This window comes from Podarcis muralis, chromosome 9 (genome assembly GCF_964188315.1).
Source record: "Podarcis muralis chromosome 9, rPodMur119.hap1.1, whole genome shotgun sequence".
Lineage (NCBI taxonomy): Eukaryota > Metazoa > Chordata > Lepidosauria > Squamata > Lacertidae > Podarcis > Podarcis muralis.
In genome coordinates, this window is record NC_135663.1 from 29878051 (window position 1) to 30022229 (window position 144179).

General features: G+C 42.2%; 2 long non-coding RNA genes across 3 annotated transcripts; one reads left to right on the forward strand and one right to left on the reverse strand.

Moving 5' to 3' along the window:
• Positions 1 to 994: 994 nt before the first annotated feature.
• Positions 995 to 94585, forward strand: LOC114604644 (uncharacterized). 2 transcript variants are annotated; one of them, XR_003708379.2, is made up of 5 exons: positions 995 to 1078; positions 77606 to 77702; positions 81160 to 81270; positions 85363 to 85455; positions 92842 to 94585. It is a non-coding gene; the product is annotated as an uncharacterized LOC114604644 (long non-coding RNA). The 2 variants fall into 2 exon arrangements; XR_003708378.2 differs by lacking the exon at positions 85363 to 85455.
• On the reverse strand, positions 77691 to 88572 carry LOC114604645 (uncharacterized). The gene is made up of 4 exons (XR_003708380.2): positions 88054 to 88572; positions 86100 to 86292; positions 80941 to 81153; positions 77691 to 80161 (listed from the first exon to the last, which is right to left on the reverse strand). It is a non-coding gene; the product is annotated as an uncharacterized LOC114604645 (long non-coding RNA).
• Positions 94586 to 144179: the final 49594 nt, after the last annotated feature.

Here is a 144179-nt window from a genome sequence, read left to right on the forward strand (position 1 = left end):
TGCAGAGCATGACAGACTCAGAAAGACAAAGGAGCCTTTTACAGTTAAATGTGACAAAGGAAGTAAAAATGTTTTGTGGGAAAGCGGGATTGGAAGGAGATTTTGCATGCAGACAGGCACTGAAATTCACATCAATTTCAAAAACACATTTGCTAAATGCCCCCCCCCCCCATCCTGTGCACAAAGCTAAGGAGCAAAACTGCACAGCAAACACTGAAGCTTTGCAATGTCACTGGAACCTGAGTGGAATTGCTAACTGATTTTCTCTCTCTTTCTCTGCATTCACACTGTATCACAAGTCTGAAGCCAGACCTTGTTTTCCTGAGGACAAAAAAAGAGATCCTTTTGTTGCTGTTTTCCCCTTAGTGTCATCTCTTGCAGTTGCCATGGTAGCCAGCAAGTATCCTTTCAGCACAAGTTATTGGGTCTCCGGAAGGAAGTGCTCCATTGCTGGGCCGGGTCTGCTGTTTTTATAGAACCTGTTACATAATGCATTCTATTAAAGTTTCCTCTTGCTGTTTTATTGTGCGAAGGGGAAATTAAATTTGATGGCTCCTAAAAAGTTTGATAGAGGATGCCAGGTGATTATTATATATTATATACACAGTTCTTTGTGTCAATTGCACACAGCAACAATATTTCTGTATGGTGTTCAAGATGGACAAATATACATTAGAGCCATTGGCAATATTTACCTGCGTGCCTATCAGAAGAGGAAATTGAATTCTAAGTGGGGCAAGTTCAAACACTGTAAAAATGCACAGTGCTATATCCATCTGGAGAACCAGAGCAGCTTGCAACCCTAGCAATTTCAAAGAGAAGGTACATGTGTTCACAATGGTTTTCTGTTTTCCCGGGTCCAGAGAATTTTCTAACAGCACTCCATGGGAATATAAAGCACTTCTTACAGCTCAAGGACAAAAATAAATAAATGATCCTATAACCATGGCTTTCCCCAGCCCCACAGCAATCTCCATCTCTTTTGGTCTTTTCTAGGCAGTTGTATATCTTCTTGCACAGTGCCAGCCATGCACCAGAGAAAGAAAGACAGAAAAAAGGACGAGAAGCTGCTTTCAAGGTATGCTTATTTATTTGATTTATATCCCACCTTCCCTCCCAAGGAGCTCAAGATCCCATACATGGCTTTCAAATAAGCATATCAGTCTTTTACCTTCCTGAATTATGGTGAATAAAGGGCATTTGCTTCTGCATAGTCAGGCAAGGAATAATCATCAGCTTGATTGATTAGTGTCATTGCTTATCGTAACACACACACACACACACACACACACACACACACACGACTGGGAATAATCTAGCTAGTTTATAGAGGAAATGAGACTTTGCAGAAGGCAAGTAAGCGAGCTGGATAGCTCCTCTGCATTGGTTCCACTCAAGCTTCTAAATAAAAAGAATGTAGCTCCATTGCAACTAAGGGCCTGTTCAGAACAAAGATACTTCTGATGGCGTATGGTACAGTGGTTATGTGCCCAAGCATCTAGCCAGGTCACAATTCCTTTCCCATGAGTTCCACATCATCACCAGCTTACACAAAGCGGATTGACTGGGAGTGCCACAAAGGAGTTGAATACTGCAGTGGGCGTGAGACAGTGGTGGTGAGTAGGTGGATTTATGAAGGAATAACCTCTTCTGTGTATGCTTAATATAGCCACTCAATCTACATTCTCAGCATTTGGCAGTGCCGTAGCATGGGAGGGGGCCACAGGAGCGATTGCCCCGGGCACAAAATTATTAGGGATGCAAAATTTCAGCACCCAGTGCTGCCTCAATACAGCTGTGCATTTCCGTCACTGAGCTCTGGAAGTGACCTCTTCAGACAATGGAACAACTTTTCTTATCTCTGCAGCTGTGATCTCCTAGGTGACATGGGTGCTGTTAAGCATTGAGTACTCATGCATACTTCGTCCATTTTCCTCCCTTCTCCTTTTACGTGGCCCCGGGCACTGGCAACCCACACTATGCCACTGAGCCTCTTGGGCTTGCCAATCAGAAGGTCAACAATTCAAATCCCAGCGACGGTGTGAGCTCCCATTGTTTGGTCCCAGCTCCTGCCAACCTAGCAGTTCAAAAGCATGCCAGTGCAAGTAGATAAATAGGTACCGCCGCAGCAGGAAGGTAAACAGCATTTCCGTGTGCTCTGGTTTCCGTCACGGTGTTTCATTGTGCCAGAAGCAGTTTAGTCATGCTGGCCACATGACCCGGAAAGCTGTCTGTGGACAAATGTCGGCTCCGTCTGCCTGAAAGCAAGATGTACGCCACAACCCCATAGTTGCCTTTGACTGGACTTAACCATCCAGGGGTCCTTTACCTTTGACCTTACCTAAAAGCCAAACGAAGCTACTACTAAGTGATAGTGTCAGAATGTAATGTGTCAGGATGCAATCAGAATATGGCTGTTAGTGAGACTACAATCAACCTCATGATAGTGCTTGGTGGTAGTGTTGGGGTTGCCTGATATTTTGTGTGTGCTTTATTTGGGGTTTTTTTATTGTAGTTATTCTGCCTGTTGTTTGGTGGGGGCTTGTGAGCAGCACCAGTTTTTTCTTTTGTGAAATGGGTGTTTTGTGGTGCTCATAACTGTTTCTTAGATTTCCCAATGCGCTTCCAGAGTCAAAATGTTTGGGGACCCCTGCTCTAACTTATCCAGGGTGGAACTGTAGAGAGAGGGGATAAAATTGTGTTCATTAAATAGACCTTTTATTGTGGCAGAGATTCCATCCAAATTTGTTGTAGTTGGCCATCAGCCATGTACAATGAAGAGTGCAAGTGGTTTCTTGTAGGAACCTGGGAGACTCTATATAGTCACAGAAGCTGTGCAACTGCATGGAGTTGTATGCAGAAGTAATTGAGATCATAGTTAATAGTTAATACGGATGTAGTGCTTTACGTATTTTTGCAAGAGAAAGATGTGAGCAAAATACAAGAGGAATGCAAGTAAAATCCAAATACGAACTGATCACCCTCTCGTTTGAAAGCACTGATACCCTAAAATCCCATTTGCTTCTAAGGAGCAAAGGAAAGGAAATCATGAAACTTCCAAACAGAGAGAGCTAGAATTATCCTTGACTTTGTCCTGTCAAATGTTAAGTCAAACAGGAATCAGGGAGGGTTTCTTTTCTTATTTTTGGCAAGCATTTCCCTTGCTTCCTATGGTGTGGAAATGGGCAATAAATAGCAGGGTATCTTATGGCATCATTCCAGGCCTCCCGGCTACCGGTGTTGGCAAGGAAATGGCTCTCCTTTTCTTCCTCCTTGTTTTTAGAGTGTTGCGTTTTCCTGAGGTGGAGGGAAGGTCTGTCATTATCAGGGAGAGAGTCAAACCACAGCGGCTGGCTTCTGCTGAACTCCTGTTGCCCTGCCAAACGGGAGGAAGCCATAACCATATTATTCACACCACTCGTGGTTTTTCTCTGAAAGTGAGACTTCCTTTAAATTACAGCACATGCACTCACATGCACACATGTGCACAAAATGCAAAATTGTGGTCTTCCTCATAAAAGCAGTTGTTTTTTTTTAAAGAGGCCAATGCTTTCAAAGCATCTTCAAATCTTCCACAAGACTAGAAATGCTGTCTTGCAATTCAGTTTGGAACAGTAACAGTATTGCTCTTGAAATGCATACTGAAAGCAGAAGTCCCCGAGGACAAGAGGCAAAAAACTTTCCTCTGTTTATCATCCCATAAAAGTGATCCTCCTGCAGCTGTATTCTGGGCTTTGTTCAACAACAGGCTTCCTCTTGCTTCCACAGAGCTGAAAATCTCTGTAAAATTAGCTTGCTTTCCTTCTCAATATTTGGTGAAAACCCTTTGGAGTCGCATCAAACCCACACTTCTTTGGCATAGACTTCTTCCCCTTCCATCCCCCAGTATATCTTGGATCTCAAAAACTAGAATTATGTTCATACGTCAGGTGTGGGTATCTGGTATTTTTGAGGGTGGAACAAAAAGCCATAGATTGTACATGTGGCTGAGGCCTTGATGTGAACATTTAGCAGAAACTGGTATGTGATATGATTTGAGCTCTGTGAAAACTCTACAAGACTTGTGGTAGTTTTCTGTTTCCCTATGCTTATTTCCTCAGGCAAATGAATGGTCCAGAGCACATTTTTGTATTATGTTAAAATCCTAATGCAATACACCCAGAGATTCTGGCTTCCTCCTCACCAGCAAGCTGCAGGAATCAAATGCGAGCAGAAGCTGTCTTTGCCATTCATGCTATTGTAGTGGAAGTCTCTGCCATTGTACACCCTTGTGCAAATTAAGTGAAACAAACAATGCAGTTTATTGTACAAAACTCACATATACATGTACAAAACTCACACATACGTACATTAGTAACGGATATGACCTCCGCTATTTTTAAGCAGCATTTGAACACAGTTTGGCGTAGAGTCTACTAGTTTCTAACAGTCACTGTTGATTTTGGATCCCTGTACCACACATGAATCAGCGCCTGAATGAGCTTCTCCATAGTCGTACAGTCTATAGCATAGAGGCGACTTTTGCATATACAGTGGTACCTCAGGTTAAGTACTTAATTTGTTCCGGAGGTCCATACTTAACCTGAAGCTGTTCTTAACCTGAAGCACCACTTTAGCTAATGGGGCCTCCTGCTGCTGCCGCGCCGCCGGAGCACGATTTCTGTTCTCATCCTGAAGCAAAGTTCTTAACCTGAAGCACTATTTCTGGGTTAGCAGAGTCTGTAACCTGAAGCGTATGTAACCTGAAGCATATGTAACTTGAGGTACCACTGTAGCCCACAAATTCTCATGGGATTTACATCTGGGGGAATTCCCTGGCCAATCAAGTACCTGTCTTTGCTGCTTTTCATGAATTTCTTCACCACTTTTGATGTGTGACAGGCGGCTAGGTCCTGCTGCAATATCACAGTACTGTCAGGATACCTCTTTTCCAGCTCTGGAATAATTTTCTTTCGTAGAACCTCAATATATTGTGGCGAGCGCATCATTCCTTCTATTGGCTGCAGGCTTCCGACATCATAATGATCAACTGACTTTTCATGTTTGTTTTGAGTACAGGATTACAAGTAAGATAGAAAACATGCTTTGTTTCAATTAATTTGCACAAGGGTGTACCTCCTGCTTTTCCATCGTCACTAACCACACATCTCCACACACTTGTTATAATCTCACTTCTGTGGATCCACTAGTTAGAAGTGGATTTTCCTAGCTTGGGTACAAACTCCACCATGTACTTCCTGGCTTATGTTCTGGGTGGAGCTGATAGATTGACACCCTTTCACCCAATCACAGAATGGTAGAGTTGGAAGGGACCCCCCAAGCCCTGAAAGAGAAATTAGAGCCAGTCCTGAAAAAAGAAAGGATTCAAAACAGAAGAAGAAAGCACCAAACCTTACCTTTAAAATGCTTAGTTCATCACGACTGGGATAGGTCAGTTGGTACAGCATGAGACTCTCAGGGTTGTGAGTTTGACTCCCACATTGGGCAAAAAGATTCTTGCATTGTTGGGGGTTGGACTAGATGATCCTTGAAGTCCCTTCTGACTCCATGACCCTCTGATTCTAAGGCCACAGCTTACCCAGAAAATTGGGTTTTTATTGATAAAGCAAAAAGCAAAAGGCAAACTGCAGAATGAGTTGCTGAATTTACCTCAGAGGAAAGAGAAGGGAGCTATGATACCACAATCAGCTTCAGTATTTTGGGGAGTGGGATGGGGGAGCATTAGAAGCTGACAAGGGAGAGAATCAGAATGTGTACACACTAACTTGCTTGCAGTGAAAAAAATGCTATTTTCCTCAGTCCAGGGTTCTCTTTTCTCATTCTCAACATGAGAGGAGGAAGAGAGTATTCTGGGCAGAGTAGAGACCAGCAGGAACCCTCTTAACAATTTGAAGGAAGTGGAATTGCACACCTCTAGAGAGAAGAAAATAAAATTCAGGGTGCTGCTTAAAGGGGGATTTCTAGGTGAACAAAAGGGGAAGGCAATTCTTTGTGATTTTATAAATAGAAAGGACACCTGACTCTGGATTTTCAGTGTTAATTGGAAGGTCTTGAAAAAACTGAAGGCTGCCACTAAGTGAAAGGGGTTGTCCTGATACACTGGGATACAGAGGACTTAACTTTTTTCCACATCCAACAGCACCTTAGCTGAAGGCCAGGATACTTACCTTTCACTATCAATAGAGGGTGGTGACTGGTCCTGCAAACAGACCTTGTTCTGGCTTGCCAACTCCTGACAGTTAGTTGTTACAGACAAGATGTATACCTGAGAGACAAGTTGAAGGTATGAGAGCGAAACCAAGGGGAACTGGTGCTCTCAGGTGACCCAGGATTGCTTGCTACTTTGTCATTGGACAACTTATGGACAGTCCAGCTGCTCACCATATGAACGAATAAAAACATTGAGGATGCCAAGAGGCTTATTGTGGCCATGATGTCACTATGCATATATAGTATCATTATTTCAATTATTTCAGTTAATTATTGTGGAATTGGAAAGCAGATTACGTAGCTGCTCCAGACCCTTACTATTCTAAACCACAATATCTGTTTTCAGTTCGGGCATGTTAAAGTATCAACACTGCACATTATATTTGTTCAAAACAATGCACTATTAATGTTCCCATGTTTGAAAACATACTTACTGGGGCTTTATTCTTCCTCTCAAATCCTTCCTCTCCCTTGTTAAGCACATATTTCTAAAACTGAAGGTAGACTGAGGTCTGTTTGTGCAAAATTCTGCCTTAATAAAAAGAATGAAAAACATCATCATAAACTTTTGATGTACAGTACTAGCCAAAGGCCATGACCTCATCAAAGAACATCAACATCTACATGAACTACATGTATATCTTGATGGGTTTTAGTATGTTTTACTGTTAATTTTAATTGTTTTTTTTAAGTTTTAAATTGTTAACTGTTTCTTATTGACAATTTTCGTATTTATTGTAAACTATTGTATAAGTTTTACTGCTATCAAACGGTACATGAATTTTGTAAATGAAGCAAACAAATATACAAAGCAAGTTTAAAATGAGTTATTCACACAGCTCCTGAAAATGAACAGCCCAGAAGAATGATGACTAAGTGGTGGCAACCCTAATGTCACATGATATTCAGGATAAAAGGGAACAGAGACGAGACATACACCAGATCATAAAAGAATGCAGTTTTGCTTTGACATGGTGACAAAGAGAGACATGAACTGCCCCCTATCTTTAAATTTAAATATGGTAAGGAACTGAACCCTATTAAAAAAGATTAGTCAAACATCAAGGCTTCCTCCCTCCCTCCAACTCTGTTGCCCTGATCCCACAAGAGAGATTGATGAATGAAAGTACCGGTAGCTTTCTGTGTACTTTGTCTACACAGATGTACAGATCTCTATCTTCATTGCAATACTCATCTACTGAATTGACTGGATGATTGTTTGGATGACAATGTTAACCATGTCTAGAACTACCCACATGGCTGGTGAGGTTGAAGCTATTTCTCCATTTGATTCCTGCCTGTAGTCTAGACTCTCACTTGAGGTCAGTGGTTGTTGTTGTTTAGTCGTTTAGTCGTGTCCGACTCTTCGTGACCCCATGGACCAGAGCACGCCAGGCACCTCTGTCCTCCACTACTTCCCGCAGTTTGGTCAGACTCATGCTGGTAACCTCGAAAACACTATCCAACCATCTCGTCCTCTGTCACCCCCTCCATCTTTCCCAGCATCAGTGTCTTCTCCAGGGAGTCTTCTCTTCTCATGAGGTGGCCAAAGTACTGGAGCCTCAGCTTCACGATCTGTCCTTCCAGTGAGCACTCAGGGCTGATTTCCTTAAGAATGGATGCGTTTGATCTTCTTGCAGTCCATGGGACTCTCAAGAGTCTTCTCCAGCACCATAATTCAAAAGCATCAATTCTTCGGATATCAGCCTTCTTTATGGTCCAGCTCTCACTTCCATGAGGTCAGTGGTTGCAGCTATGTAATTCAAAAACACCCTTTGACTTGGGACTTAATGGTCTTATGGGATACCCCCATCTTTAGATTGTACCTCGACGTGTTAAGTCTGCTTTGCTGCATTGGGGGCCTTCCTGCTCATTGTATTGGACATCTATCCCAAAGTCTCGGCCTGATGGTACCACCATTTGTGTCACTAACTTGCAGACTTGCCAGGAGCCATTGCTTCTAGACAGTATATGTCTTTGTTTTTCTGTTAAACCAAATACTTGTTTGCTGCAAACCTTTGCAATGTTGCCTCTGCTCCAGTTATCTCTTCACCAACCTGGTGGAAAGCTTCTGCAGCTTTAGTTCTGAATTTAATAGGCCTACATATTGTTCAGAAAGTCACTGACAGACTCTCCAAGTGTCCCTGTTTCCCAGGAATGTCCCTGATTTAGAGAAGCCATCCTGGTTTCTGATTTGATCCCAGAATGTCCCACTTTTCCTTAGGATGTCCCTGTTTTCATTAGAGAAATGTTGGAGGATATGGAGTGATCCGACTTCCGAGCCATCTGAAGGTAATCCTGTATAGGGAAGGTTTTCTTAAATGTTTATTTACGTTTTTATATACAGTGGTACCTCGGGTTACATATGCTTCAGGTTACAGACTCCGCTAATCCAGAAATATTACCTCGGGTTAAGAACTTTGCTTCAGGATGAGAACAGAAATTGCACGGTGGTGGTGCAGTGGCAGCGGGAGGCTCCATTAGCTAAAGTGGTGCTTCAGGTTAAGAACAGCTTCAGGTTAAGTTCAGATTAATTCATCCAGAATGAATTAAGTTCTTAACCCGAGGTACCACTATATGTTGGAAGATGCCCAGAGTGGCTGGGGCAACCCAGTAAGATGAGTGGGATATTATGTAAAATTATCATTATGGAATGGGACGTCCCTATTTTCATCAGAGAAATGTTGGAAGGTATGCACTAATGAGTGCTGACTTGCACCCTCAGTTCTTTCTACCTAAAGCAAAGTACACTCTCTACTTTTAAGGCTGAGGGTATAAAAGTGCCTTCAGCTTGCTAGGATGGTTTGTTTTAATTAGTGTCTTTCATTAAACTAATACTTTTTGTTCTTCAAATCCCTCTAATTTCATGTACACATCTTCTCTCATAGCAGAGTTTGCTGCTGTAAGATTATATCGGTGAATTAAAACTGCTATCTCTTGGCACTTACCAACAATGAGCCCCATTATATTCTAGGTATACATTTCACATAAAGTGCCCTGCTCTTTAGACTGTGTTAAGGACAAGGTTTAATAGTCTCAGGTACTTAATTATCATCCTAATCCCTTGTATAATAGCCTTTCTGAGTGTGTAAATTGCTTGTTATAACAAAGTATGCACTGTACATACTGAAATATTTCTATCAAAGGCCTATTTATGACAGTAGGTTGCTTGATTTATAATCAGATTGTCTCAAATGCCTTGAAAGGTGGAAAATCCTTATTTAATTTTTGAGAGGCTCATAATGGACTAAGGTATGGCATTTCCTGAGCTGTAAAGCACATTTAATGCAAGTCCACTGGGTGTACATAATCAGTCCTATTATACAAGAGACCTTCACTGAATGTATGTTATCTAGATCATGGGTGCTGAAGCAGATGCACTCTTGCTAAATTATGTTTCTCAACAGACATGGCTGTGTGTAAATATTAGGTAGCCTTGGATACCATTATATCTGATCTTTCTGAGAACTATGACAATTCTGCTGGTAGTAATTACCTGGCCTTTTTCAAGAGGACATAGGGAAGAAAATACAATGGAAGTATGATCACACAGAAATCCAGGGCCATCTTTAAATGCAAATTGTGACCCTCAGTTACCTAGACCTGCTCACTATGTGGTATCTGTGAAATGGTGCAATAGTGCTTGTGAAAATTTATGTCAGCACCCATGAAAAGTTTGCACTCCTACTAAGTACTATTTTGCTAGAAAAAGAGGTGCCAGAACTCACCATGAATGACTCCCTTGTTTTCTTAAAATGGAAGTGGTGCCTACCTGAGAGGTGTTGGAACTGAGTTCCAATGAGTTCCACTGGGGAAAAAATCCCTGTCTTTGAAAGAAGTAGGAAGGGAATTTCTCCTTCCCATATGTGTAATAATAATAATAATAATAATAATAAACTTAGGTTCATAATATACAGCTAATATGATAACACAGCAGTCCCTGCCTGACCCATTAGGAAGTCTGTTGGGGCCTAATCCTGAATTAAGCCTAAAATGCTTTCAGATTTTAAGTTTATTTAAGCGGTGCAAGCATACTTATGTACAGGTGTTTCTCATGATGGATTGGCTATGGCTTTGGGTTGATCTATTTCTGCTTGAGGGAATACACGAGCTGGTGGAACCAGATGGCAACCAAATGTGATAGCTGGCTGGTGCAATCATATTGTTGCCATCTGTCCGGAAGGACCCAGTTTCAACATACTTTAGGCCCTGTAGCAGGAACACATCAACGGAAAATCTTGAGCTACAGTCAAGAGCTACTTGAACCCCCACCCCCCACAACAAAATTGGCACGGGGTCTTTCTTCCTGCTTAATTCCTGTTTTGCAGAATCCCTGTGTTACAAGGCACAAATGACCTCATGTCCCCTCCTCCCACTTCCTGCAATTGAAGTGACAGCAGCGGAAGGTGGAGACATGTCTTATGTATCATGGTACATGGCGAAGGATTTGCACTGTGATTGTTTGAAGCCCTGCCATCTGCCTTTAATTTTGCAAGGCCTGCCAATCTCATTAGATTTCATGCTCTGAATGTTTGCACTTGCACAAAAGCTGTCCAAACAAAGCTAAATCTTTGTCACCAGTATCTATTTGTGGCATTGACTGAGAACATATGAAACAGATTGGTGCTAGGCTTGAGTGAAGTACAAGAATCAACCCCTGCAAAATAATAACAATAACATTTTGGCTAAACTAGGGATAATGATGCATGTTAGGGTGTTAGACAAAAACCAGAGTTTGCATGTATTTGCATATTAACATGTATTTGTTTGGGTTAGTGCTTAAGAGTATCGGACAAGGACTAGGTTCACAAAACATCAACTTCGCTATAGAACTTACGGTATTGAGTGTCCATAGGCCAGTTACTATTTATTAGGCTAACCTATCTCACAGTGTTATTGCAAGGATAAAATGGTGTTTACATGAGAGAGAGAGAACAATGTACACCACCTTGAATTATTTGGAAAAAGAGAAGAGTGCCACAAATAAATACTTTAATTTTGTGTATGGCTTTCCTCTTAGTAATTTTAGAGGGGCCTCATTCAGGAATTTCATATTAGTCTTTCAGAAAACTAGAAAAGTTGTTACAAGGGTGTGAGGGTTCTGTGAGGGGAATAAGGGTCTTAGCATGCTTAAGAAACTGGATTAAGGATTCTTTGGGGGAAGCCATGACTATTTAAAGTGGTATCATAGTGCTTTGAATGTGTGTGGTGTGAAAGTAGTCTATGTTCAGAATGCGAAATACACCATGAAACCTAATGTGAAACAAAACTTCCAGGATGCACTTGGCTGTTCTGTGCACCCCCAATGCTGTTGTTTCCCTACCCGTCTATATATTTTAAACACATTTTTATTTCTGCTTCAGTAATATGGATTCACTCCTAGCTCGTCAGGAGCAGCCTCAGGTTTCTTCACCTTCTCGCCATGCTGTTGTTTGCATTCCCTTCAACTTGCAGTGACTCACTTTGAACCGTCTAGTTCACCCAGAAAGATAATTGCCTATTTCCACTTTAGTGCCCCAGTCCTCCTCCCCCTTTCTCTTGATTTAAAATGACCTGTCAGTTACTGTTTATCTGATGTTCCAAACATCCTGGCCCACTTTCTTTCCTCTGTGCTTCATTCGATTTTCTTTCTGGGTTCTGCAAGATGTTTCAGTTGTCATTTTTTTCCTGTTTCTCCTGTCATGAGCATTTTGATGTCAGCTCCAGCAAGCTGTCTGCTTGGTTTCGTTTATAGGTGTTTTGGTGCTGAATTAGTACTTTCTAGAAAGTCCAGTGTAGTATGCCATCATTAAGTGACAACATATGAGGTGCCAGCCCTTTGGCAGACTGTAAATGACCGGCTGGAAGATTTAGATGAATGAGGTGAAGTCAAGGAAAACTTAACATTTTAGTTACTCATTAAGTGATAGGTGAAGAAAATGCAAGTACTATTTTTAAGGCCTGGGTAGCGTAAACCAAAATGCTGGGTCGTTTTGTGTGTGCTTCAACTAGTGTTTTAGATATTTGATGCAACATCTAACAAGTAAAATGTAAAATGAGAGCCAGTGTTGTGGTGTAATGGTTAGACCAGGACCTGGGAGGTCAGCCTTCAGCTATGAAGTTTTCACTTCAGTCAATTGCTATCTCTCAGTATAGCCTACCTTTCATGGTTGTTGTGAGGAAGAAATGGGTAGAAGAAACAAGTTTATGCCACCTTGAGATCCTATGGCACAAGGGAAATTTGGTATTCTAATTTCCATGCAAGGGAAGACGTATGGATATACATGTTAGATCCAAAAATATGTGGAAGGGAATATATAGCACACACACAGTGGGGTAGCAAAAAAGGTCCCTGAATACCATTTCTGAACACATTACATTTCACCTGTTGGATGCCATATCAACAGTTTATTTCATGGTTAGTGAAAATTACTCTTTAAAAAACCCACACACAAACTTTTTATCCCACCCTTCCTCCCATTGAGTTCAGTTTCCCCTATGTTAAAGATAGCTAGGTGGACTGAAAGAGACAAAATTAAATAATAACATCTAGATAGAACATAGAAATCTATACAGTGGTATCTTGGTGTATGAACAGTCCTGTTTACGAACTATTCGGTTTACGAACTCCGCAGAACCGGAAGTAGTGTTCTGGTTTGTGAACTTTACCTCCATTTACGAATGGAAGCCAAATGGTGGAAGGGCACCGGTGGCGGGAGGCCTCATTAGGGAAAACATGCCTCGGTTTAAGAACGATTTTGGTTTAAGAACGGACTTCTGGAACGGATTAAGTTCGTAAAACGAGGTACCACTGTATGTATATTTGTACATGTCCATTTATTTGTGTCGCTTTCTGTGTGTCCAGCTATGCTTAAAATAATATGGGGGATGCTGAGATATAGCTGGGATAAAACCAACTTAGCCTGGAATAAAAGGCAGAGCAACATTCCAAAGTCCAGAGAACAGTGGAAAGCAGCAGAAAATTGTACAAATGTGTTGCGGTTGCCTGCATACCTACATATTGCATACCTGCAATGCACAAGCTTTCAAAGCTACGGCATAGGGATCCATGTCAAGGTTACACAAATGGTTCTACTTACATTCCCCCATTAGGATGTTTGCAATTGTCTTTCATTTGGCAGGCCTGTGTGCACCTGGTTTAATAATAAGACAGTGCTAGGCAAAAGTCTATATAACAGTGTGCACTTAGGGCTGAGATATAGTAAGTGGCTTGCTTCAAAATCAAGCTGTCTTCTGGCAGGAAAAGATTAGGGAGGGTGGAAAGAACAAAAGTTTTAGGGAACACAAGAAAGGCAAGCCTCTGCCTGCTAATTTTCTCCTACAGCATATTTGAAGGTGGTTTAATAGTTTAACCCCCAAATGATAGATGGTCTTTAATGCTGCCCTGAGTTAGTATTTATAGCCTTGTCCTTTCAACAGCACCACCAGGAATTTAATAAACGATTTGCACAGATTTCTCAGGTTTCTTTAGTTTCCCATTGAAACCAAGCCAGGTTGCCCAAGCCACAACATTTAGATATGGATCCAAAGATCCCTATAAGACTATGACTTTATAAAAAAATAAATCTGAGGTTTTGGTCTGAACTTTTTTAAAAAAAATCTGCACACAGTTTAGAAGCAGATGTAAATGTCCCCAAGTTCATTTATAATCCTTGTTTTTTAGCTCAACATATTTCTAAACTAAACAGAAGGGGCGGGCGGGAAATGCCCAGTTCATCTGTCAGTTTCCACTAGGCCTTTGCGAGAGTCTATCATTCTGTCACTTGGCATTAATATTGTATCATCATGTCTCACCAATAAAATGTAAAGGAATATCAGCTGACAACAAAGCTTTACGAGTAATTAGAAAAGAAGCAAAAATTCATTTCGGCTTGAAAACAAGAACGCAGCAGCTGCATGAATGCCACAGGGTAGGGAGTTTCAACAAGATGGAGCCAAGCGAGGGGACTGGATGGCTCGAGGGGGTTGATAATGTGATACAGATCCCTTTTGCCTGCAGGCCACAGATTGAAATGCATCTCATATTTGTAATGGCTGGAAGCCATGATCATCTGGATTTAACAACCTTTGTGGTCTCAGTCCAATTCTTAGCGCACAAGTCTATACTTCATTGAAAAAAAAAAGCTGTCACAAGCAACTGACAGCAAGATATGGATAGTGAATAAAACAGAGCTTTCGTTTTCAAGCAGGCAAACCAAAGTGTCCGGCCAAACCATGACCCTTGTTCTGATACCAAAGCAGATTGCCATCTCACTTGAAATCCAGGCTTACAGGCTCAGTTTAGAAGTGACGTTCAAAATAGGCAAAACCAGCGCTTTTCTTCTAGAGTACCCCCATGAAAAAAAAGAGCACTGGGCAAAAAGTGAACACGTGTAAAGCAGTCCATGCAGCCGCCATCTCATTTAGATGCAGTATATACAATGCCTTGCTTGGCTAATATACACAGTGTTAACCAAGAATGAGAGCGCATGGGTGACAGATAGCTCGGCTTGCTAACATTAGCAGTAAGCACACCTTAAGCAAGAGAGTGGTCATGTGAACTTCTCAAAAGAATAGATGCTTTGCTGTGACCAGTGACACTTGTCCCACCTTTCCTTTTCCCCTCCCCCCCTTTTTAAAAAGAAAGTCTAGAGGCCAGCTTTTTGCCAAGCTTCCTCATGGGTGAATGTATTAAAATCCACTGATTTCTTCAGGCCATGGTAAAACCATATGAGTTTAATATATATATAAATGGATCATTGGCAAAGCTCACAGCCCGCCAGCTATGGTTGCTGAGCACGTTCTTTTCTTTTTCGTGTGGTTTGTGCAAGAGCTTCCGTGGTTCGATGGCAGTGCTTAATGGATGGACCCAAAGTGTGGAAGAGTGGCTAACAGTTTCTCTCCAGACGGTTCTGTACACTCGCGAGTGTACATATTTGGTTGTCTTCTAAACATCTGCTGCAAAATCGACATTTACATCGACAGCCAGATGTTGAGCTTTGTAATCACAAGCAGTAAGATGAGGCTACACGGTCTGTATCCAACGCACTTTCTTAATTGAGCATGACTTATATGTTCATCAATTACTCATCTATTCAAGGTCTCCCCCCCCTTCTTTATTTTGTTGCTCTGGGCTTGTTTTCCACATTCCTGAGCTCTGCCTCTCTGGGAACCATCGTCCCTCCACCTGCTGGAGCTATGCAACTACAGTATATGGTGTAGTACTTAAGATCGGGTTTTAGAGAGAAAGTAATTCCAAAGCTGCTTGACTCCTCACTGCCAACCCCAAATGTTTTTTCCATCCTGAAATATTATTTTTCAGTTTTCACGGCAAGGAAATTGAATATGATTAGCTTTGCAGTACAGATTAGCTGAAAAATTCCAATGTTGCAGTGCAGATGGAATTGGATAGTAGCATTAGGGGGCAACTCATGAAAATAAATTTACTCCTATGTCTTTGTTATATTTTAAGAAAAACTTATGGGAGGTGATCAATGATTGGCTTTTAATTGTAGGTTTAAACTAGAACATGAAAATTTCTTTACCCACTGTATATGATCCTCCATCAGCTAACACAGAAAATAATTAAAATACCATTATTGCTGTCCAGTGCTTAAAGTCAGAAAGATTTCTTCATTTCCCCCTAAACTACATGTCTATTATGTTCTCATTTATTTATTTTAACCTCCACAGAATTTATTTATTTTTGACATCTACATGCCACCGAATTACAAAAGTTTTCTGAGTGGCCTAACCACTTAGAAAACTAAATAAATCAGTTTAGTTTAGTTCAAAAACTAAAACCATGAAAACAACACAGCATAAAAGCAGTAGAGAAGGATAAAAACATCACAAAACACCGCAAACAAAAACTTTAAGTCTAAAAACTAAAATATATGGATAGAAAGTTTCTAACTGCAACTTTGAAACTGTTGAGCTTTACTGATATTGTGTTACCAATTACTATTATGAAACTTCCTTTTATTTGAAAATGGAAAGGTTCTGTGGAAAAATATAACAATACAGGTTTTTCTGCTCCACATTGTTGATGATGGAGCCCGCCTGGTACCAGGGATCAGGGGGCTCAGGTACTTCCTGAGGGCTCAGAAGGGCCTATGACTGGGCAGCCTGATTCTGCCAACCCAGACTGCTGCCACCAGTCACTCCCTTCATCTCTATCCCAGACATGATGGGTGATAGAGACTTGGGTTTGGTTTCAAGTGGTTTGAGGTTTGGTTTCAAGTCCTCGAGATGAACCACTGTTTGTAAGCAATCATCTTGCCTTATTCACCCTGTTCCTGTTCATGGCGGTGTTTGTCTTGCCAAACGCAAGGTGGTTCTTTTAATGAGATTCAGAAGCAATACAAACACAAGTGAGTGAGAATATTAAAGATTTTATTCTAAATGGCAAGCATTATATACATTACCAAGCAAGCACTTCGATCTGTCAGTAGAAAGCCCTCAAGAAGTGGTGAAGTGACCCCTAGGTAGTCACAGGTTGCATGAGCTTCTGGCCATGAGTTCGTACACGAGCTTCTGAGCTATGCCCCTAAACCACCTGATTTATAGATCATTGATAGCTAGGCTGTATGGCTTGCCCAACTGCCTATGTGCAGGTTATTCATTAGTCACCCTCTTCCCAATGCTTCTGCATCAAAGAAGGAAGATACCCAGCACTATTACTTCCTTCCACCGTTGTTGTTGTTGTTGTTTAGTCATTTAGTCATGTCCGACTCTTCGTGACCCCATGGACCAGAGCACGCCAGGTACTCCTGTCTTCTACTTCCTCCCGCAGTTTGGTCAAACTCATGCTGGTAGCTTCGAGAACACTGTCCAACCATCTCGTCCTCTGTCGTCCCCTTCTCCTTGTGCCCTCTATCTTTCCGAACATCAGGGTCTTTCCCAGGGAGTCTTCTCTTCTCATGAGGTGGCCAAAGTATTGGAGCCTCAGCTTCACGATCTGTCCTTCCAGTGAGCACTCAGGGCTGATTTCCTTCAGAATGGATAGGTTTGATCTTCTTGCAGTCCATGGGACTCTCAAGAGTCTCCTCCAGCACCATAATTCAAAAGCATCGATTCTTCGGCAACCAGCCTTCTTTATGGTCCATCCTTCCACCATATTATACATTAAAGGCTGCTCTCAGCCATCAAAGAACTTTAACAAGAGATAGAGAAGGGAAGTAAACAGAAGCAGGAAGAGATGACTATGTCAGATCACTTATCTCCTCGAAGTACAAATGTCTTCCGGAAAGATTGCCCCTACAGTGTTGAAACATTGGCCTGAAATGGATTCTGATGACCTATGGATCCATTCACACTGGTCATACCTTCATAATGCAGGGCCCATGAAGAGTTAGTACATGGCACTTCAAAAGCTACCAGATTAATTGTGACACCAGCGTTCATAGTCTGAAGCCCTCTTAGCCCTCTTAAAAGCATTTTTTTTAAAAAGTTTTCTCATATAATACAAATAGGGACATCAATGGGCCTAGCGTGATATAGGGTCTCATTTGCATGAAGAAGGTTCAGCTATAACTGCAAGAGAGCAACTGTCTTTTTGCAAAAGCCAGGATGATGCGGAAGTGTTATTATGTTGTGACAGTGGTGGGGAGTGATATGAAGAAGTAATTCCTGGCAAAATTGAATTGCATCAATAATCCAGAGCAGTTTGACCTTAAAACTCACATTTTTTAAGGGGTGGAGATGGGTGCCTCGTTCCTCACAAGCGGTGCTAAAAGTGTTTTATTTGCTTAGTATTTTCAAGAAGAGTTATGTGTGCTTACAGTTCCCTTGCTAATGGAAGAAGCTTCAGTTCCTGTATGCCGTTTTTACACAGTTGTGCTAGATTTATTGTCGAGTTCAGCTTGCAATTGGCACGCAGAGCATATCTGGTTGTACTCAGATCCAGATGGAAACTTCTTGCCCAGCCTCCAATGGTTTGTTCACCTCTCCCCCTCCCCCCTTGCTTCCTCTCCCTTTATTGTTTTCTAAGACATGAACAATATGTCTGAAAGAGGCTTGAAAACACAGATTCCTTCCACCAGCTGACTTCTGGCTTCAAACTAGGGGAGATTCTTGAGGCTTTGCAGAAACCTACAGCCCCTGAACATTTGCACTCTTCTCCCGGAGAAAGAGACAAACCCTTCTAATGGTATAAAGCATCCATCCACACACAATCTAATTTATTGTCTTGTTGTGGAATAAATGGTTCCCTCATGGGAAGAAACGGAAAGGCTCCAGGAATGGCCTTCCTTGCAGTTTCTACCTCTGCAGCATAGATCTCCTCATTCCTGCATCAATGACTTACATGGCAAATAACTTTATAGCTAGAACTGCTTTAAATGTGACAAGGGAATTAGAGTTGCTGTGAACATAACAAAAGGGCATGGCTGGTTCAGACTGGCAGCCCGTCTAGCCCAGAATCCTGTTTTCATAGTTACCAGAGGATTATGGGAATACTGCATGCAGGACATGAGAGCAACAGTGTCCTCCCATTAGCGTACCCCATTGACTGGCATTTTTTATAGAGGCATCCTTTTAATTAATTAATTAATTAATTAATTAACTAACTAACTTTTAAAGCTGGCCATATTGGTGACCATCACTACATCTGGTAGTAGTGGGTTCCATTGTTAACATAATAACATAAGAAGAGCCTGATGGATCAGGCCAAAGACCAAATCTCTTGGCTTGAGGGTACATTTCCTGATCTGTGACATACACTTTAGCCAAGCACCTATAATTGTGGCTTTGAATAATCCCCACTATGTCCCAACATGCAAGAGGGAACAATAACAGGAATATGGGGGGGGGGAATGGAATTCAATCATATCACTGGTTCTATATTTTTTGTTGGTGCCAGGAGAGTTTAATTTCTCTGAGGTCTGTCACCTCAGTATTTCTTATTCTGATTCTCACCCCGTTGCAGGGATTCGAACTGCTGACCTTCTGATCAGCAAGCCTAAGAGGCTCAGTGGTTTAGATCACAGCGCCAACTGCATTCTGTGAGGTAGAAGCCATTATTGCAGGGTGGTTTCAGGTTCTGCAGAAATGACTTTTTTTTGAGATAAACATAGCACTTGTGTACTTTTTAATGAAAACTGAGTCCTTGTGTACTTTGTGGTTTTATATTTTGATTTTATTCTGTGAACCACCCTGAGACCTCTGGGTATAGGGCAGTATATAAATTCAATTAATAATAATAATTAATAGAACATATTTGAATGTTCTGTCTATATCCACCTGCATAAGTAGCTGAGGCCAGGATAACATAAGATTGTTTTGATCCTCCCATAGAAATATGGTCTTGTGAATCCACTTGTCCTTGTATGTCTGATGCCATATGCTTGAAACCTGTTTGTGGAGTGTATGTGTGTGTATGTGTGTAGATATATATCAAACACACACACACACACAGGCATTGTGCTGCATTTTTATGTGACACGATGATGCAAACTCTACAGTTTGGCTTGTTGGAACATGATATCTGTGTCAACACTGTATTCTTGGTTGCCATAACACCAGGAAAAATAATACGGAATGCCAAATATTAATATAGCTGTAGCTTTGGGGAATGGGAGCCTTTCTAAATGGTTTGAAGCTATGTCACACTATAATCCTTGGAAATAAAATGTGAACATAATTGCTGAATGCCGACTGGATCTGTGCCTGCTCTGGTCTTCAGCCATTCTGTGCTAAAGCATTGTCTCTTAACATTGTGCAGCTATTTTCTGTTTCTTTCTCCACCCACCCCCTCAGCATTTTCTTATTCACATAAAATAAGGAAATAAACATGGCTTAAGCCAGTATGAAAGAGCTGAAAGATGGATTAGCTATGGTTCTGCATGTATAGGACTTTTGCATAACTTACAACCACTAATAGGTTAAAGGTAGAATGAAGATTGTGAGCTGCCCTGTTAAGAGGTGTCTGCAGCAATGGGAGGGTTTCTGACAGGGTCCTTTTCCTTCTCTAAGCCTAGTTTGTGCTTTCCCAGCTTCAGGGAGAAGGTGGGAGAAGGTGGGAGGGTTCTAGGACCCTGCCAGAGCCCCTGCCTTCCCAAAGCTCAGTGCCTCACTTACCCAGCTTTGGGAAGGCAGCACAAGGGCTGGGTTTGGGGTCAAATTATGACCTTGTTCCCCAACCTCCCACGTGATAAGGCAGTGTGCGGCTTGCAGGTCCTGCTTCAAAGTACTCTTGTGGCCCACTTGATATGAAAAGTTCGGTCACCCTGTTCTAAACCACCTTGTGCTGGTGGAATATATCACAAAGACAGTGGGAGGCATGATGTTGGCGCATGCACACACACCCCAGTGATGGTCTGCGGCACCAGACACCTGTGGCTATGGGGGCAAGCCAGCACCGCTGTTAGGAGGAATCCTCCAATGATTTCTGAAAGCAATCATAACTTCCCATTATGATGGGCTTTATGTCTTTAGAAGAGGTGGTGAAGTTAAAACATTTCCATGGAAATCAATGGACAGTCATTGAGGTCTGCTCCCACTTGTTTCCTTTCTGCCTCCAAAGATGCTACAGAGCATAGGATTCTGAGTAACTCTGCAGCCAACCGCAACACCTCCCGCAGTATTGTCATTTCCCCACAAGCAAGCAAGCAAGCAGCTCACACTGTTGTCTGCTGTGAGCTTCCTATTACACCTTTTATTTTCCTTTTATTTGCAATCCAAATAATTTAGAAGGCAAAGCACTCCATACCTACTCTGAAGATCAGGTCATCTTCAATGGGGTTCTCTTTCCTTTTGCCAGTGCTGTACATACTAACTGGTCCTTTCACAGCTTTCTGCTTCACTGCCAGGAGACTTCATACGCCTCTTAACTCCTTCGGTGGTGGGGGACACATCGGCCGACCTGATTACCTTGAGTTTGAATGGGCTGCCCCTGATATGCTGATCATAGAGTCTCAAGGAAAGGGTAAAGTCCCCTTCTTTCTGGCCAGTATACAAAAATTCATCAGTGCCATTTTTATTGTCAAGTATTTCTCCATCCGCCACACTCCCATCAGGGAGTGTGGTGTCCACTCTTTCAGCTTGCAAAATGCTGGTTCCCATCACAGACTGAGCAATGTGTGCAGTGTGGTGGAATTTGTCTGCATGGAGGTGTTATTTCCACAGACAAAGATTTGAACCCTTCTCTTGGCCAACTTCTAGGTTCTCCATGCAAACCACCTATGCTCATTGCAGTGGCAATAGACCTGGTTCACACCGTAGCTGCTGAACTTGATAAGATGCACCTGAGGGCAGCTCTCAGTCCAGTGTGAGCCTCAGGCACTTCCACATCCATTCCTGTTTCCCTAATGAGTGCACTTGGCTGATTCCCATTGATCAGAATCCAGCTAATTCCCACTTAAATTGCTTCCAGAAATATCAGTGTTTTTCTAACGGGCCACAAGGGAGACACTGAACTCAAATAAATGCAGAACCAGCTAGTTCATTTGTGATTAGTTACAAAATGTGCCAATCATGAACATGTGGATCTCACCCACTTGTCTGAGTATCACAACAACTGTCTAAAATATTGGTTCTGAATGATGCCGTTCTGAAATTTGAATATGTGTGTGTGTGCTCTGCTTTGTTTTCTATGCACAACAAACAGGTGTCCTTCCCTACATGTGCAATACCTCTTGGATCAAAACAGTAGGACCAGTTTATGCTTTTCTTAGAAAACAGAGATAGGAGGGTGTGGGAAGAGTCAGTTAAAACTGCGACCAATCACAATGGCAGTGATCATTATAAAAAGCTCAAACTAGTTCAAGAGATCTGAAAGCAAGAGAATGCTGGTGAGAAATTGGTGAATATATTCTGTTTGTGTTTTCTTCTTCCTTTCCCATTAACGAAACAAAATCTGCCTGAAAGGAGGATCTTCGCTTCTTATCTGCATCTACTAAATCTTTTATTTCACCTGAAGCCATATAATCTTCTGATAGTCCTTTCCTGAGCAATCACTTGTTTGGTTGTAAACAGAGGATTAAGGCGAGGAATAAGGAACAGGAAGAACTCTTAGAAATGGTGCCAGCACTAGACTTTGAGGAATCCTGGGCAAAGAAATGTGGAGCCCAAAGAAGCCAAGAGGAAGGACTTGTCTGCCTAATTACTGATGGAGGCTTGTTATTAGGAAAAGGGATGCTCAGGCTTCAGATTGCCCTTCCACTATACTACACCCTTTATATTCACTAGAAGGGATTCTGGGTTTACAGGCACTGGTGAAATGCTTCTGCTCCTTTGGGAGATGCAAACACACGATGACCTAACACTAACATTTTTACATTATAACTGAGTGCTGTTATGAACTCTGGGGAGTGTTTTTGCCACCAGTGGTTAGGCAACATCATCAAATACCCTTGGTGCTATACCACTTTGAGGTGTACGAGCTGTTAGGGGAGGGGCAGTATATCTGGTGGGGGATACATCTTGGTTATAGTGAAGATGTGCAGAGTTGTGATAGGCTGAATAATCGAATCAAAGAAATGTTGGAAGGGACCCTGAGGATCATCTAGTCCAACCCCCAGCAATGCAGGTATCTCAACTAAAACATCCATGACAGGTGACCATCCAACCTCTGCTTAGAAACCTCCAAGGAAGGAGATCCCACAACCTCCCAAGGGAGACCATTCTGCTGTCAAACAGTTCTTACTGCCAGAAAGTTCTTCCTGGTATTTAGTTGGAATCTGATTTCTTGTAACTTAAATCCATTGGTTTGGGTCCCACCCTCCAGAGTAGGAGAAAGCTAGCTCCATCTTCCATGTGACAGGCCTTTAGATATTTGAAGATGGCTATCACATTTCCTCTCAGTCTAATATTTACCAGGCTAAACCTACCCAATTCCTGCAACTGTTCCTCATAAGGCTTGGTTTCCAGACTCTTGAACATCTTGGTTGCCCTCCTCTGCGCAAGTTCCAGCTTGTCAATATCCTTCTTAAATTGTGGCTCCCAGAACTGGACACAGTACTCCAGGTGTGGCCTGACCAAGGTAGAATAGAGTGAGACTATGACTTCCCTTGATCGGGACACTATACTTCCATTGATGCAGCCTAGTTTTTCAATCAGAATGAATGCTCGATATGCAGTGGGCATTTTATAGCCTTCCCACAAAATTTGTACAAAGAAATCAGGATGAGCACTCAATAAACAGGTCATCTTGGAAGTGGCCCAAGTCATTTCTAGGCTGCATTCATAAAGCAGTTTATTCCATTTCCTTGACGTTTCTCAAACTGTCAATTTCCACATTATATTTCAGTTTCTGCATGATATGCAAGCAGCTTCCAGAAAGCTGGCGGAATATAGTGGAAGGTCAGTGCTCATTTCTAGGTTAATTACTTCCAGAAAAAAATCTGTTTGCAATCAGGAAAATCGAACACAGTATTTCCCATGTCTGAATGCACCCACCCCTAGATAAACATACTTATGATTGTCATTAATTTTTGTTTTTGTAATTGGTAAAAAACTAGAACAACCTCTTTCCCCCATGTTGTCGCCATAATCTATCATAAATTGCTATTTTTCTATTGGGAAAAAAAGGAAGTTCTCTTTATTGGAACTTAATTCTCTATAAGTACACTTCGAAGTTCCTGATATTGGTAGCTCAGAACTTTACTTTCCTCACATTTTCCTGCTGCAGTGATATGACAGCACATTCAGAGCAGTCAGAAATGAAACCTGGCTTTTTGGAAGGAGCACAGAAATCCTTTTCCGCTAACTGTACTCCTCCCCAGCTTCCAAATAGAGCAGCTGCAAAGAATATTAAGCATACCCACTAACTCTGAAAAGCACCCAAATGGTAAAAACAATATGCCTTTATTTTGTTTAGCATCTTCCATCTGAACTATACTTTCAAGGGCTTTGCAAGAGTTAAACAATCTAAAAATCCTGCATGGTATGAATTACAGGGGGAGGGGGGAATGATGACATTTTAAAGAAAAGGATATTGTACAAGTATATATTACGAACTTGTATGGCCAGTAACAGATGGCAGCAGAAATGAGAAGCCTGACAGCAAAGGGAAAATGGTAGAATGGAGATCTGTAAATAAATAGAGAATTAGTGAGATGATAAAGGGGATCATTGTTGGCATGAGCTGTAATGGTGATAAATTTTGCAACTATGTTGGTTAGTCATAGAGAGCAAGTGGATTCTAAAGCAGTGTTTCCCAACCGGTGTTCCGCGGCACACTGGTGTGCCGTGAGACCTTGCCTGGTGTGCCGTGGGAGGGAGGCGGGAGAGGCGGGGCGGCAGCGGCATCTCCTGCTGGATGCAAATCCAAACATGGCGGGCGCCTCCCTCGCTCCTTTGTAGGCGGACCATCGAGAGAGAAAGAAAAGGAGGCGAAAGAGCGAGAGAAGGCGCCTGCGCGGAAAGAGGAGCGAGCAGTGCGCCTGCGCGCCGCGGCGCCCGAGATCGCTTCTCCCCACCGCCCCTTGCTTCAAAAGAGGTCCGGGGACAGCGGGAAGCGCTTCGCGCTGCCCCCGGACCTCTTTTGAAGCAAGGCTTTGCGGGGAGAAGCGATCTCCCCGCAGCCCCTTGCTTCAAAAGAGGTCCGGGGGCAGCGGGAAGCGCAGCGCTTCTTCCCCGCTGCCCCCGGACCTCTTTTGAAGCAAGGGGCTGCGGGGAGATTGCTTCTCCCGGTGCTCCGAAGCGGGGCGGGGGGGGGCGGGAACACCTGCCCCAGCCGCCCCGCTTCGGAACGCTGCTCCGAAGCGGGGCGGTGGGGCGGGAACACCTGCCCCAGCCGCCCCGCTTCGGAGCGCTGCTCCGAAGCGGGGCGGTGGGGCGGGAACCTCGCACCCCGCCACCGGGCATCGGAACGATGCCCCGATGCCGGGCGGTGGGGCGGGAACCTCTCCCCCCGCCGCCGGGCATCGGAACGATGCCCCGATGCCGGGCGGTGGGGCGGGAACCTCGCACCCCGCCGCCGGGCATCGGAACGAGGTCCTGGACCTCTTCTGAAGGCAGGCGGGGGCAAAAGTCTTTGCTCCCCCCGCCTGCCTTCCCGGGACAGCGGAGACTTCTCCGCTGCCCCGGGCGATCTTAAAATGCTGGCGGGCGGGAGCGAAGCGTTCGCTGCCGACCCCCAGCATTTTAAAATCTCCTCGGGGCAGCGGAGACTTCGCTCCCGCCCGCCAGCATTTTAAAATCGCCCCGGGACAGCAGGGGCTTTTAAAATGCTGGCGGTCGGCAGCAAAGCCCTCCTGTCCCCGGAGCTTGCGGGGCGGGAGGTGGGAAGAAGGGCTTTTCTTCCCACCGCCAGCCTTCAGAACAGCCTTCTGAAGGCTGGCAGTGGGAAGAAAAGCCCTTGTTCCCCCCCCCAGCCTTCAGAAGAGGTCGGGGGACAGACTGTCCCCGGACCTGGTCTGAAGGCGGTTTCCCTAGGAATGCATTAATTGATTTTCAATGCATTCCTATGGGAAACCGTGCATCGCAAGACGAAAAACTCGCAAGACGAAGAGACTTGTGGAACGAATTAATTTCGTCTTGCGAGGCACCACTGTACTTTTTATATAGTCAATATAGGCACAGAGTTAAATTTTTTAACATTTTCTAATGGTGGTGTGCCTCGAGATTTTTTTCATGAAAGAAGCGTGCCTTTGCCCAAAAAAGGTTGGGAAACACTGTTCTAAAGGATCAGGGAAATGGAACAGATGAGGTCCATTATTGATATACAGCTCAATAATGAACAAAATAGTAATAATTGCTCTGTGTTGTTGTTGTCTAATCACAGTTAGACATTGCTGCTGTGATTCTCTTAGGATCTTAAACAAACTTAAAGCAAAGAGCTAATATCTTATAGATCTTAAAGAGCTAAAATCTTATAGATTGCCTAGATTGCCCCTGTTCTGGTCAGTTGGAAATTGCATTTACTGCTGGATTGTGTTCTAGTGCACAATGGCCCGTCTAAGCTCTTCCTTCCTTTTAAAAGTTATCTCTTTTAAAATCACTCTTCTAGAATTTCAGTAGCAATCTGGCTCTTTTCACTTGGGTTTCTATGCCTGGCTGGCACCCAGTCCCCAAATCTGTACACGATATTGTTTTCCTGAGATAAGCACAGATAAAGCTGGAACCTTGCTGCAGCAAGCAATATGTGCACTGCATCACATAGCTGAAATGGTCCGCAGAGCTCCTCATGAAAAGGAGCTAGCCTTTTCCCTCGATGTAGATGTGCAATAAGAACAAGAACAAGACTTAAATCCTGTTACTAACATTCAGAAGAACTCACAATCTTAAGAACATCAGAAAAGCTCCTGGATCAGAAAATTGCCCCATCTACAGTTCGACATCCTGTTCTCATAAAGACCAACCTGTGAGAAACCTGTAAGTAGAATTTGAGCACGAGAGCACTTGTGGTGTAGTGATTAAGAGCAATAGACCCGTAATCTGGGGAACCAGGTTCGCGTCTCCGCTCCTCCACATGCAGCTGCTGGGTGACCTTGGGCCAGTCACACTTCTTTGAAGTCTCTCAGCCTCACTCACCTCACAGTGTTTGTTGTGGGGGAGGAAGGGAAAGGAGAATGTTAGCCGCTTTGAGACTCCTTAGGGTAGTGATAAAGCGGGATATCAAATCCAAACCCTTCTTCTTCTCTTCTCCTGTGGAACCTTATATCATATGCCCTGCTTCTTCTATTTTGTTTAATGAGGACCAAAACCCTCTTACTGACTCTTCTGTTTTCACTGGCAAGTGGCAAATGTTACCTAAAATAACCAATATAAGGTATGGATCACAGCTATTCTTTTTGACCAGCCTTCACAAAAGGAGCACTTGAGAAAATTATAATTGCCAAAGCAGAAGTTAACTGTTTGAGAAGCAGCATGAACTTTACTGCTAAAGCTGTTTAATATACAAGTTTCTGAGAACCAGTATAAGGCCTGTAATTTAATATGTCATCAATAGTTCATGTATAAATGAGCTGAGGTCTTGGCACTGTACAGACCATGAGTATCATCCAGCCGTCATTGCCTCTCAATTGCTTTCCCTGCCTAGCTTATTCTTACCCTTGACGAGTCCCTGAAGCCAGTAAAACTTGATCAGCCATTTCAGTTCACTTGAGGCCCTCAATGTCACAGTGGATTTTGCATTTTACCCTTCTTGGCTGTGGTCAGCTCAGCTGTTTGGATGCCACAGCCTGTGATGTCATAGAGAGCTTTGGATCTCCTGGCCAGGCCCTCTCAGAGGTCGAGAGAGGCTTGGGCCACTTCCACAATATGAGCCCCCTTGACATAATAGATTTTTTTTTTTAATGACACACTCATAAAAGATATATTGTTATTAACATTTAGGAACATAATGCATACTTTAATATGGCAAAATCTATATCAGATAAGAAAAAAGTTATTTTTTTTACCAGATCACATCTCTTGTTTGCTTACATTGGTAGCTCTGAGCTGAGGGTGTGTCACATCTTGGTCTGGCGGGCATCCGATCTTGTATTGCATTGTAACATTGTAAGCACAGTATAATAATAATAATGTATAAAATTTGTATATTGCCCTATCCCGCAGATCTCAGGGTGGTTCATAACTGTGCCTATGATTCTACCACCTGCATTTATGCCAATGCAGAACTTGTCTGAGACCCGGGTGGGAGTCTTCTTAGTATAAAGTTATACACATAATAATAATAATAATTAATAATAATTTATTATTTATACCCCGCCCATCTGGCTGAGTTTTCCCAGCCACTCTGGGTGGCTCCCAACCGAGTGTTAAAAAAATTACAGCATTAAATATTAAAAACTTCCCTAAACATGACTGCCTTCAGATGTCTTTTAAAGATAAGATAGCTGCTTATTTCCTTCACATCTGAAGGGAGGGTGTTCCACAGGGTGGGTGCCACTACCGAGAAGGCTCTCTGTCTGGTTCCCTGTAACCACACCTCTCGCAATGAGGGAACCACCAGAAGGCCCTTGGCGCTGGATCTCAGTGTCTGGGCTGAACGATGGGGGTGGAGATGCTCCTTCAGGTATACAGGACCGAGGCCGTTTAGAGCTTTAAAGGTCAGCACCAACACTTTGAATTTTGCTCAGAAATGTACTGGGAGCCAATGCAGATCTCTCAGGACTGGTTTTATGTGGTCCCGGCGGCCACTCCCAGTCACCAGTCTAGCTGCCGCATTCTGGATTCATTGCAGTTTCCGGGTCACCTTCAAAGGCAGCCCCACATAGAGCACATTGCAGTAGTCCAAGCGGGAGATAACCAGAGCATGCACCACTCTGGTGAGACAGTCTGCGGGCAGGTAGGGACTTAGCCTGCGTACCAGGTGGAGCTGGTAGACAGCCGCCCTGGACACAGAATTAACCTGCGCCTCCATGGACAGCTGTGAGTCCAAAATGAAAAGGCATCTAGTCCCTGGTGTGGCTCCCCAACCAGCTTAGCCCTCTGAGGCCTGGAACAAGGGTACCTGGCTGCCCCACACCCTGCATGGGTCTGCCTGCACATATGATACAGAGATAGTTTGGGAAAGGCAAAAAAAGTCTGTGCTTCGTTAAAGATTCTTTCCATTCTACTTAGACTAGAATTCAAATTCAGGGGTGTAAGTCAGTTGTGTCTATGAATTTCAGTGGAACTACTCTGTGTAGCAATAACACTGGATGCAAGCATTTTACGGCAAACAGTTGTATGGGCCTGCTCCACTCAAATTCCAACTTCTGGGGCAGAAAGAATTTCCTCCAAGTTTTTACACCAAGATCATATTCTCATGACGACATTGTGGTTGACATACCAGGCCAGCGTGTAAGAAAACACGCTTCATGCAAATGGGACTCTGAGATGGTGGAGAGAGCGGGAGCACACATGAATAGGGAAGCCTCCGCAGCTAAAGCCAAGTCTGTATTGTGCAAGAGCGGTGATGGCTCAAGGAGGTACACTTGAAGTGCTTCGACTGCTGGGTAGCACTCTCTGTTTCATGATTTATGATGCAAATCACAGCCTCTCTGGCTGCTCTTGAAAGCATGCAATTATGTTGGTTTGCTTCCTGTTGTGTTCTGTGGCCTTTGTCATAAGGACGAAGCAATGGAATTTCAGTAGCTAACATGCTCAGTGAATGGCAGCATTGTGCTGTGCAGCTCTGACCTTTTCAATATTCCACCGTTCAAACATGAGTTGTCTCTTTGCAGTCTCGGCAGCCTCCGGGAAGAGCAAGGTTACAGGAAAACGCAGAATACTGAAAAGAGAAATAATAGTATGATTCATTGTCTCAGAGCCGCAAACTGTGCCTGTATTGTCTAGAGTCTTCTTTCAGTGGATGAAGCAAAATTAAACCACGGCCTCTTATGCCAGGGTTAGCCCTAGGCACCCGGGCACCCCAGCTGACCCTTGGCAATCCAAGCCCAGCTGTTCGACATGCCATCTCATTTCTCGGTTTCTAGCTCGTCATGCCTGTTTCTTTTCCTGCTTTTGGACATGTTGCTAGCTTCAGACCTGACCTGCCAAATGAGGATCCTGTTTTGCTATTGGCTAGCCATGAGGAATTAATTTAGTCGACTTTTGCATCCGTTTCTGGGCCAGCACTTGGGACACATTCCCTGTTTATCCAGCGAGTGGGTTAATGTTCCTCTGTAGCTAAAGGAATCATTCAGGCAGAAGCAACAGAAGGTCCTGCCTAAAATAGATGTAGGAAAGAATGCACAAAGACATTTATTTGAATTAAACTGGGGTGGGGTGGGGGGTGAAGCAGTTTCTTTTTATGTGTATTAGGAAAGCTGTGGTGGATCCTTCCAATATGACACTGCACCCTACAGAATATCATAGATGGGACCTTTGTACTGTGGAATGCCCTTCCCACTGCCATATGTGAAACAGCAACTCTCAGTTGCTACAGAAACCTTATGAAGGCTTATATTTTTGCTCAGCCTTTCCCTATAGGATTCGACCCAATTTTTCATGTCCGAAGCTTCTGATTTTCTGTTTTACTTGCTTTCATATGCTGCTATATTGCTTTTTTTATGGGTTTCAGATAGTGTTCTTGTTTTAGCGATATATTGTTTGTCTTTTAGACAAACGATTTCTGAAGTATTCTGAAGTATTAAGCGGTATATAAACACCTTTAAAAAGAAAAGGAAATAAACTAATGTCTCGAATAAAATGTCAGAAGAAGCTTTCGGTAGCCATGGAAGTTGGGCTGCAGGACTGAAATGTTTTTTCTTCCTCTGTATGTCTCAGGTTCCAAGGAAGGAGGCAGATGATAGGGAAAGATTATAGACACTGCCAGAGCCCACAAGGGAAAGCCTGCTTCCTCTCTGCGTCTCTTTATATTTCCCCAGCTTTCCAGGGAACCAGAGACACTCTGCCTATTAAGCACACCGGCTTCACCTTTTCCCCTCACCCAGCTGGCCAATTAGGCCTCGCTGCCTGATTGCTGGCAGTGACATTATCAAGTGGCTGCTGTTGAGCCCCCCTGCAATGCAGGAAGAGCCTGCAGGAGCATATGGTCATGGGAGGGGGGCGGGGAGAGAAGGGCTTGTTAATTCTTGCTTGCCAGACACACTGTAAAAGCTGACGATCTAAGGCTGGGCAGACGACTTGGGTCTGGTTTGAATGTGACACTTCCCACATTGTTAGACACTGTTGTGGGGCTCAAGGTGTAATGTTGTGCCCCAGGAAACTGCCTGATATGGAGTCAGTCCAAACAGGCCCATCCAACTCAGTTAGAGTGTCTCTGCAAGACTGACCACTCTGGCTGCTCTTCAGACCACCCAAGCAACTTCCTCCTGATCTGTGTCCCACATGAGCTTCTCACATAGCATGTGAGAAGGATAGTGCACCAAACTATCACAGCATTCTTGAGGTGAGTACCCAAGGTAGAAAGGAGACTCAAAATGCCACCCACTCATTATATATTGCAAATAACCAACAACAGCTCCTTCTCCTCCTCTTATTATGATGATGATTATTTAGTCACTTTTCTCACAGAATAACTTCATAGAATTGTAGCGTTTGAAAGGACCCTAAGAGTTATCTAGTCCAACCTTCTGCAATGCAGGAATCTCAGCCACAGCATCTTTGACAGATGGCCATCCAATGTCTGCTTAAAAAGCTCCAAGGAAGGAGAGTCCACAACCTTCCAAGGGAGACTCTTCCACTGTCGAACAGCTCTTACTGTCAGAAAATTCTTCCAGTTGTTTAGTCGGAATCTCCTTTCTCAAGCGACTTATGTTAAAGCCAATCAATAGAAACCTAAAAACACAGCCTTACAGAATCTACCCAACTAAAAGAGACCACAGTGCCACGCCTCAAATGAAGAACCAAAAGCCCAGGACAAAAAGTCATTGCCTGACATCTCAAAATAGATAAAGGTGGTGCCAGGCGTGCCTCCCTGAGGAGAACATTCCACAATCAGGGGTCACCACTGAAAAGGCCTCTTCTCAGGTTACCACCCTCCAAACCTCCCGTGGTGGTGACACACAAAAAAGGGTTTTAGATGATGATCACAGGGTCCAGGTCGGTTCACGTGTGGATAGGCCCTCCTATGATGTCCTTCGGTCCTGAGCCACATATGGCTTTTATAGGTCAAAACCAGCACTTTGCATTGAGCCCAGCAACTAATTGGTGGCCATCAGTCATGGTGTTCTACATTCTGACTGCCCTGTCCTGGTCAGCAATCTGGCTGCTGATTTTTGCATCAGCCTATGAATTGTCTTCATAGGCAGCCCAACATATAATGCATTGCAGTAGCCCAACCTAGAGGTTATCAAAGCGTTGGGAACTGAAGTTAGGTTATTCTTATCTAGATAGGGGTGCAGCTGGGCCACCAGGGGAAGGTACTTGGCTCCAAGGCAGAGCTGTAGCTACAGGAGGGCTAGCTGGTTTGTTGTTGCTGTTGCCCTGGGTGAATCCTCCTGAGGGGTGCCATTGAGGCTCCTAGTCTATGTGTGTGCATGCGCAAAGGCACATGGTGGAGTGCCAAACTGGGTCTTTGACCCAGGTGAAATAAAACCTACTTTTCCCCTTGCTCCAAAATGTTGGGACTAAGTGGAAGTTTGATGCTGACAGCAGAGAGTCCACCTGGCTCCCTACATTCACACGTTGCCCTGACTGGATATTGTGGAACTTAAGCCTCCTTGCTTCACAGATACCTGCTAACCTCCACAGCAAACAGATTTCTCCCTAGACGGGCTCCTTTCATTGCTGGGTTGCTTTTATATGCAAAAGGTTTTTCCTATTATGAGCGTGGCCTTCATAGATGAATTCTGATTCATTCATGCTTTTGGGCTGAACCACAATTTCAGCCTTCATTAACCTTCACATTTTATTCTGTTGCACTATAAACAGCATCTCTTGCCAAGAAAGAGGCCATTGCAAGCTGCGTACTTTTTGATCTCACAGGTGACACCTGCTGGCCATCTCTAAATTGCATTAGATCGCTGGGAGGGTGAAATCTTGTTGATTCATGGGGATGTGGGAATGGATGAGGAAATTATGAAAGGTGTGGAGACTGATCAGCTCAGTGGTAGAGCACATTCATTCCCTGGCATCTCCAGTTAGGGCTGGGAAGAATCTCTTCTCTGAAACCCTGGAGTCCTGGTGCCAGACAGTGTCAGCCATGTTGAAATAAATGGACCAATGACCTGACTAAGGCAATTTACTATGTTTCTTTATTTACATACTGTATTTATTTCTATTCCGCTAATTTGCTTTCCTAATTTGATTGTCTGCTTTCTTTTTGTTATTCCCTGTCTTCCTTTCCATTTTAAAACTTATTTTAATTTTTGTCTCTTATTTTCTGCTGGGTCTCCACTTCCCGCCCTCCCCCCCCCCCCCCAAGTTTTTAGTGGCTGCATCTAAGAGGGAGTTATGGAGAGGCCAACAGTGCACCCATAGCTTGTCAAGACACAAGCTCCTAATGGCTTATAATTGTAGGTCTGGAATAGAAAATAGTAATTTTGCTCTTTGTGATTCCAATCTAAATCTTGAGCAAAGCCCTCGACAGTCAGGTGTGCAAATTTGTACCTGATTATGACTTGTATCAGAGCCCGTTAAAGACAATATGAGGCTGTTAGTGTTTGGATCATTTCACTAACATGCTAGTCAGTTACATGTGAATCAGAGCTCTTCCCAACTGAAGTCCTGGAAGTTTTGAAGGAGAAGATTAAAAATGCCCCTTATTTCATATCATAGCTCTCATGCTGACTTTGGTTGTAGTTGAAATTTTGAACTATGAACCATTTAAAAATGATTTGCCAGTTGTTGTTGTTGTTGTTGTTATTGCCACCTGCCGTTCCTATAAGAATCAAGGCAAAGAACATATTTTTCTTTCTCATTTTATCCTCAGTACAACCTAATTAAGTAGTGAGGCTGAGAGTCTGTGATTGGCCCAAAATTACACAGAAAGCTTTGTGGCTAAGTGGAGATTAGAATCTGGATCTGCTCTAGACCAGCATTCTAACCACTGTACTACACTGGTTTACATGGACCTTTAGTGGATCTGAAGAACTTTTCAAGGCACCAGTATATGAGCCACTGCGTAGTTAGTTCCACTTGCCCATGAATATGTAGTTCTCAGATTCCATGTTGCATTTTTGAAATTTGTGGGAGTTTCATAATCAGTTTGCTGCATGGCACAAAGTAAAAAGTTCCACTAGTTATATGAAAGAACATGTCTCAAGTAGCTCACTAAACAGTGGCCAGGGGCTGATAGCTTAAATCAGAAGTGGCTAACCTCTGACCTGCTCAACATTTTTGGACTGCAAATCCTATTATCCCTAACCATTGACCATCCTTGCTGGGACTGATGGGAGTTAGAGTCCGACAACATCTAGAGGGTCACAGCTTAGCCACCCTTTGTTTAAATACACATATGATGGAGCAGACTACACTTGGTTGCAGTTTGTTCCCTGCTGGCTCCTGAAACTTTTATCAAAACCAAAATACTCCCAACCATCCAATTATGCCATTGTAAACTCAGTTACATATGGGCATTGTATCTCCTTTCTTAGATGGGGTATTAGTTTCAGAAAGTTTTACAATCTCTGTGTATTCAGTTTCTTGCCAGATGGCAAACAAGGACAAGACTGCTTTTTGAAAGTCAAATTTACATGGGATTAGCATATTTTGTGATTTATATTGTATTGTTCAGGTGCAAGGCAAAAATTCAATACTTGAATTGTGTTGGTTGCCCAAACTGGAACAGTTAGCTAGAGTGCATCTTACCAAACTGTATTTGATCTTGGACGGAGCTGTGTATTTGCTTTACAACTTTAAGGGTAGCAAGAAAATCTTTGAAGGAAAGATGGCAGCTTCTAAGATGGAATACAAGCACTTCCCAAAGTTGCCATTTTATAGATATATCTTCCACATGCCCTCATGCTTCTGCATTTGTGCACATGCACTCACACATCTTTCCCTCTGCTGGGGTTTTAACTGCATGGTATGACACTTGACTGGTTCTTCAAATAAATGCTATTGGTTGGGAAGTGGAATTTGGTTTTCTGTTGGCAGATTCGTATACGTATTACAGTAAATTGGTGTGGTGCAGCAAGAGACCTGTGTTCAAACCTCAACAAAACCAAGGCCTCATTGGATCACTTTGGACATATAACTAATGAACCTGCAAAATGGACCTATAAAGTCTGAATGGCAATACACTACCTCACCAAAAGGTTCTTTGGGTTTTTAAAAAAATATATATTAGATACAATTTAATCTTACATTCACACAGACCATACGATCATGAATATAGAATTCTTCGACTTCCTTCCTTCCTCCCCTCTGTGGAGTCGGCATTCAATCGCTTTTCACTGCATCCTATGTTGTCCTCTATATTACTATAAAACTCTATTTTTATCCATAGTACTCTTCACATTGCAAGTGTTATTGTAACCCTGCTAGTGTTTTTAACTGTTTACAGTGTTCTCTCAGATAAGTTACAAATTTTCCCCAATCCTTGTTGAAGTTTTTATCATTCTGGTTTCTGACTTTTCCAGTCATTTTAGCCATCTCAGCATAGTCCATCAGTTTTATTATCCATTCTTCTCTTGTAGGGATTTTAGCTTCCTTCCAACTCTGGGCTACGACCAAAAGGATCTTTGTGCATGACGTCCTTTTACTTGGGTCCAACAGCAAAGAAATCAAGATCCCCTATATTTGCATTGCAAAACTAGGCTACATACTTGAAGTCCCTTGCAGGATAAGCTATTTTGTTATGTATTTTTGTGTGTTTATACTGTAAACCGCCCTGTGATCCTTGGATGAAAAGTGGTAAATATATTTTATTATTATTAATAACAATAGCTCTCCTTTCCCCCATCACCCTCCATGAGCTCAAGGGAAACTGTCCGAAGCAAATAAGCCTTCTGTATTTGTGTAATCTTCCTCACAATGTAGAACTCTGGAAACCAAGATTCTACATTGTCTGTGGAGCTTACATGAGCAGACTCAGGTGACCCACTCCAAACAGTTGCCCGTGAACTCATGGAGAGTGATGGGGATAAAGGGACAGTGGTGGGTGCATGTTCCTGCAGACCCTATACATACAGAATTTCCACTTTACAACAGCACCTGTTAAACATGTTTAGGAGGATGCTGGTTGAGATCTTAGTGGGGCTATAGCCCTCTACAGCCATCCTACCCTCCAAGATCTCAACCAGCATCAATTTAGACACATTGAACCGGCAGTCTTGAGGCTTCACACAGAAGCAATTGCCCATTCCTGCCCTTTAGGGCCTCCTTCCTAAGAAGGAATAGAGCCTCTCAAAGTTTCATGAATGCCTACCAAGGTCCACAGTTGCATCTTCGGTACAGAGTATAATAGCTGGCTGTGCCTGCACACATACAGGTTTGCTTCGTTTTTTGGAGCAGGGAGCAAACATCTGCAAAGTTGATGCCAGCCGGCACCTTCCCCTCCCTGAATGAACTGCTAAGCATGCCAGCCAGCCAGCCAAGGATCTAGACTCTCATCTGGCTTCAACCAGCTAGGATGGGCATGGGTCCAACTCTCAGAGAGTAGCTTGCATAGCAGTGAGCATAGTCTTTCCATCGGCAGGCAAATCTGACAGAAGCCCATCCAATACAGTATCTTGAATTCTGATTCTGTTGTTAAAAATAGGCAGACTTCCATTGCCTTATGCAGAAGGACGTGTTATGACCCCCCCCAAACTATGGCCTATTAAGGCCCTTTTTTTTTTTGCTCACTAGAAATCTTTCTTCCTTTGCAGTATAAATGATGCCAGGTGTTATGAACCTGTGCCTCAGTAATTTCCCCCCTGGGAAGACATAATGGGTAGGATTTATTCATGCACTGATCATCAGAACTAGCTTGAGGTGTAACATAAATGGGTATAAATGTCAACCACTTAGAGTTTTATTATTATTATTATTAAGCAGTATGGAAATTTTATGTATAAGAATATTTATAAATCCCCAACCCATAAAAACATCAAGGTAGTGTACAATAAAATAATTAAAACATCTTAAAACTATAGCATCATAAAATGGTAAAATCCTAAAATACATCTTGGTAAAAAACCCCAAAATACAGTGGTACCTTGGTTTAAGAACAGCCCTGTTGACGAACTATTCGGTATACAAACTCCGCAAAACCGGAAGTAGTGTTCCAGTTAGAGAACTTTACCTTGGTCTACAAATGGAAGCCAAACGGTGGAAGGGCACTGGCAGCGGGAGGCCTTATTAGGTACCACTATATGTGTAAAGAAATGTGGGGACATTTTTTGGAAATATTTACAATAAGACTAAAATGAGTTAAAACTATAAAATCAGAATTCAATTAAAATGCCTCCTGAAATATTAAAAAGTCTTCAGTAGACACTTGTTGTTCAAGAGAGAGGGAGCTGTCTGACCTCAACTGAGAGTTCCACAAAATTGACCCCACAATACTGAACACAGGGATCCTAGTGTCTATTAACCATGAATCCTTGCCATGGGTGGCCACAAATAGTGACTTCCACAAAGACTTCAGCAATAGAGCAGGGATATAAGGGATCAGGTGATCCCTGTGGTATCTTGGACCCAAGTTTTTAAGGGCCTTGGAAATTAATACAAAGAACGTTGGGCCTAGGTCAGTAGCACATGGGCACCCCTTACAAGTTTTTGAACAATGGCATTATGTGCTGGGTCTCCATCAATGGTCTAGTTGCAGCATTTTGAATCAGCTGGAGTCTCTGAACCAGGCCCAATACACAGAGTGCATTGCAATATATATATTCTACACATTTTTGAAAGCAATTTAATATATGTGTTTTAATGCACCATTCCCCCTTATACACTCATTTTTTATATTATTATTTGTGGTTTGGAAAATCACAAAATTCAGAGTCATGCAACTTTTGAAGGGTAGCTGTTGGCTTTATCATTTCAGGAAGTGGGGAAACCGGATCTATCCCCCATTCCTATTCCAGAGGGGGGTTGAATATTGCAATTGGGTCCTTCAGATATCACCACGGGAGAACTGGCCACTTGGTTTTGTTTGCTTATTTTGCTTCTCCGTGGAAAGGATAGATCCAGATTAAACAGGGGAAAATAATAGGCTGGCATTTATGATAATTCATTAAGCTCTTTAATCACCTTACGTTGATTTTGATGCTGATGACATTGTGTGGACACATGCATGCACAAGATGCACTGATCCCCAAATAAAAGATAGGTACAGTAGATACCCGGGTTGCGAACGTGATCCGTGCAGGATGCATGTTCACAACCCGCAGCATTTGCAACCCGCGTCTGTGGGATTCGGCACTTCTGCACATGCGCAAAGCACGATCTAGCACTTCTGCGCATGCGTGACCGCCGAAACCCGAAAGTAACCTTTTCCGGTACTTCCGGATTTCGGCAGTCTGCAACCTGAAAAAGCACAACCTGAAGCGTCTGTAACCCGAGGTATGACTGCAGTGGCTAGATGTGCAAAAGATTTGTAAACAATGAGTGGTGGTTTATACCCCTTCATTCTGTTGTGGAACTCAAGGCAGCATTTGGACGAGTCCTTCAACAGAGCTGGCCTAAGACCTTTTGCTTGTCTGAGGCAGAGCAGCAACCCCCCCTCTCCTGTCCTGCCCTAAGTCAAGATGCATCCCATACCCCTCAGCTGCCCCGATTAAATAAGGACACCCCATTTTGGTGCATGCAATCTCACACGGGTCATGTGACTCACGCAGGAGCACATCCCTGAAGATGCGCACCCTGGTTTTCCATCGTGACATGTTGGAGAGCATATGCTAGTGTTCAAGCCAAGCCAAGTTATTTTGGTCTGATCCTGCAGGTGTTCAAGCCAAGTTATTTTGGTCTGATCCTGCAGGGTGCTTCTTACGTTCTTACAACAGCTGATATCTGCTAAACCAATTTACAATATGAGGTTTCATATTTATTCCCATATCTAGATAATTGTAATAATTCCCTGTGTGGCTGGGGAGGAGAAAGTGGGAAGAATTCACAGTTTGAACACTGAAGACTTTGTGTCTGAGTCGCAGAGACGTTTCCCAGCTCAAATTAAGCCCTGACATTAATTGCTTCTTCTTTGCATCACAAACTGCAATTTGAATGCGGCATTTGTTAAAAGTTTGTTTTGACTTACCATCAGACCCTAAAAGCATTAGTGAATGGTACCTCCGCTATTGCATTTTTCAAAAAAGAAGAAGAAGCAAAACTGTAGATTTGTTTGCCATTTCCTTAATCTGTTGTTAATAAACTTGAAAGAGCACAGGCCTGTCTAATAAACACATCAAACTAATGGGCACCGAAGCCGTTCAGAGGAGCGTTTGTTGTTTGGTGTTTAGATTTCCGTCAAAATTAATCAACAATGGAGGGGGCCAGCTGTATTTATTAGCAACACAAACCCTTGTGATTCAGTGCCAGGACCCTTTGAATCATTTCAGGGCATGCTGGCAGGGATACAGGACTGATAAATACTTACATCCTTGTGTTCAGAAAATGGGGAGGGGGGGTTAGGTGCAGGGAGGAAGGGTAAGGCAGCCGAGAAAGCAGACTGCACAATTGGCAAAGATTCCCAAAGAGCCATTTTGAATCCTCTCTATACAGCAAGCCTATGAATGGAAAGTAATTGATTCAAGAACAGTGGAAGCTCTCCCATTCCAGCCTCCGTCTCCGCCCGGGCTGCTTTTGTAAACCCTTCAGCCGTGCAGATGGCTGGCCTGCATAATCCAGCTGGGTTTTGTTCTTCCTTCCCCTCAAGGCTACTCCCCTTTTCCTTTAAATGTTCATTTCCCCCTCTTTTCTCGTTTTCTTTCTTGTCTAAACCCCCTCCCCGCTTCCCCCCTGTGTGGGGTTGGCTGCCTGCTGCAGTTGGAGACTGCTGTGGATGGGGAAGAACCTAGTCGCTTCCATCCTTAGGAGCACACAGTCTTCTTAACAGCTTGCGATCAAAGGCTGAAACCCAATCCTGGTGTTCGGAAACAAGGAGGTGTGGCTTAAGGCAAATTTCGGCTGCAATCCTAGACCTCGTTACCTGGAAGTGATTCCCACTGAACTCAGAGGGATTGACTTTTAAGTTGACGTGGCTAGAGTTGCATTAGTAAGGATCATTCTGGAAGGGGAGCTGGGAAAGAAAAGTGGGGTGCTGTTTTTTTAAAATTGGGGGTAGGGGCTGGAATCAGGGGACTTGCTCTTTCAGAGGAAACTTCACACACCCCTCCCCCAAATAGTACCTTCTGCTGAGAAAAATTAACAACCATAGCAAATGTACTCACAAGCAAATGGGAACTCTTCAGAGGCAGTTTGTCTCTGAACACCAGTTCCTGGTGATCCTGAGCAGGAAAGGACTACTGCACACATGTTCCACTTTGGGGCTTTCCATAGGCAACAGTGTGGTCACTGTGAGGACAGGATACTAGACTACATGGACCTCCTGATTGGATTCAGCAGGGCTCTGCTTAGTTTCTTATTCGACCATGTGTGCTTTCATTTGTGGCATTCAAAGTCCTGTTTCAGGGAAAGTTATTCAGGCTTAAATCCTCCTGAAAGAAGTCAATGGGCCGGAAGGAGAATAACCACCAGTGCTGTTCTCCAACCCTTCCACAAGAATTCATGCACTGCTATAATAGCTAATATTTTGATGCTAATGGAGGGATAAATTTGGATTCAGTTTTGTGTGTATTGGGCTACTAGATTAAAGCACATACCTGATAAGACTGCATTAACATCTAGTGAAGGGGCAAAAAACAAAAGCAAGTCAAAACCCCAGCCTAACCACCTTTACTCTAAATCTTAAATGCAGCCTGAATAAAGAGGTTTGGGTTTGTGTTAGGGGAAAAGGCAGCATATAAATAAACATAATAAAGAAGAAGAAGAAGAAGAAGAAGAAGAAGAAGAAGAAGAAGAAGAAGAAGAAGAATGCTTCTGCAAGGTAGTCACACTTAAAGAAAATTCTGAAGAGAGCCTCAAATCATTCTCTTCTACCATTCTACCCCCTCCCCAAAAAGTCAAGCAATCCCGCCTGTCTTTAATTAAACTGACTGGCGGGAATGGAAGAGAGCCACACACATTGCAAAAACCAGCTGTGTGTCATTCTGTTGAATTCAAGATGGCATGGCTCTTGAAGACGCTGACCTTGTGGGACTCCATTGCACTCAAACAATCTTCCATTCAGTAGGACCTCTGCACACATCCAGCTCAGATCACTGTGGGACCTAGACATGCCGAACCAGTTGTTTGTATGCTTTAGACCAGGCTTCCTCAACCTCGGCCCTCCAGATGTTTTTGGTCTACAACTCCCATGATCCCTAGCTAGGAGGACCAGTGGTCAGGGATGATAGGAATTGTAGTCTCAAAACATCTGGAGGGCCGAGGTTGAGGAAGCCTTCTTTAGACTGTCCTACCATAGGAATTACATCAATGTTGACAGTGCTGCCACTTGGCAAACTAAACAGCAATCTATCAGCCAGTTCTATTGTGCTGCCGTTAGGATAACCCATGACACACATTTTTAGTTGTTTTTTTTAAAGTCCATTTTCAGTCAGTTCTAATTACAAGTAATTCAGACAAGCTGTCTTGCCAAGTCTCTGTCAAATTAATTGGATCCTAAAAATAAACCTGAAGAATTATGAATGTTTTAAATTACTGCATATGACAGCCACTTTCCTGTGCAATTGCCTGTCCTTAAGGTCTATTAACCGGGAATGGCAACAGCATGAAGCATTTCCAGGACACCTGGCCGCTCTCTCTCACTTCACATTGTACTCATTTTCCTAAGAGGCTTCTTTTACTGACATGTCAGCTGGGGAACTTGGGACCTCCTGTGCAGATGTGCATCTATGGATTTCTCTGCATTTGTCAGCAGTGAGCAATGTTTTTGCTGAGTGCGCTAGTGAGGCCACTCTGAGAATGAGAGGGGACATACATTACAGGTCCCTTAATTCTTAGTATGTGTAGTAGTGTAGCATGGGAAAAATAGGCCAGTGGACAGTCTTAGTTGAATGCAATAGCAGACCCTCCAAGTGTCCCTATTTCCCTGATTTAGAGAAGCTGTCCCTGTTTCTGATTTGATCCTGGGATGTCCCACTTTTCCTTAGGGTGTCCCCATTTTCACTGGAAAAATGTTGGAGAGCACGGAGTTATCTGACCCCCGAACCGTCTGAAGGCAATCCTGTTTTATTATGTTTTTTATATATGTTGGAAGCAGCTCAGAGTGGCTGGGGCAACCCAGTAAGATGTATGGGATATAAATAGTAAGATTATCATTATGGAATGGGACGTCCCTATTTTCATTGGAGAAATGTTGGAACATATGTAATAGTCAGAGATACATTGAAGAATTCAATTTCTATGATCTGTACCTCTTGGTCGAATGTGTTGATTAGAACACAACTATCCTTCAGATTTTATGCCTCTCCAAATATAGTTTGCAAGTCAAAACAAACATACCATGAAGCATTAAAATTCACATTAGGATAAAAGATGTTTGGTAATGTGGACATTACAATTCTATGACTTTGCTTGCTCTAGCAGATGCCATATTCAGTGGAAGACCTTGTTTATTTATTATATTTCTGCTACTATAACATTTCCGACTTGCATGGCGCAGTTAACAATTGCGTAGATTTCTCAGCAGATGAGACTCTTTTAAAAATGGTTTCTCCATGCTGACAGTCCAAATTAGTTATTCTGAATAAAGGAAAAGCCTAGCCCAGAGACCCCATATGTGAGTGGAAACCAGTTCCATTTCTGCAGGAGGGTCTCCAGTTTTTGCTGCAAACAAACACATACACTCACTCACTCTCACGCCCACTCACTCCTTAGGCCTAGGAATATTTGGAAAGAAAGGTAAATGCTCTCTTGTCTCCGTAGCCATTTATCTCCTTCTGCTTTGACTTGCTGTGCTCTGCAGACACACAATTACAACTCCAGTGGGCCTGGGGATCAAATGACACGCTGCTAAAGGATTAAGAGCAATTCTATCCTCTTGGCATGGGCTTTGGAATTTTCATTAAAATGACCTTGGGTGTGGTGAGAAAGGAATTCATGCTGCACTGATCAGGAGCTAAATAATATCCTACCTGGGGGGGGGGGGGGACAGCAACCAAAAGGCTCATTCAAAACAATACATAGATTTATTATATCCTTCTGTATTAAGGGTGGGTTTTGATATGTGGAGAAGACTAAAACGTGTGCTGTGGTCATGGTGGGGGGAAAGGGATACCGCATGGTCAAATTCAGTACAAAGGAAGTGGTCTGTGCCTTGTGCATGGTACACACTCAAGAATCTATTGAATTGTAGCAGTAGTCAAGCAGGCCATGTTAAAATCTGACATGGGATGTGAAAAGAGCATTGAGGTCCGTCGTAATCTTTGGAAAAAGCAGCTATAAAAGAACGGGTGCTCTTTTGGGTGAGTTCTCTCTAACTGAGCTGCAGCCCCCCCCCCCCCAATTGTGGCCACCTTACAACTGCTAGCTTATATCCGGTCAGAGCTGAGCCATTTGCAGCAGTTGGAGGGGAGCCAGGCACCAGCCATCGGGAGCTGTGGCAGTGTGAGAGGTCAGAGCCAGAGCTGATGGAGAAAGACAGGGGTGGCCGAGGACATTCTGCTGCCTGAGGGCAAAGGGCGATGGTGTCTTCTGTTCCATGTGAGAAGTTAACTGGCAGTTGTGTTTTAGTTCCACTGTGGAGATGAGACTGTGTGCTCACCTCACCTGAGTGTAGCACATATGCTACAGCCACACGAAACATTTGAAACGCTGTGATGCCACTTTAATAGTCATGGCTTCTCCCAAAGAATCCTGGGAACTGTTGTTTGGACACCCCTATTCCCCTCCCAGAGTTGCAGTTTCCCAAGTTCCCAGGGAAGAGGTACTGATGGTTAAACCACTCTGGGAATCCCCGTGATGGGGTGAGCTCCCGTTGCTTGGTCCCTGCTCCTGCCAACCTAGCAGTTCAAAAGCACGTCAAAATGCAAGTAGATAAGTAGGTACCACTCAGGCGGGAAGGTAAACAGTGTTTCCGTGTGCTGCTCTGGTTTGCCAGAAGCGGCTTAGTCATGCTGGCCATATGACCCGGAAGCTGTCTGCGGACAAACGCTGGCTCCCTCGGCCAGTAAGGGGAGATGAGCGCCGCAACCCCAGAGTCGTCCGTGACTGGACCTGACGGTCAGGGGTACCTTTACCTTTACCATGTGCTAGGATTGCTACAAGCATTTTTCTCTACCATGATTCTAATGGACATCTGTTTTTGTCTTGAAATTGCAACCTTCTTTCTTCTTCTTAAAATTGTCTCCCTTGTTGAATTTTCAGCTTTAGCACCTCGTGGATGAGACAAATGCTCATTATTGATCAATGCTGCTCCCCTTTGCATTTGGGAACCTGACTCATCCTATTCTAATGCATCTGAAATTACTTCTAGGAAATGACTGCCACAGGGCATTCTAATGAAGAAAACAGATGACTACTCTGAATTGTAGTGGACCAACCTAGTTTGAGGAGCAAAGAAAATCACTTAACACAGTAGGACCCGAAAATGTCTTTGGGGAACCACTTCTTCCTCTTTTAAATCCTTCTCTTTTAAAGTAATAGTGCTGCTGTTGTGGCCTACTCTGGTAAGAAGGTAACCTAGCAGTGTGTAAAAGAACAGTGGACGAATATGGCAACCATGTCAATTATTGCTAATATTTGTATTCCAATTATTGTAAAGGAGGAAGCTATAATAGCAAGTGCAGTGTGTAATGTAGTATTGGGGTGGGGGGACGACAATATCTGACTCCACCAGAGTGAATTCTAACTTGAAACAATGGAAGGCAACAAACCATAAAGGAGAAACTGAAATGAAGGACAAGATAACACTATCAGCTTGCTCCCTGAACAACTTGACAGCCCTGAAATGTCATAAATATGTTTTCTCTCTCCCCTGAATGACTAAATAAATGCCAGCTCTCTGCACATGCCACTCATTCTAATCCCTATTAGTCAAGTGATATTTCACAGGTGTCACGGTGGGAGCATGTCTTGAAAAGAAACAGGAAAGAGGAGAATGTGTTAACTTTATGCATTTGTCCAAAGACTGCGTTTGAATGGCATAAACGTGGGGAGATGACTGCAGGAGGAATGCAAAAGTAATTGTGAAGGTCAGCTGTAATTAGAACAACCTTTTATTCTGTCTAATGTCCCTTGCTATGGACCATAAGCTACTTGCACAGCCAAGCTTACAGTAATTTGTGTCATTACTCATCATATCATGGGAAGCATATTTTTGTTCTACCCAAAGCTGCCAGGAGTTGTCAGCCAGTGCTTGTGCAGAAATGAAACAACAGAAGAAATGTATGAATTAGCATCAAGCATCAAGCTGCTGTTTTATGGAAGAGCACATGATTTAGAAATCAGGAAATTGATTGATTGCTTGATCGATTAAAGGTTATACTTCTCGCTGAGGGGTGTAGGGAATTTGAAGAATGGAAAGTGAAATCTGGCTTCAATGTACTACTGTCCTCCCCTGCCAAAACATTAATTTGGTTGCTGGCAAGGCTGGTGAGTCCATATATATTCCTTCCCACCAACGTTGGAAATACATTCATTTCCATTTCCTTAGCATAGAATCATGGAATTATAGAGTTGGAAGAGACCCTGAGGGTCATCTAGTCCAAACCCCTGCAATGCAGGAATCTCAACTAGATCACACATAACAGATGGCCATCCAACTTCTGTTTAAAAACCTTCAAGGAAGGAGACTTTGCCACCTCTTGTGGGAGTTTGTTCCACCGTTGAACAGCTCTTACTGTCAGAAATAATGCTATATTCTCAGATTACTCAGCAGTGCATAAAGAAGTACTCTGGATTAGTAGTTCTGCATGAAATGTAAGAAATAAAATAACAAGCATGAAGCAAACCAGAAAAACAATATTTACATGCCTAGAGAAAGTCCCATTTAAAAGCACCTTTCAGAACTACAGTGGAATAGAGTGTGTGTTTATCACTTCCATGTTATTTGCAAATGGATGTTTTCTGGAAACAAAGAACACAGAAATGAGCCCTAAACTTGCACTGTATTCCACATGGCTTTTTCCCCATGTGAAAGCTCAAATATAATGCAGATTTTAACAGTTAGAGAAAAATCATGAAAATGGAATGAACTGTAAATGAATTCCATTTATTCCATGAAAAACAGAATAAAATAAAAATCAACTGGATTGATTTTATTTTTATTAATATAATTATGATTTCTAATTATTTCTAATATAAGTATTTTGAGTTGTTATACTTAATTGTTCACGTGATATGTTGTGAGCCACATTGGGCACAATCTTATAGAAAAGTGGCATGCAAATAAACAGATGATGAAGATGATTTCATCTGCAGTAGGGTCAGTTGTGTTTTTGTGGTTCCTTCTTAGACTGAGTCCGGAAGTGATTTGCAGGCAAGACAGCTCTGATTTGCTGCTTTTATGTTTGCAAATGCTACTCATCCAATTTTGCAGGATTAGGATAACCAGCTGTCATGTACAACCCTATTTGCTTCAGCACCCTTTTATGCATGCCAGTTTGCATAAAATGTGAACCGTTGTAGTTAGGGATTGGGGGGCGGGCGGGATATTATGCAGTTTGCATTTAAATTCAAACTTATCAAATTGTGCTTTCCAAAACAAAGTTATCCTTCAAAAATTCACATTCTCTGAATTTTGCAGTGCTGTTCTCTAGCCGAGTAATGTGTACAAAAATGCATGTATGAGTGTAAAGTGTAGAGTAAAATGCAAATATTAGTGAAAATAGCACTCAGAAATACACTGTTACAGAAAATTTCTGATACAAAAATGTGTGTACTAGGAGAAATTTGCACTAAATTGCTGATGAATTTTCATGAAGCACTTCCTTTCTTTTCTGTTTTTGAAAACACAAACTGGTGCGGAGGACTAAGCTTAACCTCGGGAAAATGTAAAACTAAAAGGAACCAAATTTTACACATTTGCCCACCCCTAGTTGTATCGAAGCATAGAAAGCAGCTGTTAAGAGACCCATTTCTTATTCCTAAAAGCTTTTCAGTTGCTTCTGCTGAAACTTCCTACTTCTAAATCCTAGGAAGAAAAGCTGAGGCCTGGGCAGGAAGCCTGAAATCTGACCTTCTAGGTTCTATGCTTATGAACAATTTCACTTAGGTGAGCTGTCTGCCTACTCCATTTAGTCAAACTCTGCCCCAGATTTCAGCAGTTATTTCAGGACTAACAGCCAAATGTAATTTATATTGAAACAAAAGATTAACTCGCTCAGTGGGAGAGCACTGCTAGATGCATTTCATTAAACATGTGAATTACACCAAACACCGTCCATTAAGTTCATACATTTCTGCTTTTCTGCACGCAGTGTAGTGGGCTGCAAAGTTAAGTTTGAGCTAAACCTTTTATGCCTTTCAGCAGCTGACGCAGTAGATTCAGAAGAAGCCTCTGGACCTAATGGGGGAAATATACAGCTTACATGGTCTAGAAGGTGTTACAGAAGATGCGCTCTGTATTACCACACCAAAACTGGCACTTTCTCGTTTTTGTAACAACAAAGCTGCCCTTGTTCTTCCAAGCCTCTCCTTCCTAAGCATTCAGTGACAAAATGAATTACACTTTAGAGAAATAATAAGAGAAGTTATTTCAGCCTGATTATATTTCAAGGAGGCCCTCTTTCCACGGCAGGCAGAGTAGCAGAGAGCTGTCATATTAAAAATAGGTTGTTGGTTACAACATGTCCACTCCCTTCAAAACAATGGCTGGAGGCCATTATTATAAAGGGAGAGATATTATCAAGTCACTGAAATACCTGTGATTGTCAAAATGCTTTTGGATATCATGTGTATTTGTGTGTAGCAAAGGAGTCTTTGCCCATACAACTTTTTGCATTACAGCGTTCATTTGCCCAACATTTCAAGAGGGCAAATCAGGGCACCATCCCACCCTCCCGCCGCCCCTGACACTTGCCCGCTTATTCCCTTCCTTGCACACCCCTGCCTGCTCACCCTTCCTTCTCCCCTCGTACCTTCTCCCACTGCCTTCTCTGCCGGTGCTGCTATGGAAGGAGGAAGAAGAGCAGTGATGCCTGGGGCGAAGGTAGGAATCACTTTCTTCTCGTCCATGCTCTGGTGTGAAGAAGAAGAGTTTGGATTTGATATCCCGCTTTATCAGTACCCGAAGGAGTCTCAAAGAGGCTAACATTCTCCTTTCCCTTCCTCCCCCACAACAAACACTCTGTGAGGTGAGTGGGGCTGAGAGACTTCAGAGAAGTGTGACTAGCCCAAGGTCACCCAGCAGCTGCATGTGGAGGAGTGGAGACGCGAATCCGGTTCCCCAGATTACGAGTCTACCACTCTTAACCACTACACCACACTCACAGCCAACTCACTACTGCCACAGGACAGGGCAAAAAAATGCCCATCTTTGCTCTGGCACAGCATCCTGCTCTGTTGCCTGTCCTGGGTATCCTAATCTGCCTCAGGTGTGGTGAAGCATCACCGGTGTCCGCTTCTGTATGTAGAACAGGGAGGGGGTGCCATCTTGTCCACCTCAAACAAGAAAATGTTTTGTCCGAATTCCCCCCACCCCAATGAAAAAAGCCCACCCCTCAGTCATACACAAAACTATCTTGTCAGGAGGAAAGAATGCTTAGCCTAGCCGGCCTTCTTGACATGCTAACTTTCTACTTGTAAGGAGTGTATATTTACACACACACACACACACACACACACACACACACACGCATAAGGGAACAATCATGTGATTATCCTGCCTGGACTAAGAAATGGTGCTGAAGAGGAAGGATTCGACCAAATTCAGATTCTGCACATTTGATTCAATCCTATTCAATGAGATTGGTGAATATATTGGGGAATAGCAGATGTCCTGTTTTGCTGCAGCATCATTGTAGACTGTCCATTTTGCACTGATCCCAGGACATTACCTAACCGCCGTGTAAACAACAATATGGAAGTGAGCTGAAAACATCTTGCATCTCTGGGGAACAAGAATTCTGAAACAGTCCTCCCCACCCTCTCAATGACCGCCATCTGGACAAGTGTTTTACAGTGAAGCTGCGCTTTTAATTTGCAGTCATAAGCTCCTACTCCAGCTTAGATACTTTATGGTCTTGCAGCATCTGAACCTCAAGCTAACCTCTTTGAAAACAAAGCACATGGTTTAAAGCAGCTTGACAGAGTGCAGTGAAATGACAAGCCAGGATGAGTCAGGCTTTTAAGCTACTGCTCAGCTCTGCTGTCTCGTTGAATCCGTATGGTCTCAACAGTTGCTCCAAGTAAGCATGAAAACAACAACATTATTTCTGAATCTGTTGCAGAAATAAGGAGCAATATTCTTCTGAAATCAGGCTGGAGCATATGCTTGGACTCTGTAGCCAAAAATACGTAATCAGGTTTGACAAAACAAAGTTTGACACCAAATGTGCCAGAAAAAAAGGGGTTGTCAGTCCGAGATCTGCTCACTTTAACTCAGCCCTTTCCAGAGCACAGTGCCATCTGTACTTAATATACGCCACTTCATTTGCCATCAAATGCATTTTCTATTAGATTTGTAGAAAAATATACTAAGGATTATACAATCTCCCTAACATACACAGCCATAATTGAATATCTTGCATTGGCTGTTTTCAATCAGGATTAAAATTTGTTAGCCACATCCATTGCGTACAATTATGAACCAGGCATCAACAATGACAAGGGCCTGAAAAGGAAAAGAAAAGAAAAGAAAGCATTTGTGACCTTTTCTAATGAATGCATGATGGATAATATCCTGGGCAGATGATTGAAAACCGGCCAAGTAAGTTGATCAATTATATAATGATCAGGTTTGGAAGCCAAGAATAAAGAAAGGGACTCAAGATCAAAACAGTGCTTTAAACTGCTTGTCTCTTTCTTCTCGAATTTTGCCCAGTGTATGCAACATTTTTCCAAACCAAATCATATCTGCAAAATACCTAAGCCCTCATCTCCTGCCCACACGAAGTATTCTAACTACCATTGGGATATCTGCCCCCTCCCTCCAGCTGCCAATCTCCTTAAGCCAATTCCCAGCAGTGTTTTTCCAAGTACCAGTCTGTTGCCCCGAGCAACTTCTAGAGCAGCTGGTGCTTTGGCCGATGGTTTTCTTTAGGCAATATCTGTTAATGCCTCCCTTCCAAAGCAAAGGTCAGTTCCTCATGTCAAGGTCAAACTGTGGACAGTTGCTCGATGTCTGCCCCTGATAATCCAAACAAAACATACCATGTATAAGGAGCTTATCTCTCAAAATAAATGATAATTACCATAAGCCACTATCACCACCCATTCACATGACTTTCCATTTTGGCATATTAATGTGTCACTGTGTCACTGGATGCTCAATGTAATGAAACATTTCTTTTTTTTATTCAAGGCAAACCCTTCTCTGCACCCCTTCCCTGTATAATTTTTAACATGTTCCTCTTGATGTTGATAAATGTCCACATTCATGTGCAATTCAAATAACACACTTTATCAGACTATTGCTGACAAAAAACAAAACAAAACCTTCATAGTGTAGCAGCAAGGATCATCAGCTGGCCGGCCAAAAATTGTGGGTGACCGGGTGACCCCGGTCAGGAATTATCTTCATAGATTAGGCTGAGGGGCAATGATTGGCCCAAGGGCATCCAGTGAGCTTCATGACTGAGTGGGGATTAGAACTCTGGTTTTCCAGGTCCTAGTCCAACACTGGCTGTTTATTGCCTGGAGCAAGAGGTCAACTGGCCCACTTTTGCCATACTATTTATGTGGACCCCACTCCCTGCTGCCTCTCTGTGTGAAGATCTGAAGAGGGGAAGCTCTCCCTACCTGTGTAGGCTCTTCCTGTGGTTGCAGAGGGTTCTATGTCATGAGAGAAGTCTATGTACCTAAAGAAGGCCCTTTCTTTCACCTTCAGCCCTTCTCTATCCAATGCATGGCCAACATGAAATGGGATCAGAAGATATGGACCTGGGTGTGAATTACGGGATATATATTAAGCAAATAACTATGGATTATTGTTTTAATATATGACCACACTGTGAACAAAGATGAAAGGATTTATTATTTTCCAACACGGAGGAATGGTTGTTGAAGTTATTGGAGGCAAAGTTGTTATGTTGGACTTGAGGAAGATTATTTTGACATTTATCAATAGTAATTGGAGAACTACTTTTGAATTTTCTGTGTGAAGGGGGAAAATGAATGAATTTGAGATGCTTGAATCTGAAGATTGGGAAAATAAGAGCTTAGGCAAAGGAGGAAGAGTTGGATGTCATCCTGGACTTTGAATAATCTTTTTATATGTAACTGACAGACACCGAGTATCCATTTTATTTATCTCCCTTTTTCTTTTCCTATTTCATTCTTTTCTTGTTTTTATCTTCCTTCTTTTCTTCTTCCTTTGCATTTTTTGGTGTCCTCTGGATCACATAACAGTGATGAATGGTTGCTGAAGGACCTTGTGTGGGAGATAGGGGAGGGAAGAGCTCCCAGGGTTGGAGGCTGGGATAAGAAAGGGAAGCTCCCAGGTGAGAGCTGGGAGGGTCCACCCCTTTCTGTGTGGAATAAGGGCTAACAAATACTTTTGAGAGAAGACTTTTCATTTCATTTTCTGTTTCTCTTGTGGTTTGATTCTGTTTTCATTTAGATTAGTTTGTTTTTTATCATTTTGCATTATGAAAAAACTTCAATAATTTATTTAATGGGGGGGAAAGAAAATGGTGCACTCACTCATGAGGTTCTATCTCCCTCTGAGACCAGACTTGGAGGCCTGCACTTCTCTGAGGGACATGGGTTTGTTGCCAGCGGTGAAGGAGATGCCAAGTTCTTGGCACTAGGACAGAGGTCAATCACTCTTACTCCTCTTCTTGCCGCTGTCCAGATTACCTAGGCTTACAGCCTGGAGGGCTAGGAACCTACTTGTTCATATTAAATTCTTTGTGTTGTGCACTGAATTATAGGATCCATTTCGGCAAATGATTCAGATGCTGTAACAGCCATGGGAATTGGGTCTGACTTGCGTGCCTCCGCTGCATTTTCAAAATATACACATAGCAGGATAGAAGAATGCTTTTTTATTTTTGCCTTGTGAGCAAACAGTGAGATATTTTAGGATATAATAAAAAAGGAATGCTTTAGTTTTGTTTTTTTATTAAGGGTCAGTGAAGGTCCAGCTGAAAGATCCTAATTCTACGAACACATTTTGGGATACCTTCTGTCTGTCTCTCAGTGGAAACTTTCCCTCAGCAGGGCTACATGGCAGCTGCTTCTAACCATTTCTGATGGAAAAGGATCATCTGGCTTGTAATTCATAGCCTGTTGCAGACCATGTTTCTCTTCACTGCAGCTGGCTGCAGCTGTCCTCACAGAACCCAAGGACTGAATGTTCCTTCCTACAAGGTGGTTTAGAAGGCAGTCAGAAATGGTGCAGCTTGTTGGCTTTCTGCCAAGCTCAGCTGGTGGCACAGAGTTAACCTTTTAAAAAAACGATGTTGATCTCCAGGAGTAGCCTTTTGTAAAAATAAAATAAAATGGTACTTTAATTAAGATGATGACCCTCTTTGAATGTATCCTCAGGGATACATAGGGAACTCCGTATGTGAGGTAATCAAAGGTGCTTACCCTTTCTGTGTCCTTCTTTCAAGGCCTTTCCATCACAAATGGCTCTGGTAAAATCACTTATCTGCAACGCCACATTTTTCATCCCCCTGGATAACATTTTGAAATGGAAAGACCAGTCCATGACATACTTCTAACCTACAGAAATCCGGTGGATACCTGCAAAGAAGTATTAATGTGTGCTGCAGCTACAAGCTCCTTTTCTGCCCCTATTCCTGCTTCCAGGAATGAGACCATGAGCTGGGTAGAAAATGAGCAGTCATTTTGAAGGAGGCTGTCATCTGAAATGCACAACACAATTTATTTTCAGGTGTCATTTTCAAATAATGGGTATCAAATATAATTCTTTTGGCTATGTGGATTCCCACCCCCCCTGCACAAAAGAGAAACTGTTATCTCTGTGGTCCCAATGTATGAAAGAAAATGAGACAATGATGGTGGGTTAAGAAGTGCAGTCACTTGCCATGACTTGTTGGTTGTTTGGAGTAAATTGCCAGGAAACCACAAAAGGCCCAAATCACGCATGCAACTGCCCTCAATACATCTGCATGGAAGCTGCTCAACATCTAAAGGATGAAGTAACTTTATTTGCGGTTGTGGCAATTAAATTTATTTTACAGATTGCACTCTGAAGCAGGTACAATTACAGATCTCCAGTTGTTTCTAAACCATCATTCATTTTACAAGGTAAGTCAAATGAGCTTTCAGCCTCTTGGGCTAAGACTAAGCATAAACATTATATCTGGCCTGCACAATGTAGGACTTTACCAATCTGGAAACAGCCCACCAGCCAATAAAATCTCCCTTTGCCCCCCCTTTTTTACACCCAGGAAAGCAGCAAAAGCAGGTTGATCAAACTCTTGGGTTGCTGTTCATTGTTGGTAAGCTGCATTCAAGAACTTTGTGGGTTGCAAGTTATGGGGCTTGGTTTACAGGCTTTATTTATTCATAACTTGATGGGTCCATCCATCCACCCACCCACCCATTCAATGCTACATCTGCATCGTATCCTTATTCTAAGTAACCTGAAAATATCTTATAGAGAGCTACCTAGTTTGCTTTACAAAGGATGGACGATTTGTACTTTGGTTCCAAGGTGGTGCTGAAGCCTAACCGTTGCTACATCACCACAGGTGTATCTCCCCAATCTGCAGCCACTGTTGACAGCTACAGCAAAGCAAAATGGCAACTATATTGGGGTATTTTCTATTCTGATATATTCTTGAATTATATTTTAGCTGTCCCTCTTTACTGGGACTACTCTCATGCTCTGGCACCTGCTTCTGATAAATCACTATCTCTTTTTTGTTCCAATGCCTTGTCTGAGTTGCTAGAGTTGCTATTGTCCAGGTTTCAGCTCCCTTTCCATAGCCTCTAGAACGGATAGTGCTAGACTACAGATCCCATCATTCCTGAACCCTGGTCATAACTGATGGGAGTTGGAGTCCAACAACATCTGGATGGCCACTAGTTCCCCATCCTTGTACTAAAGCATCCTGCTTGCCATTTCACACTCAGCATGTTTTGAGCTGTTGATAATGCACTTGGGGATGGTTAGATTTTCCTAGCAGATCTTTAACACAAAGAGCAGATACACTGGCTTCTAAAAGAGGAGATGTTATTGCCCAGTAAGTGGGAAACCCACAGGATTTGAACACAAAACCTGCAGGATTTGAGCACAAAAGTACAGGAAAAGCAGAGCGACAGAGCAACACGAGTCCACGAGGCCCTGATGCAACTTGAGGTGTGTGTGTGTGTGTGTGTGTGTGTGTGTGTGTGTGTGTGTGTTATGGACTGCACTTTCACCTGGTTGGGGGCAGGGTTATTGACATTGTACTTTTATTTGACCCACCCCAATTCATCTTGTTTTTTGCCCCCCCCCCCAAGTTGATACACACCCCTAGTTAATTGCCTATAAGAAAGATGTGTTTTTTCTTTATTAGTGTACTTTGGAAAAGTTGAATATTTACACAATCAGAGATTTGAAAACCTTTCTATATTTCTGCTTCTGGAACATTTTTTTTTTATTTGAACAAAAGATGTTTTCTAAAAACAGATTACACCAGCCATCCTGAATGTGTCTGGGTTAGCAGAAGGCTGCTTTCTGCAGTGAGGCTTGCTGGAGCAAGTACTCGGATTGTGAAGGGGAAGATCAATAGTGAGACAGCCTGTGCTGCTGAAGTAATTGCGTTGCGTGACAGTCAGTCATTTGTTCGCTCCCATTTCTACATTACTCATAATCCTTTATAGTTTTTCCTAGCTGAGGAGTGTAAGAATGAACATGCGTGGTGACAGTTTTGTTTGCTTCTATTATTGCATTGTGCAAGAGTGTTCATGGTCATTGCAAAATCTGCCATATATGCTGCATAGGTCAGATTCCACTTGCCCTTCATTCTTGGATGGCAGATCCTACAGTAGCAAGCTTGTACCCAAACCAACTAAACGCCCTTTGGTTAAGTTCCTATTTTACATAAGGCAAGATTATTCACTTTGTAGGCATAGTACAAGGGGCTGTTTATTGATGAACAGCCTAAAGCCCACAACTACATAGGAAAATGATGTAACCATAAGAAGTCTTAGCTCCAACCCTTAATAACAAGAGGCAATATTTAACTCTAAAATGACCACTCCTTATTACAATGAAAATTGTCTCAATATGCAGTAAGCAGGGCATGAGGTAGCAAGGTTGCAAGGAAACACCAGGGTGTTTTTTGTATATGAAAAGGAAAAACAATCTGGCTCTGAACATAACATACATTTAAAGCATGTTAAAGAATGCTGGGAAATGTAGTTTGTTAAGGATGTTGGGAATTGTAGCTCTGTGAGGGTTAAAGTACAGTTCCCAAGATTCTTTGGGGGAAGCCATGTGCTGTAAGTGTACAGTATGAAAGCATCCTCTGTTAAGTCAAAGGGTATTAGAATCAAAATAGTTCCTACATTTTGAATACTGTGGATGGATTTTGGATCTGGGAAAAGAAGGCAGAGCTTGAATGCTTTTTGCAGCAGTTTTTGATATCAGGTCAGGAAGGTTCCTTATATGTATGGTACATGTCCAATGCTTTAAAAGGACAAACAAGCTGTAGCTTCCATCATATGTTAGGCAGATTAGGAAGCTCCCTTCACCCCTTACCGTCTTACTTTGTTCCATCTGAAAGAACTTGTTCCTACTCCATAGAATGCAGACAAATTTTAGTTATGTATAAGCGTGTGTGTGAAATGGCATTGCAGCCCTTTCCCCAGTGCAAGGTCAAGGTAAATGACCCTTCGATGGTTAAGTCCCATCAAAGGCGACTATGGGGTGCGGCGCTCATCTTGCTTCAGGCCGAGGGAGACGGCATTTGTCCACAGACAGCTTTCTGGATTATGTGGCCAGCATGACTAAACCGCTTCTGGTGCAATGGGACACCGTGACGGAAACCAGAGCGCACGGAAACACCGTTTACCTTCCCACCTCAGCGGTACCTATTTATCTACTTGCATTGGTAGGCTTTCAAACTGCTAGGTTGGCAGGAGTTGGGACAGAGCAACGGGAACTCACCCCATTGTGGGGATTTGAACCACCGACTTTCCAATCAGCAAGCCCAAGAGGCTCAGTGGTTCCGACCACAGTGCCACCCACTCCCCTATTCCCCAGTGCTATGGTATTGCTGTCTAGTCTGGTGTTGACAGTGTACTAGCTGCTGCTTGTACTTCTTTTCACTATCTGGCTGATGCAGAAGGCAGGGGAGCCCCTTCCTTCCTTCCTTCCTTCCTTCCTTCCTTCCTTCCTTCCTTCCTTCCTTCCTGGATGATAATCCATGTAGGATTCTCTGGGGCACATCTCTGCCTGGCTTCCTGTGAGCCCCACTCTGCTTTGGCACACGTGCAGAGCTGGGATAAATGTAGATTTTAGTTGTTGTCTTTGTTTTAGTCCCCTACTGTTTTCTATAAAAATGGCAGAATTACTCAATTTCCTGTTCTCATGCCTTGCTAAAATCATTCTTTCCCCTACTGCTCTCTTTCACTCTCTCTCTCTATGTTGTGGATTGCACATCTGTATTTTTTCTGTACTGGATGTTACCCATAATAATCATTTATAAAGAATGCATGTTAGCTATGACAACAGAACTGTGATAAAGCTATGCTGTAAGATGGGGGTGGCGGTGGAGGTAGAGGGAGACCAGTGATATTTATTGAATAAACAGCCATCCCCTCCTTCTCCAGTCACAATAGCTTCCAAATCTCCTGCATTCATAAGCTGAAGCCAGCCAAAGCCCACAGCTGTCATGCATTTTCAACAGATTCCGCAGGGCCTAGATGAGGTTTGAAGACATTCCTTTGCTCTTACACATTAGCTAGAAGGAATTACCGTAACATCTGATATTGTGGAAGTGGGAAATTTGCCATTCTGACCTTGCCCAAAGCAATCCGGAACTGGGGGTCCAAGGATTTATTATCTCAGATGGCCTCCAGAGGTCACAGGGGGCCCTTTTAGCAGTGTTCCAGCAGTAACCAATTCATTTGGCGGGACTGTGCGTTTTCCCACCCCCCACCCCCGTACGGATAAAATAATGTATGGACAGCCACATGCTCCTGTTGTGCTCTGGATCATTGTCATAGGAAAGGCATGTTCCACTGGAATAATTCCCAGCTGTCAGTAATATGCTGATACACCACAGCCAACGATCGGGGAACAGGCGAAATAAACAGGATGGCCACAATGTGTACAACTGCATGAGCGTCTAACAAATTTTCTGCATATTTCACAGTCTCCTATTGAGATTGACATGCACTCTTTAATCTCCATCTGTCTGGTGCAGAAATACCATAGACGCAATGTGTTAGTATGCATTGTTTCTTGCCTGAATGGCTGGTGATAGGGCAAGAGGAAAACTGGTAGGAATACTGTTTTAGTGTTTTTCATTCGTTTTCTGGGAAATGCTGGACAGGCAGCCAAACACAGATTGGAGAGACTGCTCATGTCATCAGAGTAGCTTTTACAGCTGCAAGATGACATAAATGGCCAAGGATATTGCGCAAGTTTTTCTTTCTTTCTGGAAATAGGTTGTTTTCAGTACTGCTATGAGAATTTATTAGGCTTGAATGAACTGGATCATATACATTTATAAAAATAAATATATGGTAAAAACTCTGGTGCATACTCTGATCATTGTTTGGTGTCCAGGCCTGCCTTGAACTGGATCTTTCCAGAAAAGTTTTACAGAGGGAGCAGACCTCTACATCTCCATCAGCCTGGAGGAGCCTATAGATCCAGTCATTCCAGCCACAGAACTGGAGGACAGCTCTTGAACACCGCCACTGTCTGCCATTCTTTCCTGCTCTGTTTTTCTCTTGCTGACGCATATCATGCCTGGAATGTCTGCTGGGAACACCTACCTGCATGATGCCATTTCTCTTCATTCAAAGCCTTTCTCAAAACCCACCTTTTCCTGGAAGCCTTTGGCTGAGCAACCTAGTTCAGGTGTACAGTGGTACCTCGGGTTAAGAACTTACAGTATTCGTTCTGGAGGTCCGCTCTTAACCTGAAACTGTTCTTAACCTGAGGTACCACTTTAGCTAATGGGGCCTCCCACAGCCGTTGGGTGATTTCTGTTCTCATCCTGAAGCAAAGTTCTTAACCCGAGGTACTATTTCTGGGTTAGCGGAGTCTAACCTGAAGCATCTGTAACCCAAGGTACCACTGTACTTTAACAGCCTGTAGCAAATCTAAGAAAATGGAACTGAAACAACCATATATTACCTTCCCTGTTTACCCCATCTTCCATTTCCCTCCACTTTCTCTGCTGCATCCTCTGCTCTGAATATTAGATTGTAAACCCTCCAGGGCCAACCCCCAAAATATCAGGGAAATGTTGGGGATCTCATGCACACCTGGCAAGTATTCAAAACCAAAAAGTGACGCCAAGGCGTAGTTCTCACTGTGATGGCAAAAGCTGTGTCTTGGCTGGACCACTTCACTCTGAAGATGTGTCTCATATGAGTAATACAATAAATTATGTACATTCTCTCTGCACAGGAAACTCAGGGTTAGGATCTGACATGTACTGTTTGCTATGTGGCTGCAAGACTTTGTATGAAGGCTTCCTATGGAAGACTAATGTGAGCCTCTACCTGCAGTGAGAGGTGGCAGAGCCTAGAAACATGTTTGCCACCTCAGTGAGAATGAGGACAAGTGAATACTGGCAGAGGTCCTTCCACATGCATGCGTCCAGCTCTACCCTCTTAATGCCATGCCATGAATCCTATCAACACTCCTGAGCTGACACATAAGGCGTCCACCAACATCATCATGTGAAGGCTTCCAAAATGGGGACAGAAACTCTGGTCAGTCAAGGTTCCTGTCCTTTAGAAACCCTTTGTGCAATGAAAGTGACCCGCTTCAGGCTCAGCGAATCATGTGTTGATTTGGGATGTTTGTTGGCATGTGACACATCCTCAAGGGGGAGGAGCTAGACCTGTGCATTCTGACAGGCCCCATTTCATGTTTGGCAACAAATGCCTTAAAAGGGCTTAGGTGATTAACAACAACAACAACAACAACAACAACAACAACAACAATTTATTACCATCTGGCCGGGCCTCCCCAGCCACTCTGGACATTCTTCCCCTGTATTTTCAAACAATCACTAGATGTATGTGGAATTGTCAACATTCCTTTATAATTCTTGATGACTTTCATATTTTGGACATTCACTGTAACATATATAAATGACTTTAAAGCCCCACAAATTCAAAAATATCACACGACAATTTACATTCTCCTTCCTCTCTCAGATGTCTAGGTGTGTTTATACAGTATATACATGTGTACACACACACACAGCTCAGCAAAACACTTCCAATGATCAGTTGAAGTGCCACAAGACTCTTTTTGTTGTATTTATAACAGGGAAATTGTCATTCAACTAATTAACAATTCCCGTCTTGCTTAGATGGTGTAACATCTGCACAAAATAGTCAGCGTGGGGAGGACACTTCACCCCCTCCCCACTCCGAGCCATTGCCATTTGAATGGGATGCAACACATATCATAAAAGAAATCTGATTCTTCACCTAGTAATGACAACCTGAGTCAGCCCTTCTGGGATTCAAGCGTGTGGTTCCAATAAGTCTAGGTATTTCCAACTTTAAGTCACTTAACGATTTCCTCTGTCTGTGATTAACCCGATAACAAATGGGGCTTGTTTTTAGTTCTCAGAAACGCTAGGCCAAATGCATTATGTTTGAAGGCTGGTGGAGACCCAGAGCCAGTTTGTCTACTCAAGTGACTGTATGGTGGTCTCTTAAAATCCAAATTCATTAAGGATGCTCCGAGAACATGTGAAGCAGTGGCCTTTGTGAAACTTTCATTTTTATATATATAATATTTTTTATTGTGAAACTTTCATTTTGACTGTGGCACTAAATAGAAACAAAGGGGAGGGCAAATAAATGAGGAAGAGGAAATTTGTGATGAAAATTTGAGGTTTGGTCTGTTGATCAAATGTAAAAGACCGAATAGTCATATGGAATAGAGACCTCTGCTTTGTTATGCGAAATGGGCCTCTAATGGGTTGATCCAGCTGATTACGGTTGTATAAGTTACGAATGAAAAGCATGTTGATGCATCGAGGGATTCCAAGTCAGTTCAATTTTACCTTGCCTGTGGGGACAATTTTACCTTAATTCCTAAATTACATATGCCATGTGGAAGTGCTGAAATGTTTCCATGTGCTGGCCATGTGGTGGCCATAACATTTGAGAGCTTCATACCATGTTATGCATTCAGTGGTTTGTGTTTGCCTGAGCTTGAGTCTGGACTAAGGATTCTGATCCCCTGTGTTTGAATACAATACATGATATCCAATCACAGAACATTTCATGATTTGGGCTACTGCCATTGGCCCTTAAACTCTGTGTTATGATTTGCAGCTTGTGAGTTTAGACAGCCAATCACATCGAGAGTGGGAGTGACCCAGGCCTTCTGAAATGTATATAAGCAGTTGCTTTGCCTCTGTTGTCCTTGCAAGGGTCCTTGCTGTTATCACTGTGTCTCACTTCATGCTAACACGATAGTCAGAACACTATGGAATTTGTGGAGATAGCCACCAGCTTAAGTATTTTTGGTTGGTCACTGAGGGAAGCAGAATGCAAGACTGGTTTGGCCTTTGATCTGGTTCAGCAGGGCTCTTATGTTCCATTTCTTCATAAATCCTCAACACATTACTTGTTGCAAGTGTCTCTCACAAATTATGTCAATTGTGGGGACCTTCCACCATACAGAAGCAAGTCTGGTGTGTCTTCCACCACCAGCTGAAACTTAAAAAATATTCCCTTCCTTTTTTTCCTCTTTGAGACACAACATTTCAAACAAATGTTCCAGCCCAATTTAACAATGCCCCAACATTTTCAAACAGTATGGCTGATAATTATCTGTCTTGAAAGAAGTGGCCTCAGAGTGGCTCAGTGCTATTTTTCTAGAAAAAGAGGTGTTGAAACTCACCATGAACCCCTCCCTTGTTTTCTTATCATAGCAATGGTGCCTACCTGAGAAGTGCCAAAATTTCTAGTGAGTTCCGGCTGAAAAAAATCCCTGGCTAAATTGAAAATACTGGGGCACCACACAAGGTTTGGAGAAGGATAATGGTTATGGATTGGGGAGATAGGTCTTCCACTCAGTTTCATAGGAATAGCAGGAAGCCTATCCAAAATGGGAAGTAAATAACAAGAGAAAAGTCTGCATGATTTGCTATAAAGCAGGAGACATGCTAATGTTCAGTAAATGAGGGTCCCTGGCATAGAGAAAATATTTATTATGCAAGGAGTGTACACTGTAAAACAGAGCTGTAGGAGATTTGGTGTTTCTTTTTAGTGACAAAATGCCAGCTCCTGTAACCTTAAAAATATCTTGTATATTTAATCTTACATTTTTGAGGATGACATTTTCTCAGTTAAAGGCCCAGAAGGCCAAAGTAGTGTTATTTTACAACTTTCAGTGTTTAAGATTCCATTGTATTATTAATCTATGTGAAGCAAAAGGCCGTAAGCTAGATGTTTATAGAGAATTGTTTGACTTAAAAAAGGTGGAGTTGACAAGGAGGACCAAAACTCCCTTTTTTTTCTTGCTACATAAACCTACTGTGTATTTTTTCACATACTTGGAACCACCAAATTAAAGCACAGACTTTGAACCAGTTTATAGGAGTGGAAAGGTCAGTGTCTGAAAACAGTGGAAATTGTATGCAGAAACCTTGTTTATTTTCTGTCTTTTATAAAAGCCATCCAATGTATTATGCAAAAACACTTTGTTATGAGGAGCGGAAGCAGAGACTGTGAATGTTTTGGTCACCCTGGAAACATGCAGGAACAGAAACAGATGTCTAAAACCTCCTGACTTTTCTTTATTGCAACCTGCCTCAGCAGAGTTCAGATAAATACGAAACCTACCCCTGAAACACCTGTCCATGCAGAACAACCCAGGGCAAATTAGGAAGCTGGAAATGCCAAATTGATTCAATTGTCACAGTACAGTCATTTCCTCTCCCACCCTCTCTGCGATTGTGTGTTAACAATTACTCGATACATTATCTGTGCATTTCCATCTTGCGTGTATAGAAAGAGCAAACATCCTCTACTTTTAATATGGCCGACAGAGAACTTGACAGTTTACATTTTAATGTCAATTAATGATATATGTGACTCATCACTGTACAAGGTAATGCCTGCCTTTCTTTCACTGAACAATTACGCTTTCAACATGTTAATGCTCTGGCTTATTAGCCTAGATCACTAAGGCATAGCCTAATGCACAGGATTATTTACAAAGTTAAAACATCCATTACATCCATTAACCATGAAGCAAATGGAATCAAGAATCAATGACAGTGTGTCCTGGGTGTTGAATAAAGTCACATGTTTTCTGAAAGCATCCTACTGTAGTACACTTGGAATAATATAAAAATGCTATCATTTTGGAAAGATGTTTCTAGGTGTAAAGTGATTGAAGATACAAGAAGGGATCCAGGTGGTTAGGGGAGTGGTGGTGGGGATATAGAGATATAAAATATAGAGGTACATTGGTCAAAGATCATTAATCACTTGGAAGCTGTTGGCACTTCTAGACAATTATTTATTAAGGGGATATTGGAAGACACTAAAATGCACCACGTAGCCCAGAAATAGATGATACAGAGGGACAATAAACAAATGGTAATAAGAGACTTCTCTAGTTTTGCACATTCACTACTATCAATTAAAATTATTTATTTAATTTTAGGGGCAATGGAATTGACAGGTTCATCAAATGTTATTTCGGGCAGCTAAACAAAAAAGCAGCAATGCAATTTTGAACTGAAACACCATGAAAACATGGTTGTGAGAAGTTAATTTCCCCCAAAGTCTTTCATCTGAAAGCTTTCCCCCATGGTATCTGACTTGATTATGGACTTAGCATTCAAAGTGTGAGCAAGGCTTGACTGCATCCTGCAAAATAGAAAATAAAATAAAATAAAATAAAATATAAAATAAATCTCCTCTCTCCCTGTAATATATCTACTACGCTTATCAAGCTCCTTCTGGTCACATTTCAACACTTCTATAGTGCTGGTGTTCAAGGCATTTGTTTAGTACCTACTGGGATAACATGTCTTTCTGTGGTTTCTTTTTCTTTCGTCATCATTATGACATGCAAGTATTTCAAATATATTTAGAATAAACAAATTTGGGTACATACAGTGAATGGGGTATTAGTCAGTGATACAATCTCTCTTCAGATGTGTCATCCCACATCTTAGATGTTATTCTGTGATATTTTGCCTGTGAGTCGTGCTGTTTGTAGTGCACACAAAAGCTTTTATTGACTCTCAGGTCAACAGTGTATTAACTTGAGAGATGGAGTGCCAGGTTTTGTTCATCTTAAAAGTCCTGTACGCACAGACACAATCAGAGTTAACTTTTCTTATTAAATCAACACTGAGCACATATTTGGATGCAGGGTTGTTTTAATAAGCAAAAGATCAAAAGTCAAAGGCTTCATCTACACAGAATAGCCAAGAGCTGTTTTTGTAATGCTGTAGTGATTGGACATCTATATCAAAGTTGTAAAAGGTAAAAAAAGGTAAAGGACCCCTAGACACCAGCCACTCCCCTGCCTGCTCTCTGCCCCCGGTAGCCGAGCATGCAGCATCGCCACTGGTACCTATTTATCTACTCGTACTGGTATGTTTTCAAACTGCTAGGTTGGCAGAAGCTGGGACAGAGCAATGGGAGCTCACCCCGTTGTGGGGATTCACACTGCCAACCTTCCAACTGGCAAGCCCAAGAGGCTCAGTGGTTTAGACTGCAGCTCCACTCGCATCCCCAAATCAAAGTTGTAGACATGAATTAACCAAAGTAGAATATAGTAGGGATGTCATCCTGAGAACTTGCCAGTATTTTGAATACTAAGAAGAGCATTAGCTTTGTTACAAATTCTTGTTTGGTTGTCAGAGAGAAATTCTCAACATCCCTCAGATCTTTCTGTTGAGTTTTGTGTGTATCTTGCATAGGCCTTATGTTAGGACTTCTAGAAAACCCTTTATACCTGCCCCAGGTGAAAAAGAGGATGGGGTTCCTCTGCAGAAGAGGAATTTTGAGCAAGTATACTTTCTCTTTTCTATGTAACCATTAAAACTTATGGGAGCCTGTTCGATTTTTTACCTGACCTCCCAATTCACTAGGAGGAGATAGATGAATTTGGTTGGCAAGTGTGAGGTAACAGGGGAATTTATCTAAAAGGAAGTAGCAAGCAAGCAAACAAATCATTTTTTAAAAAAAAATTAGAAATCAAAGTTTATCCATGTTAATGGTGTTTTTATTTTTAGAGACTTGTTATAATTTCTATTATATAGGCTTGCCATACATCAGGAAAATTCTGGACATGACAGGAAATCGGGCCTAAAATGGTGTCTGGGGGGAATTTTTAAAATTTTAAGATATGTCAGGAATTTCCAGGATGTATGGCAACCTGGGTTTTTTTCCAGGTCCCCCCGTCTTTTGGGTAAAAAAAGAAAATCTGGGCAAGGTTGCACCCCAGCGGCAGTGGAAGTGACAAGAGGTCACTTCTCTTCACCGGGGAGTGGGGGGAGAGTGAAGAGGCAGGGAAGGGAGGAAGGCAAAAATAACCCCAAACAAATAACACTGTGAACGGATAAAGGGGATCACTGGTCCCGACTGTGTGTGTGTCTATGCTGGTGCGAGAGGAGAGGCGAGGCACAGGGAGCGGGGAGCGGAAACAGCTGAGAGGATGTAAACACTGGCATCACGTGATCACTTTACAGTCATGTTTCCTTCTCTTTCGGACTCTGGGTCTGTGGATATTTCCCCCCTCCCATTGCAAGAATCTACTGACAATGTTTTCAGAAAGGAGGGGACGGAATCTGCTCATTGCTTTTTCCACTCCAGCCTGACTCTGTGGGAGTCTGAGTGTTATCTGTGTAGAGATAAGATGACTGCCTAAGCAACTGTAACACTCATGCAGTCCAGTAGCCTCCGATAGTCATTAGTCTTTAGTTTATTTCTAGTTTGCAGTACAGTGGTACCTCAGGTTAAGTACTTAATTCGTTCTGGAGGTCCGTACTTAACCTGAAACTGTTCTTAACCTGAAGCACCACTTTAGCTAATGGGGCCTCCTGCTGCCGCCGCGCCACCGGAGCACAATTTCTGTTCTCATCCTGAAGCAAAGTTCTTAACCTGAAGCACTATTTCTGGGTTAGCAGAGTCTGTAACCTGAAGCGTATGTAACCTGAAGCGTATGTAACCCGAGGTACCACTGTAGCTGTAAAAGGATAAAGAAGTTATGCTTCAGAGCCGTCGTTCGTGTAGTTCACACTCTGCTGTGCTCCGCTGACTTTGGAACTGAGTTTGGTGCTCACAGCTCAAAGTTGTGAGTCCATTGCACTTAGACCTGCTTCCTGCAGTGGAAGGTCTCTGGAAGCGCTTACCCAGTTCGCCTGGCCCACGCGGGGCTGAAAAGGTTGAGCCCAGTCGTTGGCACCGGCTCAAAGGCGAAGCTGACAGGGTTGTGCTGGGTGGGTCTCTGAGAGGCATAACAAGTGGAGGCAACTCGGTGGCCAATGGTTTAGTCGCCACAGCACCAGTGCAGGTATTCCCTGTCCTGCTACCTCGCCTTTGTTCCATCTCTAATATTCCTCTCTCTTTTGCACACCCACACCTACACACCCCTATGGCTACACAGCAGCCAACCGGATTTCCAGGGGTGGGGAGTGGAGGGTGTGAATGGATGTGGGGGCAGGAAATCATGGGCTTGCTGCTGTAAAAAGAGCAAGGAGCGCAAGGGAGCATTAAGTTTTAAAAAAGTAAATAACCAAGGTAGATAAAAGGAATGCCTCTTCCCATCTGTGTGAAGGAAATGTGAACTTGCCATTCCTATTCCTTCGGCAGAATGCTGGCATCTCACTCTGGGGTTGTGCTGCAATGCTCCATATCTGTTGGAAAAGGAATTCTGAGAAGGGAGTCTGTGTGTGTGTGTGTGTGTGTGTAATAAGCATTATCTCTGTCTCTGAAGATAGCTCAGCAGGACGCTCTTAATCTCAGGGTTAAGGTTTGAGTCCCATGCGTTGGGCGAAAGATTTTTGCATTGCAGGGGGTTGGACTAGATGATCCTAAGGGTCCCTTCCAACTCTGCAAATTTAAATCTAAATCTAAAAAGGCAAGCCTATAAAAGTCTGGCATGTATTGCTATTGTCTCTGTCTCTTTTTGTTTCTGCTTTGATATTTCACACCTGTTTTCTGTTTAGATTTTGTTTTATGCTTAATTTTGTATTTTAATATATATATTTTTAAAAGATATTGATTGTAATAGTTTTTCACTAGCAGTGAGAGGCAGATACGTTCTGGACACTTTCTGAAACATTCTTACAAGTTCTGTGGTAGAGCCTGGGATTTGCAATAGGTCCTTCAACTTGGGTTGCCATATTTCAAAAAGGAAAAACCAGGACACCCTGTATGGCAGCCCTACTTCAACTGAACTGTGGTCACCTCTTCCTCAGATTTAGCCCTGGAGAGACCTGGCTGGCTAACATTCTCAGTTCAATCCTTCCTAGGTTTATGATGGAGAACCCCATGGAAACCAGTTTAGGCTAGTTTTTTTAACTAACAATGTCACCTTGTAGGTAGTGCATATCCTTAAACATGTGAATTAATGCAGCTGTTTTCCAAATGATTTGTAGGAAGTCCTTTAAAATTACTAGGAATGGAGGGTCGGGTTCAAAAGCAGGGTGTTGACAAAGTACTGATTGCCTTTGCTTTAAAGCAACCATAAATGCCAAAGGAAAATAGTTCTGCTGCCTCTCTCTATTAGGGAAAACGCCACAGCAGATTTATTTTTCTGGGAGGTATCAGGTTGATAGCAGTCTAAATTCATTAAGAAATTCTGGAAATCTTAGTCTGAATAGATGAACTCATGCCTCATGATCATGTGGGGGTGGATTACCTATAAAACCATGCACATTTTTGGGTGTGTTTTAAATCACACAATGGAGTGGAAATAGAATGGGTATATGAATGAACTTCTGGGTCTTCCCTCTTTTCATGCATTTACAGTGCAATCTGAAGAAGGGGGTTCAAAGGCCGTTCTGTTAGCTGGACTTGAACTGTCTGGGTGGAAGGAAGGGCAGAGGAATGATACTGTGTTCTGCCAATTAAAAAAAAAAAAGTTTCCCCTCCAATTGGAAACAGAGCGAAAGGGGAAGGAGAGATTTAGCTTCACTCAAAAGTATTTCTATATGGACCGGGAAGGCTTTAGATTGGATCTAAGCTGTTGCTCAGAATACCCCTTTTATCCCTTCTGACACCAGAACTCTGACTTCAGCTGACCAAGGCTCCAGAGGAGCTGACATTGTTGAAGAAGGCTCCAACATCAGATCTCTCCCCTCTGCCGTTGGAGCTCTGTAGATTCAAACTGTACTATAGACAGATTCAATTCATCCTCTGCCCCCTTGGAAGTCCTTCCAGGAACCATAAGACTGCAGACTTAGTTGTTCTAACCGCAACAAATACAGTGGTACCTCAAGTTACAAACACCTCAGGTTACAAACGCTTCAGGTTACAAACTCCGCTAACCTGGAAGAGTTACGGTACCTCGAGTTCAGAACTTTGCCCCAGGATGAGAATGGAAATTGTGTGCTGGCAGCGCAGTGGCAGCAAGAGGCCCCATTAGCGAAAGCACACCTCTAGTTAAGAACAGTTTCAGGTTAAGAATGGATCTCTGGAACAAATTAAGTTCGTAACTAGAGGTACCACTGTATATTTCTGCATATTATATATGCGTTAGAGTTGAATTCTCCACTTGCTCTTATTAATTACGTACTTGCTTCTGATATATCTAAATATATATGCTTTCCTCTAGGCTGGTACATATTGTCCTTTGGGATGTAGACTTGTTATATATTATATACTGCTCCTTGTATTTTAAAACAATGTAATTTATCTCCTGGTGGGATTTTTTATTTTAAAAAAAATGGCTTCCACAAAAACAAAAGAAAGTGTGGAGTTATACTGATTTAAATAATGAGTTAATATTATCTAGGTCATACAGTATGGCATTTAACAGAAGCTATACTCTGGAGCGTAAGTTTGGCTTGGCCTGGAGCTGAGGCAGTGTTTCTGAATTGGAGGAGTTTGTTTCTAAATCCACCTGCCCTGCCCCCCTTCCATTCCATAGTTTGGTGCCATCCCTAGTTCCTTCAATTAAGAGGCTATGAAAAATATGCATTCAATTAATTTTTTATTGCATATTCTATTTTAGTAACCCACTAAAACATGTTCCCTCTCAAGTTATGTAAAACAATAACATTATTACAATCAGTGTCATCTTGCACTAGCGCCAACTCTTCCTCATTGTAAACATTTCCTGAGGGGTTATCCTCCTCATTGATAACTTACGAATATGAGTCAAATCCCCTTGCGTGGTATTAAAATCCAGTACATGTTCCAAATTAAAAATGTCCCACAGCGTTCTTGATCATCTTTAGCAATTAGCATAATGCTGGAGTTCATCCACAGGGTAAATGTTGTAACCTGACTTGAAGCTCTTAGCCATCAGGTGTTTTCAATTTGTAGCTATATCAAGTGTATGTAACTCCAGAAATGTAGAAGAAATCATAGTAAGCGTGGAGCTGGGGCAATTGTCTTGATGGGTTTTGATTTTGATTGCTGGCATGCAGTTGATCCTTCTGATTAAACCATTTCCATTGTGATACAGCCACAGGAATATTATGGAAAGGTTACTGAAATACTAATAAGCTAAGGAACTGACAATTCCCCCCCCCCTCATTGGTATTGTTATGAATTTGGGGGGTGGACAGATTCCCTATAATTTCTACATTCAGTGAAGGGTCAGAATTTGAGCAAACTGATAAATTCCAGTATTTAGCAAGGGCTGCGAATAAAGGGCTGGGAACACAACCAGCTAACTTCCTTGTGAACCCAGCCAGGAGCTCATGATGGTGGGTTGCTGAACAAACAATGGTGCTGATGGCCAGCCATTGGCTACTCAATGAAATTCATTGACCAGGGAGAAGGCTCTGCCAGGCACAGAGGGAGGTTGCCAAGGTAAGGGGGGGGGTTGTGATGTCACTACAGGAAGAGAGGGTGTTTTTGTACAACAGAGGTTTAGGGAGCAGGGGTTTCTAGGAAGAAGGAGCAGGAAGTGAGCAGAACTCCCTGTGGGGGACTTCACTGTTTTTATCCTGCATGTTTCATTTAATTATGCTTTTAACTGAGTTTCTTCATTTTAAGAAAATGAATCATAGAATCATAGAATCATAGAGTTGGAAGAGACCACAAGGGCCATCGTGTCCAACCCCCTGCCAAGCAGGAAACACCATCAGAGCACTCCTGACATATGGTTGTCAAGCCTCTGCTTACCTGATTTTTCAAAATCAATTTATATATTGTGATATTGCTTTAATTTTATGTGGACTGGTTTATGAGTGAGAGCCTGTGAGAGTCTATGAGCGACTCAAAGGTACTTGTTTCTTTTGAATTTGAAAATTCTCTCTCCCTCTCCACCCCCTTCAGTGGAAACAGAAAGTTGCCTGGAGTCTTATGAGAGACTTTTGTTGGGCCACTTGGGAGATTCTAAAGTCATTAATTTTAGAAGTAGATGGGGATAATTAGTATTTCATTTAAGTTAGAGGTCAACACCAGTGTTCTTTCCTCTACTGCAGACATTTTACAGAATGCTATGCCTCATTGCTTTTATTAGATTCAAGCAATGGATGAAATAACAATGTTATTAACCTCTAACACTGTTGAAAAGTTAGGAAAAACAGGTGGGGTGGTGGTGGAAAGGTCGGCAAGGCAGTTACATTTCCTTTCTAACTGTGTTTGCGTAGAACGTGGCAGGACTTAGTATTAGATTTAACAGTCTCTGGATTAAAAAAAAAGTTAGTGCAATTTCTTACTGGCCCTTTTGCAAGGGGTGGATAGCGACACTTAAAAGCAAAACAAAACATGCGTAATAAAACAATGCACCCAATTAAATTAAAATCACACCATGTCTGCTGTAGTCTAGCTATTAGATGCTAGCCCAGATAGGATCAAATATTTTACCTTCTCTGCAACAAATGTGATCTGGTATGACTCAATTTTGTTTTTACAAAACTGGAAATGAAATCTTCAGGAATACTTCCATGTAGTGGAAACCAGTGAAGGTTTTCTTGATACACTTGGCATTCAAAGTTATCAGGCCAAAAATGTGACAAACCAGTTAAGTCCTCTGCAAACGTCCAGTCAAACTGACTTTGTAGATTCTGATCATTTTAAAACTGTTTTGTATAGGGGGTGCCATATGCTTTAAATGTATGGTGTGGGTATAAGCCCAGTTATTAAACTGGATGTAAATCCAAACTCTAACCATTTGGGCCATGCTCAATGCTTGGGCCTTTCTTCTACAATCAGTTCAAAGTAATGTCCTACTGCATTTTATACTACAGAGATATAATTCAATAGGACATGTCCACCTGCAAATGGCAAGGATTTTGACAATAAAAAATTGATAAGAACAGCAATGTCAGACCAGAAAGAATTGCTGGACATGCATCATATGCATCAGTGAGGCATTTTCAGCATTACACCTCCAGTATCTAAACTAGGCAAAGCCTTCCTATACGGATGTTGTGGAGTCAAGTATACCTGAAACATCAAATTCTGCTGAATCAATTTCAAGTTTAAATCCAAGGAATTGTTATGTAGAAGAAGAAGAAGAGTTTGGATTTGATATCCCGCCTTTCACTCCCCTTCAGGAGTCTCAAAGCGGCTAACAATCTCCTTTCCCTTCCTCCCCCACAACAAACACTCTGTGAGGTGAGTGGGGCTGAGAGACTTCAGAGAAGTGTGACTGGCCCAAGGTCACCCAGCAGCTGCATGTGGAGGAGCGGGGACGCGAACCCGGTTACCCAGATTACGTGACTACCGCTCTTAACCACTACACCACACTGGCACCACACTGTATAAATTCTAAAGCAAATTTCTATTGTTTAGGTTGTATAGCACATTCTAATTCCCTATCCCATTGCTCTCTGACCTCCTGAACTTGTACTTTACAAGATCCCAATAAACATTTGTAAAAAATAATTATGGGCTCAGCTTTCTGTGAAGATGCAAATTATTACTTACAGCAATTTAAAAGATGCCAAAGCCCTCAAAATATGGACAGTCCTTTAATAGACATCATCAGATGCCGTAACTGAAGATATTGTCATTCAGCACTAATTGATAGATGATATCTAAACTGCAATTTAGGAAAAAGCAAAAATTTCCTATGATTATAATATTTTTAGAAATATAGGAAGCTATCCTATAATGAGTCTGTCTATTGGCCCATGTGTGGGTGGTGCTGTGGTCTAAACCACTGAGCCTCTTGGGCTTGCCAATCATAAGCTCAGCGGTTTGAATCCCCACGATGGGGTGAGCTCCCTTTGCTCTGTCCCAGCTCCTGCCAACCTAGTAGTTTAAAAGCATGCCAGTGCAAGTAGATAAATAGGTAGATAAATTACCGGGAAGATAAACGGTGCTTCTGTGCACATCACAGTGTACCGTGTGCCAGAAGCGGTTTAGTCATGCTTGCCACATGACCTGGAAACCTGTCCGCAGACAAACGCCGGCTCCCTTGGCCTGAAAGCAAGATGAGCGCTGCAACCCCAAAGTCGCCTTTGACTGGACTTAACCGTCCAGGGGTCCTTTACCTTTACCTTGCTGACCCATGTAGTTCAGCCTTGTCTACATTGACTGACAGTGGTTCTCTAGGGCTTTAAACAGACATGTCTTTCCTAGGCCTACCTGGAGATGCCAGGGATCTTTTGCATGCAGAGCACATGTTCTGCCACTAAGATGCATTGGGCCAGGATTCAACTAACCTGGTCTGTTAGCTGAAACAAGCCATAGGAACTCTAGAGCAACAGAGCCTCCCCCAAATCTACTCTGGAAGGTTGGAAGAAACCCCAGAACAGTGCACGGGAGGAGGAGGAGGAGGAGGAGGGGAGAGATTGTTCCATTAGTGCAAGCATTCATGCTTGCCCAATGGAACAATCTCCTTTGAGCAATGTTGAATTCCACAGCACGTAATTTTATGGACTGCAGCTATGTTTATAATGGATTTTGTGTTGCCTTGAGAGGATTAGCCCTGAAAGGCAGCGTATAAACTCTGAGGATAAATAAAGTAAAGGGCACCGAATCCGTTCTGCCAGTTCTTCTTCTGTGCAGCAGATGGGTAGGATTTTAGCTTCCTTGGAAACACGCATAAGCGCTGCTGCTGGAGGGACTCACATATGGACATAGCTGGGCTGGGGTGAATGCGTGTGGGGCAAAACGCCTGGAGGAGAGCCTTTTAATTCCCAACACCACCTCTAACCTGCTCCCTGAAATTTCATTGAGATCAGAGTCAGGGAGCAGATATGAAAAATACATGAATTAAAAGGCTCTAGTTGCAGGCCAGTGTTGCCCCCCGCTCCCGTAGGACTATAGTTACTTAGTGTGGAGGGGGTGCTGGTTTGCGAGGTGAGCTTTTTGAAGATCCACCTGTTCTTCTCACAGCTCTCCACCGACTCTACTGGAGTGGGTGCATATCTGATGTGTGTGAGAGAAGGGGTGTGGTGTGGCAATGCCCACTTTTGTTTGGGCCTTGCTCACCAGCAGAGTGGCCTTGGTTAAAGAAAGCTTAGCAACCCCTTTTTAGTGCATTAGACTCCTGTTTGCTACCTGTTTGACAAACCTGCCTTTCCAGACCAAATATTGCCTAAATTAGCATTTTGCTTTCAGTAGGCAGTGAGACGTGGACAGCCCTTTACCTCCACATTGATTATCAGCTACGGCTACCTTACTCTCCCAGCAACCAGGAGATGGTAACAAAGAAAGTTCAAAATGTTTTGTGATATTAAAGAAATTGAGATCTCAACAGGTGCTATATAAAGTTCTATTAAAACACACACATAGACCTAAGTAAATATTAAGTAGATGTCATCCATTTTGTACATCTGATAAAGCTGATTTGAAAAGATTAATCTGTATTTCCAAGGGACTGGAAATAATGTGTAAATGGATATTTCCCTTCCAATTACTATGTTTTGGAACATTTTAATATTTATGAATAGCCACAGATAAGGACACATCACTAAAATAAATAAATCTATTAACATCATTTAATAATCTTGCACTATAGTTCTTCTGGATAGCAATTAAGGTATAACCAACTGATCCACATTTCTTGCATTACCTGTTTTATTGACATATTTTGATAAAGGACATAAAAAGGGAATAAGTATAAGTAGAATCACATTCCTAGTGAGCTGTGCTACTTTAGAAAAATGATTGAATGTACTCTGCTAACTAGTTGGGAGTGTTTTTTTCTTTGTAACTATTTGAAACCAGCAAAATTACCTTGGGTGCTGCTCTCTGGACATTTAGTCAGCATGCCTAACCAGGCTATCATTAATGAAGATTTCTCAAATAAAGAGGAAAAGGAAGGCAGCGGATTTAAATTGTGGAAGTTGCTTGATTCCCTGGTCCTAAACACATTAGTACACTGTATTTCCCTGCTTATACAGGCTTTTGTATAGTGAACATGTGACTGTTCAAATGCCCCAGCAGGGCATCCAGAGTTTGCAAGGAGGAGAAAAAGGGAAAAGGGGAAAAAATTGTTTGGAACAAATTTGCATTAGTTCAAGGGCAACGTTAAGCATTTTACAGATGGTTTATTGCTATTCTTGTGCTGTTTAAGCTGTCTTTCATGTCAAAAGTCCTTTCCTGCTTACAAATCATCAGGAAGAATTCCGGCCACCATGCTGTTTGCATAAGCTCCTTCAGGGGTTCTGGCCCTTTGATCACAGATATCGTTTGCAATCGAGTTAAAAATAGGAGGCTGCTGCGATAAGCCTCGGTTCTGACAGTAGACCAGCTTTCCTTTTTCTTCTCTAACTTTGTTCTCGTCTTTTGTGGTATGGGAACACATAATCTCAACACAGAAGGGGCAGTGTTGAGGGATAAGAGTGGAGTTTAAAGAAACTGGGGAGGTCACTGAATGAGAACCAGCTTCTTACAAAGTGTGGTCCACCTTTCGAAGAATGAAAAGGAGGGGAAGTTCAAAAGAACGCAGATGCTTATCTATATATCAGTTTTTCAAGCTGATTAGCAGATTACAGGCAGAGTACAATTTTAACATCCTCAATCCTGCTTAAAACACTCTCCCCCGCCCTTAAACTTTGTGTTTTGCTCTTAATCCACTGAGACTGTTTTAAGGGACAAAGCAAATACTTCTTGAACTCAATCGTGGGACCCCCATTGACTTCTATGGATGTGGTGTCAGTCTCGAAGCACATTGCTGTGTTCAGTGTCATCATAAAGGTTCTTAAAATAAACTGCAGCAGAGACAACTTTATTTCATAGTTGCATTTTTTATATATAGAGAGATTGTTTAAATCATAGATTGTTGGTTAGCCATTGCAACATAAAAACAAGGTAAAAGAAGCATTATGTGTGAAGAGATAAAAAATTCAGTTTCTGGGGCCTGGTATCTGACAGCTCATTCACATATATGAAAGTTACCATTTGGTGCTGCAGTCAGTAAGCGATGAACACATATGTGTTCATCAGCCTCAAGAGCTGAATACAGACCTTTCCAAAAAGCACATGGGATTTGGGATGGGGTGAAAACTCAGATTGGGGAAGGTACTGTAATCAATATGTGATGCGCTGTTTAAAAATAATTATGCAGTCATTTTGGGACAACCTAGACCTCTGCTGGGTCAATCCTTTAAATGGGCTGCAAATGCTGTCGTTTTACTTGCTAGCTTTCCCTTCTGCCTTCATATGCAGCACCTCAAAATACTTTTCAAAAGGTAGCTTCACACAGAGCATTCAGCTGGAACACTTGCAAAGTCTCAACTGCTTTCGGGGTGAGCAGTGCAATTCTAGTACATCCCTAGTTTGATGGCTCGAGGGTTCCAGGATTTGCATTCACTCTACCCATATCCCAGGATGACCTGTCATTCATAAGGTTGCCCAAGACCCAGCATTGGTCCCAACATTGGATCGTAAGCTAGACTGATAAAGAACCAGATAATCAGTTTTTCTCCATGTGGATTATCAGACCAGATTCCTCCTTTATGTTACAGTAAAATAAACCTATCACATGAGAGGGGGGAAAGGTGTATGACTATTACAGTTAATATAAAGGATGAATTGTATTATAACACAATAAATTCTAATAAAGTGCAGTCATAAAATTTTATTGTACATGACATCAGATAGCTCATAAAATTTAAGCCCATACATAGCAGATAATGGTTGCATTCCTTTTTGTTTAATTTGGCTTGAGTCAGTATGATAATACTTAATTGCTTGACTATTAAATTCTTTGTTAGGAAATGAGGCAATTTTTGTCATGGGAATAGAAGTGAAACACCTAGTTGTGAATGGTGGATATTGCTGAAATCCATTAGGGGTGCCAGCATTATGATGATACTTTCATCATAATTTCAGCGTTGAACAACACAGAAACAAGGAGTGGGGGCCTCACTGGTTCTCCTACACCTGGCATTGCACACACTTCCCTTGACATTTGCAAGTACATCACATGGGAGCGTTCTGGCTGACCACACAGTGTTGAAGATTCTGGGCCAATCTTCACATACACAGGTGTGTGCCTTCATATGTGTGAAGGCACATACCTCCTGCGCCCCACTACAGACATTAGCAAGTGTGCAACATAAGGGGCTGGGCTGCTTGGTACAGCCCTGCTCCTTGCTTAGGTGTTACTCAACACAGGAACAAAGAACACCCAGATAGGGTTCTTTTGGTTTGGACCCTCAAGGCCAGACTGCTGTAAAGGTCTGCCATGCAATGCAGTTGCTACAGAATACCATTGCCTTTCTGTGGCAGGTGGACTGTTTGTTGGGGGAGTATTCTCATTGCTCCAGAGTCTGCAAAGACTCTTGAAAGTTAATTTATTTATAAAACCAATTCTATACCACCTTTCACACCAGGGGACCAAGGCAGTTTGCCACCAGTAAAATAACAAAATCAGAACATGTCAATAAAACATATTGGTGTGTGATGCTGGATGCGATGATGGTAGTTTTGCATTTTTAACTTGCTGTAAGTCTCTCTCAGTTTCCCCCTCTGTAAAAAGCATTGAATCAATGTAATTCATAATTATAATCCATAAAAAATATACCAGTGAAACACGAACTGTAGTAGTTAGCATGCTAAAAATGTTTGTTCATATTTGTAATTGTTTTAACTGCTTTTAACGTTTCTGTTGGTTTTAAATTGTTTTCTATATGCAATTGTTTAAGCAGTTTTTCTACATGCAGTTGTTTTGCATATGTCTCACACAATCATTTGGAGACGCTTCATAGTTTTAAAAAGGAGTAAATAAATTGAAAACTGGCACTAAGAGCCTGCAAATGACTGCATGCTGGATTCAGGAAGCATGCAGCATGTGCCTGCCTAGTCTTTGAGGGAAAGTCATTCCATACCTGTCATGATTCTGTTCAAGAGTCTGGAAGGGTGGCCATGTGTTCTGTGTTGCAGAAGGCAGTCCTCTATTTGAAGGCCTTCCTGATAAAGAATTATAAGAAGGAAGGGCAAGAGTGCTGAAGTTGGCCCTCAACCATTAGTGCCTAAACAGCGAATGAGTAGACACACCTGATCACAGTCTACCCCACTATGTGGAAATATATTGTATTTCTATTTAATTTATAGCAGTTATTTTTACATTTATATCTATACATATAAATATATATGTATAAATATAAATATATATCTATACATATAAATTAGTATATGCAGGTACAACGTATATCCATGCCCTCTTTTATCCTCTTTTTTGGTGATGAGTACATAGCTAACCTAAGGGACGCGGGTGGCGTTGTGGTCTAAACCACTGAGCCTAGGGCTTGCCTATCAGAAGGTCAGTGCTTCGAATCCCCGTGACAGGGTGAGCTCTGTTGCTCGGTCCGAGCTCCTGCCAACCTAGCAGTTCAAAAGCACGTCAAAGTGCAAGTAGATAAATAGGGAAGGTAAATGGTGTTTCCGTGCGCTGCTCTGGTTTCGCCAGAAGTGGTTTAGTCACGCTGGCCACATGACCCGGAAAAACTTGTCTGCGGACAAACATTTGCTCCCTTGGCCAGTAAAGCGAGATGAGTGCCGCAACCCCAGAGTCGTTAGCGACTGGACTTAACTGTCAGGGGTCCTTTACCTTTTATTTTACATAGCTACCCTAGATTCTGGTCTTCACCTATATAGTAATTTCCTTTTTATTCCAGTAGTGCACCAGGGTTACCTTAAGCCCAGGATCCTCTTTGGGGCTGCTACACATTTAGTGCATTCACTTCAACTGGAAATATTCCAGAGCCTAAGACGGTGGTTTAGTGAATACCACCAGGCTGCTGCACCCTCCTCCAACCGCCGCTCTGATTGCCACTCAGTGCTCTTCCTTCCCCCTGCCCCACAGCTCCAATGATGTACCCCTGCCTTCCTCAGTTCCTGACTTTGAGGAACAATACCAGTGTCCTTCCTCAGAACCAGGCACCAGGGCAACCAGGGCAGACAGCCTAGAAGAGCCTTGTAGGGATGCCGCTGCTGGCTTTTGGCACAGCAACGAAGACTTTTTAAAATGAACAACAAACCGTTTAACTTTAAACAGGTTTTCCTGTTGTGGGAAAGCAGCAATCCAACTTTCCCCACAATGCCTTGCTCTGAGGAAGGACACTGCATTGAGGTTTTTAGGAAGGTTAGATGGAGCACTACTGCCAGTTGCTTTGCTGTGACAGCAAGTAATGTTTGGACGATTTCTTCTTATATTCTCCATCAGGCGTTCAGCAATATCTATGGCAATAATGTTTTCTCACATTTCTTTTTATTAAAGGAGCAACTGAGAGAATACTAAGAACTACTCAAGCAGAGAGAAAAAATAGAGGAGATGGAAGAGCAGAGAAATGATGAAGAAAACAGAATTCAAAACGGTAAATAAATTTATATTATATTGCCCTTTGAAACTCTCATACCCACTACAGCCAGTGTAATCCACCATTGCCAGGCAGAGGGTTTATACATTCTCAGTGTCCATGTGAAGAAACACATATATAGTGAATTGAAAGCATACATTAATGTATAGAACAATTTTTTATTCCTTCCAAATACTGATATGTGATTCTAGGTGAGATTAGAATCTGTACCAGGACACATTCCTGGCCTAGCTGCTCCTGGGATTAAATACATCCTGTTTCTGCAGTTAGAAAGCAGCTCTGGAAAAAAACACACGATACTGGCATTCATGACTTCTGAAACACAAAACAGCTCAGACACAGAGGAAATGGGATACTCAGTCTTCCGCTCTTTCAGTGTCAGGGAAAATGTAAGTTAAATATTACAAATCTTTTTTGACAGAATAATCCTTTTAAAACAACTTCTTTTCTTTCTTTTTCGGGCGAAGTTGTCCGAGTTGCATTATTTTTTAACAGGAGATATTAGTTTTTGGAACATTTCAGATAAACATATGGATGGAAAACAGTTATTCGTTGTTCTTCACTTGGTAGTCAGCTGTGCTTACCTCTAATAGTTTAATGTAGGATCATTTTCATGCTGTGCTGAGTGCTCTAGAGGATTCCAAAGGAAAGGAAATTCAGCCAGTAAGTTAATAAGGCAACCTGTATTTTAGATCTTTAACGGAGCACACTAGCAGCAGTGAGAGGAGATATGATAGTCATCTTCAAATATTGGAAGGGCTGTCACAGGGAAGATGGCGCAAGCATGTTTTCTCCTGCTTCAGAGGGTAGGACCTGAACTAGTGGATTCAAGTTACAAGAAAGGAGACTCCAACTCAACATCGAAAAGAACTTTCTGACAGTAAGAGCTGTTTGACAATGGAATGGAGTCCCTCAGAAGGTGGTGGACTCTCCTTCACTGGAGATTTTAAAGCAGAGGTTGGATGGCCATCTGCCATGGATGCTTTAGTTGAGATTCCTGCATTGCAGGGGGTTGGACTAAATGATCCTCAGGGTCCCTTTCAACTCTACAATTCTATGATTCTAAAAGAGCAGGAGACCTTAGTGTATGCGAAATAATCTGCTCTGTTGTTTCTAAAAGACAGTTTCCTTCCCAGACTCTTTGTGTGGCTGTTCCATTGGGCTTCTTGCCTTTTCCAAGGAACACCAATGCTTTGGCTGTGTACACATTACCATATACCTTTGATCCAGCGTGTTTCTGTTACTGCTGTCTGAAGCCGTGTACACGTGACATTAGCTACAATCCATATCCACCCTGTAGTTTCTTGAGAAGTACTGGACTGAGATACATGAAAGTAAGGTTGGCGAGTTTGTGGTTAGAAATACTCCTGTTTGATGCATTTTCCCTCAGACCAATTTCCATCTGATTTGAAAACATAAGATAAGTTCAATTTGCAGTTGAGGTGAGGTGTGTACATTTGAGACAGCTGTTGCACACATCCAGATGGCAGCATGTGCACAGATGGCAGCTTCATGTATAGGAGGGGGGTATGTAGCCATGAGGAAACCAAACATGTAATGCATATCAGGTGATGACATCCACACTCCGTCTCCTGTATGCACCTCAACATGCAAATGCAACTTGAAATTCATTGAGGGGAAGCAACCTCACTGTGTTTTGAAGCTGCTAATGTGTACATAGCTTTAGAAGCCTAATCTTGTATTTGCCTCCTCCTCAGGTTCTTGTACACTTCCTTACAAAACAAGATTTCACTCCAGAGCATCCAAAAAGCTCACCTTACTCTTTGTCCTACAATATCTTGGGTTCCTCTTCATACAAGCTAATGTACTAATACCTTGATTTTTAAAGTACACAGCTTCCAAGTATGTAGAAATGTTGTTGCAGCTAAACCTTCTACATTCTTTAACTTTTTTATGAAAAAAGCTATGCTTTTCAGGTCCATTTCCCCCACCCCTAGAAGTCCATGCAAGCTTCCTTGAATAAATCAAGTTCATGTTTCTTGAACGTAAGGTAGAGCAGCACAGGGCAAAGCAGAGGGTGGGACTGTTGGCTTATGTTTAAGGACATGATTAATTTACTCAACTTTTGCATGCTTGTTAATGCAGAAATTAGTATTTTATGAGGAAAGAGATCTCCCCTTTAAATAATGCAACCTTTATTAACTTCATATTTTATACACACACATCTTTCATTGCTGACAGAATCTGGAAAAGTTCTTGCGGAGAATAAATTCTCCTATAAAATCTTTTAGTGGGCCCCTTCGGGTAGGATGTTGTGAGGCAGACTGATTGCTTAAGCCCCAGAAACAGTAGTCATCGTTGTGTAAGTTGGTGACCCTGGGAAAAAGAATAAGGGAGCGGAGGCCATTGGTGTGTTTTTTTTAACGTTGGTGTGGCTGCTCGTAGGCCGTTTGATCTGTGCTTAGACGAGACAGTCCTCCAATTTAGGTTCTGTCCTGCAGGGATGACAAAGATATTTTTGGAACACTAGGTCATTATATAACTGACCCAGACATTATCTGAACCTAGCTTGTCCAAAGGCGAGGTGCCCAAAGCCAACTAAATGGCCCTGGAAAGCTGCTTAAATGTGCCTTATCTCAGACATGGTAATTGGCTTTCTACTGGTGGCGAGTACAGTTCTGTTAAAGGCGGGCCTGAGGGAACCACTCTTTTTTGGACTGTAGTTTATTATTAGGTGAGGAAATTACTGGACACCTCCAGCTGTCATTAATCAGCCACGGAGCCTGACTGGAGCCAAGCAAGAGGCCTGTGGGTGTATTCCGCTGCATGGTAGGGAAATACAACGAGACAGAGACAAATGCTTTTCAGCCTAGCAGCACTAAACTCTGCCCTTTCACAGACCTTAACATGCATGTTCAAATTGATTTAGTCTGTTTACCCCCTCAGCTTTGGCATCCATTTCCCTTTAAGACTGACAGCTTTATGTGTCGCTACCATGTTATTATGTGTTACCGTTCTACCAGTAGCTATAGAGTTTCGGACAAGTGTAGGGAAAATATATTTACTTCCAGACACAGAGGAGGACTTGGTAGTTCTGACAGTGCAGCTAGGAAAGCAGAGTCAATTAATTACTTTTTTTTTTTAATGCAGCATGTGTTTCCTCCTTTTATTTTCTACTTTCTCCTCACTTTTCTAGCCCATTCCAAGTCATGTTAAAGAAAAAGAGAGAGAGAGAAAGGTCGGGGGGGGGGGGGAAAGCCTTAAATAAACTTACGTGATTGAGAAACACATATGTCAGGTGATGTAAGTGTCTGGCTTATAATTCTTCCTCTTTGGTTTACAAACAAGAAATTTCTTCATGGCTGTGGAATGCCGACTTAAAGTCTGCTATAGGTGTGTGCCTCTCAAGCAAAAAATGAACACAAGTAGCAAATCACAGGGTTGACTTGGCTTGTAAACACCTTTTAACTGTATTTTCTCTTCTCTGCTGTAGGGACAGAATATACATGGAACGTGAATGGAAACTGAATGTGGCTATTTAAACACGATCTACCTAACGAAACAAGAGCCAAACAGCCCTCTCTGTTTTCCCACTGCCAGTTAGGTGAGTCCTTTGCAGGTGTTCTCTTTGCCTTTGGGTAGCAGCCCTTCAAAAGTGACAGGTTCTGTGAAATTACTACAGTTACAAACCCCTCCAACCACTGATTTGATCTGTGGTTGGGTCGTCAGCAGGATGAGAAACTGAGTAGTTTCACATGAAGAGCTACAATATCTAAAGTCACAGAAGGGCAACTATGAGAGTGTGTTGACATACCATACAGTGAGATTGTGGCTCACCTCACAGGAGCACATAGTTAACAACTTGACAACAACTGCACACTGAAATACCATTGCCCCTGAAACCCTCACTGTCAGGTTTCTTCATTCCTGACCTGTGCCGCCTTATACTACCATTTATGTCTAGTGTGAAATTTCTCTAGGCTGTAGAGGTGCCTTGGAATGAAAGGTATACATTAAATGTACCACTACTATTTTTATTTATTCAGCTCTTCTGGGTGTATTGACTTCTCCATGTTTTTATGAGTTGCCTGAGGCAGCTTTTGCTAAAGGTGTTGATAAAACCTTTTCAGGTGAATTCGTGGACAGCTGGACCATATGTTACTCCCGCCCCCAATTTTTCCCCAGCTAAAGATTGTTAAATAATAACTTGAGGGTATTTTCTCCTAATGAGCAATAACCATATCCTAGGCTAAATAAACGACAGGCCACAGGCCTAGGTGTTTATTAGCCAAGGATATGGTCAGTAACTTATTTTGCTAGAAGCATCCTCTAGCTCTTATTTAAGGCTGATGCAAAGGTTACTTGGGCTGAAATGAAGTGGAAGCTGTGTTTGTGTTTATTTTACTGACTGTACCTGCATGGCAGGCAAGGCCTGAGGCGCTGAATATAACAAGGATCAGAATCTTGAAATTAACAGCCTGCTTTTACTCAAGTTATAAAAGCAAATTAATTAAACATTTTCATGGCTGCTAAGAAAGCACTCAACAGTTTAGTCCCATAGAGAGAAATGAGATTGTATAGAAATAGTCACAATGGGGCAACAGTGTCAATTCAGGGTTATTATGGGTTATAGCAACAGCCTTATACTGAGTCAAATCATTGGTTCATCAGCATTATTTTAACTGATAAAAATACGCTCTTCAAGGTTTTAGACAGGGGTGCCTGGAGATGCTATGCATTGAACACACCGCTACAACCCTTCTCTTGTGTTTCTTGTTATCGAATGATTCCCAGAGTCATTATACAGGGAGTAAGTGTTTTATTTTCAAAAAGAGAGGCGCTGGGGCTCTTAAGGCAGGAGTTGCCAATGGTTCTGGACCACTGGGTACATTTGTAATCCTCAGAAAGTGTTGCAGGCGCCAGTCACAAAATGAGTGCTCTCTGTGTGTGAGTGGGAGATTGATATTACACAAAATGACTGTTGTGGGGGCATAACACAAAAAAGGCCGTCACATCTAGAAGAGCAGAAAAAGAGGCAGGACCACAAAAACGTTTAGGCAAATCTCACATCAGCCTCCAAACATTTATGGCAGTGTTTCCCAACTTTGGGCCTCCAGCTGTTTTTGAACTACAATTCCCATCATCCCTGAGCACTGGTCTTGCTAGCTAGGGATGATGGGAGTTGTAGTCCAAAAACAGCTGGAGGCCCAAGGTTGGGAAACACTGATTTATGGGACTAAAAACGCACTTTTTACATTCACAATGAGAAGCAATTTGCACATCTTATTCAGAAAGGGTCAGTGTCCAATTGTAGTATCCAGTGAAATGTGGCCCTGGCTTATGGGGCATGTTCAGTGTACAAGCTGAGCTCAGTGCAAACCAGAACTGAGCAGGTAGATCAAACTTAGTGGGCAAGGCCACAAATAGATATAATGAAGATAGGAGTTAATGTGTAGGTTGAATGAGGGTCTGCATTATCATTTGCAGTTCTTGGTGTCAGTAATAAGGGACTGGAAAAGGCTTGTCAGTTGCCTTGGTAATAAAATTTAAAAGATGCAATATTATTTTGTTTTACAACTGTTTATAGTTTAGTTTAGTTTTGCATTGTAATTCTAATTGGCTACCATTTTTGAAACAATTTACACTGATATAGACACAAGCTGAATGAACCAACAAGATTTAGGCAAATTGAGTTCTTATAGAATCTTGATGCTTAGCAGGAATAGCCTTATTTGAAAATCGAGTAAATAATGAGGTCCAAACTACAGCACACCATTGTTACTAAAGCATAATAAGACTAGTGTAAAATCTCCCAACATGTGTGTCTGTGTTGCACATAAAATTCCTGGACATGGAAATGTCAAGAAATCAGTTTCTTAAACTAAGACATTGCCGTTGAAAATTGATATGGGCATAGTCTTAGCAAAGCATTTTCATAGGTTATTAGTTCCAGTGAGTTTGACCATCTATCAAATGAATGTACCTGATACAAATATATATGGCATTGACTAATTGGCATGCTGACAGTTGGCCTAAGTTAGATATATGATGTTGTGCCGCTGAGGTTGGTAGAAAAACAAAAATACAAAAAGGTAGCTATGCTATGCCTACAATTAGCAGTGTAAACATCTTAATAGGCATCGAGGACACAAACAGATGTTCTAATAGCGTGTCTGTGAGAAACTGATCTGTACTACTTCCACTCTAGCTTGACCTCTCAAAGTTTCAGTCCCACTGGGAATTTCAGTGATTTATTAATTTGGGCACAATGAATACCATAGAGACAAGCAGTCGTTTTTAAGGAGTGCGGAAACAGTGTGTGTTTGTGTGTCATTTCATAGGCGTTTTTCTCCCTGAGAAGCACCCTTTTGTATTTTTTGCACCCTTTTGTATGGGTGCAAAGGCAGAACAATATTCACAAGGGTGTAGGTGTTCAGAGAAGAGCAAATGTTTCCCCATTGCTAAGGTGACAAACAGGTCAATGGTTCCAATTTGAAGTTGACGATCTGGTTTAGAATGTGGATGGAGATATGCGATGTACAGCTGAATACATACCCTACTTTGCCCCAACTGCTCATGTGTAACTAACTATACACAACCATAACTGGATCAGGGTGAAAATTTCATTGTAGAGTGGTGGCAGGAAATTGAGTCGGTAGTTGTTTTTTCCCTATTCAGAATGAAGGCAGTGGTAATGAAAACCCTCAAAGATAGAGGGATTTTGCAGAAGAATTTTCGTGCCTCTCAACTGCATACTTTTTGCATAAAATCTCAAATATCTTTATAATTCTGCACAACTCTGGTTGCAATAGGGGAAGTGCAGCCCAGACCAGTATGCAATTAATCTGTGATAAAACAGAATCTAATCTCAAAATTAATCAAAATGGATTGCTGAAGCATCATTCTTCTACATTCCTAGAGCAAGGGGAGGAGAGATTGATTATTCAGAGGATGTGGGAATACTGGGAAACAGAGACAAAGAGTGGGAGAGTGCGAAAGAGCCATAGTTTGTGGAAAGCAAGCCTGTATTTGAGATTAAGAAAAGTTTATTTTGGGCCAAAGAATCCCCTGTAAATAATTTTCTTTGTATTGTTAATTGGGGGGCAGGGCGGAAATGCTTTCTGGAAATTCATTATAATTGCATATTTATTCACAAGCACTTTTGTAATGCTAGTCCATCAAGAAAGTGTTTCAAAACCAAGACCCAATTTCCAAAGCTAATGCATGCTTAATATTTTCTGAAAGATGTACCAACATTTCAGTTAGAAGGGGTTGTTTTGCTGTATCTTGAATCCTAATGAGAAGTAAATGTTAAACTTAATTGTTTCTCCAAAGCCCCTTAATAAAATGATCCTGATATGTGCTCTTGTTTTCTTCAACATGAGAAAGCTGAGTGGTACAAGATCTTGATCAGTTACATGTCAAATTATATGTCCTTTCTCTTTTATAAGAACTTCTTAATATTATTTGCCTAGAATAAATGCAGCCTTGACTTCGCAAACAGTGCTGCATATAATCAGTATGACTCACATCAATACTGACATACTCTAAAATGAGCAAGTACATAAATCAGAATTGCTATCTCTGCCCCACTCCACTGCCCCGCTGACAGGATTTGTGTATATCTACTAGCTTCTTGGAAGGCACAAAGTCAATGGATATGCTGTGAAAGCAGTACTTGTTTATTTCTTGCCAGATATGTAGCTGTTAAAAGCTCAGGAACCCTAGCAAGAGGAAAAGGTGGATGGACACAGTGGTAGCAGGAGAACACTCTCCGTATCTTTTCCTGGTAAGCTGATCATAATTGACCTAAAATTTTTATAGTCCTCATTTTGAGAATGGAAAACTGCAAAGGAGAGGAGGGAAGTGAGGGATGAAAGAGATTATAATAACAATAATAATTTATTATTTATACCCCGTCCATCTGGCTGAGTTTCCCCAGCCACTCTGGGCGGCTCCCAATCGAGTGTTAAAAACAATACAGATAAGAGTAGTTAACAAGAGGTTAACTGTCTACAGTAGCTATTCAGTTCTCACTATGCTTCTAATGCCACAGATCAATATGGTAGAGGAAACAAGTCTGTAAATGTTTGTGAGAAAAACTGTAGTATTGTAGGTCCACTAGCAACTGGACACTTGTGGCCCAAAGGTTTCATTTGTTGTTTCAAATAGCACATCTGGATGGCATCAAGGATCATTTCCACATGCAGCCAGATGTTATTATTGCTTGCCAAAAAAAAAAAAAAAATCCATTGGGGTCAATGGAGGTAATAGCTTGCAAACGGACCATATCTAGGCTAGGAGCCAAGCTGGCATTCATTTTATGAATGTTTTTGCAAACTTTTTTGTCCTCCAGAAGAGGATGTGGGATCAACAACAATGTGTCAATCATTCTAGTTGCTTGCACATGGAATAACAGGTTGTAGGACATACCTGAAATACGTAAACTTGGCCGGACTGGGAAGATTCTTGCTCACCTCTCCTCTAAACAACGCTTGCCAGTTCCATTTGTTTCCATTGCCAACTTAAGCAAACGGTCACCACTTTTCCATTAGTAGCAATAGGACTTGATTTTGACTGGATTATGCTCACAATACTAGTCGGTGAAACCACAATCATTGCGTATCTGAAACAGAGTGATGCATTACAGACTTTAAAACAGGGCTGAGACATCTGAAGAAGGCAGCATTCTCTTCTCATGGGTGGGGCAGAGGTAAAATAGATGGAGCAATCAGTGTAGCTCAAGTTATACAGAAACCCCTTTCTAGTTCCTATGAGTCATGATCAGGGGTCAGTGACACATTCCAGGCAGGCAAAAACACTCAAGGCTAGTCAGGGGGTCTCCCAAGGAGCCCTCCAGGCCTCAGATTCCCCACTCCTGCCTTAAAACACATATGGTGGGTGTCATGCTAATATGTGACTAGTGTGATAGGCTTATATGGTGACACTTAGGGCCACCTCTGGAATGATGCTTCCTTTCTGTTCATCTGACAAATTGGCAAGAATCTATGTTGTGCCTTCACAGAGCTGTTATGAAGGACATTCTTTTCCATGGCTGGCTGGACTGCAGCAGGCTTTAGGCTAGAATTAGAATGTATATTCCAGTATTTTCACATACCAGCACTAGTATGAAAGTAGTGGGGGCATAACATGCCTCTACCCATGTGTTTGCAAAGCAAAATAATAGAAAACAACATTGGTCCGCTGGTAAAAGATTGATACGGAATATTTGCTTATGCCAACAATTTTAAGTTTATAGCCTGGAAGAGGCACCCAGATAATGTTAGCCTTAATTGCTGTTTTCTTCTGAACATGGGAGTAGTCCAAAGGCCGTGAATGGAAATTAAAGAAAAATTAAAAACAGATGGCAGAAAGCACTCTGAGAAACTGAAACACAGGCAGTACTATGCTCAATTTAGCAGAAAGGGAGAGGGGTGTCTCTGGAGTTACTATGTCCCCTTCTCCTTGCATAATATATCTTCTCAGGCTGAAGTGCACAATAGAGTGTTTCTCTGAAATGTCCCACACAATTCAGATAGCAGCTATTGGGTCAGATTGCTTTTATTTTCAGTCTTGGTTTTGGGAGCCAGAGTGAGCAAAATCTTGGCTTCAAATTACTTGATTTTCCCAAGAAGAAACCCTATGTGTTTGGCAAAGCTGAGTGGGACACAGGAGTGGGTCATACATATCGCTTTCAGGTGAATCTTACAGAGAGGATCTCTGGAGTTGCCTCACCTGCCATAGCTCACAATCCTCCGTGACACTTGTGGAATAACAGGGGCTGGCCCAGTAGGGCGAAAGGAGCACTGGCCCATGGCTTTAGTCTGCCCTCAGCCAGCTCCCCATCTGCCGGCAGCCAATAAGGAGCTGGCTCTGCCTGTCAATGGCTGTGGCTAGGGAAGTGGAATAATTGGATTCAGTTCGTATTTAAAGGCGAACCTACTGCTTTGCACTTTGTGAAAGATAACACGAACTGAAACACAGTTCTCCTGCCAAGAAGTGGGTGAAAAAGAGCATATGCTAGGGGAAAGTGTGCATAAAAATGCACATGCTGGTGAAAATAACACTGTGGTTTAAGATCGGGGGGGGGGGGGGGAGGAGGTTCCTATAAGCTGATGTGTTGGGTGGGATAATGTTGTCTGGATGAGGAAGAGCATCAGCCTGAGAACCACTGTGCCTTCGCTGTGTATAACTGCATCTAGAAAAGCCTTTGATGTGACTCTGTGGGATAGTGTTATACTGCTTGAGCTGTTGGTGGTCAGGTGTAGGGAGTGAGGGCTTCAGACTATGATCCTAAACACCCAGGTTTTTTGCTTCCAAATAAATACGTTTAGCACTGAGTTAACAATGCCTTTCTTGAAATACAAACTCTCTCCCACCCCCATACCTTCTGTCAAGAAGAACAGTCATTAGAAAAAAGTCACAATTCAGAGAGCAGCCTCAAAGTCATCATATTGTTAGTAAAATCTGTTGAGTAGGTGGCAAATCATGTTTTGTTCAAAATTTCTGCCTTTCTGTGAGAATTAGGAACCTGGAGATGGTGAGAAAGGGGAAGAAAAGCCTGGAATAAAACTCCAATTCTTGGAGATGTTTCAACAAAGAAATATTTCTGCTTCTCCCTCACACTCCTCAAAATCTTAAAAGAAGGGCTAGCCCTGGAATGCACTAGTCTAGATAACAGTAACCTCTGCATCTACATTTCATAATCTTTTTCTTCCGGTCAACCAGCTGTGATTCCTCAAACCAGATAAAACAGAATCTGGTGAACTTCAGTTTATGTTCACTCACACCAATGAAGGCCTTACTTATTTGGAATTTGATGGAGAGCATTATTTATATGATTAGAGTTCAAATAACATGTTGTATTTATGAACAGGATTACTTCCATGGGAGGAAGTAATCTCACCTAAAAACTGAATTTTGCCAGAAAAATAGATGTATGAAGACTTCAGCTCTGCAAAAATAATTCTGCTGTACATCATCACTCACAGTTCCCAGATCAAATTGCTCCAATGTACCATCAATGAAATATAGTCCACTGTGGATAGTGCTACTTCTTGTTAAAAGTCTTAGTTATATACAGCCCTGTAATCTAAGACCTGGTACTAACAGGTAATAACAGACTAGCAGATACATAAAGCCAGGAATTAGGCCTTGCAGTAAGCCCAGATCCAATTTCTTTCTCCATATCAACTTCTGGTAGCCTAGGGTGCTTTCTGATTGTTAGGGTGTTGCTCCTCATGTGTGCATTTCCGCCAGCATCCACACGGCATCATCATTAACATGCTAGCCTATATTCTCCCCTCTTTAATTTGGATTAATTGTCCCTGGGGAATATCTCATAAATTAAGAGAGAGAAAAACAACAACCACCCACTATTGCCAATGACCCCTATGCCAAATCTCAGCAACCCATTTGCAATATTAAGCTCAAAACTGGGAGCACCCACTATTATAGCACAGCACAAATTGGTACTGCTCTCAGAGGTCACTGTTCCTAACAATGTAAGATCCATCAATAAAGTAAATAACTGGAGGGAGTAGGACTGCACACCACTAGCCCCGCCATAACATTGCTCTGTTGGCCCTCCTGCCTGATGTCTTTACATTGAGTTAAGTATGTGAAAAGGAGTACCTTCATGTACATAATAAGATGCCTCATGCCTATTCCTATCATCCTTAAAGGTAGGTGACTAAATTCTGAGGAGCACTTCCACAAAGCTGACCACCCCACATTTGGGGTAACAATTATAGTAGTAGTAGTAGTAGCAGTAGTAGTAGTAGTAGTAGTAGCAGTAGCAGTAGTAGCAGTAATAGTTTGTCAAGGACATAAACAATAGCCCTCTTAAGCTATCAATTAATGGTTGCCCTTTCTCTTACATATGTACTTTTTAGCAATCCAAATGAAAGATCAGGCTAAATGATAGTGCTATTTTCCAGCCAATTGCCTTTGCTAAAAGTACAATAAAGTCAATTACCCATTTCCATGAAAGCTTATTTTAAAGGAACGGATATATCATAATAATAAATGACTGCTGGAGAGCTCACAGTTCAATTAGATTCATACTTAAGAATGCTGTTCAAGATGAAATTGTATTTGCATTGGATTTCATGTAACCTTTTACTTGCATTACATTTATAGTCTAACATGAACCGGCCAGTGTCTGTAGAAGGCAATGATTTTGTACTCAACAAACCACTTACAAGATATATATGGCCAAGGTGGACAATATCTCATGTCCAAATCCTTTTTGTGTGTGTGGCAGGTGTGTGTGAGAGTGGAAATCTGAACTTATTCATTTGCCTATTGAAATTATCCTTCCACAATCCAATATATCATGCCCATATTATATCCAACAGAAAAACCCAACAATGTGTTCCCTACAGCTAGCAATAATGTGGTTATTGCTATGTTATACAACCTTACTAGTTGTATTACCTAGTAATAGGTAGCAAAAAACCAGCGTTGTTCCTGGATGCCCAGCTTGCATTTTTAGCCCAAAATGGATTTGCCCACCTCTAACTGGTGTGCCAATCCCTATCTGGCTTATGACCACATGTGCCTTTTTACATCCAAATTGAAAGGCATTCTCTGTCTGCAAATTGTGGAAGCAGTGTTGGTGGAGGGCAGGGTATAGTCAGACTAGTTTAAAGGAGACTGTACCCTCTTTGCATGGTGGGGCAGCTGAATCACTGCAGCTTACTGGGCGCCATTGCCATTCCAAGAGAATGAGGGAGGTGTTCATGGTTGGTTCTGGCCCCTCTTTTTCTAGAAAAATAGCACTGGACAGGTGCATATTTTATCTGTTAAAGTCCTAAATGGAAACTAGAGTACACAAAGGACCACTTTATCCCACAAAAGCCTACTTGGTAAGATCTCCATCAATAGCCTTCCCAGAGTGCTTCTACTGACTTCATAGTGAGATTGCAGGTGACAGGGAAAGGGGCCTTTTTACTGACTGTCCTTTCCCATCCTTCCACTAGACTGCCTCTCTTTTCTTATCGCTTTTAGAAAGGACCTGGAAATGTTGCTTTTTCCCTTCTAGTTTTAATATGTCTTGATGCCTTTGCAATCTATTGCTTTAAACAATGGATTGCCCAACCAGTGTCTGCCGTTGCCTCCTATGGTTGCCTGCAAAGGGTCTCAGTAAACAGCCCCTCATAAATCCACAAGATGGCATGCCTACACTGTTCTGTCTCTTTTTCTGCTCTCCTAGATATGACAGCCATGTTTTGTTATGCCACACCCTAAGGCTGCCATTTTGTATTTCACCACATTCCTATGGCAGACATCACACGTACCCTGGCTACCATTTTGTGACTGGCACACATCGCACATTCCCAAAATTCAAAATGTGCTCACAGGCTTAAAAAGATTGATGAAGAAACAAGACCTACCAACAGAAACTGTTCTCAGTAAATTACCATTTATCCAGGACTCAGAAGTTATCTTGGTAGAACCATTTCAACCTGACTTCATCTGTTCAACACAGAGTTTTAAATAGTATAGATACCGTATATCTAAACATACTTAGCAAAATGAATTTCACAGATCTGAAGACACAGCTTTCAAGCCTGAAAAGGTTTCTTCTTACTGTAGCTTGAAATAAATCACTCACATTTTAGTGTTTTCTTCTTGGGTCTGCCCAAGTCCACACTCTCAGCAATTCACTACTTCCTGCAACAATCTTACACCATCCCACTATGAAACAAAAGCAAAACAAGACTGAACAGCTATCTTTCCTGGAACTATATTGCTATTGCAGATGGTGAGTTGATTCGAGTCTCTGAATTCCACAGCGTTTTCCATTACTGTGCTTGGCCACATAGCCACATAATCATAAGTACAAAAACACTCTCATCTCATTTCCCTTGGCTTAAGTACTGCGATTTGTGCCACTCACTAAAATGCAGGCACTTCTCCCCCCTTTTAAATTTGATATTTCAATACCATCCACCAGCTCTTCTGGCCACTTCAGAATTTTCCCCAGTCACAGTTACCACTCTATGCTCACTTTTAGGCTGGATTTTTCAGTAAGCTGTGCAAGATATAACCATTTCATCACACAAAATGAAAGTGTGATTCACTGCCATAGGAATACAAGAGCAATACTTAAGCTTTGTGCTCAAGATACATGCAAGTTACACATTCATATCATGCCGAAGCCTTATTAAAATTGTTAATATTTGACTAAATAGTAAATAGCACCCTTTGATTCAACATGAATAGTACCCAAGCAAATTCACACCATTTACTTCATTATTTTATTAGTTTTCTATGCCAGCCTTCGTCCGAGGATCACAGGGCGGTTTACAATATAAACACACAAAAATACACAACATAGTAACAAACAAAAACAATGTCCTCAGTATATTATTTTATTTATCAAGAACTGTGGTGAGCTTGGGGGTGTGGCTTAGCGAGTGGACCTAGGTGAAGTCTACACACACACACACACACACACACACACACACACACAGGTTTTACTCTGGTCCACTCCCTGGGCATAAAAGGAAGGCACGGCCATGCAAATCTCAAATGCTTGTCCTGTGTTGATTGCAATTTCACCTGGAGCTTGCTGCCCGTGGTTCCTCTGCACCTTGGGCCCAGAATATTAGAATTATGGAATACTATTTTTAATGCTTTGTGGTTATTAATTCTTTATTTTTAGTGCTTTTGTACTGTATGGGAGACTTTGATTTGACTGAGAAAGTGAATAATAATAGTAGTAGTAATAGTAATAGTAGTAGTAGTAATAATAATAATAACAACAACAACAATAATAATAATACTGATTGACTAAAAGTTTGTAAGGGGTACTCTTTCAATTAGAAATTCATATTACATTTATTATCCAATGTCTTGTTTAGCGTAATTAGAACATATAAACTACTGTATTTACTCAGATGTAATGCACACCTTTTTTAGCCAAATTATGTCACGGAAATTAGGGTGCGCATTAGATTTGATGGTGCCATCAAATACTCCTTTGCTTTCAAGGTTTTGAAAATTGAGGTGCGCATTAGATTCAATGGTGCATTAGATCGCGTAAATACAGAAGGTTATTAAACCTAATTGCAATTTATTTTTGTATTTATTGTATTTTACATTGTGATTTGGATTTTATGACTGCTTGACAGTCAACTTCCATATTCTGTTTCAATGAATTCTGCAGCTCCACCTTGGACCCTGGCCAACCCAGGAATTGCCAGAATACCCTGAGCACTGATCCTCTCCTGAGATTTTCCAGCCCATCACTGTCAAGGAGGACAGCCAGCCACAGAGGAAGCATTCGAGTTCTGGCAGCACTTTTCAGACATCCAGCTGCAATATGCATCAAACTGCTATTGATGCAGTCTGATGCAGAAGGTTGGAAGAAGCAATTGTTGCTCTATGGGTCTCAAAGGATAAGAGCATGCCTACAAGGCAGCTGACTGCAGTCACATTTTGACACTGTAGCACATAATCAGATGTACTGAGTAAGTGGTCCTGGAAAAATCTGGTGCCTTTCCTCTCAGCACGAAATGTGAGAACTTGGCCATGCACTGATTTTGCTTGCAGTTGTCTTCATCAGATGTATGAATCGGATGGAGACTAGCTAGGCTGAAATCCCTTGCAGGCGGTCATTGTAGACCTACTACAGCAAGTAAAACATATTAAAGACCCATTGCCATTAGTCCATAAGTTCTGTTCAACCAACATCTGAATGGCTCTTTTCATCTAAGGCTGCTGACCTAAGTTAATCACATCTTTGAATATTTCCTAATACTTTAGCAAACAATTCACATTAAAGTGAGTAGGGCTGAATAGTGCTTAACTTCTCATTAAACCAATTTGGGATTGGGTTCTACAATGAGAAACTGATCCTTTTGTGTCATTGGCCCAGTCTGGTGGAATAATCTTGCCAACAGAGATTCAGCGGGTGCCTTATGTGCCAACTTTTAAATGCCTGCTGAAAACTTTTCTGCCAGGCCTATGCAGGCAATTAAGAGTACATCAATCACAATGGTCTGTTGATGTCTGCTTTCAATTTCTTTTTGCCTTTAACTTGTTTTTAACTTTTTATGATGTTATTGTTTGGTTTTATGTTTTTATATTGCAAACTGCTATGATATATGATATCTATTTACGATACAGCAGTATATACACATTTTTTTATAAATTAATGACATATTTCTTGATGACATTTAGCTGGCCGAGGAAAAATTATATACAGTGGTACCTTGGTTCTCAAGCTTCATCAATTGCAGAAGTCTGTTCCAAAACCAAAACATTCCAAAACCAAGGCACGCTTTCCCATAGAAAGTAATGCAAAATGGACCAATCTGTTCCAGACTTTTAAAAACAACCCCTAAAAGAGCAATTTAACAATTTACTGTCTAACGAGACCATTGATCCATAAAAGAAAGCAATAAACAATGTACAGTGGTACCTCGGGTTAAGAATTTAATTCGTTCTGGAAGTCTGTTTTTATTCGGAAACTGTTCTTAACCTGAGGTACCACTTTAGCTAATGGGGCCTCCTGCTGCTGCCGGGCTGCCGCTGCACAATTTCTGTTCTCCTCCTGAAGCAAAGTTCTTAACCCAAGGTACTATTTCTGAATTAGTGGAGTCTGTAACCTGAAGCATCTGTAACCTGAGGTACCACTGTACTGCAGTCACACACAATCAACCAATCAATCAGTAGCCAAACTGGGTTCTACAGTCACAAAAAAGCCACAAAAACAAAAACACAAAATAAATAGCAAAAACAGACAGACCTCAGCATAACACTCAAAATGGAAGTGTGGCACTCAAATCGGAAGCGTAACACTCAACACGGAGCACGTTCAGCTTCCGAAAATAGTCTGCAAACTGGAACACTTCCGGGTTTGCAGTGTTTGGGTTCCAAGTTGTTTGAGAACCAAGGTACCACTGTAGTCCGAATCCATTAAAATATAGGAAGGACACTGACCATTGATTTCACTATCTCACTATTGTCTACAATAAAAGGTAAAGGGACCCCTGACCATTAGGTCCAGTCGTGGCCGACTCTGGGGTTGCGGCGCTCATCTCGCTTTATTGGCCGAGGGAGCCAGCATACAGCTTCCAGGTCATGTGGCCAGCATGACTAAGCTGCTTCTGGCAAACCAGAGCAGTGCACTGAAACACCGTTTACCTTCCCGCCGGAGCGGTAACTATTTATCTACTTGCACTTTGACCTGCTCTCGAACTGCTAGGTTGGCAGGAGCAGGGACCGAGCAACGGGAGCTCACCCCGTTGCGGGAATTCGAACCGCCAACCTTCTGATTGGCAAATCCTATGCTCTGTGGTTTAACCCACAGCGCCACCTGCACCCCATTGTCTACAATAGCCAGCAGCAATTCTCCATGGTACCAGACATGAAGGTTTCTCTAGACCTACCTGCAGACCTCAGGAATTGAACTTGGGACCTGTTATATGCAAAGCATGATCTCTCCCATTGAACTATAGCCCTTCAGCAGGAGGAGAACCCATAATTGTTTATGTAGCTGCGATGGTTTTGTCCTGACTATAACACCAACACCACCACTTTATCCTAATACGATAGATGTGCAAACACTATTATAATACCTTACATATGATCTGTTTCTGCATATTCAAAGTATTTTCTCATCTCAATCATCCTTACAAGATGCCCACATTATTATGCCCAATATTGCACATGGTGGGGTGGTGGTGCACTGAGGCTGAAACAATCATGGCTTTAAAGGCTGCAATCCTATATATCAGAGATAGCCAACATGGTGCCCTCTAGATATTGTTGGGTTACAGTTCCCATCCTCCCTAACCACTGGCCATTGTGATTGGATCCATTGAGAGTTGGAATCCATTAACATCTGGGGGACACCACATTGAGCTATCCCTAATATAAACACTTCCCAAGAAGTAAGTCCCATTTAACTCACTGGCGGTTACCTCTGAATAGACATGCACAGGATTGTATTGTAAGATAATCAGTGAATGTTAACTCAGGTAAGAGTTGAACCAAGGATTCCCTGGCTTCTGTCACCAAGCTACATCAATCTCTTGTTGGGTCATCTTTGGTGCAGAATGCGTTCACCAGACATGTGAATTGGCACTGAGCCACCCCCCCCTTTAAGATTAAGACATATTAACAATAAAATTTGCTGACAGAAAAGTTTTATATTATGGGAAGCTGCCTTACTGATGTGCAGAATATAAACGGCCTTGTAGATTTACATGGACGTTCCTTCTTATTTTAGCAAAGTGTAGATGAGACATTAATGTCATCTTGAAGAAGTTTCAGCTTTTGAGATCAAGAGCAGCAGAAAAAGATTTCCAGTTGTTGGGAATCTGAGATTTTAGCAATTTCTATTTATATAGTATTTACCACTAGCTGAGGAAAAAGCCCCTTCTCCTGCCAATATCAGGGGAAAATGTCTACATAAATTAAGGCCTAGAACTACTTTGGTTTAGAATTTGTAACAAATCTTCTGGGAACTTAGAAACCTTGTTGTTTTGTGGCATTCCTTCCATCCCCTAATATGCTCTAATGAATGATATTGAAAGATAAGAAATGTCTGTTTCTGAAAACAGCTGGCCTGGGTTTCGTTCTTTGGAAGTACATTATAAAGTCCTGGTTTAAAACCAAGAACTTAATAGGAATGCTTCCAAATCAGTTATATCCTTCTGATATTAATTAAACTAGTTTATATCTAGAAGGAGGGTAAAACTGTAACCAGTACTTGATAGCCACTGTTGCATTTCCAAATACAATGTAAGCATTTAACACCTCAGTTGGCAACAACGTTAGTTTGGTTTTAGCTGAATTAGCTCTGCTGACTTCAGCAAGACAATCCATTTAAATCCAAGTACTTTGGTTTAATTCCATTGTGGACTATGCTGGTAGAATCTGGGACCTCATCCTAAATATATGTTGCTGCAAGTGAACTCTAAGGCTCCAACTACATAGATGTACATTGGTTCCCTCCCCTTATGTAAGCACATATTTTGGGTCATGCTTCTCCTGTTGCAATCCTATAGTAACCCACCCTAACCATCTGAACAGGCCTTTGGACATATCCAGTGGGGCGCAGGAGGGTGAGAGGAAAGAGCTGTTTCATAAGCGGCTTTCCACTCATGTAACTGTTGGATACAACCAATTCTTTCTTGCATTTTCATTTGTTGAAGAAAGCCACAAATATTGGGTTGGATCCTAAGAGTTATGAGCAGACATTTTTCCCGTGGAAGACAACTTTCCCATCTTCTCCATCCTACTGCAGCCCTCTGAAAAGTTGGGACTTTTCCAGATGACCTATTTATTCCACATTCATCCTGATTTGGAGGTTAGATTATATCCAGTCTTCATTGAGGATTCATTCTGATTTCTTTATGGGATGGCTATATCACAATGAACATTTATCCTAAATTAATTGTGATTTGCTTGCGGGACATTTTATACATCTTTCCTCTAGTCATTCACTTATCCCACACTTTTCAGTGCATTTTCCATTAAGTTTCCAAACCTCAAGGAGTCCCACTCTTTTTTTCTTCTTCAAGCGGATTAGAGCAACAAAACCCATTAATTCACTTTAATTGCACAATTCTAGGCTGTGTACACACCAGACTTATAAAGTGCATTTAAAGTACATTTCCCCCACCCAAAGCGGGCACTGTAGTTTGTTAAGGGTGCTGGGAACTGGAGCTCTGTGAGGGGCTAAACCAGGTTTCCTCAAACTTGGCCCTTCCAGATGTTTTTGGCCTACAACTCCCATTATCCCTAGCTAGCAGGACCAGGGGTCAGGGATGATGGGAATTGTGGTCTCAAAACATCTGGAGGGCCGAGTTTGAGGAAGCCTGGGCTAAACCACAGTTCCCCAAATTCTTCTTGTTTTGAGGGGTGAAAAAAATGCTTCACATCTATGTGCTTGAATCTCTTCCATGCAATGCTGACAGTTTTGAGCCATTCTTAATGTGGCATGTGGCTGCATCTTGAGAAAGGAATTGAGATAAATCAGGGGCACCCCCTTGTATGCGTAGAGTCTACAGTATTTCCCACTCTCACAAGAGGCCCTTTGGAGTGAACCCAACGACTGCATATATAGCACACACTGAGAAGATTAGTATAATCCATGACAAAAAGAAAAACACCAGCTCTCTTCAGACTAATTAGACCTCTTATACATTACTATTTTCTGACAGTAGTTAGAACTCCAGCTGTATGCCACCAGTCGAGTTAACTCCTTTGAGGAGTGTTGACATGACCAAGAACTGTGGTGGATATCAGCAATCATTATAACTACTGCGCTGAATGGGAACGTGTCATATCGCTGAAAGGGAATCCCACAATATGCATGTCTAATATTAACTCCCTTGAGAATGAGGTGCAGCAGTATATCAAGAGGAATTATAGTTCTCTTAATTGATTCTTCACAGTGATAAGAGACAACTCATATTTTTTTTTAAAAAAATGCCATTACTGATATTTGGTTCTATAGGTAGGGCCTGGAGAAGATGTCCACATAAGCAGTGTCTGAAAGTATCAGGGAAGACCAGGGGCGCCGACTTATAAAAAATATTGGGGGGGCCCATACCGGGGTCCTGCCCCGGGAAGTTTTCTAAGTTCCAATGTCAGCGGCGCCTGGCAGAGCAGCCCTCTCGGCCACGGCAGCCTGGCTCTCCCAGCCCCCGGGGGCTGCCCTCCTCCCTCGCGCACCCGCAGCGTTCCCGCCCGGGGAGGCAGCACCCCCAAGGACTCAGGTTCGGTTGTACCTGAGAAGCCGAGCACCTTGGCTCCCAAACAAATCGGCTTCTGAACAATCGAAACCCGGAAGTGAGTGTTCTGGTTTTCAAATGATTTTTGGAGGGCGAACATCTGGTGCGGCTTCCGATTGGCTGCAGGGGGCTCCTCTGGCAGAAGTCGCACTCTGGTTTTCAAATGGTTCCGGGAGTCGAATGGACTCCCGGAACGCATTCTGTTCGAGAACCAAGGTACACTGGACGCTCGGGTTGCGAACGTGATCCATGTGGGAGGCACGTTCGCAACTCACATTGCTGCGTCTGCGCACACACAGGTTGTGATTTAGCGCTTCTGCGCATGCACAAGTGCCGAAACCTGGAAGTAACCCATTCCGGTACTTCTGGCTTTCAGTGCATCCATAACCTGAAAATGCTTAAGCTGAAGTATCTGTAACCCGAGGTATGACTGTATGTACCAGTCCTAAGGAACTGGCCAAGTAAGGCAATCAGCATCTGCAGGTCCCTTGACAGACAGGAGAGAAGCCACACTCTTGGATTTCTGTTGGTAGATGCCTCTTCCTGAGATGCTTGTATTATGCTAATCATAGAATCATAGAGACAGAAGGGACCCCAAGGTCATCTAGTCCAGCCCCCTGCAATGCAGGAATCTTAGCTCAAGCATCCCTGACAGATGGCCACCTAGCCTCTCCCAGGGAGCAGAGACCGTCTGAACAGCTCTTATTGTCAGAAAGCTCTTCCTGATGTTGAGCCGGAAAAGTCTTTCAAAGCTGCTGCACACCTTTGTTTGGGGTCCTCCCCTCCTTGCAAATGTCAGTGGGAAGGAGGGCTCTGTTTCAACAGAAAAATAAAGATTCCCCCTTTCTTCCAGCTTCCACTCATTCGTCTCCGACTGATAATGGACTTGGGAGGCTTTGAGCCCCTTGGGGAGCTGAGCTGTAAAGGACAACCTCCAATTTTCATGCATCAGAAGGAGCCCAGGAGCCCCATCGGGGCTTACCCTGCGCAGGCTGGTTCCCCCCACACACAAACACACACACTGGGTTGCAATTTTGTGGGTCAGCTTTGGCTGGGAGAGGCAGCCCCCCGTTAAGTCTCTGCCAGCCCAATAGCACAGCCCCCCCCCCACCAAGTCCATGGCAGGAGACAGGCAGCAGCACCCAGACCCCAGAGGCTGCCCTTGGGACTGGCGTTCCCACACTGCCGCCTCCGCAACAAAGGCCAGCGGCCAAGTCCCCCCCCCCCCAGCCGCTTCCTTGGTCCCACAGGAAAGCCAGGCAGGGGCTGCACAGCCTGCCCTCCGCCTCTTCCTGCTGCCCCCAACAGACAACCAGGCCTGCAAGCTTCCTCTTCTGACATCGCCCAGGCCCCCACGCAGCCCCCCACCAGCAAAACGCCCAGGAGTTTGAAGGGACCCGAGGGCCACGCAGCCAAGGGGTCTAACTCTGCAGGGAAAAGCTTCCTGTCTTTCCTCTGCCCCCTCCCCACCGGAAAGGGATGGTGGCTGCAGGCTCTGCCCCCCCCCTAACATCTGCAAAATGATTAAGGCTGATACATTGTGTTACAGGATTTTATCTAGGTAACTTCCCTGAGCTGTCAAGTTGAAAGGGTACATTCAGGCATAATATTTGCAACATTTAACAACTTTAAAGATGTGCCCCCCCCCCTGTAATTTCCATAGCAGTTGGAAGGACAAAAATATAACCTCCTATGACAACTCCTGCAACCCATGAGCTTTCAGACAAAGATCATGCATGGACAAATGTTAAGATCTTTGGAAAGTATTGATCGAAACCACAGTAACAAACGAATCAATGTATCTTCAAGGGAAAGAATAAGTAGATCCATTTGCATATATAGCTCTGTAGGCTTAATTATATTCCATTGCTATTTTGTTATTGCTCTTTTCCTCTGCTTTTATTTATTTTTAATGCATGTAACCTTTTTATTCCCCCTCCCCCCCCCGCCAATTTAACTCCTTGTAATACTCTCAATAAAATATAAGGAAACAAGAAAGGAGATTCCCACAAAACATTAGGAAGGCCTTTCTGGTGGTGAGAGCAGTCAGACAGGGGAAGGGGCTTTTAGGGAGAGGTTGGGGGGGCATCTGCCAGGGATGCTTTAGCTGTGAGTCCTGAATTGCCGGGGGTTGGACTGGATGACCTTTGGGTCCCTTCCACCTCTATGATTCCATGACCTTTAAGGGAAGTCACCTCCATCTTCCTCTCAGAGCAGATGCCCACAAGCCCTGGGTGGGAAGAGCCAGAGAGAGAGAGAGAGAGAGAGAGAGAGAGAGAGAGAGAGAGGAGGACATTCCTAAGAACCGGCAGCTCAGCTCTCGCCTCCCTCCAGGAGCCAGAAAAGCCAGTTTAGGGCTCAGATCTTTCCCACAGGCCTTTCTGAGTTCTTCTCCGGGGACACCCCAGGATGGCCAGAGCGTCACAAGAACCGCACCAGACATTCACCAGACCCCAAATCTTTCCCCCTTCCTGGCCTGAGAGGCTGCAAATTCTACCTGCCTTCTCCCCTCCAGTTGATCAACACACAGAGATGCAGGTGGCCAGGGACCCACCTGTGCACACCTGAGCCTGCAAGGGGCAGCCAAGCCCCCTTCACCGCCTGCCCCCCCCGCCAGCCCCCTCTCCCCTCCTCCCTAGGCGGCAGCTCCGCCATGACCACAAACGGCGGCGGCAGCAGCAGCCGCGCGTGGCCCGGGCTCCCCTCGCCGGCCGCGGGAGCCAAGGCGCGCGACGAGGCGAGGGAGCCGGCGCCCGGCAGAGCAGCCCTCTCGGCCACGGCAGCCCGGCTCTCCCAGCCCCCGGGGGCCGCCCTCCTCCCTCGCGCACCCGCAGCATTCCCGCCCGGGGAGGCGGCGCCCCCAGGAGAGGCGGCGGCGGCAGCAGCAGCGGCACGCAGCCCGGGCTCCCCTCGCTGGCCGCGGGAGCCAAGGCGCGCGATAATTTTTTTAATTATTGGGGGGGCCGAGCCCCCCCAATAAAATTTTTGAGGGGGCTCGGGCCCCCTCAGGCCCCATGGAGTCGGCGCCTATGGAAGACTATTGTTGGATGGGAAGGAGTGATGTGATTGTTTCCAACAATTAACATGAGAACAGGAGGGGCTATGCTGTGAAGAAGCAGCTCTTGTGTTGCAGGAGTATGTACGAATGTGGCCTAAATGGAGGGAGATTGAAACTGTGCATGAAGCATGCCAAATCATGCACTAACATGACTTCTCAGTGGTGCCTAAAAAGTGATTTAAAGACACTGTTCTTGCATGGTTCTTTCTTGGATTCACACCACTCCAGAAACCTGCATTGCAAGGGTTGCACTACATGACTTTTGGGGTCCCTTCCCACTTTCAGCTCTATGATTCTGTGAAACTATATAAAGAATTGCTTGCTTCCCCTCCCTTCAAAATTCACTGCATGCAAAATGATATACAATGGATAGGTTTCGAATATCCATCCATTTTGGTGAAACAAGTTGGAGAAGAGTCTTTAAATGCTGCTTCTATCATGTGGAATGTCACCACCATATAGAAACAATGTTTCCACATATGAGGAGTTTGAATAATAATAATAATAATAATAATAATAATAATAATTTATACCTCACCCATCTGACTGGGCCTCCCCAGCCGCTCTGGGCAGCCTCCAACAAAATATTAAAATACAGTAATGCATCAAGCATTAAAAGCTTCCCCAAACAGGGCTGCCTTCAGATGTCTTCTAAAAGTCTGGTAGTTGTTGTTCTCTTTTACATCTGGTGGGATGGCCTTCCACAGGGTGGGTGCCACTACCAAGAAGGCCCTCTGCCTGGTTCCCTGCAACTTGGCTTCTCGCAGTGAGGGAAATGTCAGAAGACCCTCAGTGCTGGACCTCAGTATCCGGGTAGAATGATGGGGGTGGAACATTTGGATCAACCCTAATCATCCTCGGTTTGCTCTTTTGTTTTCATACTGGAGTTCCTGACCCTTGGTTTCTGCACTGGTTCCTTTCAGCCAACACTCACATTCTATCCTCCTAACTGGTTTCTCTTCTCTTTTTACCTTCATTGTCCACTTCATAGATTTACTTTCAAATGCCTCCAAGGTCTCCCTCCTTTATAGATAAACTTCTCCTCTTTCTCCATATAGCCTTCCTTGGACCTATTCCTCTATGGGAGGGATGTGGAAGCTGTGGCCCTCTGGATGTTGGATTCCAGCTTCCACCAGCCCCACCCAGCATGACCAATGGTCAGGGATGATGGGAGTTGTAGTCCAACAACAGCTAAAGGGACATCCCTGTTCTATGGCTATCAAGGTTTTTTTGTTTTGTTAAACTACTGTATTCCATGCCTAGCTCCCTTTCCCCTTAAGCTTCATCCAATTGGAATGCCCTTCCACCTGACACCCGACTCTCTTTCTCTGTTGCTGCACTGTCAAGTATTTCAAGACACGGCTATTTTCACTGGCTTTTCTCTGTTAGCAAAGTCACTTAAATAACACAGATGGAGTCCAGAGAGAAAAGAAATACTGATTACGCTTTACTAAGGAAACTGAATAAAAACAGAGAAAGAAACAGAGAGGTTTCCTCTCTTTTTTACCTCCTGCCCTGTACATAGCAGGTAGATATTCAATTAAACATACAGAGCAAAACTCCCTCAGAACTACACAGACAATTAGAGCACATGCAACTTCAATAAACATGCTACTCAGCTGGGTTGCTGAATAACATCTCCCCCTTCCGTCACTTGGCTAGTTGATGCCAGCACTAACAGAATTACCCCTTTAATTCCACATAGAATAATCTCTGCTGTTGTTCTTCAGAAACTTTCAACTAATGCTGGCTTCCTTTCACTCCATTGTTCTTCCCTCCCTAACGTGTCTTGTCTTTACATGAAAGGGAGGCCTACTTTATTCTTAACTTTTGAACTTCTAGGTCTTTGAATATAAATATTATTTATATTTATGTGTCTCTTTGTTGTCTGTTTTGACTGATTTGTACTTTGACAATAATAAAAGCAATATTAAAAATAAAATTTCTAATATATGGAAAAACTGCACAAAGGCACATTGGCTAATCATTATATTAAGCTGCAAAGATAACATATGAAATGCAGTTTCATTGTAATGGCAATTAAAATCTGCTGAAGAAATGGTTTTGCATAATTTTCAAACGACAAAAGAGGCGGCTGCCTGAAACAGTGGCACATTCTTCCTGAGCATGTAGTACGTGTTACAGCACGACTATGTGCTTCTATTGCTCACTCTTTATTCTGCAAATAATTGGTAATTATACATTGTCTGGAGCTATAAGCACTGTTAATTTATCATTGTCAAAGAGGGATTTGAAAGATTGAGCTATTTGTAAAATGTAGTTGGCAGTATTATAAACTAATGTCTCAGGAATCATCAGGGTGTTTTATTTATTTATTTTAAAGTCCTCATTTCCTTAGGAAATGACAGTATGCAAAGCTGTTACTTTTCTGTTTCCACTGCAGAATTGCCTTTTATTGGTGTTTCAGTAAAGCTGCAATTGCCCACATGAGTTTCAGTTAATGTGGTCTGAGGTTGTGGACAAAATTCTTGTAGTTTCCAGTTCTATGAGATTTGTTCAACCTGGCTAGTTTTACTATGCCGGGAGAGTTCAGGAAGAACTTATTGAATCCTTTCAAAAGGAGAGATTTACTTTTTAGGGATACTTGATAGATCACAGGTTCTTGTCAAAAACTGGTCAAACAGGACTTTTCTTCCACTGTTGTTGGGGTTTTATGGAGGGTTAGGGGAGGTGCCAGAACTCACCATGAACACCTCCCTTGTTCTCTTGGAATGGCAATGGCACCCACCTGAGAGGTGCCGGAACTGAGTTCCGGTGAGTTCTGGCTGAAAAAGCCCTGACTTCAATGTTTGCAAATGTCTGCTTCTGAATGATACTTTGCAAAATATTGTAGGATCAATTGTCCTTTGTTTTATTTGTTTTCATTATTAGTCAATAATTCTTACTATTTCAATTATTATTATTCATTGTTATTAGGTCTATTATTACTTATGATAAAGTTCCTTTGTCCTAGTTAGCCTCTTGGCTCACATAAATAATGTGAATAACATTGATAACTTTGGAATGGCTGCTATATACTGAATTTCTGCACAACACTTTAAAATCCCAAAACCTAGGGCTAGCTGTATATTGGTTTGTGTGTGTCTGTGTGAAAAACTAGAATTTACTTTTATGTGTGTATTCTTTTTTTAAATGTTCATAACAAAAATACAGTTTAAGTACATTTTTCTGTGTGCACTGCATATACATGTATTTGCATGTAGGCAATATTTACATAATTTTTGCATCCTGAATAACATTCTTTTGTTATTAAACAAAGTTATGCCGGTTAAATTGTGGTCTTGGCTAAACACCATGGCCAAATTTTCATATCCCACTTGCCAGAATTGATTTATGACTTGCTAGCTAGTTTTCTGATGATTTTGGAGGGGGAGGGTTTGCTCAATTACAAATGCACCCCTCCACTGTTTGCCATTCATAGCTGCATGTGAAAAATTGATCCAGATGTGAAGGAAAGTGATCCATCATGTAGCTAAAGGATTGCCAATGAGGAGTAGCACAGAGGATCCCTCATTTCCCACAAATAGCTATGCATGTTTTGCAAAATGGAGGTAATGTTGTCCTAATACCAGGGAATAATGGTGTCCCCCAGTAGCATTTTTAGCAGTGGTTACTCATAGTAACAAAGTACCAATGCTTTTAGCCACAGCATGAGGCAGCATACTTCAGTTGTCCTGGCAGCTTCTTCCTTTGTCGGTTATTAAAGTGATCCTTTATGAATGAAAACAGTGATAATAAAAAGGAGAAAATGTGCATCATGCTGTGAACAATTTCCTGCCGCTCTGACTGATCTACTTCAATAGCCCTTGCAGTTGTGGCTATTTGCTTTGAAAGGCAAGTTATGAATGCAGAACTTATGAGCTCACCATGGTGACCTTTTCATGTTCTCTCTGTTAATGCCCAGAAGCTGAGTGTTTTATTTCGTATCCGAAAAAAACTGTAACCTTTGGGTAATAATGTAAGGGAAAATCAGAGTAGAGAGAGAAAATTAGCTGCTTGCTAACTATATAGAATGCCTGTCTTGCACCTTTTCATCTGAGAAGCATTCAAATCATACTTTTGTGTCAACACATAAAATGGTATTTGGGAAGAAAGCAGTGGGAGCGAACTTCAACCCAGTAAACAGCTTGTTTTAAGCAAAGTTCTTGTTTCTAAGCCTGTCAAGTCCCGCTTATGAAACATATATACTACTTTGCGACTTTAGCTCACAAGGCAGTGTGCATAAAACATTTAATGCAACTCACAAAAACAATTAAAAAACAAATTTTGTGTTCTTTTGTTTGCCAACAAACCTGGATCTAAGATAAATTGCTTCACACTTCACCCATCTAACGAATATTGTTATCAATTATTATTAATCAGTTCATATCTACACCACTTTATATTTTTAAGAAAAAGTCTCAAAGTGGTTTGCAGCACATTAAATAGAACATGACTGGAGAAAGTCAGATATAAAGTATACTGTCAAGGCAACACAATAAACAGAGAATTAAAATATTATCTTAAAGATTACAAAAAAAACACCATTACTAAAGGAAGTCAAATATAAAAATGCACATTTTAAACAGAAACATAAACAAGAGAATGAAATAGTATAATATGCGCAGAACATATCTGCTGCTTTTGCTGCCAGTCCTGCCAATTGTAGTTCATAGCTCGGGCTCTATGACTTGGGTCTGCATTAAGAGTCAGCCAAGATAGTCACTGGCTTCTTTAACAGCCACAGTTTTTGTAGCTGGGGCCACTTCCAGACCAGGTTTTATTATTAGTAGTACAGTATTAGTATTAGACTTTATATACTGCCCTATAGCCAGAGGTCTCAGGGTGGTTCACAGAACAAAATCAATATATAAAACCACAAAATATATAATCAAAATAAAAACATCAACCCAATAGCCCCCCTCCAAAAAACCCCCACCACATTTTAAAAGGACATAGGATATAAAAAGTTCTGCAAGGCAGGAAGCAGGTCTTCCAGAACTCACAGCCCAGGTGGTCTACCATACCTGGGAAGATGATTCACTGAAATGAACATGCCCCTCTTTCCCTTTCTTATACTTCTGAAAACCTTCAACCTTCCTCATGCCTGTTGATGCCACCTTCTTCCTGTGTGTGGAAAGTGCCATTTTGGTTATGTAATGATAGGTACTCAGGCAACGAGTTTGCTATTAGTACTCAGGCAACGAGTTTGCTATTAGTATGCATAATGATAATAATTCCCTGCATGGTCAGTGGGCCTAGCACTATTGACTTAGAAGCCATTTACCACCATCACTTGTGCAGTACGTTTACTTGGAAGTAAGAGCTAGTGTGCTCAGGACCATTTTCATGTTAAGTATCTATAGGAATGTAACTCTCTGTGTTTGTACTACAAAACATAGATTTGATATTGCCTCCAACCCCTTTCCTAACCTTTGCTGTTTTTCTTTTTCAAAAGCTGCTTTCCAAAGACAGATGTTGCTTATAAAGCTGAACTCTTATCAGGCCATCAGCCAAATCAGAAAGATATAATCATTGCAATTGTCTTCCTCCTTGGAGTGAGCCTCTTGATTTTTAAAAAGTGAGTTAGTGCATTCCTATGAAAACTGTTGGGGATGATCAACACATGTATGAGAAGTGGGGGGGGGGGGTAAATAAATCATTTTGATATGTGTGATCTGGTGGTGACTTTTCTAGGACACAGAAGGTGTCCCTGTTGTTCAGAGAGACTAACTTTGGCAGTTACATAGTAATAGTTTGCCTTTTATTAGACTGGTATTAAATGTAAGGATGGAAAAACCTGCTCTTTTATATGAATTGGTTGATGAGTCAGTAAAAACCCCAATATCTGCTATTTTCTAAATTCACTTGCCCCAATTCATATTGCTTCTATATATATTTAGTCAAAAGTAAGTTTCCCACTGAATGGAATGGGCTTTCCACCCAAGTAACTGTACATGCAGCCTTGAAAAAGCCTTCCTATTTAATTGTTCTGGATGTATCCAGACCCACTAGGAAGAAGGTGCTTACATTTTGGCACCTTTCAGGTCTATCTCTTTAGCTGACTTGGATTGTCTAAAGTGATTAAATGCTTATTAGCTCTACAACATCCCATTGATTCCTCCCCAACCCCCCTCCACACACATGGCCCAGAGGAAAGATCAACAGATTGTGTCTAACAAGCTGACATTCAGGCTACATTAAGCACCAGTGGTCGCTTGCATAACAGGGCTTGTCAATGATTTATAAACTGGGCAGACAGAGCACCAAGCAATTTCTTGCTCAAAACAATCAGTTACTCATTACTTCATTGTTTCAGCAAGTTTATTGTTTTACCTATAATGCTGGCCTTAAGGATGTCACTGCCCCACTTTGGCATATGCAGAGGGATACGGTTGCCTACCCCTGTCTAAATCACTCCTTCTAATAGCAAACTTGGGTGGTGAGCGTTGCTGACAGAAATGAACCCATAATGGGGCCACTATGAGGAAAGTATCAGTAAAAAGGTAAAGGACCCCTGGACAGTTAAGTCCAGTCAAAGGTGACTATGGGGTTGCGGCACTCATCTCACTTTCAGGCCAAGGAAGCCGGCGTTTGTCCACAGACAGCTTTCCAGGTCATGTGGCCAGCAATGACTAAACCCCTTATGGCGCAACAGAACACTGTGATGGAAACCAGAGTGCATAGAAACACTGTTTACATTCCCACCGCAGCGGTACCTATTTATCTACTTGCACTGGTATGCTTTCGAACTGCTAGGTTGGCAGGAGCTGGGACAGAGCACCAGGGGCTCACCCTGTTGCATGGATTCAAACTGCCGACCTTCCGATCAGCAAGCCCAAGAGGCTCAGTAGTTTAGATCACAGTGCCACCCGCGTCCCTAAAGAATCAGTATGCCTAGATGGACTCCAGGTTTTGCAGAAGTACAACAACAATCAGCCTAAGTGGCAATCCTTCCCACTCATACAGTCCAATAAACACGCTCAGTAGCCCTGGAATATTGAGTGTCCTATGGAAAACCAGTGATCCAGCTTTATTCCCCGTAACAGGGAAGCAGGCACAACTTTTAGAAGACACCTGAAGGCAGCCCTTCAGTTTATAATCGTTGATGTTTTCTTGTGTTTTTAATTTTGTTGGGAGCTGCCCAGAGTGGCTGGGGCCAACCCAGTCAGATGGGCGGCATATAAATAATAAAATACTAATACTACGGTAATTAAAATCACCTCAGTGGTCCTAATAAGACTTGGTTTCCAGACCCTTTATCACCTTGGTCACCCTCCTCCACACATGTTCCACCTTGTCAATATCCTTCTTCTACAATGTGTAAGTTCTTAGAAAGAAAATACCTCTGCATTTCCAGGAAGCACCTGGAGTCTTCGCTAGCTTCAAGGTGTTTACATGTGAATTCATTGCTTATAGCATATTGTTGGAAGATTGCCTACTTAGTAAACAACCAGACGTTTAAGTAGTCTATCCTAAATATTTCTAAGGCCAGATAATGAGTGCCAGATCCCTGTTTTCCGGATAACGGCACAGATAATGCATCACATGAAATTACGGCACTCGTGTCTGTGAGTCTCTCCCCCCCTCCCAAAAAAACCCAAAAATTATTTACTCGTAAAGACTTTGAATGTGCATGTCCTGTTCTGCATCAGTATGCAGCATAAACATTCCTCGTTTCTGAACAAAGACAGAATGGGGGAGGGGGAAGAAACTTGTGGCTGCAAGACGTGCCTTATCGAAAGCCGTCTAGGCTTTTGCATTCCGTTTCCTTTCGATAAGACTCTTGTGCTGAGCTGGCCTTCGGAAACGAGCCCAAAGGGCTGCCTGCTAAGTTTACACAAGGAAGGAAGCAATCAATTTGGGGCTGTTACTGAATGAGCCCTTATCATAGTCACTTCCTCACCATTGCTTCACAAGCTAAATATGTTATGTTCAGGAACCATTTCAAAAGTGTCACTGCACTGCTCCCTGGGTTTTGTGAAAGAGAACTGCTTCACGGATACAAGCATTTGCCTAGGTTGCAGGCTGAATAGAAACCCCGGACTGGGACTGCAAACGCCTCAAGCAGCACATCTTTGGGAAATAGTGTTGTGGGTAGAGTCCATCTTATGTTCTCTCCGTATTCTGCGCCCTTAACATGGATGCAGGCAGTTCTACGGTTTGCTTGTTTCTCCCTTTCCATCCACTTTGGAAGACAATACTTTGAAAAGATGCCATTAACCAAGGCTTTCAATTTCAGTTTCTTTTACTTTCTCATCTTTCCAGTCCGAAGTTCAGTTCTCCACACCTACATAAGAGTTTGTGATTTTTTAAAAAAGTCCTCTTCAGCATTTTAGTGCAAATTGCTCCCAATACACATTTTTGCAAAGCATTTCCCCTAATATAATGCATATTTGTGTATCATTTTCATGAATATTTTCATTTTAAGCCACACCTCATTCTTGTACATGATTTTTTTTTTGCATGTATCAGTTGGCAGGAGAGAAGTATGAATTATGAAGGATGGCTGTGGGCCATGTATTGTTTTAGAAAGTGCAAATTAGGTCAGTTTTCCTTTAAATGCAAACTGATGCAAATTTCTCCCCCAGTTGGAAGTAAAGGCCACTGAAAACTTGCTTCTGAGTAAAAAAAATGAAAGAAAACAAAGAATTGAAAAGGTAAACCATAAAACATCATGGTCTGGAAGGACAGAAGTACAGTGCAGCTCCAATGAATAATAAATATTGATTCATACAAGGATTCCCTTTAAAAATAACACACACACACACACACACACATTAGTATTCTCCACCTGGTGAGTTATATTATTGAAAATAATAGTTATATAAAGTTATATAAAGTCTTAGTTGGTTTTTTTTAATTAATTGGTTTCAATGAACAGTTTACCCTCTCCAGATTTGCTTGGGGGTTGAACACAGTGAAATTTCCAGGTGAATCATTATGCACAAGAATTACTATATTCTACAGCTGTAAGACATGAGAACCTCTTGCCGTGTGGATTCTCCAGAGAGCCCACTTCAGTGCCAGCAAATACTGGAACGTGTGTTGCACGTTGCATTGGAGATTGTTCATGTGATTGTGGCAATCCACAAGGTAAAAAGGTGTGCATATTACAACCACTGTGTGGAGCAACCACCTTTAGGGAAGGGTTTCTCGTGGTATCTATGTGATAGGCATAATCCAAAAATGAGTTCTGCATTAGGTCTGGGATGGTATAGAAACACTGCACTTCTTCACTTCTCAGATCAGTTCACATGAATGGGCTTCTCAGCATGCGATAGACCAAAGTGATTCTGATGGGGTGGCATGTAGGTGACCCGTAATAATATTATATTTTATGTTGCTTTTAGTTGGGAGATGCTGGTGCTTTTAAAACAATGAAAGAACTACTGCATAATGAAGATAGTATAACATGTACACTTCCATTTAGTCTTTAGTGAAAACATCCCAAGGGTCCTGGAAGTAGAATCCTAACAAATTCAGCTCCCATTATATTAAGAATTTAAGTAGTGGCCACACCAAGTTTTAAATGTCACCATAGCCAAGCCTGATAAAATAATGGAGATTACAATGGTTATCATTTCAGATGTGATGGCATATTTCTTTAAAAAGCGTGCACAAAAATAAGGAACCCACTGTATAGAAACATACACAAATAGAAAAACCAGGGGTTCAGGCCAGCATACAAAGACAAAATATATGGCAAGCAAAGTACAACAAATGTACATGGCAGGTACTTTGTGATGAATCCATTTGTTGTACTTTGTATGCTGGCCTGAACCCCTGTTTTTTTTCTGCTTGTGCATCATTAAAAAGTGTGTCAGGCACTGAATATATTATAAGCTTTCTCACATCATTCCAATGGATAAACGGCTTTGAAGAAACCAACTAGCAAATTCGGTGAATTGTGCAAAAAACTATGAGGATTTAAAAACCTTTGGAGTAAACAAATCCCAGTGCAGAATAAAATGGTCACAATGAAATCCTAAACAAGTTCAACTTATCCCCTCTGCAAACTCCCAACTTTCAAATGAACAGAGAAAACGTTTTGACTGAAAAGGAACCAACTCTAATTCAGGAGGTAGTTAAAGCAATTAAAACAATCTCACTGTGTAAGAGTTGCCAGTTTTCTGAGATAAAAGAGCCAATAATTACACACTTGCATATGTTAATTGTTAGCAAAGCATCCAAATTTAAAATGGGTCATTGCTTGACAGTTTTTTTAATAAAAAAATTAAGCACGCATATTTTAAAATGGGCTCAGTGGCAAGCCCAAACGTACACTATATAGCTTTGTGGACGGGTTGTGTGTTTATGTGCAGCAAGCGTAATAGAAGATGGGACTAGCTGGTGCACACATTCTGATAATAGAGGGCGGCCAATGGCAAGGAGGTAGGAAGCTAATTTTTTTACTTGTGCTGTTTTTCTGTCTTTGTTGACTGGTGAGTTGACTGGTGAGTTGGTTTTTGTTTTGTGTTATTTCTTATTGTATTCCACCCTTAGCACTGGAATGACTGAAATAAGGATTTTTTTAAAAAACAACAACAGCAGTGTCAAAATGTTGCCACAACATCCACTGACCCCTGTGGGAAATGGGATGCTGAACCAGATATTCCCCTGGTCTGATCGAAAAGGGTATTTCTTATTGCCTTTGTACTTAAATATGAAGTTGATTTCCTTGAGCTCATTGTCTAATATATAATAAATGCATGCCATGTATTTGAGGTGCATCTGTCACTAATGCACCTTGACAAAACTTGCAGTCTGCTTGCGGAAAGATATAATTTGCCTTGTTCATTGACTTTCACTAACTGCTAGGAACGGCGAGAAAGTCTGACGTCATTCCCTTTCTGAAGTCTCCTACAGTTCCACACTTTCTCTTTGCACTTTGTTGTTAAAAGAACGACCCACCTTCTCCCACCCGCGTCTTGTAACAGCAGATTTAAGTGGCAGTGATCTTTGACGAGTGCCAACCCCACTATTACCATGTGAATTCAGAACTGCAGTGCTAGAGTTATGGGAGTATTGCGTGACAAGAGAAGGGTGTTGTTTGAAATGTGTACTAAGTGGTGCCAATCCACCTGCCCTGCAGGGCATCAGCTGCCACTGGGTAAAAATACATGTCCTAAACAACATTTCTGGGGGTGAAAAAAATAAAATAAGCAGTTGGAATCTGTTAAATAAGATCAGCACACAATCATAGAAAGATTTAAAAAATCATAAAGCGTATCTCTGTGTATGGATGTGTGCTGGAGATAGAAAGGTTCCATTCTTTCAATAAAAACATATGGTTTTTATTAAGAACAAACATTTGGAAGCAGGTGGAGATCACTGTGTACCCAGCCCAACCTTCAGGCTTCTTAAGTGCTTTGAAAAGATTCCGGGCAGAATTCGGTTTCTGGCATTCAAGCCTCCATTTTATTGTCTTGAAAACTGTTTTAACTCTTTTAGGGAATGTTTTATCATATTGGTTCCGCAGAAGCCCAAAGTCATATAGATTTGATTACTTCCTGAACAGGTCCCCCCCCCCCTTTATGTTTCAACTTGATATATATATATATTGTTTGCACTTGTACGCCCTAGGGGCTCAGGGCACCTTGAAATCTTTGAAATTATTAATAATGAAAAGATTGGGGGGAAATATTATGGACCTATCGTGAACATGGGGCACATCCAGCTACACCTGTGACTGAATATTTTGGGCAAAATCAACAGAGGGAATGTCGCTTCTAGGGCCAATTAACTGGGCATGTTGCAGTTTGCTCCAGACAAGTGCACAGTGGGCTGCTTTATTCTCCCTCCCCCTTTTTAATGCTTTATTAATGTTAAAAAGAAACAATGAAAAAAAGTTAAAAAGAAAAAAACAAACAAAAAAATTATCCAGAAAAGAAAACAGTAGTATTTGTTACCTTGGATCACAATAAATTCTTCTTACATCTATTTCGACTTCCCGTCACCCTATCATGTATCTACCACTTAGTCCATCTAGTGCACTATTCATTCTCTTTTATTAATTTTCATTAATGATTTCTTTTCCTATAATTATCCATCATACCACAGATGTCATTCAAGGCCTGCTATTGACGTCATGTTATTACAATGTTCCTTAAGGTATTTTTTTTGTACATGTCCCCTTCTTTAATAAATGTTTGATCAGTATGACCTCTCAGTTTCCCTGTCATTTTTGAGCAACTTGGCATATTCTAGCAGTTTACTTTGCCACTCCAGTTTAGTCGGAATTTTTTCTCCTTTCCAATTTGTAGAGATTAATATTCTTGCAGCTACCGTAGCATACAATAATATTTCCCCCGCTTTTTAAGGTATATCTGAGCCTAGTATCCCCAGGAAGAAAGCCTCTGGTGTTGTTGTTTTTTTTATGAAGGGGACTTTAATCATCTTTTTGAGCTCGCTATAAATTACACTCCCAAAATCCTTTATTTTCTTACAGTTCCACCACATATGTAGCATTGAACCTTCTGCTTCCCCACATCCCCAACGTTTACTTGAGGTATTTTTATACATTTTATATAGTTTTAGTGGCGTTAAATACCAGTGGAGTTGCATCTTCATAAAAATTTTCTTTCAAAACGTAACATGTGGTGAACTTCATATCTACCTTCCATCGTTTTCCCCAGGCATCCATAGGGATGTTATGACCTAAATCTTGAGCCCATTTAACCATTACTGATTTTACCACCGCCTCTTTGACTTTCCAGTCAAGGAGTCGTTGGTACATTTTGGAGAGAGATTTCCCTTTAGAGTTAATCAGTTCTTTTTCCAATCTGGAGGGTTTCAACTTTCTCTTTTAACAGTACTTTGTGTGTCGGCCAATTCACTTGCATATTTTTCTTCTTCACTGCCATTGCTTCGAGGGGAGATATCCACCATGGAGTATCTTGACCTTATTATAGCCTAAGTAGGCATGCCAGCCATAACTATTGTCATGCCTTTACAGATCTATCAGGTCTGTGTTTTGTAATATACACCATTCACTGATCCAGGAGAAGCAGGTCGCCTCATAGTAGAGTTTCAGATCTGGCAGGGAAAATCTCCCTCTTTCTTTGATATCAATTAATAATTTATGTTTAATCCTAGGCTCCCCCCCCCCCCGCCAGATGTATCTAGATATGTCTTGTTGTCTATCACTGAGGCAACCTGTTCCCCTGATCACAGGAACTGTCTGAAATAGGAAAAGCATTTTTGGTCAAGACATTCATTTTAATGGTGGATATTCTCTCCCAGAAAGATAAATTTAATCTGCTCCATATTTCTAGATTTCTTTTAATCTCCATCCAGGTCTCAATGTAGTTATCTCGAAATAGGTTAATATTTTTCACCAAGATCCATAATCCCAAATATTATGCCTTTTCCCAGATCTTCAAATTTGAGGCTTTTGCTAGATCATCTCGGTCCTGTGTTGTTAAATTCTTGATCAAGAGCTTTGTTTTAGAGCTGTTTAGTTTGAACCTGGCCACCTGCCCAAAAGTCTTGATTATTTCTAATACCTTTAATAAACTTTCTTTTGGGTTCTCTGTCATAATAATACGGTCATCGGCAAATGCCTTTAATTTGTATGCTTTCTCCCCTAGTGTTATTCCTTTTATAGTTTTGTCTTCCCTTATTTATTTATTCAGCACTTCCATTACCAGGATGCTTTTTTCTGAGTCGGATCCTTCCTTACAAGTTTTTATTTTTCTTCCCCTTTATTCGAGGTCAATTTTTTTTATGCAGAGACTAATCCTTTCTCAACCAACCCAAAGGCAGTGTTTAAGGACACTTATCACTTTAAGTGTTCTGTGCCTAAGTGTATCACATCAATACAAACAGGCATTTTTCATTTCATTGTGAATTAAACCAAATATACTGAACAGTGTGTGTGTTAGAATGCCACTTTGTACACAGAAAGTTACACATTTTGAATAACTTTCCCCTTTGCTCACACTGAAATTCACAGGCGCCTTCACTCCTGGACTTGTATACACAGGCACTTGTATTCTCCGAGAAATTGTGTAAGGAGGGAGTTTCTGTTCCTCCAGGAACTGGATTTTATGCTTGTTGTGGAAATTACACCTCTCTCTTTATATAAGCAGAAAACATAATAGCTATAAGCTACACCCCCTTTTAACAGGCCACAAAGACATGCGAATGACATAGTCAGCTGTTGCAATATGACCCACTTACAAACCTGCTTTGTCCTGATGTTGATTACAAATCCTTTCCCCCCCAAGCCTGCTAAAATATTTATCCCAGTTGGTATCTGTCCTGGATCTGAAATGATTTTATGCATGTGTTGTTGTTTTAAACTGTTTTTATATTTATCGTTCTTTACAAACAAATGTTTTTATATGCAGTTGTTTTTAACTGTTTTTTATATGTAACTCTTCTATTGTAAATTATTTTGAGATGTCTCATGGGAAGCAATTAATAATAATAAATAATAATAATAATAATACTGAAATTTTATGACAAAGACGTGGAATGTTGCTATCTGGCATGCCTTGCAAAGTCCAATGTACTTCTTCATATATTTGGGACTTGCAGAGTGAATTACAGAGTTGGAGGAGTCCTCAAATATCATCTAGCCCAATTCCTTTGCTCAGGTCAGGATATATATTAATACAGCATCCCTGATCGGCTTAAAAAAATATATTAATGAAGGTCCACCACCTTCTGAAGCAGCCTGTTCAGCTATCAAACATCTTGAACCATCAGCAAGTTCTCTCCAGTGTTTAGTCCCACCCTTTTCCTTTCCTTTTCAACATGTTAGCTTGGGCCCCATTCTCTGGAACAACAGAAGTTTGCTCTATCAAGTATGTGGCATCCCTTCAGCTTTTTGAATATGACTGTTATGTTGCCTCTTCATCTTCTCTAGGCTAAGCATATCCAACTCCTTTAACCTTTTCTTGAACGACTTGGTCTTCAACCTGTTCGCCATTTTGCCCTCCTCTACTGATCAGTTGCCCAAGGAGATATTAGCAACCAGGTGAAAGTTGTCAAGTACTTCTGATACTTCAGTCTTAAGGAGGTGACAAACCATTGCCTCCTTCAAGGCTGATATAACATTCCCTCCTGCAGCAAAGCATCAAAAGCATCCCTGTTCCACCTGGCCAATCCCCTTTGGCTTGCTTTTATTAGCCAAGGGTAGAGGAAGCACTTGGTGGGCTAGAACCCTTCAAGAAACTTGTCCATGAGTTGTAGTCAAGCCCTGCTTAAAGTAGACACACACACACACACATGCATGGACATGGCTAACAGGTCCATTAATTTCAATGGCTCTTGCCAACAAAGGTCCGTATAGTTTAAGCTATGGTTTTCCCAGTAGTGATGTATGGAAGTGAGAGCTGGACCATAAAGAAGGCTGATCGCCAAAGAATTGATGCTTTTGAATTATGGTGCTGGAGGAGACTCTTGAGAGTCCCATGGACTGCAAGAAGATCAAACGTATCCATTCTTAAGGAAATCAGCCCTGAGTGCTCACTGGAAGGACAGATCCTGAAACTGAGACTCCAATACTTTGGCCACCTCATGAGAAGAGAAGACTCCCTGGAAAAGACCCTGATGTTGGGAAAGATGGAGGGCACAAGGAGAAGGGGACGACAGAGGATGAGATGGTTGGACAGCGTTCTCAAAGCTACCAGCATGAGTTTGACCAAACTGCGGGAGGCAGTGGAAGACAGGCATGCCTGGCGTGCTCTGGTCCATGGGGTCATGAAGAGTCAGACATGACTAAATGACTAAACGACTAAACAATAACAACATTCTGAGGAAAGCTTGGTTGGCTATATGTTGGGCTTAGTATACCATTGGGCCATAGTAACGGAAACTGAGCAAACAAGTAATGGTGCTCTAGCCCAGTGTTTTCCAAACTTTGGTCTCCAGCTATTTTTGGACTACAGTTCCCATCATCCTAGCTAGTAGGACCATTGTTCAGGGATGATGGGAGCTGTAGTGCAAAAACAGCTTGACACCCATGTTTGGGAAACTCTGCTATAGCCACCTCACTGGAGCTTTCCAAACTGCAGCAGCTAAATCTGAATAAATGTGAGCCATTTTACAGTAGGCTACTGAAGGCATAATCAATAATAGCATCACTGGTCCTGGCAAGGCTTCTATCAACCTTAATATGAGCTCACCAAAAAACACCCACTTTATACCTTGAAAATGTGCGCCTACTCCTCCAGAAGTTGAGTCTTTTTTCCTTTTTTTTTAATATCCTGCTTGGAAAGGGGCTAGAATTACTGCAACTAGGAAAAAGATTTCACTCGTCAATTTTTTCTCTATCTAATGGCGGTCATTAAATGTCATGATGGAAGCTGTCAATGAATAAAAATGTGGAAGTGAAAGAAAAGTGAGAGCTGATGCTGACAAGTTGCGTATATACAGACTGTGCTCCTGACAAGACACAGGACTCAGCTCAGCAAATGGCTCATAAAGCTCATTTATCAACAGGACAGTAAAATAATTCCACTGCGGCAATTGTAACTGGCAAAAACTGAGTCGCTCTATGCAGAGAAAGGTCTACTATGGTAAGTGGGAAGCTTGTTTGCAGTTGAGGTTGCAGACACCGCTGCAATATAATTGTACTTTATTACGGTCATTAAATAGTTAGGGTCTCTTTCCCTTGCAGCAAAGCTTCTATTGGTCCAAAAGGAGACATTCACCATGGGCTAGTTATTGTTTTTGACAGATGATAATCTTTTAAAGGTACAGGAGATTAAAGTTTCTGTGTGATGAAAAGCACACAGAGGAGTAATTTGTAGCCAGTTACAAATATTGATTAGTCCTTTCTACCTACTCCAAACCATCTCAATATTTCAGGATATGCTAAATGGAGTAAAATAATGGAGCCAGTATATGCAAATCAGGGACCCGGTCAGCAGCTTCACATTTCACTGCAAAAAGAAAAGATCAATGTTCAAGATGAGATTATCACACTGCTTCTACTTGAGGAAATATAAGCAATAGGAACAGAAAACATCTTGAGCAATGGTCCCAAGCTAAAAGTTTGAATACTCTATATGTTTCTGTTTTTGTGTGTGAAATCCTCATCCAAGAGAGTTGTACAGAAAAGTTAGTGATAACTGTGCTTTTAAAAACTCACTTCCATTCATTTCAATGGGGTTAATATACGCTGGAGTGGTAGCTTATTTAGACTGTTGCAACAGAAACAACAAAAATACTTGTTGCACACAGTTGGAGCAACCCAAAGCTTCCTTACGCTGGGCAGGAGGGGTGAGTTGGATTAGGTGGAGGTGTTGCTCTGCCCAGCTTCCCAGCTAAGCCAGCCTCATGCTCCACTGACCTGCCTCCACCTGCTGAATGTGGGGGCCTGCTGGTGAGACCCCAACCAGCAGAAAGCCCCAAAAGAGGGGCTGGATCTAGACACATCAAAGAAGCAATTCAGTTAAACACGTTGTGAACTCATACAGGGAAATCCGGTAGGGAAAGACAGGACTCCACAGCGCCATCTGGTGTCACAGTGTTATATCGCATATACAACAAATATAAAACACCTTTTCTTTACCAATCTAGCTGAGTCCAGGGTGTTCCAAGGGCAGGGCTGAGCCAGCCTGGGACTCACTGAATCCTGAGTCAGTCTCCCATGTCTTTCTGCAATTATCTGTGTTAATGGGAGAGGATTTGCTTCAACTGCCCTTGCAGACACTGCTATAATTCTCTTCAATAGCCATTCCTCAAGGTTTCGCAGAACAAACGTTTGTAACTATGATTTGAAGACGTAAGGCTTGCCCACCCCACCCCATCCCCCGAAGAACATTTCCCTATTTCGTAAACTTAATACATTTGTGTTTTTGTACATTCATTGTGATGTCCACTGCGGAAATTCTGTTTCAGAAAACTATATTTTCCATTGCCACAGTTTCCATGGAACGTGTAAAATCTCCAACAACCTTTGACCACTGTACCCACGTTTCTTGTTCCACAGCACACTGAAGACTTTTTTTATTTAACTTCCTAGTTCCCACATCACTCACTTTAATAGCCCAGCCACTGATGCTTTCTCATTTATCAACTGATCATCTGTCATGCGGAGGAGCACTGTCTCTAATCCTGACGCATGCCCTTCCAAGCCCACCTGGACTTTGTCACTATAGGAAGTCTCCTTGAAATGTGAATTCAACGTGGGCTATCTTCCCTTAATTCTGTGCAATTTGAATGTATATGGAGTTGCAAATCTGAGAGGAGTTTTGTTTTGTTTTCACTGAGAGAAAGGCATTATCTTACCCTTTTGACCAGCTGAATATTATACATATTATACAAAGGAACTATACAATGAAGTATAAACTAGAGGTTCCTGTGATGCTGTTAAAATAATGCACAAAGATATGCAGACATATTCAGCTGAGTTTTCCCATTTTAATTCTTCACATATGTCCTTGCTAAGTCAGAATCCAGAAGTAACATTGATCAGAACAGTGATTTGCCGCGGTGTCCCCCAGTGGCAGCTGGTGCCTGTTTGAACTGGTGGCAGACAGGGATGCCAACAACAGGTGGCGCTAAAGCCAATGACAGATAGAATCAATTAATATCATCCCCATCCGCCTCCCTGCCAAGTCCTATATGGTCAAAACTGTGTCTAACTAAGGGGAAGGAAGTTAATAAGCAGTGCCGCCACCTGGAATGATTATAAGTAAGAAGGGAGGCAGGTGGTAGCTGGTTGGGGGCAGACTGAGGTTGATGGGGCAGGACCCCATTTGCCATAATGGCCCAGCATCCACTCGTGTTTTCCCCAACCCCTTCAGCCTCTCCTTTGTTCCTCAGAAGACCATAGGCCAAGGATTGGGAATGATTATGTTTCATAATGGGCAAAAAGGAGACTTGTGCCTTTTGCAGAAAGGGAGGAATATCCACTTCCATTTCTTTTTCATTTCAATATTGAGGTCTTGCACAATTACCCAACTAAGAGTCACAAAGAGGTCTTGCACAAGACCTTGGCATTAAAAAAAATCAAAGAAATAAAGAGAGAGGAAAAAAAAGCAACACATCAACTATGATTGCAGTACCTGAGACAATCCCCAATATATACCATATGGAGGCCTTGACAAGAACAGCTGGGAGGAGCGCAGAGAGAAGAAAAATCATAGTGCAGGCATGGCCAAACTTGGCCCTCCAGCTGTTTTGGGACTACAATTCCCATCATCCCTGACCATCCTGTTAGCTAGGGATGATGGGAGTTGTAGTCCCAAAGCAGCTGGAGGGCCAAGTTTGGCCATGCCTGTCATAGTCCACCTGCAGCAACTCAACCAGACACCTTCATCTGCCCCAGCTGCAACAAAACATGTCTCTCCCGTATCAGTCTCTACAGCGTCTACATCAGGCACTGCAACCTTCCAACAGTTTGACTTCACCCCAAAGGCTCACTCCTCCATTGTCTCCTGAGAAAGACGTATGCCAACAACCCTGATCTTAGATATTTCTACCAACATACAGGGCATTTCTAATGCTACATTCTGCATAGGATCCACATCACTGTTGGGTGTGTTCTTTCCTAAGCACTTAGGTGAAAGCACAACAAATCTCAGAAATGAGCTGTTTATTACCACGATAATCTGATTTTTAAATGTGTCCCTTTTTTGAACCAAGGTAAGGTAAGACTTTAATTAAAGTACCACACATCGGAAATAAAGCATATGTTAGCAGTTGCATATTAGCATGCTATGGTTTGATGTGTGTTGGCTTTCTTAATAAGACTTCAATAGATCTACTTAGATTCCTTACTTGGAATGAACATGGGATTTTTTTAAGCCGCTGAAAACCCAGTAACCGGAATGTTGTGGTTCTTGTTAAACCTATTCCCAGGAGGTGGGTGGGGGTGTGTCTGGTTAATGTCCAATGTAGCAATTAGTGACGGCTAACTTACGATGTGGCAAAGGAAGCAATACAACTAAGATAACACTAATAAACTGCACAGCTTGGTGTTCTGCAGAAACTTATTTTTATAATACAGTGAGAATATTTGTGAGTGTAATCACTTACTGTGATATGTATTTACATCTCATGGAAGTAGATATTTATCATTAAATGCACATGAAGCTAATAAACCTCTGATTTGTACAGCCAATCCCAGCAAAGAGGTATGTTTGGTTTCCCCCTGACTCAACAAAAAGATGGCTTCAGTGATAAAATGCAAATACAGTGGTGCCTCGCAAGACAAAATTAATTCATTCCGTGAGTTTTTTCATCTTGCGATTTTTTCGTCTTGCGAAGCACAGTTTCGGAAAAGTTTTGGAAAAGCTTCAAAAATCACCAAAGTCTTCAAAAACCTCAAAAAAGCTACCACACTGCGTGCTATGAGTTGCTCCTCGAAGTCAAGTCACAACTGTATTAACGGTTTTAAGAAAAAGGAAACAAACTTGCAGGACGTTTTCGTCTTGCGAAGCAAGCCCATAGGGAAATTCGTCTTGCGAAGCAACTCAAAAAACCAAAACCCCTTTCGTCTTGCGAGTTTTTCGTCTTGCGAGTTTTTCGTCTTGCGAGGTACCACTGTATCTGAATTGTTAACAAAATATTTCTTTCGGTGATGACTGTCTTGGTGTTGAGGAGTTCTTTAACAAGCATTAGACCATGGAAATATGAACACAGACTTCACACTTTTTAACACTTTCTTGTGAGGCATATGAGCACATCGTTGCTCTCTCCAGAGAATGAATGAGGAAGCATTGCACTTGTAAGACCTTGTAGATGACCAAGTTGCAGCTTGGCCATCCACAAGGGGCTTTGCTAGATCATTTACACGAGAGGCACCAGCAAACTCAAGGTAACCCTGAGGCTTAAAGATACCCAAAAAAATCTGTCTCTGAAACCCCTTTCCGAAGTCAATGGCACAGAAAGTTGTGAGACTGAGAAGGGGAAAAGGGTCGACAACCTGTTGGAAGGAGAAATGGAAAGGCTGGAAAGGGAGGGAGAGAATATAGGTCTTTCCACATTTTATACATCTATTTCATGGTCTGAATAGATAACTTCCTGTTTAATGCCAGGAAGCTACTCTTAAATGTGCCCAGGGACAGATGTGAGAGGTGTCCATAAAAATCAATGGAAAGAAAATCCAAATTTTTAAGATAATTCAGGTTGGGTATAAGCATGTCTTCTTAAAACCTGCTAATGAAGACAAATGCCCTCAACCAAATGATAATGCAAACTGAATGTGTTCAGGATTCTGCCCATTGGGACTGACTAAACAAGGGACAAGGGGAATAGAATGGAGTGGTCGAAACTCTGAAAAGAAGTACTCCACACAGCAACAATTATGTTGCAGGGGTCCACTTATGTATTACATAACTAAGGTTCATAGAATGACTTGAATAAGGTGGGCTTCCTATCTATACCTCAGTGTAGGGGCCTTGTTAAGGGCTCAAAGAGCCCAAAGCTCTGGTCTCTCTTCTGGCCCCTGAATCTTCCTGCCCCTTCCTCCTCACTCTGTTTACCTACCTACCTACCTATGCCAGAGACATCCCCACCAGTGATAGTTCATGGGGAATCCCCTGAAATGAGGCATTTGTGAGGCAGGAAGGAGGCAGGACAGGGCTGGCACAGGATCCACTTGATCCTGTGCAGACCCTGCTACCATCACATGACATCAATGGGCCCAATCCAGGCCTCTTTGCTGTATTAACCTTGGGTGCTGCAAAGCAGCTTTTTCAAAGGCTGTGCACGGGAACCAATTCAGTCAGCCTTGGATTTTGACCACATTGAGTTGCAGAAATGCTGGATAGGTCATGTTGACCCACGCAGAGTGATTTAGAGCTGTCAAAAGATGGGGCAATCGGGCAGTGGAGGGGAGGGAGAAGAAGAGGCTGGAAGCAACCTATTTGGTGGAAAGGTAGCATAGCAGTTTCACCCTACCCGGTGAGCAACTTCTGTATAAAACCGCTAAAGCCAAATTACTGTTGCAATTTATGTTTGTAACCCCTGAACCCAGTTATAAAAAAGATTAGTATAGCTGGTTCAAACATATGTGCTACTTATTAACAGCTTTTAATTTTAGCTCCTCTAATGCAGCTTTTTCTTATTTTTGTAGCCCTGTGAATTGATTTTGAATAAAGCTCAAGCATTAAATACATTACCTTACAATTTCCACTCCCCGAAAAAGCAAAAGAATTAGTATGGTGGATTCCCACCTGCCCTTTCCACAGAAGAAAAAAAGCTTTTAAGCAACATCTTTTTAAAGGCCTGAAAATAATTTACAGACCTAAAAAGCTTGCTTAGCATGGTGTCTTTGCATTATTACTCCACAAGCAGAGTGATTTTAAAAAGCAAAACAAGAATAGGATTTTGGAATCCCCTCCCCAGTTTTGGCAATATGCTGGTGGAAATGGGAAATGAAAACAAATCAGGCTTATTTAAATGCTTTTAAGTTATTACTGATATTATCTGAAGTACTTTTTGTCACGTTGTGGTACTTTTTGTGGTACTTTTGCCACAGTTTTAAGTCTGTGGTATTTATTTTTCTTTTAAGTATAATGGATGAATTTGTGGTTTTTTTTAAAAAAAAGGACTTGGTTTAATCCAAATTGTCCATTGCCCATGTTCGTCTTGGATGACCAGGACAGTGTGCAGTCTTTGTTGTTGCCCAAACTCAGAGTCCCTTGCTTACGGTAAGGATGATAACTTCCTAAAGATCTCAAATGAAAGGAAGTTACAAAACAAAGCCATGTCAAGTAGGCACATGCCCTACTGCTAAGCACTCAATCCAAGCCTATCGAAACATGTTGAAAGACAAGTCTCACAACAACAGCCAGGCAGCTCCCCCCCTCCCTACAGATAACTAGTGTGAAAACAACAGATGAATGTGCATGTTCACACTTGAAGAAAAGGAAACTGAAGTTACAAAAGTCACCGAAGAACATGAGATGAAATCATCCCACTGCTAATATGTTGTTTTGTAGGCCCTCTCAACATGTTTGCAGGTTGCTACTTGCACCTCACTGCAGTACAAGGAATTGAGCTAAAGTAGCATTTGTTTTGAGGCTGCCAAGAATAACAAGCTTCCAAGGAAGATGTGATGTAGAAAGAGATCCCTTTGTTCTCTCATATGGTGAGACTACGGCAGGGCTAAGTTGAAAAAAGGACATTTCCAAGTAGTTCTAGGGGAATGCAAATTCTGTGCAGGCCTCATTCCTCCTGTAGGTCTGACTTGCAAGCAGAACTTTCTGGGTCGTCGGAGAAAATGTTGTAAGGCAATGATAGGCACAAGACATAAGCACCCTTTTATGCCTTCAAAAGAATGCATGTGAGCATCAAATGTGAAGGGGGAGCAAGTGTTGTGCTCTTACCCACAACATGACGAGGACTGCATTCACACGACAGTTCATTCCAGTGCTGTTTTTCTAGAAAAAGAGGTGCCAGAACTCACCATGAATGCCTCCCTCGTTCTCTTAGAATGGCAATGGTGTCTACCTGAGAGGTGCTAGAAAGTTCCTGCAGGAAAAAAGCCCTGGTTCATTCTATTTTCCAGCCATTTCTCTAACTGTTAATTTCTGCATTATTTTTAAGCTTTCACACAGCATAAAAGCCACTTCAAGGAATATAGTGCAAGTTTAACGCTCATTTCCATGTCATTTGTTTCCAGGAGAAAAGTATGTAAATAACAGTTAGGGAAACACCAGGAAAACAACACACACTGCTGTGTGAATGCAGCCTAGCACTAGAGATGGAGGAGAAATTCAATTTTGTACACATGTCAATGGAAAACTATCTAATGTGCACTTCTCAAACCAATACATGAAGTGAAATAGAGGCAACTCTTTATTTGCACGAAGGTTGAGTTCTAGGTCATTGTGAGCATTGGCAGAGCACATGTAAGCCTGCCCCATTCCACCCCTGCCCCCCTTTCGGGTCAAAAATGGTACACACGTTGGCGGTCATGTGCCAATCTAGCACACACAAATAGCCTGTACAGCTATAGTTCAAAAGTCACACTTCTCCAAATTTTGCAATTCAGTTCTTTAACAGAACAATATGTACAGAGTGTGCATAAACAGGTATCTATTGGTGAATATAATGCATTCCTGCACGCTATGTTAGGGGAATTGCTTGCAAACATGTGTATATAAGGAGAAATTGGGACTAAAGTGTTGGTGAATTTTCATGAGGATTTTTTTTTAAAAAAAGAAATTGCAAACTGATGGGAAAATATACAGTACTGAACTTAAGACTGAAAAAAAACGAGAAAGCGAGAGAAAATGAAATTGACAGATTTGCCCATCCCAATTGGGCGGACTCCACACTTCACCTCCTCTGAACTTTCCCGCATTGAGTGAAAAGGTCTGAAGGGGACATCTAACCTCATTCAGCTGATTGAACCAAGCCATCTTTTTTGTGGCTGGGAACTGTGATAATGCAGGATTCCCATTCATTGGGAGTGAACCTAGCCAAACATCAGTACTCCCTGCACAAAATGGGAAGGTTGAATATCGACTCTAGAGTAAGCACAGGTGTTAGGGGGAGGGCAGCATGCTCGCACCCACTTTCCCTACCCACCTCAGGCTCCCACACAATGCTCTTCTGAACACATGAACAGGGCTTTAGTATGGGCGCCATACCCCAGGGCTTGTAAATTCTGACTTGTGCAAGAAGCTCGCCATCTACACTTAAATAAGAAAGACAAACAAATGTAGAAAGAGGGAGAAGCTTATTCAATAGTCCATATCCTTCAATGTGATTCTTGTAGAGCCAAACAAGATTATGAGCAGTGTTTATCCAACAGATTGTGGTTCAATTCCATGCAATGCTCTGTCAGTAAAGAAGCAATATAGACAGACAGTGAGAGGCAAACGAGAGCTCATAAGCAACAGGAACCAGAAAAGAAAAAAAGGGCACCCTCTGTATTAAAAGACATACACAGAAAACCAACCAGATACATAGATCCCATTATCATATCCAATATGTTAATAATTATATTACAAACCGATAGGAACTCCTTTCACAGCGGGAAAAGCTCACATGCAAAGCCCAACAGAGCTCATAACTAAAATTAGCATCGCTGAACCTAAGATACTCGTGAATCCCATAAACTTGTTGTGAAATAAATAAGCAAAATAGATAAATCTGGATGTCTGTGCTGAAACTCAGTTTTGTACCAGAGGAGTGTAAATTCTGATATCTGACCCTGCTTTTATGTTTGGAGACCTCAGTTTTATCCATGTACATAATATATGATGGCAAAAAGAATCACTTTGTAGCTATTACAAATTGTAAGGCAGGGCCTGCCAACCTTCTAGAAGCTGTAGGAATGTAAACACATTGGAGAAACTGTGTTGGGCAGCATACTGAAACTAAGCACACATTGCAACCTAGTCTATTAGCTACATCAGGGTGCCTCTTTCAAGCCCAACTGAAAGGGGAGGAGACCCTGCAGCTGTCAGGAATGACCTCTGTGGACAAGTGGGCATCTGTGGGACCACATTGGCAAACCCTGCTGTATGGACCTCACTGACTACACAGAATATTTCCAGAGCCCTCCCTCATGTGAAATGTCTGAATATACCAGCAAACTACCTATATTTCCCATGTATTTATAATAAAAAGATAGAGGATAGGTACAACCAGGCAGATGGTGTGTGTCAGCGTCTGAGAATTGTTTTTCTAAAATCTCTCAATGAATGAGTAAGCTCTAAACAACAAACTCGCAGACACCGTCCTGTTATGATTCCACAATAAAGAATGTCTGTCTAATCTGTTTAATTAATTCCATTTAAGGTTGGCCTTAAAGTATGGACATTCCCTAAGGCATGCCATATAGATGCACTGCTGAGGTTGTAAACCTACTGAATCAAAGTAAGGTTTCTTTTTAAAGATAAGAACTGACCAATACAAAGCAGATTTTAACAAGCAAAGGAAGATGGCTGCGGTAAAACTGAATTTCCATCAGTTGCCTTGTGACAGACGTTAGTACCTAACAGTGGAATCCCATGCATACCTACAGGGCAGTTGTATCACATGCTGGGGTTATGTTCCAAGGGTAACGTGTATATGCTTGGGTTGCCATACGTCCTCTTTTTCCAGGGCATGTCCTCCTTTTCATGGGTAGAGTCATCACAGCGATCCATAGTTAAAAGTAGAACTCATCAAATGTGTCATCTTTTTTGTTCTTCAAAATATGGTAACCCAGTTTTCTGGCTTGCTACTGGCTGGCAAGCGGGGGGAGGAGGAAGCCCTATGGAGTTTTCTTTCCCAGTCTCTTTGCATAAAAATGCCAATATAAAGAACACAAAATAGCACAAAGTCTTCATACACAGATCCAAGATGAGCACTTCATGAATCCAATAAATCAACAGAAGTTGGGAATTTTTAAAGTTGAAGATCCGTGCCTGCCACCTTCTTGCCAACCACACTGTAAAATATTGATACATGCACCCCTATCCTTCTAAAAAAAAAAATTATATTAATTTTATTAGTATTTTCCACACAACACAAAACATATCGAAAAATAACAATACACAACATACAAAAACCAACATTCAAAAACTAAAGAAAGCAACAACAACTAAACAAACAAACAAACAAACAAAAAACAAATCCATATCTTACAAGTAAAAAAAGAACGGGAGTGCCTAATTGAATACCTTAAAAGTCAGGGTTCGAGGACAGAAATCGGGCTGAGTCTGGAATAACCTTGTGAAGTAAAAGGATAAGAAAGACGGATTTATTTCTAGATGTTAGGATAGAGATGACAAGGAAAACAGGAAAACAGGAAGACACAATGAGAGATAAAGGAGGTGCTGTGGGATTGGTGGAAGTCAATGTCTTGTTGTTGTTTTAGTATCCTTTTTAAATTTAGCGATATGTCTGTGTCAGGGAACTGCCATCAGTGCTGGAGGGAGAGAGCAAAATCCAGAGGGATTCCAGAGAGCGTCCCGGGATTGGGAGAGGCAGCCCATCTTCTGGGGAAGAGAATCAGCGTAGCACCAGTGGAGAAGGAGGGCAGATGGGGGAAGCGGTGAGGCGGTCCCAGGACTCCTTGCCGGGGACCAGCGGGGAGAGTAGAGGTCCTCCGCTGCCTACGCCCTCCTTGCGCAGAAGGCTTTTGCGCAGAGAGAGTAGAAGGAGACTAGGCGTCAAAGAGCTTCTTTGCTGGAAGAAGTTTAAGAAACGCCCACTGATGGATTCTGCCAGCGATTGAGACAGCCACGGGAGAGTGGCTGTCCGGACAGAAAAGGTTCACTCAGGCAACCCAGCCAGGTGTTTGCACTGGCTTACGCACGAGCAACCCCTAGAACCACTACAGTCTGTATTTCGTATATTTGCATTTTGATGTTTTGGATGTTTCCTGTTTGGGCACAGCTTGTTGTGGAAAAGTGGCATATAAGCAAACTCAACCAACCAACCAACCAATCTCCAAGTGGTTAGTGATTTCATTTTTTTATATAATATTTTTTATTAATTTTTAGCATACAAAAATTTTAAAGACATACCACACAAATGTGTCCTTGTTTGGACTTCCTTCTCAGCATCTCTGATAGCCTTCCGTCTTGATTATTTCTCCTGCAATTCTTAATTGCCTTTACATTTTCTAGCAAATAATTTCTCCCTTTCCATTTTTACAATATTTCTTAAATTACTCCTCACAGAACTTCTTGTAGTGATTTCAGGGGTGCCAACATTTGTACTGGGTTTGGTCTCCTTAGAATTAAGGCCTTTCCTTAGAATAAGTGTCTTTTGCTGGATGAAGGGATACGGTAGATAAAGCTTTGTGGGCATGCATAAAAAAAATAGCCCACTGTACGATGGCAAAATCTGCATCTGCATTTGTTGCTCTGCCCCATTTTTTGCCTCTGACTCTGTCGATCGCTGGAATGCGGCTCTCAAAAAGATGCCTAGGAGGGAAAGTGGCCCTCAGGCTGGACGGTTTCCCATCCTTTCTTTATATCTAACACATAAGCAGCACACCTGCCATTAGGCTGGGCAGTATGAAAGATTAAACAATATGGGTGGAAGCCTTTTTGCCACATATCCAATTGGCAAAGGAGGAAACGTTAAGTAATAGTAGCCAGCCATATCAGTAAATGTACAAGTAATGGGTGTCTTAGATGGGTCTCCCCATGCGTATTTGTTTGAACTTTGGTGGTATGGAATACTACATGACTGCAACTGAATCAGCTCTGTAGGACCAAGCTGTTAAATGGAGTTGGGTAGCCCACATCCGCCAGCAAGATGTCTGCAAAATATTATTTGGTTCTTCTTTCGGCTGCCAAATCTGGATTTTTCTTTCCCACTTTTGCACATGCCTAGTACAAGAGGCATAATTTTTTAAAAAATACAATTTGCAGATAATGATTTCCTCATCGGAAGTATACCACCAACTATTTTCTGCTTTGAAAGAACATTTGTGCTTCCAGAGCCTGTTTCCTTTCCAAAGGGTGTTCGTGGTTTATTTGTAAATATTTATTCTTGGCTAGAAACTTGCCATTCAGACTCCCAGAAAAAACACACACAACGTGTTTCTTTTTATTGTTCACTGATGGCCACGCAGTGGTATGGCTGAGATTCCAAATGCATAAAAATCAGGAAATTAAAAGTTATGGTTCATGCAGGAAGCTAATCTAGTCCTCTTAGACTTGTATAGCTCTTTCTATTATTGCACTGACCTTACTTAATGGGTTCTGTAATTTTTAATTTCCTTACTTTGGCACTTTTATAGTCTCCGCTAGCACTGCATTAATATGTTTTCCTACCCTTAATTTCCTTGAGTAACTGTTTTAGTGAATTAGACCCAGATCTACAAAAACACATGGAACTAAATCCAGTCCATGTTTTGCAGTTATATTTTGCCATACAACTGCCCAACCTTTCCGCTGTTGGGAGACCGGGTTAAGGATAGAGACAGATGCCTTTTACAAAGTCAGATCATTGGTCCTCGAGTTCAGGATTGCCTACACTGACTGACAGTAACTCTCCAGGCTTTTTGGCAATAAATTTCCCCAGTGCTACACCAAGAGACACCAGGTATTGAACCTGAGGCCTTCTGCACGCTAGGCATATGCTCTACCGTTGAACTACAGTATAGTTATTCCCTTAAAAAAGAATCATTTATATAGTATTTGCCTACGTATAGGAAGGATCATTAATACGTAGACTGACTGAACCTGTATCTATGCATGTATAAATTTAGTTTCTCCATGGCAACAGCTGATACCTTTGTATAAATAAACTACAAATACCACCAAACATTTGCTTGTTTATTTTGAGTGTTACAATAATTAATGGGCGCAGCTCTGCTTTTAAACCATTGCACAATTCCCTGCTTAGGAATAGCCTTTGGAGTTCAAAACATATTATGTTTTCTTATGTACATGCACCATCATGTTATATTGACAGGTTCATCAATGATAATTTCAGATACTTTAGAAGAGTTTATTCAATGATGCTTTTAAACTCTTTCCCCCTCGCCTACTTTGTTCATATGGTTCGAGAGTTTGCTTGTTTCCTTTATCTTCTACAGGTTTGCTGCAAAATGAATAGCTTGAATAAAGTGGAACCTAAAAACAAACTCATCCTCATCTGTTCTCACAGGTTCGCTGCAATTCTATTCCCCTCCCCAACTAATTTTTAAAAGGACTTCAAAGTCCATGCGTTTTAAAAGTAGCAGAGGAATTATACTGCTAGGAAAGGACTTTGGGTAAATAATACTGTTCTATTTTATTAAGGAATTTTTGTTTCTCCGATGATTTCTGACCTCACTAGCAAATAAAGTATGTTTTTTCTTTTTTAACGGAAAGGATTTCCCTAGGGAAAAATGTACAAGCCTGTTGCAATCTCTTGGAGGAGCAGAGGGGCTGGTATGGAATGATACAAGGAGGAACTGTGCTGTCAGCAACAGGAAGTGGGTGAAAAATGAGTGATGCCCCCGGGGAGTTGAATGCAAAGCAGATGGCTCTAATTGTGAGTCACACTGTGACAACTGATGAGAAAAAAATCTGCTCTCTTGACACTTGCAGATACCAGAAATACCGGAGAACGCATTCCAGGGCTTCTTGAAGACTTCCCTATCAGGGGGAGAGCAGGGTTCCCTTGTTTCCATCACCAAGCAGCCCATAAAACTGGAATTGATAAGCTTCCTCAGGCAGCCAAACATTCTAATACACAGATAAGTTATTTATGTCCACCGAGGCACGGAAGAAATAAGAGGCAAGAGGTGCAAAGGGGACGGCAGCCTCCATTGATTTAGATGCTGATCCTTTCAATTGCAACCTACTTTAGGATAAGAAGGGGAAAGGAACATCCTGCTTTGTGAGCCCTGGTGGATTGAGAAAGCTCTCCTTCTTCTTTTGGAATGCATTAAACAGCATCAGTTTGATATATTTCATTTATAGCCGGATACAGGGCTGTGGATTTATGGTTTTTTGTACAAAGAAAAGAAAAGTGGAAATACAATAAATCAAGGCCAGGAACCATGTAGCAGTTTGTAGCTAATTTTAAAAGCATCGGACATATATTGGGACAAATTCTTCCCTAGTGTAAATCCATGTACTCAGGTTCTTATCTTCCAGATGTCACTGGCTAGGGCTTCCAATTATTTTTGTTTCTTTAGTCATCTTCGACAGGCCTCTTGGCTTCTCTAACCAGCCCTCCCTTCCTCTTTTAGGTACTCTTTTCGCCTGTGTATTAGTTGCAACGTTAGTGCCAGAAAACAGTAAGCAAGCTTGAATTTTGTATTTGCTCTTTGTCTTTTGTGAAGCACTTTGGAGGCCTTTTTTGGCCAAATGGCAGCATAGAAATAGGTTGTTGTTGTTGTTGCTGCTGCTGCTGCTGCTGCTGTTGTTGTCATCCGCCTGTCTTGAAAGATAATGGAGTGCACCTCTGAGGTGAAGACAAACCACTGTAGTATCAGTGCATGCTGTTGCCACAGAAACCAGAAACTCATAACTTCTGTCTCTTGCATTGTTTTTGCCACATTAACAGCACCAAAGTGACCTCTCCAGAGCATAAGCCTGGGCAGTGTGTATGGAGGTCCTGGGCTGCCCAGACATCCAGACATCCATCTTGTTCCAAAGGAAAGTAGAACAATACATTTGGCACCAACTTGGCTGCTGGAATATAACATAGCCATCCTTCAGAGCTTCACTGGGAACAAAGCAGTTCTGGTTTGGGGATCATTGTGATCTTTGGAACTTGCAGGAAAAACTCGGCCACAATCCATTGGGTATATAAAGGATAAGGTGGTAACCTGGTCCTGAGCTGTAAGGCAGGCTTCCTCAACCTCGGCCCTCCAGATGTTTTGAGACTACAATTCCCATCATCCCTGGCCACTGGTCCTGCTAGCTAGGGATCATGGGAGTTGTAGGCCAAAAACATCTGGAGGGCCGAGGTTGAGGAAGCCTGCTGTAAGGGACTCTACCGACACCTTAGCCCTGAAACAGATAGGCAACCAGTGCAAATTCAGTAATATATGCTGGTGGTAGTTTATCCCCACAAGCAACTTAGCTGCTGCATTCTGCCTCTGGACTGACCCCAAGGGTAGCCCTACAAAGGGAGCTAAGAGTGCTTGGATATAAAGATCTAACCGTGATCCTTCTTCCCATTCATTGTGAGAATACTGCACACGTGTATGTCTGCATGGCAATGTCACATTCACACCACACATTTAAAACACCCTTTAAAACACCACACATCTAAAACATCACTTTTAACAGTTGTGGAGAATGTTGGGAAGTGCAGCTTGTTAAAGGTGCTGGAAATTGTATTTGAGGTCAGAACTGTAACTATACCCAGATGGGTGGGGTATAAATAAAATAAATTCTTCTTCTTCTTCGGATAGTTTGGGCGAAGTGGTGTAAGGCAAGTTGAGGAGAGAAAGAATTTAAGATAGTATCTTTCTGATCAGGAGCTAGAATATTCCAAGGCCAAGACTGTTGATAGATTCCTTATAAAAATGAGCTTGTTAGTGAAAGAAAAACCAACTGTGAAAATTGTGTTAAACAGTTCCACAAATGAGTGTGGAAACGCACCAGGAAGACGACTTTTTTTCCTTTCATGGAACTTAAACTGACTCCTAAACATTCCTGAAGGTTAAGGGTAGTGATGATCAAGAAAGCAAATACTTCATGCAAGGGTAAACCCTCTAATTGTGTTTGTGTTGATCAGCTGCCAGAAACCCATTTCAGAATGACCGCAGTCATGGCTGTGATCTCACTATTCCTTTTGACATTATTGTGCAAATGTGTGGTGTGTTTTTGTGGTAGTGGAGAAGTTTAGAAAGTGGAGCTGTGAAAAACATCCAGGAAAGAGAACCATGTTCTATTTTTCATTGCTTGCTTTGGATGGAAGCCTGTTGAAGATTACATAACATAAGAAAACACGCAGTGGCCCATTCATGAATACTGAAGCTAATCGCCTGGGTATGTGTGTCAAATATGACTTTTTATAGAAAGAATTGTGGTGGGGGATTTTTGTATGTGAAAAAGTGCAGGAGGGGAAAAAATCAAATGGGGATGTGGTGTATACTCTGGATAACTTAGAGCTCAGCTAAAAAGGGAGGAGTATTTTTCTGTAAAAGCTTTCAGTACCTGGGAAATGCATGCCATCTTTCATTAAGTCATTTTGGAGTGAGGGTAGGTTGTCAACAATTGTAAAATTGTTCAAAGTGTGGGAAAGATGTAGTCATCATTCTGAATTGGCTTAGTGATATTATCATGCAGCCATATTTGACTGGCTATCCTGGTGTTATCCTGGGCCCAATTAAAGGTTTTTATATTAATTTGGAAAGTCCTCAGTGACTTGGATCTAGTGTGTGATGGAACACCTCTCCTGCTATCCAACATTTTGAGCCTTAAGATCTGCTGTGTAGGAAGGGGAAGGCAGCTTGTAGCTCAAGTCACATGTCAAGTTTGCTTGTGTAGGAACTTCTTGGTGGTGGCACCTCATCTGTGGAATACTTGTCCCCAGGGTGGCCTCCTCCTCCTCGTTGTTCTTGTTCTTGTTGTTGTTGTTGTTGTTGTTGTTGTTGTTGTTTCGATCGAGCATGAAATCACTTCACTTTTACCAAGTGTTTCAGAGTGCTTGATGTTTCAGAGTGAGATTCTGTGATGTACCGGTAATTAGCAGCTCTAAGATTTGGTTTTAACATTTTATTAATGTTGACATGTTTTTATTATATTTATTATTCTAACTGTTGTATGCAACCCTATGTTTTTTTTCTTTTTAAGGTGGCTAATATATTAAACCATTAAAATAAATAACATTCTCTTTAATCTAGTTGCCTGCATTGTCCAGCCTCTAACATTCTCCCATATTATATAGTTAGAGACACTTTGACATCACCAACTGACTGGAGAATCAAAATTCTCAGGGTCCTTCCTGTTGAATTAGAGTCCTGAAATTTGGTGCCCCTTGAGTCCAAGAATAATCTGCAAATGACTATTCCCTCCCCCCAAAAAAAAACCACACCATGAATTTCAAGTTATATTTCACTTTAGTTAAGTATAAATGGTTATGGTACTCTCACAAAGCTAAGACTTGACACACAACTAGTTATTCAGGTTATTTTTACAAGTAAACTCAGGGCACAAAGATAACTCACTGCGGGAAGGCGTGAAAGGGAGAGCCCTGTTGCATGCATGAGGGATGTGTTTGTAAACTGGAACTCAAGAGTGCAGGGTTTCTGTTCATAGGGACAGCTTACGACAGGGTCACCAGCATTTTGAGGCACATTTGCGAATCAGAAACTGTCACGATGCTGGAACTTAAGGGCTAATTCTGCTATCAGTAAATAAAGGTAAAGGTACAGTGAGGGGGGAAAGTATTTAATCCCCTGCTAAATTTGCCTGTTCGCCCTCTGCCGAAACCCCCTCTGGGGGTTTTCCTGTTGTTATTTTGTCTCTCACAGCTACAATAAACCTACCATTAAAATTATGGACTGGTCATTTCTCTGTCAGAGGGCAAATGGGCAAATTGAGCAGGGGATACTTTCTGCCCTCACTGTAAAGGTAAAGGTAAAGGTAAAGGATCCCAGTCCAGTCCAGTCACAGACGACTGGGGTTGCGGCGCTCATCTCGCTTTACAGGCTGAGGGTGCCAGCATTTGTCTGCAGACAGGTTTTCCAGGTCATGTGGCCAGCATGACTAAGCTGCTTCTAGTGAAACGGAACACTGTGACAGAAGCCAGAGCACATGGAAATGCAATTTACCTCCCCGCCGGAGCGGTACCTATTTATCTACGTGCACTTTGATGTGCTTTTGAACTGCTAGGTTGGCAGGAGCTGGGACCGAGCAACAGGAGCTCACCCCGTCGCGGGGATTCGAACCGCTGACCTTCTGATAGGCAAGACCAAGAGACTCAGTGGTTTAGACCACAGTGCCACCCGGGTCCCTAATCAGTAAATACACAAACCTAAATTCCCATCCCTTGCTCATTTCATAATGGGTAAAGAAATGATCACTGGTCTTGTGATCATTGGGTTGTGAAGAAAAAGTTCCTGGGCTTGTAAATTTTGCCAGAGCGTTGCTTGCTGTTTGCAGTCTGTATGAAGTTCTCAAGCAGCAGAGCACACTCAGGTTTGAATTTACAAGCCTAGGGAGAAGGTCTTTCATTTTAACTCCTCTTTAAATAAATAAATAAATAAATAAATAAATAAATAAATAAATAAATAAATAAATCACGCTGTCTGAAGAACAGCCTCCTGGCTCAGTGTGCATTGGGACATTTTGGGATTTTGCAAGACTCCATAATGCTTGCTGGCCTTCTTTCAAAGTTAAGATGTTACAAACCTTGCTTTGGATTTTTCTGCGAGTTGTACATTGAATGACTGGATTGAATGACTGTCAAAATACTCTTCATTCCACAGGTTAATTAGCGACAGCTCCAATTAAAACCCTTGCAATGGCATTTTGGAAACTGGTTCATTAAGATCGTCTCCTGCAACAGGGGAGGTCAGCTGCAGTGCTAGTCACTGCCCTGTACTAATTTTCCAGCTTCCCACAGGCAAGCTTTTGCAATGTTAGGGTATCTTGCCAAATCTTCTCTATTTAGGGTAATAACATCCTTACCCTTTACCTCCCATTTGTGTCTCTGTGTTTAATGTTTTTAAGTTCATCCTGGAGCAAAGAAAAGTATGTGCACATGCTCCATTATTTCTTTTCAAAACCTCTGTCTCTTATCCCACAGAAGCCAGATTTTGCTTTCCCTTCTGGGTCTAGAAAGAAATGTTTTGTACTACACATTTTCTAATCTAAGTTTGACCGTCTAATTTGTTTTATTTTTCTTTGCTGCTCTTTGGAGAAACTGGTGTGAAAGGTAAAGCTTTGAATCCCCAGATGCTATAGAAGAATTCAATAGCTAAAGTTCAGCTTGGCCCTCGCTTTGGGGCCCCCATCTGCACATTTAAAGCATTACCATGCCACTTTAAACTGTCATGGCTCCTCCCAAAGAATCCAGGGAAGTTTAGCTTGCTAAGGGTACAGAGAATTGTTAGGAGACCCCTAGTTGCCCACACAGAGCAGTTTAACACAATAAGCTTGGTCTAAGATCAAGGCCACTGTGTCCAAGATCCTAACAAGGAAACCGAAACTGCACAGGAGTTATGGAGCTGTTCCAACAAGTTTCCTTGCCTACCTGCCAAGCTTTTAAGCAGAGATAGAGAATGCCCATATACTTGTGAAAATCCCCATCTCTGTGAGAATTCCTGGTCTGAAGGCAGGCACTCCTCCTTAGGGAAATGAGTCTCTTGTTTTCTGTTGAGGCACAACCTCTCCATGGAAGACATAGCCTTCCATACCTCCCCATGCCGCTGAGCCCTCCTCATCCTCCACAGTCTTTAACAGCCTCCTTTTCTCTGGAACTCCTGCCTCATCAGTAGATCTGAGTGCATTCAGTGGCAGAGGCAGGAGGCATTGTCAAATGGGTTCTGCTCCATTGTCTCATTCCTCTTCCTCCCCATTTAGAGTCCTCTTCCTCAGGTCCCTCACACTTTTGGTCTGAATCCAAGTATTCAGAGGGAATCATGACACATGCTAAGGTACTGTGTGGTGAAGAGAGGGTTACTCAATCAGACCACTACAGCTTAGCAGCTAGAGGGGCCTAGGAGAGGGACCACCCCTGGGTCCCAACAGCCTCACAGATCCCCAGGACTCTTCAGTCAGGAAGCTGATGACATAGACCACTAAGATGCATGTGAAGATTAAAAGCATTACCAGTCTGATGCTTTGAGCCAGGCTGGGGTTGTCCATTCAAGGCACATAGCAATCCAAGGTCTGGCTTTGGTACCAGGAAACTCACATGGAGGCAGCGGGAAAGTTGGCTCTTAATCTAACAATGACGTTGCAGATCAATTAAATTTATTAATAAAGCGGTGGCCTTAGAGCAATTCAGTTTCTTTGTCACAGGTTGTAATTCTGAGATATTTGGGGGAAGGGAATTGAGTGTGCTTGCAAGTTCAATATTATGCATGTATTTATTTTCCTGGGAAGATCTTGATGACTATTATCCGGTTCTGCTTCCTCCATGCTTTGATTTCCTATAACATCTAACATGGACAACTTCTGTGCAATCGATAACTCTCCTTCAAAGCAATGAATCATAAGCCACTAGTTCCTGTTATTGCCTTGATTCTGCATGCCATCCTAATTGGTACTTTTCAAATATGTGCTGCATTCCAGTAAAATAGTGTTTTGGTGTGTGTTTTTTTATTAAAAATAATAATGGGAGAAACTACAGCCATTAAAACAATGAACTAGCAGTAATTGCTCAAGCTCCACATTAAACCACCTTAATGGCTTTGAGTAACCCACTCTTCTTTCTTTTCCTGAAGTATCCTTTAAGGGGGGGGCAGTAGGACAATATTTTGACACTTGAACAAATCTATCCCCCTCCCCCCAAGTAATGTGGTTAACTGTCTCAAATTTTAGCCAGTGGAAATTTTCCTCCCATAAAAGAATCTCCACGAAGCTTCCAAAGCCAGTTACTTCATCCCCACAGCTGGCTGGATGGGAGACTTTCGCGTGTCTAACTATTTTCCGCGTATGTCAGCCATTAAATCCCCATCTCCCCTCACCCCAGCCAAAGTTTAGGAGCAGGTGCTAGCCTTTTGCTTCCTTTCTGTTTCATCTGTGGGGAATAGGCTGGAGAAAGCCGACTAATTAGAAAATTCTACAGGGAAATTAATTCAGCAAGCAGCTGTAGAACAGCGTTTCATTATAACATGCTATCTCTGTCTTTCAGCAGGGTCCTGCTTTGCTTGACAAGTAGCTAGTCCCCTAGACATATGACATGATGCAATGTGGCCATAACTGAATCACATGCTCTTCTTTGCATGAAAAGGGAATGCCTCATATTTTAATGGGCAGGGGCAGGGGGTGAGGGCAATCAGAAGCTGAATAAGTGTAAACAGTAGCTGGTCTTTGCAATAATGTAAGAATATTTTCTTTCAGTAAAAAGCACTCACAAAATCCAGGCACACTAACTGGTCGAGCTGCTGTGTTGCTTCTTGGTGCAGGCCAAATAATATAGGGCCATCTTAGGAGGTGACATATGGATTGCTGGGGCAAATGATGAAGAAGGAATTCATAGCTGCCAGTCCTGGAGTGTACGCAGCTGGGAGCAGAGCCACCACAATGTTTTTCTGCCTGAGGCAAGAAGGCACCATTACCCCCACCCAGTGGCGTAGCGTGGGGGGTGCAGGGGGGGCCGGCCGCACCGGGCGCAACATCTGGGGGTTAGGTTAGGGGGCGCAAATCCACGGGTTAGGGGGCGCAAATTACTTGCCTTGCCCCGGGTGCTGACAACCCACGCTACGCCACTGCCCCCACCCCCCATTCTATGTAAAAAATATGATTGGGATTGTGGTTGAATCAACACTGCTTCAATATTGGGAATGGGACAGCACCCCCCACCATGCATGAGGGTGGGCAGCCGGCTAATTTAGGCGATGCAAACAGACTGCAAGGCAAACAAACTGAAACAGGATGCTGGAAAGATGCACACCAGAGCATCTGATTTTGGACAAACACTGTGCAAAATAGGCTTTAGGCAGAAAATTTGATGTGCTGTTGTAAAGAATGATCTGCTGTTGTAAAGAATAGTCTACTGGACAATGTCCATATCTGGAGGACTGGGTGGGGAACTCAGATTTTTAATAGCAGTTCTGTCCTGCTTGACACTTGTGGAATTGGGTGGAACTTCTTATTTTCTGATTCCCTGTTGGTTGGATGGGTATAGACAGAACCTTGCCTGCACCTAAAAGGGCTCTTTTGGATGGCAGACATCCATTGAACAGAGAAACAAAATCTGTGAGTTCTCCCAATTAAAATGTAATTTTTATTTTCAGTTGTTTCCCAAGATGTGAATAATTAAATCCAGTAATAAATAGTCATCTCAAAGTGTAGCTGATAGAATGCTGCAACTCTGTCCCTTTTAAAAGCACAATTCTACAACCTCTTTAATCTCAATAACTATGAAATATTTTCTCATGCCCTTTCATGGATCTCTCAAATGCCAGAACAATAAGAACATGCAGAATGAGATGTAATAAACCACTAGGGATGTGTTGACTTTTTCAACCTAGTGTTTTTATTATTTAGGTCAGATCCCGGCCTTCCGACAATAAGAAGTGTTTAAGAAAGTTGCAGTCAACAGTATGTTTGCAGGCCTTTAATTCAAAGTTGGGGGTGGGGAATAGTTTGGTGAACTAATTAAACTTGTTGCAACAGCAGGATTCTTCAAGTTTTAATCACAAGTGCCTAAAATGTCCACTCCATAAGTACCTAATACATGACCATGGACAACTCTGTGTTGATGATTGTGCTCTTACTAAAATAATTTGAAATGTATAGCACTAATAGCATGCTTGATGTTCTACTGAATACAAAACCTCTATCCTATGGGCTTACGAGGTACAATGGACAGGTAAGAGATAATTGATTTCCAGTGTGTAAAGGAGATGGGGTTAAGTACCGTTAGAGATGGTAATTCATACATTTATCTTTTCTATGACAGCTCTGACTGCCCAAATAACACATTTGCAAGGAGAATTTATAATTGTCCATGGGTACAACTTACATCCCTTGCATGTGCTTTTTCAGCTGTTGTGATTTGAAGTGGTTGTACATCTGAAGGCTAAATAAAAGAACCATTCTCCCTATATGCATCAAATGACCTCATTTCCCTTGTGCTGCAGAATTCTGAGCAAAGCTAAATGCACAGAAGACAGACCAATAGATCAGCTTTGCAAGGATCAGGTACAACAGGATCCTGTGTGGATTTGAAACTACTCTTCCATGTGAGCAATGACCCCACTTCACGTGGTAGGTCTGCGTCATGTATCTGGAAAACCTACTAATATAAATCACTTCTGGTCTGAGAAAAAAGACTAGTAAAATCATACACTAGGCATATTTTTGTAGAAAAGTGAACTTGATCAGGATGGAAGAAGAATCCCAGACATGGGTTTAGCTGTGGTTTATGTTAGCATATAATTTATAAAAGTTAGTAATAAACATGCCTCACTGAGATTGGCAAAAATTAAAGTCAGGGAAACACCACAACTGACTGAGCTACTTGCTTATATGAAGCAGACAGATTGGCAGGCCTCATACTTCAGGTTCTTTCAGACTACTCAAAATAATGTTATATAACTCAAACCAAAATGTTCAAAGCAGATACACACACACACACACACACACACACACACACACACACGCTTCCAATTTTAAAAATAGAACTTGCGTGCCTAGATAGTTAAAGAATGTTAACTTTTTTGTTAACTGCTTTGCACCCCAACAGTTTTTGCCTGGCTGGAATGTATACTTGATATTCCTTCTCCTGATGGATATAGATTTCTAAACGTAGTTGGGCGAAGCAAAGTTAAAAAATCAGAGTCTGAAAGCAGGGATGAAAACCAGATTGGCAAAGGTTCCAAAGAGGTCAACATGCTCTTGAATGTTCACGTCCACTGTTATTCAAAACCCTTTCCACAAAATAAAGAGACTGAAGACAGGGCAGTACCTGGATGGAAAGCAGAGACAACATTTTGCAGAAATGGAGGAAATCTTCGACATTTGCAAAATCATTGGGATAAAGCGGCTTTCATGTCCTGGCAGGTCACAGCTTTAGTACTCAGTAAATAGTTTTCTGGCTACGTTTGTGATAAGCAACACACCAGTGCCATCTTAGTTGTGTGGTCCATGTGGCACTTTGGTCTGGAGGACAGTCCAGACTGCCCATTGATAGTTATACGGAGGCCTCTTTGACATTATCCAATATGTGGAGCATAATCACACACTCCCAAGTTCCTCTCATTCATGTCTGAAGTGAGCCCCCATGCATAGTCCTCTTGATTCAACCCAAAGACCCAATCTAGTCCGCTTTCCTGTTCTCACAAAGCCAGCCAGATGCCTATGGGAAGCCTGCAAGCAGGTCACAAAATCAAAAGCACTTTCTCCACTTGAGTTCTCCTGCAACTGGTATTTGGAGCCATGCAGCCTCTGGTACTGGGAATGGTACACAGACATGATGGTTAGTAGCCATGGATCTATAAGTGTACATGTGAAAGGCTCTCTCCATGAAATCAGGGGCCTGCTTTCTCGGAGCAAGAGCTCTTTGTGTGTACAACTGTCCTCTTTCAGACGTTATCATGAATGCATGGGAGTTGGGAGCATGCGATTGGGCTCCCCCTGCAACATGTTTTGGAGAACATCTGAAGAGGTTCTACTACCCTTACATTGCTCATTTCACATCTCTCTTTCCTAAAAACTGGGCTTCTCCTCACCAACACATTATCAAATCATTAATGGTCACCCAGGGATGTGGGTGGCACTGTGGGTTAAACCACAGAGCCTAGGACTTGCTGATCAGAAGGTCGGCGGTTCAAATCCCCGCGACGGGGTGAGCTCCCATTCCTCAGTCCCAGCTCCTGCCAACCTAGCAGTTCGAAAGCACGTCAAAGTGCAAGTAGATAAATAGGTACCACTCCAGCGGGGAGGTAAACAGCGTTTCCATGTACTGCTCTGGTTCACCAGAAGCGGCTTAGTCATGCTGGCCACATGACCCGGAAGCTGTACGCCAGCTCCCACGGCCAATAAAGCGAGATGAGCGCCGCAACCCCAGAGTCAGGCACGACTGGACCTAATTCATGCTCAGGGGTCCCTTTACCTTTTTAATGGTCAGCCAGTAATGTCTGCAGTGTAAATCTGAGAAACAAGCCTTTCATGCTTTATAGAGTTTAATGTGGTAACCCCCATTTCCTATTTTTTGAAAACTTTTTTTGTTGTTGTTGCTTCTGTCAAGCAGACAGAGATAGGAAAGCTTTAGGGACATTACTGAGATTTCTCTTTGCTTCTTGCCTTGAAGAGTTTGGAGTACACTCTGTACCAGCAATCTTCCTGACATCCTTTACTGTTTTCCTTCCTGGAGCTGATCTGATATTTTAAAAGCTGGCCCCAATCAAAGTTTCCACTTCAAATTTAAAATAGATAGCTTTATAAACGCAAGGAAGCTGAGGCTGCCAAGAGTCACTTGCCGTCTTTTCTGAGCTGAATGTACTTGAGCATTGTTGCGTCTTAGTAACCTTGCAGCTGCTCGCTCTGCTGTTTTCTCCTCTTGGTTGGTTTTGGATTCTAAGGGGTATTTCCACCCACAAGGAGAGAAGCAAAACATGCACAGCACATTCTGACCATTTTGCCATCACTCTGCCTTATGGCATGCACATGGGAAATTGTTCGTGTCTGCTTTCTTGTGGCAACACAAGTAGCACATATTCCTGCTCGTTCTGAGCATACCTCCAAGCATTCAAGGGGAAGAGGGTCAAACCTGCCATTTCAAACACAAAGCTTATTTTAGGCCAGGGCACAGCCGCTGAACCTGTTCCCAAAGTTTAGCTCTGGTAATGAATGTCAAAGTTGATTTCCTTGCACAGTGAATTGCCACAACCAGCAGTTTAAAGGATCCGAGGGTTACAAGCCAAATCACCCTCAAGTAGCTTCTAATGAAGCTACTCCAGTATACAGGGAAAGGTACACACAAATGCAGCCAACACATATACCTAACACCTCCCCATCCAGCCTGTCTAGTCCTATTCTCTTGCTGTACAGATAGAGACAAGAAGTTAATCGTTCAAATTCCAGTACAAACTGACCTGATCATCATCTCCTGGACAAATTAAATACCCACAGAATTTCTCACTTTCCCCAATTCTTCCAACGCAGTTCCTGCATCAAAACTGTACTGGAATAGTTATAAATGCATATCTTGAGAGAAAGTAATTTAGAAATGCATATTGTGACAGAAAAGAGATTCAGAAAAGTGTGTTTAAATAGACACATGCTTAAATGCAATGCAAGGGATTTCTGCATGGTGGGGTTGATGTTGCCAGCCTACAGCCTACACTGAGATCCAGCGCCGAGGGCCTTCTGGCGGTTCCCTCATTGCGAGAAGTAAGGTTACAGGGAACCAGACAGAGGGCCTTCTCGGTAGTGGCGCCCACCCTGTGGAACACCCTCCCTTCAGATGTGAAGGAAATAAGTAGCTATCCTATCTTTAAAAGACATCTGAAGGCAGCCCTGTTCAGGGAAGTTTTTAATATTTAATGCTGTATTGTTTTTAATACTTGATTGGGAGCCGCCCAGAGTGGCTGGGGAAACTCAGCCAGATGGGCAGGGTATAAATAATAAATTATTATTATTACATGTCATGTTTGCAGACATCTTGGTAATGCAGCTCTCAAACTCATTTAGATTTTTCTCTAAAACTTTA